General features: G+C 37.7%; 8 protein-coding genes and 2 long non-coding RNA genes across 15 annotated transcripts; 2 read left to right on the top strand and 8 right to left on the bottom strand.

Moving 5' to 3' along the window:
* Positions 1-4,052: 4,052 nt before the first annotated feature.
* LOC127954548 (ral guanine nucleotide dissociation stimulator-like 1) lies at positions 4,053-15,159 on the bottom strand. The gene is made up of 17 exons (XM_052553391.1): positions 14,861-15,159; positions 12,162-12,436; positions 11,413-11,457; positions 11,075-11,244; positions 10,456-10,598; positions 10,160-10,366; positions 9,972-10,075; positions 9,792-9,876; positions 9,015-9,086; positions 8,833-8,919; positions 8,001-8,033; positions 7,521-7,642; positions 7,310-7,402; positions 7,079-7,202; positions 5,800-6,072; positions 5,054-5,168; positions 4,053-4,896 (listed from the first exon to the last, which is right to left on the bottom strand). Exons 1-17 carry the CDS (start codon positions 14,882-14,884, stop codon positions 4,751-4,753), a joined length of 2,118 nt encoding a protein of 705 aa, XP_052409351.1. The 5' UTR covers positions 14,885-15,159; the 3' UTR covers positions 4,053-4,750.
* A 2,803-nt stretch (positions 15,160-17,962) lies between these two features.
* LOC127954512 (choline transporter-like protein 2) lies at positions 17,963-45,405 on the bottom strand. 3 transcript variants are annotated; one of them, XM_052553390.1, is made up of 22 exons: positions 45,062-45,405; positions 29,094-29,142; positions 28,700-28,773; positions 27,303-27,381; positions 26,358-26,442; positions 25,668-25,778; positions 25,502-25,562; positions 25,285-25,405; positions 25,073-25,156; positions 24,186-24,298; positions 23,970-24,101; positions 23,533-23,632; positions 23,287-23,379; positions 22,994-23,078; positions 22,640-22,902; positions 22,460-22,554; positions 21,959-22,062; positions 21,201-21,274; positions 20,951-21,021; positions 20,734-20,822; positions 20,436-20,520; positions 17,963-18,630 (listed from the first exon to the last, which is right to left on the bottom strand). In XM_052553390.1, the coding sequence occupies exons 1-22, from the start codon at positions 45,099-45,101 to the stop codon at positions 18,533-18,535; spliced, it is 2,106 nt and encodes a 701-aa protein (XP_052409350.1). In that variant the 5' UTR covers positions 45,102-45,405; the 3' UTR covers positions 17,963-18,532. The 3 variants fall into 3 exon arrangements, with proteins under 3 accessions (XP_052409350.1, XP_052409347.1, XP_052409348.1); XM_052553387.1 differs by having other exon boundaries at positions 17,963-19,881; positions 45,062-45,397; XM_052553388.1 differs by lacking the exon at positions 45,062-45,405 and adding an exon at positions 31,088-31,201 and having other exon boundaries at positions 17,963-19,881.
* Positions 45,406-51,323: 5,918 nt separating this feature from the next.
* On the top strand, positions 51,324-56,942 carry LOC127954496 (probable serine/threonine-protein kinase ireA). Its single transcript, XM_052553386.1, has 10 exons — positions 51,324-51,447; positions 51,952-51,991; positions 52,172-52,423; positions 52,512-53,054; positions 53,408-53,568; positions 53,799-54,019; positions 54,255-54,428; positions 54,937-55,048; positions 55,224-55,312; positions 56,550-56,942. Exons 2-10 carry the CDS (start codon positions 51,979-51,981, stop codon positions 56,650-56,652), a joined length of 1,668 nt encoding a protein of 555 aa, XP_052409346.1. The 5' UTR covers positions 51,324-51,447; positions 51,952-51,978; the 3' UTR covers positions 56,653-56,942.
* Positions 56,943-58,528: 1,586 nt separating this feature from the next.
* gcdhb (glutaryl-CoA dehydrogenase b) lies at positions 58,529-64,847 on the top strand. 2 transcript variants are annotated; one of them, XM_052553383.1, is made up of 12 exons: positions 58,529-58,866; positions 59,332-59,444; positions 59,967-60,005; positions 61,271-61,411; positions 61,513-61,575; positions 61,942-62,112; positions 62,255-62,384; positions 63,072-63,288; positions 63,638-63,741; positions 63,950-64,075; positions 64,163-64,323; positions 64,411-64,847. In XM_052553383.1, exons 2-12 carry the CDS (start codon positions 59,345-59,347, stop codon positions 64,482-64,484), a joined length of 1,326 nt encoding a protein of 441 aa, XP_052409343.1. In that variant the 5' UTR covers positions 58,529-58,866; positions 59,332-59,344; the 3' UTR covers positions 64,485-64,847. The 2 variants fall into 2 exon arrangements, with proteins under 2 accessions (XP_052409343.1, XP_052409344.1); XM_052553384.1 differs by having other exon boundaries at positions 58,530-58,866; positions 59,973-60,005.
* Positions 64,848-65,001: 154 nt separating this feature from the next.
* LOC127954480 (synaptonemal complex central element protein 2-like) lies at positions 65,002-69,054 on the bottom strand. Its single transcript, XM_052553385.1, has 5 exons — positions 68,986-69,054; positions 67,023-67,105; positions 66,869-66,945; positions 66,571-66,778; positions 65,002-65,585 (listed from the first exon to the last, which is right to left on the bottom strand). Exons 1-5 carry the CDS (start codon positions 69,002-69,004, stop codon positions 65,391-65,393), a joined length of 582 nt encoding a protein of 193 aa, XP_052409345.1. The 5' UTR covers positions 69,005-69,054; the 3' UTR covers positions 65,002-65,390.
* Positions 69,055-82,351: 13,297 nt separating this feature from the next.
* LOC127954443 (uncharacterized) lies at positions 82,352-85,512 on the bottom strand. Its single transcript, XR_008153401.1, has 2 exons — positions 85,298-85,512; positions 82,352-82,794 (listed from the first exon to the last, which is right to left on the bottom strand). It is a non-coding gene; the product is annotated as an uncharacterized LOC127954443 (long non-coding RNA).
* Positions 85,513-85,889: 377 nt separating this feature from the next.
* farsa (phenylalanyl-tRNA synthetase subunit alpha) lies at positions 85,890-92,656 on the bottom strand. The gene is made up of 13 exons (XM_052553381.1): positions 92,466-92,656; positions 91,584-91,721; positions 91,272-91,370; positions 91,069-91,187; positions 90,765-90,857; positions 90,499-90,627; positions 88,988-89,103; positions 88,824-88,908; positions 88,128-88,227; positions 87,819-87,987; positions 87,556-87,633; positions 86,528-86,642; positions 85,890-86,440 (listed from the first exon to the last, which is right to left on the bottom strand). The coding sequence occupies exons 1-13, from the start codon at positions 92,610-92,612 to the stop codon at positions 86,335-86,337; spliced, it is 1,494 nt and encodes a 497-aa protein (XP_052409341.1). The 5' UTR covers positions 92,613-92,656; the 3' UTR covers positions 85,890-86,334.
* Positions 92,657-93,915: 1,259 nt separating this feature from the next.
* On the bottom strand, positions 93,916-99,633 carry LOC127954396 (uncharacterized). 2 transcript variants are annotated; one of them, XR_008153400.1, is made up of 3 exons: positions 99,312-99,633; positions 99,012-99,161; positions 93,916-98,961 (listed from the first exon to the last, which is right to left on the bottom strand). It is a non-coding gene; the product is annotated as an uncharacterized LOC127954396 (long non-coding RNA). The 2 variants fall into 2 exon arrangements; XR_008153399.1 differs by having other exon boundaries at positions 93,916-98,911.
* A 6,857-nt stretch (positions 99,634-106,490) lies between these two features.
* ilf3b (interleukin enhancer binding factor 3b) lies at positions 106,491-124,359 on the bottom strand. 2 transcript variants are annotated; one of them, XM_052553379.1, is made up of 19 exons: positions 124,223-124,359; positions 122,053-122,128; positions 119,885-120,114; positions 119,604-119,784; positions 119,384-119,531; positions 116,613-116,704; positions 115,065-115,160; positions 113,756-113,867; positions 113,436-113,533; positions 113,249-113,360; positions 113,022-113,135; positions 112,729-112,934; positions 112,498-112,650; positions 111,698-111,835; positions 111,461-111,604; positions 111,248-111,374; positions 110,580-110,624; positions 108,230-108,598; positions 106,491-107,197 (listed from the first exon to the last, which is right to left on the bottom strand). In XM_052553379.1, exons 2-19 carry the CDS (start codon positions 122,053-122,055, stop codon positions 107,064-107,066), a joined length of 2,502 nt encoding a protein of 833 aa, XP_052409339.1. In that variant the 5' UTR covers positions 122,056-122,128; positions 124,223-124,359; the 3' UTR covers positions 106,491-107,063. The 2 variants fall into 2 exon arrangements, with proteins under 2 accessions (XP_052409339.1, XP_052409340.1); XM_052553380.1 differs by lacking the exons at positions 106,491-107,197; positions 108,230-108,598 and adding an exon at positions 109,604-110,066.
* A 1,036-nt stretch (positions 124,360-125,395) lies between these two features.
* On the bottom strand, positions 125,396-128,916 carry ptger1b (prostaglandin E receptor 1b (subtype EP1)). Its single transcript, XM_052553378.1, has 3 exons — positions 128,605-128,916; positions 126,975-127,861; positions 125,396-126,602 (listed from the first exon to the last, which is right to left on the bottom strand). The coding sequence occupies exons 2-3, from the start codon at positions 127,857-127,859 to the stop codon at positions 126,333-126,335; spliced, it is 1,155 nt and encodes a 384-aa protein (XP_052409338.1). The 5' UTR covers positions 127,860-127,861; positions 128,605-128,916; the 3' UTR covers positions 125,396-126,332.
* Positions 128,917-144,179: the final 15,263 nt, after the last annotated feature.

Here is a 144,179-nt window from a genome sequence, read left to right as displayed (position 1 = left end):
AATGTTTTGGTGTTTTATATGGCTGTTTTCTTAAGACTCTTTCCGGCCAGTTCCAGTAAAGAGCCAATTAAATGAAATATGGATTACAATAAAGTGAAATGCTGAATGCAAGCAAATGATAAACATGGAAAAATAAGAAATAAATATCAGGTAAAAGTGATTTTGAATGGTCACAAATACCATAGACATTTACAGTAGAAGCAGATGTCTACTTAATATTCAGATCAGAGATCAACCAGTGTTGGGTTTTGGTTCTTGGTTTGTGAACTACCTTTACCTTTACCTTTAAAAGTCTGGGGTACTAATATTTAATTTTAAAGAAATAAAACTTCCATTTAACAAGGGGTGCATTAAATTGCTGAAAAGTGACAGAAAAGACATTAATAAAATGTAAAAAATTCAAGAAATACAAAAGAAATGCACTTTCTGTTCAAAGAATCATGAAAAACAATGGGAAACTAATTTAGCTTTACCATCACAGAAAAAACTCACATCTTAAAATATATTCAAATAGAAACCACTCTTTCAAATTGTAATAATATTTAACAGTTATTTCCATTATTACAATGTTGTTTGATCAAATAAATGCAGCCTTGGTGAGCAGAAAAGACTTCTTTCAGAAATACTGAATTGCAAACTTTTAAACGGTATTGTTTTCGGTTATATTCTTGGATTATTTACATGTTTTGTCAAACCTAAAGTTTAGCTCAGATTATATTTCCATAATAACAGTCAACTTCCCATCTATAATAGTACAATAAACCCAGAACATGGTAATCAAAGAAACACTAAAGCTTGATTTCATCATTCCAGTTTTTTCACATCATTCCTTCGGTGTATACACAGTAAAAGTGTCAGAGAGCACTGGGTCTGATTAATCGTGGGGTGCTCCATATCCCCGTCCGCCCCCAGTCAGGGCCCGTCTGGACCGGGCACGCTGCACTGACTCAGGACCTGCTCTTGTCTCGTCTGGCACAGGGCCTGGACTGAAAACCCCACAGATCTGCCAGAGAGTGAGTCAGTCTTTTCCACCCAGACACCCTGAACATGCTGGAATGCAGCGCTATTCTCTCTCAGTTTTCTGTTTGACATTCTTTCTTTGTTTCTTTATTCTGCTTGAAAACATTCACATCACCTCTGTCATTAAGTTAAGCTTCACTGACATGCACCAACGGTATTGAGGATAAGACATTATCTTAGCACAAAGTGAGAAGCAAATATCCACATTCCAACACAAAAATTAATAAAATAATAAAAAAAAGACGATACGAGGAAACCCAGATTACAAAATAGAATTTCACTCAATTGGGCAACTATATATTGTACATGTTCCCCAAAGGCTTTGTTTTCTGCCATCTAGTGGCCAAAAAAAGTCACTTAATTTATGTTTCATGCAGCATGCACTGATTAAAATGTTCCACACTCCTACAGAGTGCACATCTTCTTTGTTTCTCTTTTAAATGCGTTTAATCTGTCGTCTTATATCACTGTATAACACCTGCACTCATACAACACAACCTTAAATGAACATTTTTAGGGTTTTTATGTCGGCTAATAAAATTCCATGACTTTTCTAGTCGTTTCAATACTATAGGTTACATAAACACATTGATACATAGGTGAGATCGAAGTGACCTTTATTACAGATACTTACATCTGTAGCCTTCATGCTGTCTCAAAGACAGTCACTTGACGCCACCAACCGGCGTAATGACGTAACTGCAGAAAGAGTCACTGCAAATATGCAAATGGTATTTCTATTCAAAACAGCTACTTAAGTATAGAATTGAGAGTACAGAAATGTTTACTCACAATTCCTTGAGATTTTTAATCTTTTCATAAGTGTGCGACTCCTGCAGATGATTCAATTTACAGTGGACCATTTAACTGTTTTATTTTCTTATTTTATTACTACTAAAAATAATAATACATTTTGGTCAAATTTAGTGGTCGAGATATGAAATTTGGGAACAACTAAAAATGTGAAGTCGAAGCTGTGAGGACACCATTAGATGCAGAGCTGGACGACGCTGAAAGCATCGAACACGTGCGTGCATCTCCCTCAGCTCTGCCACCGTCAGACTGCCTTGTTTTCATCCTCCTCCATTGCTTTTACTTGACAACTTAAACCATATGTCTAAATCTAATTTAACAGTTCCCTAAAAACTAAACAAATTTGTAACCAATCGCAATTTGTTTTTTTGTTTTTTTACTAGACTACTTACATGAATCTTTGACTCTTTAACCATATCTGCCCAAGCTGTGTCCTGTCCAGCACTTTTTAGCCACAACTGGCTAAAAGGCTATTATTAATGGCTAAAGTTCACAGTCACGATGTGCTTGAGGTGATTTTGACACGCTTTCAGTAAACGACGTTTATTACTGTAGTGTTGTATGGGTCTCTTTTCTGAGTTGGTTCAGAAAACCGCCTCGAAACACGTTCAAACCAGATCAGTGACGATCACTAAAGATCACGTGGTGATCAATTATGTCATCAAGAGCATAATCAACGATTTCCCGCCACTGCGTCTTTTTTTTCTTTCTTTTTTTCCTTAATTCACATTTCGTATTTCTTTACTTATTATCTGATAATTCTAATTTATATAAGTTATAATTTAGACTTTTTGTTTAAATTCTCTCTGTCTCTTTTTTATTATTATTTAGTAAATTTGGATTTACCAATGCATTTTTTTTCTTAGGTGGTGGAAACTGGCTTCCATATTTAAGCCCTCTAGACTAGAGGAACAATTTTTAATTGTAAAAGTGTTATATTATTCTGCACTTTATAACAAAAAGTTTACAAAAAGTCAATTTCATCTATTTTAATATTATGAAATAGGCCATATGAAAAAATAAAGTGTGCCTGAGGAAGACTTGTTGTTCTATCAGTGTGTGGACATTACATTTGCTTTTTGCTTCAGTTTCTCATTTTTCCCGCATCTGAGCCCCGTTTGTGTTTGTGGGAAGTGTGCACCTTTTTGTATTTTTGACTTTGCAATATATGTGTGGCCATCAATATACAAAGATTCCTTTTGGATCTAGATCTACAGTAGTAGGGGCTAACTGACAGAAACTCCACCCCTTCATTTGGGATGTGAATTATGGATAAAGGTTAGTCTAGGAATGAGAAACCAAAAGTTGTTTTTAAAACAAGGTTATCTGGCAGTTATTCCCATTTTAAATCCACGGGAAGAGTACAGCAGTGTCTAGAAACCCAGACACACAAAGACTGTGCTTTTGGCTCAGTATTGTACATTACTTAATCTTAGTTACCTCTTAGGCCAAAGCTTGTGCAGATTCTTCAGAATCAGAATCAAAAGCCTTTTCGTGAATCTTTTAGTTGAGGTTTTCTAAACCGATTTCTCCACATGCAATCTGCGGAGTTAACTGATATCTCCATGCAATTCTAAACACATTACGGTTTACAGTAATGAAATACAAATCTGGATACAAGACTGTACAGATCCTTCAAAATTTGTTAATCATGGTTCAGTTGAAGGCAGTTTAGGGGTCTTTCACATGGGGCAGGTGGATGCATTCTGCTACTGGTAGAGATTATTAGCATAACCAGACATGGAATGAATTTTCTAGCTCAGTTCTGTTCAGAGATTTCATATGTTTACTTCACATTCAATTAGTTTTTTACTTTGAGAGATGCAGAATATCAAAAGAAACTAATGGAAGTTTTTTTTTCAGACCCAAATGCACAAATCTATCAGTTAAATATTTCAGGGTTCAGAATACACTCACATAAAACAAAATGGACCATGCAACTTATTAAACAAATACCATCTTATATTGTACACTGCATTATATCTGAAATTTACAGAAAACTAATATATTGTATTACTACATATCTATATTAAAATGCATTTGAGTGCTAATATAATTTATCTTCTTTTTTAACTATGCAAGAGCTCGTAAAAGCTCATAAAATCAAACTGATTGTGGAGTCAAGTTACTTGAATTTAATCCTCTTAAAGGAGAATATACAGTAAAACATGGTATAAAAATATCCATTGAATGTTCAGTAATGCTGCCACACTACATCATGCAATAAATCAGAAATGATTTATTGATCAGAATACAGCTGGATTCGTCAGATGACGTGTAAATGCAGTCCCACATGACAGTGGATGTGACGGTGTGTCTCTGGAATGCCATTGCACCGGTTGAAGCGGCTCGTCTTCTCACACACCGTCATCATGCTGTAATCAGGAACACAGTGAACTCATCGTGTGATATCCACAGGCAGTCTCTACAAACACTGACCTTTAAAAAAAGTCTCATCCCAAGCCTCTAGGAGTATGACTGTGTTTCTATTCAAATTTCATGCATTTTCGCACAGTGTATCTGGTTAGACTGTCACATTATTGCAGTCAAAGAATGAGAGCTGAAGGTCACTGAGAAACTTTGCTTCATTCCATTATCACTGCACTGAATGTGAGGAATTCAAGAAGATGAAGTCTGTTATCAGTCTCGTCACTGAAAACAATTTAAAGCACCTGGGTTATGAATTCATGAAACTGAACTCATGATATTTGAGCTCTACAGTTAACATCAGTGAAGCTATTTACACGTTTTATCATGCATGATTCATTAGTGCATGTTACTGGAGTAAAACAGCTTGGAAATGCCATCTCATAAAGTCTTCGGCAACTCCCTAGGTGAAATGTGGGCTAGAAGAAGACGAATCGTTTTCAGCAACTGTGCAGAAAAAAGTTTTCCATAATCAGAGCTGAATCTGCTTTTATTTTGTGGCTCGTCCTGAAAACAGTGAAATAGAGCGAATGAGTTGTTTCCGTTGGCCCTTTGGGCATCGACGTAGAACGAAGTCGTAGTTGGCTGATGTAGACATGGCATAATATACGTTGGCCTTTTCTGGAATATGCAGCTCTACAACAAAAATATACATAAGAATTATAAACACTGCATTAAAAACATTGAGATTAACCTTACATTTATTGTTTTAATCTAAATGTGTATAGAGGGTTTCAGAACTTTTTGATTTCACCAATCTCACATTTTATTTATTGAAATCAGTTTTCAGTACCTCTGCCTTGGGCCAGAACTTGTACGAGGCTGAAGTCCTGCTCACTAACATCCTCCAGGTTGTGTTTTTGCAGAGCTCTCTGGATCACCCGGGCAGTCTTATCCTGACTGGTCAACTGAGCAAGAAATCAGAAAAAAAATAAAATAATGAAATTAGTATAAGCCAGCTGAGAAAGATTTATTATATATATATATATATATATATATATATATATATATATATATATATATATATATATATATATATATATATATATATATATATATACAAAAATGCATGCATGTATATATTTAAGAAAAATGTTATATGAATACATAAATGTAATTATTTTCAAAATATTCACTGTTTTTATATAAATCTAATACATATACACAGTAAACATTTACATGCAGTATAATGTAAACAAACTTATTTTTGATGCGATTAATCGTTTGACAGCACTAATATTTATAATTAATTATATATCAAACTAGTTAGGGTTTAAGGTTTCCAATTATTTTTTTTATCTTTTTTTAACTACAATATTATTAATAAATTTTGTTTTATTAATTAATTGTGTTTTTACAGACGTACGTACATTGTAAACAAAAATTATGCAAGAGATGCAAATGTAAAAAAAAATATTATTATTATTATTAAATTAATTAATAATTTAAGTAATAGTTTACACATAAAATTGATCTTTTCAATATTTAATAGATGCTGTACAATATCTATAGCTACCGCTTTCTCTATCCCACACTTACCAGTAAGCTCTTGTACATGTTTCCATTGGTGCAGAACTCCACGCTGACCCTGATGATGCAGGAGTCGTCCACCTGCCTGTTGTAGAAGGGCAGGGAGGTCATGGAGACCGAGCGCCTGTGTGAGGAGACGAGACGAGGGTGTGCTGATGCTGATGAAGACTGATTCAGGTGGAGGTCCTGCTGAGAGCTGGAGGACGAACTAGACACGGTGGAGGAATCAGGAGAGGAAGACGAGGGAAAGGCCTCCGTGCTCTGACTGCAGCTGGAAAGAGCCTTTGAGATGAGAGGAGACATTTCAGAGCCACTTTTATCATTAGACACCATCACAATCATTATCAACTGTGAAGCAACAGTTCAGCACTGGCACAGATCTGGATGATTAGATATAGACAAAAAATACCAGGTGACTTAACTTTGTACGGGGTAATATAGAGTTGAATGATCATTAGAATGACTGAATGATAATATTACATCAGTTTTGTTGATTTGAGCTTAAATTGTTCTATGGGAGGCACGAAGAATAACTACACAGAAAATAGAGGAAGCTGCTGGATACACCAAGGTTTGGGTTCAATTCCTGGTCAAATGTAGCCTGGATGCATACAGCATGAAAGTAATAGTTGTAAAGGAGCATATATGAACTGAACAGCAACTTTAAATGATGGAAGCGATTAAGACAAAAATTTTCAAGAATTTGAAGCATTTGAGTGCTGTCATCTGTCTGTCCCTGAATACAGTACAGAGGACACGGCTGCTGACACAAAGGACACTTTTTTACACTGTGCTTGAGTCATGACAGGAATGTAAAACGCATGAGACATTAAAACCAAGGACAGAAACTTTAGCTGTCGGTAGGAAATGATGTCAATGACCTTAGAAGTGAACATCCTGATGACCTTAAAAAAGACATACATGGCTGCAACTGCTTGATCAAAAATACATTAAAACTCTAATATTGTGAAATATTCTTATAATTAAAAATAGCTGTGCTCTTGTCAAATATTTAGATGCAATTTATTTCTGTGATGCAAAGCTGAATTTTCTTGTCTTCAGTGTCGCACGATCCTTCAGAAATCATTCTGATATGCTGCTTTGATGCTTCAACATTATTAATGTAGACTATAGACATATCTAAATATGACAAGAGGTGTATTAAAATAATTGTAATGATAGCTAATTTTTATTAGGATTAAGAACTGAAAGTCCCTTCTGACCAATGCACTAAGTGAAAGAGCCTAAATGAATAAATGTACATTTGTATGTGTGTGCACAAAAGTACCGGTGTTATAAAAGACGGTGATTGAGCAGCAGATATTTCCTCAGTTTCAGAGCCGCTGGATCCTGACGAGGACACACTGATCTGGTCAGAGTTCTTTTTGGACCCCTCAGTCCCTGACAAGAGCCTGAAAACACAGAGGTTTGCTATGTTATGCCAATGAAAGCTTGCAGATAGCAGGACAGTTGCTGGAGACTTAAATTAAAATGATGCTCAAGCTAGACTTGTACGCACAATGAGAGCTTTTTGGTGAGAGTTCGGGGACTCCAGCCACTGTTGGATGGAGAAGTGTCATGAGGAGTCTCCAACTGTCTGGAAAATTCATAGCTGAGGACAGTGACACATGAGCAGGACTCAAATGAAATTTCATTGATATTAATTGTATAACCTCAAAAATGTATTGCATACATTTACCCACCACTTTCATAAATCGATCATGACTCACCTCTCCTGATCCGACAGCAGTTTCTGACTCTGTAGCCATGCAGCGATCCAAGGATGATGGGGTAAATCATACTGGGAACACGAGGCCTGCAGCTGACGGATCTGCCTTAAAATCTCATATTCCTGCAAAACAGTGGGGGTAATTCCCATGAAACGAAGAGGCAAAGCAACAATACACAGAGCAAGAGATTAAAGAGGAATACAAGGAACAAAGCCATGACTGTTACGTAACACACCATGCACAAATAATTCGTCATGAGATTAACATCAGTCCTCCTTCAGGAGAAGAGCTCTGTAAACAGAAGTCTCTCTCTACGGCTCGCACGTCAAGCCGACGCGTTAAAGAGGACTTCATGATTGTTCAGAACGGGCTCTTTAAGATCAAACCAAATCTATATCAACATCAACATCTGGACGAAGACGGCTAGCCTTAGCAACAATTATTACACAGCTAAGAAGATAAACCAAGAGAAGGACTCACCCGTCTCCTCTTTTCAAAATTAATGAGGCCACCCTGTTGATAGCATGTACAGAAACCAATCAAAATAATACATTAATGACAATTCTCCATGTGCAACCAAATGAAATGTTTATATAAAAACAACTAACATATTCAAAAGAAAATGTGAGTGATACAAAAATGAAGACGTCTCTGTGCCTGCTAAGGTGTTGTGCATACTGTAATGCAGCTATACTATTCCTGATGGATCAGATTGGTTTTAGCACCTTTTCGGTTGCACTTTATTTTACAGTATGTGTACTAACATGTACTTATAGTGAACTTACAGTGTATTTATCTAAGAAAGTTCTGGTAACACAAGGTAACTACATGGGGTAGGGTTAGGTTTAGGGGTAGGTTCAGGGTTAGTACCTAGTTATTACATAGTTCTTGTAATTACTATAATAAGTACATAGTATGTACATGAGGAACAGGACTGTAAAATAAAGTGCTACCACATTTTCTAACTAGTCTGAGTGTTGCTAGGGTCAGCAGAGGATGCTTTTAAAGGAGGGTTTTGTTCATGATATTTAAGCGCATTGTGATGCAACTACTAAGATGTTTGGGGTATTTTATGGCACATTCTCTGCTAGAGTAATCTGCGTTTTGCTAGGAAATTGATATACTGCTGCTAGGGTGTATCTGAATGGCCTTGCTGTGCTGTTCTATTGATTTTAGCACCCAATTGTGCAGCTGGTTGGGTGTCTGGGGTGTTTTCAAGGTGTTTGATAAGTGATGGAAATGTAATAGTAAAGGCATCACTAATAAAGGCAAGCAGTCCGTCATTTCTAAACAAGCTTGACTCCATCCTCACCTCCACAGTGTGTGGTAGGGCAGTGTCCAGCATGTTCAGCACTGAAAGGTACGTCCCCAGGTACGGAACGGTCCCTCCAGTCGAGCTCTGCAAGAAATCACTCCACTATTAATCACCTGAGCAGCATCACCGTAAAACACTGATTACTGACTATAAAAAGTGTCAAGTGTCATCATCTCCACCATCTGTTTTGTTAAAGAGCATCTCTTGGATGTTTTTGTGGTAGTGTCATCCATGTCATCTTGACTCCCATCCTAAAATATGTGAGAAACAGCATGAAGTCAAGATAAGATGTGACACTCTAATAATTACAAAAACACACCGCACAAACAAATACTGGGTAAAATACTCGGTTAAATCATTAAAAATGAAGCTCTTTGTTTTTCGCTCATCTGTAATAAGAATAGTGCTTTCCCATGAACTCTGAGATCAGGTAATTGCTCTAATAATCCCAGCACACTCTGGTCGAACAAAGTGTCTCAGACCAATAATATCATAAGTGGATTAAGAAAACAACTCCAAATTATTGATCAAATATGTTCCACTTCAAATTGCAAAAGAATGCTCAATTAAATTCACATGTTGCTTGATCTGATTTCAAAAACCTAACAATCCAAAAAACCAAAAAATGCTAACAATCTTTTCACAGGTAGCACAATGTTCCAGAGTTGTTATTGTTAAAAGGAACACTGGATGCCATTTTTCATAAGTTAGTTTGTTTCTTCAGGGTCTTCATGAATGTCTAGAGCATACTGTGGTTAAAGTTCCTCATTGCTCATGTAAAACAACACTTTTACCCGATCAAAAACAGCTCTGTTCACAGCAAACTGTTTCGGTGCATGTAAAGAATAATGAGCTACTGCCCAAGTCCTTAAAATAAAAAGGATTTATTAAAATATTAAAGCTATATACTATAACGGTTTATAAATACTACTAAAATAACACTGATGTCAGCTTACATCCACAAAGATTTCTCGGCTGGTCAGAACACAGTTCTCATCTGGGAATGTTTTACACAGGTTCTCAAAGACAGACATGGCCTCTCTGGAGATACAGAATCAGATTCACAACAAAATGAATTAAGAGAACAAAACCACCTATTTGTGACTATACTGGCTTAACATTTGTGCAGTCTGTACCTGCTGAGAGCAGCCCATGTTTTCTTGAGTGTGTAGATGGGACCGGAGAGAAGGGCAGATAAAATGGCTTTAAGAGAAGAGAAGTTCTTCAGCTCTCTGCACCCCTGCGTGAAATAAATACAGCATGAGAGTGACTTTGAAACACTGAAGATCATTTAAACCTCCAATCATCTCTAAAAAGAGCAAACCTGTGCAATCCGAACCCATTTTTCAATGACTCTGGCTCTTTGTGTGGCAGAAGATGAGGATCGAAGCAGAGAAGTTATGACCCAGCTGGTGACTGCATTAAATTGGGTGACGGTGGCCGAAACAGTGGGTGAGAGGTTCTCTTTCTTGTCCCGTTGAGACCACACACAGCCCAGACACTGGAAAGGGACCACCTCCATGAACAGGTCCTACAACATTCAACAAGATCACAAACATTACAAGTCAATATAACCATAAGGAGTCAAGCAGAAGCAGGCGATGAAATACTGGCACTCACAGCATCCAATCGTGTGAGATGTTCGGCTACGTCCATAACGGAGAAACCTAAGAAATCCATCAGGTTATCTGACTCGAAGTCTCTCTCCTCCTTATTCAAAGCAGATTCTTCTAGACGATCAACTGGACCACCTGACACAACATCTGCATGTGCACAAGACAGACTAATTCAAGAGGCTAAATGTGATCTATACACCGTTTTCAGTCTATAACAAATAAAAATTTGATGTGCACAAAAAAAAAAAAATTCTATGCATTTCAACATGTAATCCACACAAAATTGTGTAAGCCCACCGATAAATCAAATAAAAATGAATAAAACACATTTAAACCTCCATTTGTTAAAACTTTAAGACTTAAAAAAATATGGGATTAAATCTGGGATATATAAAAGCTGAATAAATAATCTGAATTTTCTGCATCATTACTGCAGTCTTCAGTTTCACATGTCCTTCAGAAATGATTTGGATAATCAGTTCTGATTTGATTTTCAAGAATCATTTCTTATGATTATCAATGTTGAAAACGGTTATGCATTTTTTTCAGGATTCTTTAATGAATAGAAGAAACGAAAGAACATGATAAAAGTGATCATTCACGATACATTATTCAACAATGACCTTCAGCCTGCAATTTCTCAAGGAGCGTTTCACAGCGTTTGGCCAGCGGGAGGAGAACAGGGTGTCCTCTCAACTGCAAGCACATGAGACGCAGGGACGAGTGCATGGGAGCGTCCCTCAAATCATCACTGTACTCCTCTAACCACATCTGAAGCACAGTCCACAAGGAGCTATGAGGGAAATAGAAATACACACACACACACACACACACACACAGAAGCTGGATTTTTTAAGTTGTATTACAGCAACTGTATACATGTAGAGCCAGTGTTTATATGCACACATGCACAGACAATTTAACCAAGGTCTACTGTACATAAAGGTTTATATAGTTTTACCTGCTGGAGTAATTGGTGCTGTCAAGCGCAGAGACAAGGTTGCCCCTATTAGGGGAAAAAAAATAGTGTTTATATGTAAACATTACTAGTGCTGTGTGGTGCTTATTTTACACTTATTGTCGTAAAGCCTTGTTTACAAAACAGAATAAGAGACAGTAGCTATAAATCAAACTATATTATCAAACTAAGATACCAAGACCACCTTTACATTTTACATGTTCAAGTACAACTGAAAGACTGACGCAAAACTGCTTAAAACCTTTATTATAATTAGAATCTATTTTTTTCTAGAAAAAAAAAAAAATATCTAAAACATGAATTTGATAAAAACAAATCTAATAAATAAAAAGTGCAAAAAAGTTAAAAAGTGCGAACCACCAATCGATGTATGGTAATCAGGTTTATATGGACACTGAATTCATCTGATATCTTTCAGACTTTAAAAGTGATGCTTTTAATTTGCAACACCCAGACTTTCTTGTAATTGTTTAAAGAATATACAAAACTGGCTTTCACAACCCAAGTGTTAAATTAAAAGGGTGAAATTTCTCATTAAAAATGCTTAATTGAAACCTCAAATAAGGTTGATGAGTATATTATAAACCCATGAACCTTCAGAGATGACCAGTAAAAAGTGAGAACAGGGAAGTGATCAGTGATGACATCTGAACTCAACACACCACAAAATACAGCTGGCCATCACAAACTCACATTTGCATAACAGTGTGCACACATCTAAACACACACACCTCTGGAAGAGCATCTGGATGAGTTTGTTGGAGCTGGTGAAGGTGCGATACGTGGACAGGAGTATCCTGCCGTAGTCTTGCTCCTGACAGCAGGGGTCCAGAAGGTGAGAGACCAGCTTCTCCAGCGTGGCCGCTTTTAACCTGCGGACTTTACATGTCCGGTACTGAACGAACGCCTCTGTGGGATCGGCTGACTGCTGGACCGGCTCTCTGCGCAGGGCTATCCCAAACACCGCCCCATTCTCGTGCTCCTCACCCCACTCTTGAACAGGCTCCTTTGACCCAAAAAAAATTAAAAAAAAAAATGTACATACTGTATTTATATATACTGTAGTTCACTGAAAACATTTCTGATTTTCTAAAGGCTATTTACTTATACACAATGTTCCACATGTGTACTTGTTTGCTTTTGTTTCTTCAAAAGGAGAACTTTTTTTTTGTATAATTGTACTAGGATAGAATTTTCGTCAGATGCAATTTATTCCTATGATGCATTGTGTGTAAAACAACACTGGTGACCGGCCTGTCAGCTAAAAGCAGCATGGATTTGCAAACCACAGACTGCTTCATCTGAGGGGACTATAACAGCAGGGCAAGTCCACACGAGCACACCTGAGCCGTTCTGAGTGTGGATCACTCCTCCTGTCCTGTGGAGTATGGGTTGTGTGCTTACACTTAACTACTATTATGAGCTGCTGTGACACTCCAGACTATCAATTACAGTCCATTACTGACGAGCCAAAATGATAAACAAGAGGAGATATGAAAACAAGCAAGCAAAACAAGAGACTACTGTTCAATTCCAAGCTTCAAGAGAATGAAACTGTGCTTGAAAAGAAAGGGATTGCTAGTATGTCACCAGGGTGTATCCAAAAGTTAACCAGCATGACGCTGTGTGTTGTGGATTGGAAAGGCATAGCTATGCAATCGCTATGGTCTTCAGCAGTGTAATTGCTAGGATGTCAGCAGGGTGTTCTGGGTAGTTTCTAAATGAAAAGTGTATTCAAAGTTTACCAGCATGATGCTTTGGTGTTGTAGGAGTTATGTAGTTGATATGGTGTTATAAGGGGTTGCTAGGGTGTTCTGGATAGTTTCTAGGTAAGGACTATATCCCAAGTTCACCACCAAGACACCAGTTCCTAAGTGGCTGCTAGGATGTCACGAGAGTTTTCTGGGTGCCTGGCAAAGTTTAAAACTCTTGTTTTATTGCAATGGCTATTTGAAAAAGCACGTCTCCCTCAGAAATTGCTAATAATCACAGCTATTATATCTCAATCTGAATATTACATGAGTCCTTCCTGATGAAAAACAGTGCCTTTATATTCCAGTGAACTAACACTACAGCTAACGAGAAGCTGTCCACAGCTCAAGAGCTACAGCACTTCAGTTCAAAGGACATGCACCTGGGACACATAACATATCATTATACAAAACAGTTCATTAAAGCTGCATAATAATGACACACACAATGATTCTCACTCAAGGGTAATTTTTAAACCTTTTTAACATCCGTCCCGTTTCAAAAACACTCACATTCTCAGTGCTCTTTCAGCTCCATATCTCCTCCAAACAGCACATTATTGTTTCACATTTTGCATTCGATCAAGCAAGTTCATGGGTAGTTGTCATCAGATAGCAGGACACAAGAGAAAATGGCTATTAATCAAGGACTAGGAAAAGAATAACATCTACTTTGACACCCGACAAACAATCCAGGCCATGTCTGTTGTCAGCCCAGCACAGAACATGATTTTCCCCTATTAAACAAAAGCTGAACTGGAACTGCTGTTGCTGGTCATTTACTTTGGCTTAATGTCTGTTGCCAACATTCACCATGCCAAATCTCACAGCAGACTGAACAGAGGCACATGACACACAATGCTGGATGCAAACTGGTGGCTGGTGTTGATTAGTTAGCACAATGAGAAAAATGTGAAAACAAAACTGATTTCATGTCCAAAAATAAAGATCTAACCATAATATGTCTTAAACAATATTATACTCTAGTCTAGATGTTGGAAACAAAATAATTTTAAGGGACCTGAAGGATTTTTCTGAAGAACAGCAGGCAGTTTATCTGTTCAGGACAAACAAGGGACTCATGAACAACGATCACAAAAAAAAAAAAAAATTATAATAATAATAATAATAATAATAATAATAATAATAATTATATATATATATATATATATATATATATATATATATATATATATATATATATATATATATATATATATGGAACAATTGGGAAAATAGTGGACAAAAGTTAATGTGGTTTCACAGTATGACAATATACGATTAACTTTTGCACTAGATATTTACTTGATATTAGATATTTTGCACAAACCCACTATAAAGAAAAAAAGCACATACTGATCTATAGCTTTTGTGACAACTTGCCCCTACAAGCTATGATTTATGAGACTGTAGCTGAACACAGTGAGGTCAAGCCCTCTCTGACCCACACTGGACTGCCTCGTCTGTCAACACTGATGTATATCTGTATGTAATCGGACAGCACTTTTTCTCAACACGATCTCTAACTCTTAAGAGCAGTCAGACCACAGCAATACACTGCATTCAACACATACAACTCGATTCAAAGACACACTTATGTTTTGCACAGCTATAAAGTAAGCTAACCTAATTATCATAGTCATTCAGAAATAATTATAAGAAATAATCCATCGTCTTACCATTGTCAACTCCCTTTTTCCCATTTCTACGAGGATGTTTTTATCGTATAATCCATCCCATCTTCATAAATAACCAGAAAAACGTAAATGTTTTTTAGAGAACAAAAGCATTTCGCATGTATCTTGATGTATTGCAAAGCCTATAACATTTAAGTTCTCACGCCATTTATAACATCTTACAGTTATATATAAAACAGCCTTTTTGAATAAACTATAATTATAGTTTCTATCTTGCCAGTTTTACCGAACTTGTAAACACGCATCGTGGAGGAGTAGCTTTGCTTTGAGACGATCGCACTAGTGTCGCTTCACCTGCTCTCTGATTATCATCACACAGTGGGAGGTGTTCAAGTTCACATCTACACTGTTAGCGACACCACAGCAGCTAAACCTTCACATTCAACACTGAAAGTTATATAAGAATTATTTAAGGACTTTAAACGAAGTCTCTGACTGAAAGCTGTTGAGCGTCGCCGTCAGCTGAGCCTATCTTACCATCTTCAATTTAATTTAAAGAAAACACGAAGGTTGTGTTTGTACATCTAGAAATGTAGAATTAAGTTACAAATAACCTTACTTTTATAGAGTTTGTCGAGGTGCCGTCTGGTACTGGTCTAAAGGGGCTCTATCAGATATATCAATAATTTCGTTTTTTTTTTAAATAATTATTATAAATGTGAGGGGTTTTTCTTAGAGTAATTTTTTACCTGAATGAAACGTGCATTCATGAAAAGGTTACTTTTTAAAAATAAAAAGTAATGAATGAAAATATTGTACCACTACATGTGCCATATTTTTTAAATATTGTAAGCCTTTTAATTAGACTTAACGTGAACATTTAATATTGCCTATATGTAGGGCACTTGCGTATCTAAATATGTATATATAAAATAATGTTTCAGTGAAAAATATTGAATATTATAGGCCTATACACACACACCTACATACAATTGTTTTAGATATTGAACTAATATTCTATACACACACACACACACATATACATACACATATATATATATATATATATATACACACACATACATACATATACATATATACACACATATACATACACATATATATACATATACACATATACATACACATATATACATACACATTTATAATACACTTTGATTTGTACTCTGGCTGTCAGAGCCTTGGTAATATTGAACAATCTTATATTTAAAATATCACTTCTATATCCTCATAAACTACAGGGCTGGAGATGAAGTGCCTGAGGGAAGGGTTTTTCTGCTTGGTGCACAACAGAGGCCAAGAGCTCAGTGTGTGTCTCGTGGGACTGCTGTGACGGGGTTACTGTCGTCACTGCCGATCATATGATCCAGCCGCTATCCTGCCAAATAATATTTTACACACGTACAGTCACGTGTGCTTCATTACCATGAGGGCTGGTGGAATTTTCTGATCTCAAATCAGGTTTCATCTCAGAAGCAAAATGAAGTGAGATGAAACAAACCGTAATTAGGACACGGCTGGTGTGTGAAAACAACAGGACAACCTTAGGCCACAAAACCCATCCTATGATGAGCACACAATAACACCTACATTCTGTGTTAATAAACAATAGCTCAAAATCTGAGCTCTGGACTGAACTCCCAAAGTGCATATGAGCTTTATAAAACTGGGTTTGTCTGCCCCTGGAGACGTGGGTCTCATGGAGGGAGCTGTGCTTCTGTGTTGAGGGAGAGTTCAGGCACTTTGAACACAGTGTTACTCAAGACCATGTGTCTGAACACCATGGTTATTTGGGAATGGGATATTTGTATTTTAGTACTTCCCTAATATTCTAGAATATCAGAAAATGTATTTCCTGGTTAGAAAAAAGACAAATCTTAAACACCGGATAAGAGTTCAAGCATATTTCAACATTTAAAATATGGAAAACAAACAAAAAAAAATTCCTGTTGGACCGATTTTGTATTTTAGTACTCAAAGAATATTCTACCATTGTTACTATGGGAGAATAGTAGAGAATATTTTCATTTTCAGGGTAGACGAGCTATAACAATTCCACAAGAGATCTTACAAAACTTTAAAACATAAGTAAATTTAGCTCAGTTCACCCTATTTTGAAACTTCTCCATAAAGAGATTCATACGTCAACAACAATAATAACTCTGACAAAGTAAACGATTAGAAGATTCTTGTGTCATGCTGTTTGAACAAGCATGTGAAGCAAGTTTTACCCACAAAAATTGAGAAAAAGTGAAAAGTTGAAACAATACTGCTAGAGATGTAGTTTAACTTGTGTGCTAAACTTTAGGGAATAGTACACCCAAATGTGAAAACGTGCTGGAAATGTACTCACCCTCAGGCCATCTTAGATGTAGGAGTTGGTCTCTTCATCAAAACAGATTTGGAGAAATTTAGCATTAAACCACTTGCTCACTCACTGGATCACACACACACACACACACACACACACACACACACACACACAACAGTGAATGGGTGCCGTCAGAATGACTGTCCAAACAACTGATAAAAACACTGGGTGAATTATTCTTATAAAGACTGTGCTTTTGAATGATAGGGTCTACACTACTGTGTTTAAAAAAAAAAAAAAAAATTAATCAGTAGGCCTACTTGTTTTACATTTTCAAGACCTTTTGCCTTTAAAATTGACAAGACCTACAGACAAGTATTCGATGTCATTAACGTTTTTTTTTAAATATAAGTGCACGAAAAGTTTTAAAATAAAATATTTCTCCATACTAGTACATAGAGAAAACTCCTTACACATACCTTCTTAAAAGCCAGTAATCTGCTCAAGATCAGAGCCCCTACCAAAAAAAAAAAGTGCTTCTGTATAATTGGTCAACAGCGCCACCTGGTGGAAGACTCAAGATTAGCCGCTCGATAACTACTAGAAGTGAAGTAAACCGTAAAACTATTTGCGCATCAAGCGTGTTTATGAATGATTATTAACTAAAATGATACGAAATATCAGTTTGCAATATCAAGAAAAATAACATGCAGTTCTAAAATAACTAAACACCGGAAACTACTTCGTGTCTCACAAGAAAAAAGAAAACACACCCACTACACCATTTTAAAGAAACCGATTCTACCAGAGTATTGTAGAAAATTCTTTATTTGCCATTAATTGAGTCGTAACAACGTGTAACAAAACACTTAAAACACTGAATAAAGTCAAGAACACGATTATAATAAAGAAGCCTGAACCCAATTTTAAGCACTTCTCGTAACATACACAGTCCATGAACCGGAAATGAACGCGTGATTAGAAGGAAAACATAGTTTTTACAGTAACTATCCCTTCTGCAAACATTCTATAATCGTGTCCAACAGCAAAACGAACACTGCTGGATTGGGTTTTATATTAAAAAAAAACAAATATAAAGGCTATGAAAAATACAAATCAAACTGTCTAGGCCGAGACATAGTTATTGTTATTGCAAAACTTTTTAGACATTTAAAATATACATTTAAAACCTCTTGGGAGAAAGCAGATGTGTAATTTGCTCTCATTCTAAAGTAAAACTTTCCACATATGGCTGAGATCAAACACTTTGATGCGTTTCATAATTAACATGTTCGTCTGGATCTCCAAGGCACGATAAATACAGCAATGAAAACGATTTCTGAGGCGAGGCACATATGTATAACCCTGACCATCAGTGAGGACTAGTTGGCCTGGTTCTTCTTCTTCAAAACATTGAGCAGTTTCTCAGACATCAGATAGGGTCGTGCTGGGCTGCCATCGTTCCTCTCCAGGTCCTCCACTGTGATAAATCAATGTGAGAGACAGATGTTGAAGAAGAAACGAGCCAGGTTTACCTTTAGCTAGCACACTGGAGGAAAGGAAAGTGACATGCATGCCTTCCAACACCTCACACACAATATAGACAGACTTAAATAACAAACGCACCTTCTTGCATAATATTTATTAAAGATTAAATAAAAAAGCCTGACATGTTAAGCAGCCAAGCGCCCAAAAGACAAAGTTTAAGGCTCCTGGAGAAGGCAACAAGGTGCTTTTCCAAAGTAGGTTGCAAATTGCTACCAAAAACAATAGAGAATCTTCAAGTGCATTAAAAGTTTATGGCTTTACAATCTGAAAGAAATGCATCAAAATCATCAGCTGTACGACACTTAAACAATTAAGAGTAGCATTAGATGTTCTTCCATGATGGAATAAAAGGGGAAGAAAAAAAAAACCTTCATTTAAAACAGCCAAGTGATGTATAAAAAGTAGTCTTAAACTGTGCTGCGGAGCAGAAGAAGAGACAAAGTAGAAGATGCTTTCTTAATAATGAACATGAAATCAACACGAACCTTATCTGCTTTCTTAACATTCATATAGTGCATAACTGCAATGGTCAAAGACACTTTTCAACATCAGCGTTATATTACCGTTTTAATAGTAACACTTTACAATAACGGTTTAAAAAAAAAAAGAAAGCTAACAGACACATTTAAGATTTATTGACCTTTGTTGTAGTTAAAAAGACTGTTCATTGTTCTGATTTTAATTTTAATGATTTTAATAATCAGTATTACTGTTGAAACTAAAATTATCAAGATTAAGAAATGCTTTAGAAGCATTTTTCATTGTTGCTTGATGTCATCCAAGTAGTTGAGTAAGTCAACAAACAGAACCTTATCATAAAGTGTTACCATTTTTGTGATTTAATATCACATTCCACTTCGAGAAACTTGACATTATTGAAGAAAAATGGCTTGTTCCCCTAACATACAATAACTGAACGGCTGACAGCTGAATGATTTAGTAACTGCAGGTATGACTGAAGCTATTGACCATTCGCTCTCTAAATGACGTTACATTAACAATTAATCACACATTCTAGGTCACTTTCATCAGTTTTCCATGGTTGTGTCGAGAGCGTCAGCTGCATCTCCACGTCACGTGAGGGTCTGAGCCGCATCCGTGTCCTTCATCAGGATGTCACGCAGCTCTGTGGTCATGTAATACGGTCGTGATGCGGTGCCATCATTACGCTCAAGGTCTTCACCTTCGTGTGGCGTTAGTGGGTTTAGAGATGTGGGGATGTCAGAGGGAACCAGCAGAGGATTGTGTAGGTATGATACGTGAAATGAGGTTTGTGATGAACAGATGTTGAATAGGAAATAGGAAAGGTAAGGGGGAGGGGGGCAGCCATAAAAGAAGAAAGAGAAAAAAAGAAAGAATCGGGTTATTGTGAGATGAAAGACAGAAAAGCACATCAGTCCCATTGAAATGACACACCTTAGTTATTCAGGTACCACAGACGGATTAGAAACACCTCATACCAGAATATTTAACTGAAACAGTAGTGCCACCGGAGGTTTAAACCCATCTACATGCACTGCCACGCACAATGAAGAGTCGCTCAGTGACAATGATTCATCCAAACTGATTAAATACTTCCCTAAATGCAGTAGTATACTATTTTTTTAAGGGATCAAAAATTACAATTTGATTTTCTACCTTCCAGAGTGGAGCTTAATGTTTATACTCGTACTATATACACTTGTACTATACACACACACACACACACACACACACACACTAATGCCAAGTACTCACAGAAGCAGAGGAAGAGTGTGTCCACACACATGGCGTAAACGCTGAAAAACCCATGTGCAATGAGGTAGGAGCCCACCAAAACAGTCTGGAGAGAAAAATTCAATAAAAGGTGTTCAAAGGTGTGGGTTTTTATTTTAAAAAGGTGACCGAGTTATTCAACAAAGATGTATTGATAAAAATCAGTGAAGAAATATTTTGTAAAATTTCTATTTCAAATGCATGTTTTTCAAGCTTTGTTCAATAACGAATTCTGAACGGCAAATCAGCATATTAAAATGATTCCTATTCGGTCACTCACCAGAATAGGAACCCAGTAGTAATGGAGACTGGGTCTGGCGCCCTTGAACGCATCCGTATGTCCTGAGAAGAAGAAGAAAGCGAAGATCCCTGGGGAAAAGAGGGAGGGAGAAAAGCTACTTTATGCATTTCAAAATATTAATGTTAAAAATATTAACTTTGTCAGTAGTAATTAAAATCTAAAGCAGAAAAAAAAAAGTCTGAAGTAGAATACTTACCCACAAGCCCCACAATAAGGAGCTTTCCAAGGAATAAGATGAAATCTGTGACCTTATCCAAGACTACCACCCTGTGATGAGTGAAAACACCTGTGAAACACGCTTCAGATTCAGCCAGACAACATCAGCTTACAGCCTAGAGCGCGCTTCACTTACTGCACCTTGCCTTCTGAACTTTGTGCAAATGCATGCAGTTTCAGCATCACAATTCATTGTTAGTGTTTCATAACATCAGTTTTATGACACCCACCTAATTACATTTCTCATGAGGAGGAAGAAGGCATCACACGCCGATCGGCAGAAGTTTTTACCATATATGGCCACCTGTGGCAGAAAAGACAGGCAAGAGTGCATATAGAGATGCTATTAAGATTATACATATACACACACACACACACACACACACACACACGTGTAGACATCAGTTAAAAGTGAAGATTGCCTCCTTTCTGACACTTTAGTGAATGGGTGCCGTCAGAATGAGAGTCCAAACAGCTGATAAAAACACAATTCACAAGTAATCTACACCCCTCCAATCAATTAATGTCTTGAAGCTAAACCTTGCATATTTGTAATAAACAAATCCATCAAGTAAAATCTGCAGATCAAGCTTAACTCAAGTCCAAAACAATTCCAAACAAACATAGTGGATTTTAAATGGGAGACTTTTTCCTCCCACTGAAAAAAAAAGCTTTATTATGGATTACAAGATAATTTTGGTTAAACATTTTGATGGATTGTGTGTTAACACCACACAGATTTTCACCTCATGACATGTGAACTGATAGACTAGAGTGGATTATTGTGAGGTTTTTATCAGCTGTTTGGACTCTCATTCTGACAGCACCCATTCACTGCAGAGGATCCATTGATGAACAAGTGACATAATGCTACATTTCTCCAAATCTGCTCTGATGAAGAAACAAACTAATCTCCATCTTTGATGGCCGGAAGGGGAGTACATTTTTAGCAAACCATTCCTTTAAGTTGTAGTGAAAGAAGACGCACCATAATGTAGGCGTTCCTGTTCATGAACTTGATGAACTTCTCCAGGCACCAGAAGCAGCATTTCAGACAGCACATCAAGAACTTGGCAAATTTATTCTCTGCTCCTGTGGGATCAAAAGGCGGCAAAAAGTTCACAAACAGATTATTCTGAACAGTGTGGGATATGGCAGTGGATAACATTCGGCATCATCTCAAAACTGCAGGGTCTAATCGCCCTAAATATAATAAAGACCTGCTGAAATGTTTATTAACCTGCTTATTACATGACTACTTAATAAATAAAAAGGACATTATTGATCCGAGTTAACATTACTTTATTATGTGAGATCTAGGCTGCAGAGTAATCTGAGAGACAAGAAACTAGCACAATTGTGTAGGAAAAAAGTCAAATATGCTTTAACGGTCATTGTATATGCACATCTTTCATAATATAATGCAATGATTACCCAATTAGATCGTTTTTCCAGTGGGTCGAATAATAACTAAGAGTGAATGTTTTACCCTTGAGTTTGTGGTCAATATACTCCAGCAGAACCCTGATAATCTGGACTATGGCAAGGATGAGAGAACCAAACGCCAGAGAGCCCGTGTGATATCTGTGTACACAAAATGCTTTAAAATCTCAACTTAATCGTCCTTAGGACACATGCATAGCACATTCATCTTTTTCTGAAGTCAAACCTGAGGGATCTGCCCAGAGACGCAAACAGCGGGAAAGCAGGCATGTCATTGGGTTTATTAGGAGCCCAGTAGTAAGATGCAAACGCTCCTGCCAGAGTCATCTGCCCCAGAGCAGTGACAAAGTTTGCACACCAGAAGAACAGGAAGACGTTGTAGAACTGAAGGAAGATCAGGTATTTGTGATATGGCGTCTCCCCACCATAGAAAGCAAACAGGCACTCAGAACGAGGACAGTCTTTCTTCATATCAGAAAGACTGAAGTTCTGGAGGAGTCAAAGAAAGGAGAAACAGGGATCATTTACTTTGAGACTGTACTACATACAAAAAATTTACACCATGATTAAGCATGAATACCTCAGGGATGCAGGTTTCCCTCGAATGTTCACAAACGGTTTCATTGAAAACCTTATAAACCGGTTCACTGGATGTAGAGAGGAAACTGATCAGAGCGATTAAGGACTAGTACTCATAACATATATTGGACCTACACTGGTTTGTTTTAGTGAGTGACTCAGGAGGTGACCTTTTGCCCTTTGACCTTCCATTAGAGTGATTCTAAATTCAGATTAGGGATTGTAAGATGTAGTTCCTGTATAAAAATGCAAACACTGATTAATGTTTCCGCTTCAGTCTTGAGTCAAGGATACACGGCAGTGACGGCCCAGTACGTGATGACTATGGTCAGGAGGAGGAAGGTAAAAATAGGGTAGAACAGCGATGACATCACAAAACCCACGGCCCTGAAATCAGAAAAACAGCACCGAGTGTAAACAAGACTTGTAGGTAAAACAGGTAAAATACCTTTTAACTTTAATAGTAGGCAGAATGCGCATAACGAGATGTTATTGTGGAACGTCTTCACTAATGTTTCACATGGATTCTCAAACACAAACCTGCTGGCCTCCTTCATGAGCTCAACAGCGATCCGAATTCGGTTCCTGAGGAAGATGAGGAGAATGATGATGATGAACTCCAAAATAGCCAAGATGATAACTGCAGAGAGGAACAGGAGTTACTTTTAAAACCCACAGCAAAACCACTTACATTTCTTAGAGGAGTTGTGGGAGAAAGAGAGACTAGCCACAGCAAAATAGTAATAAACTGACAATTTAATGGGTCTACAGAGGTTTGCCCATGCAGCCATCATGCTAAGGGTATTGTAGACTGCTTTTAATGTGAAGCTGTGCATTTGCTAGAGTCTTCTTAGCCCTAGTTAAAAGACAATATTAAGATAATGGCTCGGGTTCCTAGTTTTGAGTAACAGGCTTTAATTCAATATTTAAGGTCTTTTTGTCAATTGATAATCCCAAACATGAGCAGTAGTACTCACTGAAGGCCAGCCAGGTCTGTCTGATGTGCAGGTACACAGAGAAATCAGGCTGGAAGCCCAGCTGCTGTAGAGTGATATTAGCACCAGGTGTGTCCTTCAGACTGACATACTTTACACTGCAGTGGCCAATACCTGTGTAAGGAACAGACACATGATTGAGTTTAACAGATATACTGGACTAGCTGAATGTGCTGAAGAATATAATCCAGGCCATACCATAGGCCACGACAGCGATGACCATGATGATCATGACCCAGACCATGATTCCAGCCAGATAACGCAGAAGAACGATGAAGATCAGACTCAGCACCACAGCAATCAGCAAACAACTGCACGAAGAAACGGATAAGTGTCTGTTAGTTGATTATAAACTTGAAAGTGTGGGGATTCACATGTAAATAATAAACAAAAACAGCACAGATCATGTCGTTTCAGTTTTTTTTTTTTTTTTTTTTAAACAACATTCTAACCCAAACTGAATCATTTAAAACAATGGGTTTAAATGGGTGAATCTAACTGTCTTTTGACATACTCCAATTCTTGTTAAAACCCCACAAGACATGCCTATTCTGTGCATTTTTAGCACTTTTTGTCTGAAATTATATTCATTTTGAATGAAACCTGCTTAACACTCATGCAGAGCAGGAAAGACACATCCAAACCAGTGTTACTACGGTCAACTAAATCTATTAAAAACATTCTTTAATATAAAAATATTGAATAAAACAACTGACAAACATGATTTACATAAAATCCTGATTTATATTTTTAACTGATTTTTCATTACCAAAAAAAAAAAAAAAAACTTATATCCTACAAATAACCACTTATAGTAAACTACACTTAAATTGTAGCAAATTTATAACATTTATATCAAATTAATTAGATAATTAGAAATTTAAAGTTGAAATTCTAAAACTAAAATCCCTAAATTAAAACATTTGCCTAACAATATCATCATCAACAACGAAACTGAAATGTATAAAAAAAACTTATCAAGATTGTTAATTAAGATACTGATCCAAACATTACACAAAATATTTTTATTGGTAAATATATATAGAAATAGATATTCACTAATAAAAAATAAAAAAATCACTTACATTAAGATCCAGTACCAAGACTTGGTGTAATCCTCAAAGATCTTCATTGCAACCTGACGACCCTCCATGACTATTGTCGCGTTCCTTTAATTGTCAAAACAAATATGAATTAATAAAGAGCCCCTTCACCTGCAACTGCAGCAGTGGCATATAAATGAGGAATTTCCTTGCATGTGCATGTTTGAGTATTTGAGTAGTATAAATGTGTTTACTTCATTCCAGCCACCAGGTCTTTAGCGTCTCTTATTTTGTCTCCATCATTAAAGGTTTCTTGATCACCCACTGTGATGACTTCACCCTTTTTGCCCAGAGATGGAAAACAGCGCTGCAAAACTGAGGGAGATAGAATCGGATTAATAAACAGAATCATGAAAAAAAAAAATTCTCTCTTTCCATAGTGTAAATATTGCATTAAAAACAAAAACGTACATGGTTTGCTGGAAATCAGATATGCAGGGCACAGTTTTTCTTGCAAAATTTGTGGCACTGGCTTTAGAAGGAGACAGAATTAATCGGTCATTAGACTTTCAAAAAAAATAAATAGAACTGAATTTAACCAAAAAAAAAAAAAAAGATTAGTTAAAAACTAACTTACCTTCACCCCCGGGTCTTCTCTGCAATAGCTCTTGTAATAATTCCAGTCTTGTTTTTGTGCAAAGGCAGTTAACAGAGTCATAGTGCGATTAGGACATGCTTCTACACACACCTACACAAAGAAAGAAAACAATCTTCAAGATATAATCTGTTTGCCTCTCAAAAACACAGCAAAGTAGAAGTCTTTCATTTATAAACTTATTTTTGCATGCACTTTACTGAAACAGGAGATAAATACAAAAAGAAAGCAAGACTTCATAATTGAGTATACTGCACAGTGTCATTTATTTAAAAATAGTATACATTACATAACTCAAAGTTGCATCATTAAATTTGACAAAATGCTGTCCATTTATTACCAAAATATCTATATATATTTTTTGTAAATACTTTTAAGTTCAGTGTTGTAAAAACACCAGATTGTTGTAGCCAAGTCAGAGTGACCTCCTCTCCTAGGTTCACGAAATGGTTGTCCATAAAATGCATTGCGTTTCTGTTTTAAGTTATCTTAAAGATTCCTAGTTCTGGAAGGTCAAATAAAGTGCATTTGCTTTCACCTAGATAGAGTCGGGTTGTATACTGCACATGCAAGCACATGACAGTAGAGAAACTTATATGAACAGAACTCTGCTATATGAGTAGTGTAGTAGTATGGTATCCACAGACAGAGACCGGTGGACAGGACACAAACCTGAGGGGTGGGACACTGGAACTCTAGGAGGACCATGGGACTGGCACACTTCATCATGTTGAAGTAGAACAACAAGGGCTGCTTCCTGTTTCACACATCATACAAGCAGATTCTCAACTGATGGAGGCTTATACGGATTCATTTCAACTCATATTCACAGATCCATCAAGCATTCTAAGATGTCCTTGAAAATTGTCATTATTATTATTGGTTTCCCTTTATCTTTTTTTTTAACGGTCCATCTTCTGGTTTGCTCAACTCAAAGACATAAGGTTGTGTTATAAAAAATAAAAATAAATAAATAAAAAAAAAAGTATTTTAATTAACATCCAATATGAAAAAGCCATAAACTGCACATTTGTGGTCTGCTCTCCTGATTTAATTATACATGTCCCCTGAATAATTCACCGGAATTCACTATGAATCTCAATTTCCCCCCAAAATCCTCATGTCTCTTTCCAGGTTTGTTTTCAAATGTAATGGTCTCCCCTTTTCACTTCTATTTCCTATTAACAGTGATTACTTGAATATTTCTAATGCAGCAAATAAAATGTTATCCATCAAATTGACAGAAATTACTTTGAAATCCCTCATTGTTATAGTTAATAAGCATTTTTGATTAAGGCAAAGTGTATTACATAACAGATATATTGAACATGTCTTCTTTCGGGTCTGGGTAATATGTTAATGTTTTTACGCTTTTAAAAGTGCTTTTAAGGTTTGGATGGTTGAAGGACGATTAGATTATGTCAGCTCATTGTACCCGGTTTTGAATTCATAAAGCAAACCTTTCGTTTAGGAAAAAGATGGATACTGACATGACTTACAAATGATTCATCAATTGTTATAAAGAATCAGTTCAAAAGAATCAGTTCAGCTATATGATGTCACTAACGATGTCAGAGTATAGCAACGTGTCATAATTCTACATTTGGTGCAACTTACTGCAGTTTTCCCTGGCCACAGAACTGTCCCATGCTGTCTGTGGGATAGATCACCTTCCTCGGGTCACCGTGAGTCCAGGCTGACAGATGAAAACAGAAATAATGACTATTTGATAAACACCGACAGAGATCAGGACTTCTTGATCCGCTTCACAAACAGATTTTAAAATGTCATTTCTATGAAGCCATTACATTTCTAACACCATGTCATTAAACATGCGAATATTTGAGGTTTTACATTTTTTAGATCCGATTACTGCAATGTATTTCCTGAACTGATTCTTCAGTTAGTACATTCTAAACTCTGATTTGAAGATTCATGTGAATTCATTTCAAAAATGGTTTAGGATAAATAAATGTAGGTAAATACTGCGGTGTTCATTTAGGAGGCTTTCACACTAGCACTTCTGGTGCTCAACCGGGTTCGAATGACATCAGAGTTCAGTTTGTTTGGATAACGTGAACGCTGTTTTCTGAACTCCAGTACAGTTCGCTTTGATATAGACGCAATCATCCTAAATCAAGGTTGTGAACCGCTATTCATGGCGTATGAATTGGTCAAATGGTGTATTTCTACGTTTACTCACTCGCTTTCAAGGAAAGTGTTAATGGCGCGCTGCAACAGAGAGATTATTCATCTTTTTTTGCTCGCAGAAATAGACTACCACATTCTTTTGCAGCTTTGCATTACAGTCTTGACAATCAGATGCATCAATTATAATTTCATCTGAAGTACACAGTGTTTCCAACTTAGCAATTTTGTTGCAAGATTTAGCAACTTTTCAGACTATCCAAGCTACCTCAAATAATCACCTAGCAACAAGTTTAGCCATTTTTAAAGTGTATTTGGCAGCTTTTAGCAACTTTGACCCAAATTATAAAAGGCACGCTTTTTGTTCTAAGTTACACAAAAGAGGAAATCAATGGTGTCTAGCAGTACACATCACGTAAATTAGATCACTAGTTGCACTTGCAATTGTTCAGTAATTATTGCACCTTATTAGTTTGTACCTGCACTTGAGGTTTAAAATTTAATATTGTAAAAAAAAAATAATAATAATAACAACTCCTATCTATGCAGTCTTGCATTGGGACTGCATAATGATGCACTTGCTTAATGGCATAATCGGTCTTGCCTTTAGCAACGTCCCCTGAATTTTTTTTATTAATAATAATAAATTATAATAATATCCTTTTAAAGTCATTTCAGAGCGAATACGGATTATGAAATAGCCTACTTTGAACAAAATACTGAAATATATTTTTATATCTAGCCCAGAACTAGCAAAAACACACAGATATGCACTCTTCACTCACAGACCAATAAACACTACCACATACAAGTTTAAAGGGTCATTGTTACACAGTAGCCAATCAGTCTTCAACACACTGACTTACCCAGTATTCCCACTGCAAGGTAGCCCACTATTGCCACGATGAAGAGGATACAGCAAATGATGTCCGTGCATCCTCTGTGGAGCAGAGAGAAACCGTGTGTTGCAACATGCTTTAAAAGGGTTATGAAACAAGGTTAGTTTATAAAGTCTGCTAAGTTGTTAGCACCCAATCAGCTCTAATATTTTTGTAAAAAAAAGAAAAGAAATTCACACTATGAAAAACAGAAGTGAAAGAGGGGTTACCTCTTGCAGAAATGGAAGTAAACGCACCCACTGCTGTGACTGGCTAACTTTATTACACTATATCCACACCTTATATAGGATATATTTTGGACAGTAACTAGTAACTTTTTGCACCCAAAAAAAGAAAAATGATTTTGTGTGTATGTTCTTACCTGTTTTGGATGGGCCCTTTGAAGTCTGGGTCAAATTTTTTGGGCTCTCCTATGAGAATAAATGAAAAACTAAATTAAATACCATTGAACTAAAACATTCAATATAGGAAAACCACTCACAATCATACGGTTCAGACAGTGTTAATCCAATAAGCACAACGTATAGTTAAGTGTTTGCATAACCGCTGCTGATTTCCAGCAGGGGAGTGTCTCCAGCACATGCCTGGGAAATGACATTCCAGCACAGTGAGTGAGCAAGAGCTTCTGCAACATAGAAAACAACCACCCAAAACACCACAGCAACGTGTAGCAGCTTCTTAAAACCACTCTGAACACCCTTGTCTTTGATTGTGAGTGGTGTTGGCCTGTGCAAAAGTCATGTTGCCATTTTATCAGAAAGTGACAACTCTACTCTAGCTTTGTGCCATAAATAATAGCACCACACTCATGTTGGTTTGGAAAAAAAAAAAAATCTCCCATTTTATAGCCCCGGAATGAATCCTCCCATCACAGAATGGAATGGAAAGGGCAAGCCAAGCTAGCTAAGAGAGAGCATTTCAATGCAAAACACGCACTCTTGTGCATTTTTTGCTGCTTGTCAGTTTAGCATCTAGTGCCAGGGGGTTGCTTCTAAAATAAGTCTGTCATATGTATAAAATGCTGTGCTAAAGAGCAAGTGGCCAAAATATCGCAGTCAACTTTGCTCAAATTACTCAGCTGGAAGAATTTGGATCCTTATGCCATGCTTAAAATGTCTGAATGCCACTGGCTGCATTAGAAAATAAATATAAATCCAAAATGGCATGAATGAAAAGACGACTGCTCAAGCTCATTTTATTAAATTTAAACCAAGAGATATGCAGATCAAAACAAAGACAATGTATTTGGGCCCAACCAATTTTTTTTTCCAAAACCAATTGCAGTTCATTTAGCGCATAAACAACATTAAACGATTTATACATAGAGATTTATAAATAAGGAACAACACAAACAAATGTTATAATTTGCCAACACCATATGAGAAAAAAAAAGTAGTTTACATCCATGTTAAAACTAATTTTAGTTATTCAAATTGCTTCGAATGAGTATACATTTATTCATTAACCTGGTGAAACGAAATATGGCTAGTTTTATACGCACTCATATACATTCATCTAAATATACAATTGCACATTTAAAATGCATCCAGTTTATTTGCACCACTGTTCAAATTTGTTGAGTTTTATGCATGACTGAAGCATAAACTGCATTAAAACTGTTTAATCCTAATGGATGGAATTTTTATGCATTTCAAATACATAATTGAATGGCAATATCAAGTTTAGTATAAAATAGATCAGTAGAGCAAGGGTGAGATGCTTTTTTTAATAATAGTAAATGTTGGTTTATGGTTGTAAGGGTTAGGGTTGTGGATTAGTTAAAACCTTAACTAAAAAAAAAAAAAAAAGACACTAAGTTGTTGCTATTCAGCTTTATAAGTTAGTTTGGCCTCCTAATTACAATGATTTCGTCGAACTGAATATGACGCAGTGGATTGCTAAGATGTAGGGAAACCCCAGGGAAGATACATGAGAATTCCTAAAGTTGCGTGTGACTAAACCTCCACACCCTCCGAGCAGAGACAGACATTCAATGACCGAGTTTGAGTTCCCAGGCAGACCAGGGTATTGAGAAGAGACTCTAATGCAGTGTTAACACTATGGAACGAATGCAAATGGAATAAAAGCTTGAAGTAGTGCCATTATAGCAGCTTTAGGAGACTTGAAAAAAAAAATTCTGCTAAATATCTGGACACAAATGTCTGGACACGAAACTAGGCTGACTGCACAGAAATACTCCCAATTATTTCATTAATCATAAAAGAGAACATAACAGCACAATTTTACTGGTGGTAAGCTGTTCAATGTGAGCTTCAAATGGCTTTTCCAGAAACCAAACCCATGAAAACACATGCATACTTGTATACAAGACGAGATGCCCTCAGGTGACTTTACCGTTCTTTTTGTAAGCTCCTTCCTCCACAGGCATCTTTCCGTTCAGTGGCTTTATCTGATTATCTGATACTCCTTCCTCACGGCTAGGCTGGAAAATGGTCTTTCTGCCCACAATCTGATTTTACTTCCTGAATTCAAGCAGGAAAACAACCTGCCACGATTAAAAACTTGTTCAACCAGTCTAGAACAGGTTCAAGCTGAACTAAAACGCCCCTTTTCAAGCAAGTAAATATTGGATTTCCCTCATTTGATCTCTTTAAACTTGGCTGGGTATCCAGTTTTTCCTCATCCTTTGTCTCTGCAGGAGTAAATGGAGCAGTTGTGTCTCTAGAGATCTGAGCGGGTGTGAGGACAATGGCACTCGTTCAACTCCATTTGTTACTATTTTGTGAAGTAGGTTTCTCTTAAACCTTCCTAAACTGCATTAGCAGCACGACTGAAACAATTTGAACAGATACAAGATCTTCTCTTGCAGCTCACACACACAGCCTGATGTGCAGTTTATCAGTGTGTAATCAAAGTATAAGAACTTTGTTATTTTTCACATTATCTAGAGAGACCAGTTTATATGTTATGGCACTTTTTATATGGATTTATATGACTAGAAAAAGTCTGGAACAAAGCATTTACACTTTCATAAATGTACAGTTGAGGTCAAAAGTTTACATGCACCTTAAAGAATCTGCAAAATGTTAGCTAATAATAATAATAATAATAATAATAAGGGATCATACAAAATGCAAGTTTTTATTTAGTACTGACCTGAATATTTCAGATGTTTACATTTAGTCCACAAAAAAACTCCTTAATTGGTTTTATTCCTAAGTAATTGCTAGAAAAGAAAACCTACACCAGCACAGAGACTAATATCAAAGCATATGCATGCGTTAAATAAATTTATCTTGTATTTGCCTTTATTACTACACTTAAAATGAGTCCACTAAACATTAATCATTGCAATTAAGCAATATAAAAAGATTCCAGTGAAGAATACTGCACTTCAATGCAATTGCAGTCAAACTCTGGTACTCAAATGGCAGAAACAGCACATTAATACAGCTAAGAAAAAAGGCCATGCTATCAAGATTTTCCTTTTAAAAAGCATTCACATACTCGTCCTTTTTATAAGCCAGTTTCTGAAGCCTTCTCGCTTCACAACAATTAGGGATGTATGGACAAAAACAAACCTATCCCGATTTTGACCAATTTTCCAATTTAGATTTTAATCATGATTTTGACTCACAGACATGCTTTAAGGTCATTAATGCATTCAGTATGTGTATGCGGTGTAGAACCACGTGCAGGGTGAACATTCTGATCCGTTAAAGAGCCACACAGATGGGAAATCAAAAATTACCTGTATTACAGTGTATGATGTAGCTGTCCATCAGTGTAAACAATGTGCAAAGTAATTAAACCAAAAAGTACACGATTTATAAAGTTATTGGCTTCTAAAGTAAGGAGTCGACTCTGAATCGCTGAAACGAGTCGTTATAGATTTCAAATCTTTTGCCCATCTCTATGTACGTCACTAGGAACACTTTGCATAATAATCTCCGCCTACCTTCTTGGGAGAAACGAAGCTCTGACCTGCCCCACCCCCCACACAGACGCTCTGTTTGGTGTGAGAGCATCATGTCGAGGAGACCGTTTGTTTTATTTTCACTCCCAAAGAATGAAGATCAGAAGAACCAATGGCTAAAATTCATTTTCACCACAATACCAGAGCAGTACAACAAATCCCTTTCACTGATGACTGCTTTTCTAATCTCGGTGAGTACAAGGCGGGATTTTCAAAGCATTTGGCCATAAAAGAGGGTTCATTACCAATTTTATTTAGACCAACGAGCATCTCCGAATCACAACGCGAAGTATGATTATGAAGTTATGTGTTTGTTTTCTCCCGAGCGTCTTATCAGTATGTGTGCGGTCTGCAGCCTTTGTCTTTTACAAACAAGTCATTAAAATGAACTGTAACTCGGTGAATACTCAACGAAAAGACATGAGAGAGATATCTATAGAAAGCTTGATAGGTCTACTTTAAAACTAAACAAGTGCTGCCAAAAACCGATATTCTGTGATAAAGTAATCCATATGAAAACAACGCGATGTCTGTTTCATGTCGCCCTTCGTTGAACGCGCTATTCAGATTCAGACTGAAGCGCGCGGCTTGAATACACCCACACAGAAGAAAAAGCAGCAAGACTGTTCAAGTTTTTTATTTTACTGTTTGCTTCGCGATGAGAGGAAGACATAATTCACCCCAAACAGATGCTAACGCATAGTTTACCGTGAAGTTGTGTGCGGAACAACCAATCAAACCTGACTATGTTAGTTGACCAATCAGAACACAGTATTCTACCGAAAGGTGGGGTTTAAGGAAACTGAATCTTTTGAACAGCTTCGTGCGAACCGTTTGGGGATCTCTGAGAATTGGGGTAATTTTAAAATGATATTTTGACAAAATGACAATGTTTTTTAACCTTGGATGGATTTAAACCTAATGTACAGGACTTATAAACAGTGATAGGAAGCTTAGAATTTTCATCTTACTGGCTCTTTAACAAGTGCTGCATTTAACGCCATCTGCTGTCAGAGAGTGAATGTGCTTTCATTCAGCGCGTCTCTCATGTGTTCCTCCATGTGCTTCTCATGCGCGCTTGTTTACATCAGAGCGCATGCGCTCTTTCAAGCAGCATACAGCGATGTTGTGCATTTTAAGCAGCAGATGGGAATACTATTCTTAAAATGCATTCCAAATTCTGAATAATTGTAATAACAGAATATTGTATGCTGCCTGCTCAGCTCATTCTCTGAAAATGGTACTAAGGAGTGCAAGAGATGCAGAGAGCAGGCCTGGGGTGTAACAAAATACATTTAACATCATTAAGCATTTAAAATAAAAACATACAAGTAACTGTATTTTGTTACAATTACATTTTAAGTGAGGGGTAACCAGATTTTAGATTACCAAAGTGATTACAATTAAGAGTAATGTAATTTCTTAATTTAATACTTAAGTAAACAGTCTGGGGATTTTAACCAACACTGTAAAACCGAACAGAGAAAATTACAAATAAATTAGTTAATTTCACTCAAATAATAAAGTTCATTGTAAACTCAAAATACTGTTGTAAGGTGAACTTAAAATTATTGTGGTTTCTAGTTCCCAGCATGGTAAAATGATGGTAAATGGACTGCATTTATATAGCGCTTTCAACAGACCAAATGGCCATCCAAAGCGCTTTACAATTTGCCTCACATTCACCCATTCACACACACATTCACACACCGACGGCGGTGTCTGCCATACAAGGCGCCATCCAGCTCGTCGGGAGCAGCTGGGGTTAGGTGTCTTGCTCAAGGACACCTCGACACTTGGTCAGGTGGAGCCGGGGATTGAACCACCAACCTTCCGGTTTGTAGACAACCTACATGAACCACTGAGCCACTGCCGCCCCCTGTATTACAGTGTATGATGCATGCTTTGCATTAGCCAACAAGGAAATTAATTTCTACACTTAATTATTTTTTGTGTGTTTTTACCAAGCGTCAAACTCCCGCTCTCTTTCGTGAGGCCAATAAGAAACTGACGTAAACTGCAATTCATCGACTGGCTGCAAATGGGAGTCAGTCCCATAGACTCCCCATGTTAAAATGCTCAACTTCACAGCAGAAAACGTTTACAGCCTGGTGCAAAAAATTATTTTGGTCTAAATGGCAAATTTTGCCCTTCATGACAACTGTGGGGGGGGGGGGGGGGGGTTGAATGTTTTTTTTTTATAATTAATCCGTTTAAATTATATTAAGACTTAAAGGCGCAATATGTAATTTTTCTGCTTTAAAAATAGCAGAAATCACTTTATCTATGTTATATATATTTTTTAGTTGTGTACTTACATCATCCTGACAGTTTCCACGAACTTTCAAATCCGGAGAAAATTATAGTTTAATTAGAAGACACGGCACGTTTCTTTATTTCCGTTTTGTTGCCCGTCTATGGCGTCATATAAACTTTGACCCCTCTAGTTTATCTAACTTCCCGCGGAACCGCCAAATACAAAAGGTGAACAGAAACAAAGACGAGACGAAGAAGAAAAAGTAGTAGCCTTGATCGAGACTATTATATTTTATATTTATATTGTTTATTTTCGTATTTATACCTCAATCAATAACTTAGTTATGGAACATGATTATGCTCTGCCTGCACGTTCTGTGAAGCGCAAACGCATTGGTGAAATAAATGACCCGAGATGGTTTTGGGACAAGAGAAGCAACAAGACACGGGTAAATATTGGAGTTGCATTTCCAAGATAGAGAGAGCTTCGTGACAAGCTGAAACTACAGAGAGATGCAGAACTCGCTTGCATTCTGATAAACAGGTACGCATCCATTCAGCTAACTGTACCTATCCGTATATTTGTGTATACGATGATGTCTTGTGTAAACGCAGACAGACTAGCTCTCATGTAAATCTACATTTGTTCTATATCTAGCTGAATAAAATAACATTAGCTTCAAATGCAGTTCTCTAACTTGTTCAATATCATAGTATAAACGTAATTATAATTATTAACGAAAGGCGACCGTGTTTTTTTTTTTTATATTACTACTAGATAGATGGAATATTGATTTGATAGGAGTCTTATAATTCATATAGACGGTTTCATCTGGCGCACGCGCCTGGAACTAAGTTAACCTCCGGTCTGTGTCGTGTATATCGGTCTGGCTGCAGTGCCTTCTACAAATGCAGTTAAAGTTAAGGTGATGAGTAGACTGAAGTTATCAAAAAATATCTACTCTAGAGGGACTTGGCTGTTGTTATTGATTCTATTTGGAAGTCTACCGGAAGTTAAGTTAGGTCCACAAAAGCGCTCATGCGCAGTAACGTTTGTTTATGTTGTTGCCGTTGAAACAGTCTCTCCGTTCGAAAAGACGTGATTGTCAAAAAACTAAAGTCAGAATGAGTGAGGAATGATATGGAGCGACAGAGCGCGTGTTCCAATGAACTACAACTCCCATGAGCCTATCGCTCTTTCCCGACGTCATCAAAGTACGTCTTATGTTTTTATTTTGATTGAGTGACCCCTGGTGGCCAAAAATTCCATATTGTACGTTTAAATTTCTGCATAATAAGGCCATGGCCACTGGAGTGACCGGTAGATTGATGCTGCTAACACTGCCGTCGCACTAGGTGGGCGTGGCTTCAGCAAGTAGCTCCTGCCTTTTTGCTCATTTTCGATTGTCAGGGTGAGTCGCACGGTGATGCACTGCCAAGATGGCGACAGCCCGCTCCGCACACTTTAGGCTTCAAAAACACACTTCAGGAGTCTACGGGTGACGTCACGGACATTACGTCCATACAGCCTATGGTTTTTACACAAGATTTACAGAGAGAGAGAGACATACGTTAGTACTTAATGATGTTACAGTTATGTTGGTTTTGTAATGTTACCGTTGTGGTGAAGAGTAGAGCCTGTGATTAGATTGAGGATGGAAAGTAGTGGTGGAAATTATGATTCTTTCTAGAGATTCGTTCGTTTTCAGTTCATTCACCAAAATGATTCGTTCAGAATCGTTCACTGATTCGTTCAGTGACCATTTCTTCGTATTACACAAAATAAGCCAGCAGGTGGCAAAAAAGAGTGTATTATGTGTTATGTCTCAAGTCAATGAACGTATTTACTTGTTACAAAAACTGATCTGGCTTTATTAAAATGCGTGTATAATCGCATTCAATATATAAAGTCTAATTAAGTTGTTTAGATGAACAAAGCACAAATAAAACACATAAATCGGGGATTAAACGTGGAGTTGCTAAATATCAAAACAAGCGCATGTGCACTGCTTTGCATTTTGCGAGACTGACATGCTAAATGGCAGACTAACCCGGTTTACTCTCATTCATTTAGTACACGAACGAGATAAAATATGTACCAGTTCATTTCATCCACGAACAACATGTTGATCAGTTCAGTCATTTCATTCACGAACAAGATGTATCAGCTCATTCAACTCATTCGCGAACGACATGGGCCAGTTCAGTCATTTCGTTCACGAACGATCTTTAGATCTAGTTCAGACTCATATGAAACTCATTCATTGAAGGGCGTATTCGTTACTACATTCAACAAATCACATACTCTGTCACATCTCATACTCGAAGGCTATTGGCTCGATGTTGAGTAATTCTTTGACAGGATGAAATGGTTCAGGTACCCGGTTCACCGAGCTGCGCATGCGCTACTAATAGCGCCGCGCTGCTGTGGAGGGAGGAACTTCACTGAACGAGAAATATGAGTCAGTGGATTACGTGAACGAGAACGATTCGTTCTAGGGCTGCACGTTTTCAAGTTTTTCATTAACCGTTAACCGAGGCCCTTAGCGGTTAATAATCGGTTAACCATAGTGTGCGCCAGGGTTTCCGTTGTCCGGTAATTTCCAGACATTGGCCAAAAAAAAAAAAAAAAAGAAATGTCCGACAAAATTTAATCTCTCCGGTCAAATTGTCCTATTAAAACTACCTAATAATCCCGTCCACTATCACAATCTGTATTTGAGAATAAGCCTAAAATGTATAAAGCAAATATACACCGACCTTTGGCTATGTTATAAAGGAACAGGCTCTAGTAATGGTTATGTAACTTTCCGTGTTTAGGCGAAGGTAACAAGCAGGCTCCGCGGCCGCCTCGCTAAGGCTATGACTATGATATGTTTGACAGGTACAATATTTGAAAATCAATGATTATTTTTTTAAATTACATTTATATCTGAATTTATGTCAACCTATAGACTTTCAAATATCAAAATGTCATGAATTAATATGTATTTGTGTACAAAATGACATATAAACATATTTTCCTATTATATTTTGCCTGGAAACGCTTCCAACAAGGCGTCGGTTCTATTTCTAGCATGCACGCGTCGAGCCGCGCCTGAGCCGCGCGTCTCACACAGGCAGTCGGCAAGCTCTAACCTCTTAACATGGGAGCCGAATTAAAAACTATGGCGTGCATTTTGTGACACATCTAAGGCCTTAGCAGGAGAAGGAGAAGGAGCAGTCGACCCTTCCGTCGCCGTCAGTCCGTGTTCATTTTTGAATGGGATTGAATGGGAGCGCAGACGACAGACCCGCGGCGACGTCGCGGCGACGTCACTGTTGGAACCAATCATAGGCGGCGACGTGACGACGGCGTACGTAAGAAATTTAACAAAAATAGTACGTGTTCTCAGTACGTCTGAACCTAGCTACGTTGCCTTAGATGACGCCTGATATATACGCCGTCTCAATATACGCCGCCTCACAAGACGCCTGATATATACGCCGTCTCAATATACGCCGCCTCACAAGACGCCTGATATATACGCCATCTCAATATACGCCGCCTCACAAGACGCCTGATATATACATCGTCTCAGTATACTTCGCTTTACACGAAATGTAAGGTTTGCATTACAGTAGATGCATTTGTAACAGGTTGTTTTTAAGATATTTCCCAAAACGTGGTAACAGTGCATAATAATAACTGCATAAAGTCTATTTTATGTTTGATTAATTATGTTTATCTGTTAAGTTGGTGTTGAAGTGAAGTACAAGCACATTAATGTTCAGTTTGCTTGGATGCTAACAAACAGTAGGGAAAAACTGAGAGGAAATGCATGATTTCTGCTTGAATTACAGTTCTTTCTTGTTTCCTTGTGATCTTGACATAGAAGAGTGTAATTTTAACAGAAATAAAGTTGTATTTATAATAGATATTCATTAGACATTCGATCTTTAACATTAAATGGCATCGAGAACAAAGTCGTTCTAAGCAAACATGCTTAATTTTATTAATTTATCATATTTGGGACGCTAAGGCAGTGATATTAATGTTGTCCACTAGATGACGCCATGGGATTGATTTTAACCCAAATATAAGAAGTTTTTATTCTTATGAATTGAAAAAAAAACGCGAATGATTTACTTAATTTGGATAACTATGGTAAACTGACAGTATAGTTTATAATTACAGTACATAGAATGCTTTGAAATTTATATTTATCATTATTATTTTTAACTTTTATAGACCTCAAGACATAAAACATCTCGATAGGATTAAATAGAAACCCATATTTAATATTTATTTGATTGACAAAACTGCAAACAAAATTTTCAATGTTTTCACTGACTAAATAAACAGTAATCTGTAAATATAAGATAAATGGGACAGAAACACGTTTCACACTGTGTCACGTCAACTTTCCTTTTAATTTCAGTGTTCAATTGTTTGTAAATCGAGGATAATAATTGTTTCTTCTTCAGCTGCTCATCAGTCTGTGGTCATCATTGCCTGAATGTCCTTTTCATGATCGGTCACACATGTTCAATATTCAGACAGATCTGGACTGAACATTCACTCTGTCTACCGTGCTTCTGTAGCACATGCAGAATGAGAGCTGGAATTGTCTTGGTCTAATAACCATGGACTTCTCATGAAAGATGTAATCTTGATGGCAGTATGCATCTCTGTACAATGCCAATATAAAGCCTCCATGTCTGTGTACCCTCACACATTCCAGTTACCCATACCTGATAAACCCCCATCCAATGAGAAATGTTAGCTTTTTGCATATATATATACACTTGTTCTTTTTTTTTTTTCTGTTGAATTCGAAATGTTTGACGTTGTCTTTTAAGTCTTCAAATTAAATGTTTGATACCAATCAAAATGTACTCTGAATTTTATTCACATTTTTAGATTAGTATTGTAATAACCCAAAACTTCAAATGCGTTTGTCATTAATGAATTTAAGACACAGAAAACTTCTCACAACATACAATAACACAGCAATGCTGATTTATCATTACTAATTGTACTTTTATTTCTGAAAATGAGTAAGCAGTACAAACAGTGGCTTGAAATAATGTCAATTGCAAAAAGACGGAAAAAAAATGTAACTGGAAAAGGGATGCCATAAAACTGAAAAATTAGTTGTATATTAAATGTTAAATTTTAGTGAAATCATTGTTTATCCTACAGGCCAAAAGTTACATATTTAAGGGACATGCTAAATATTTGCGTCTCCATATATTATTCTAAAAAAAAGTTTGATCAACATGAAGATCCCCATTCCTTTAAGACTTTGAGACTTTAGATTTTTAATTTTAAAAATCCTTTAAGATTTTTTTTTTATCCTCCAATGTGTGGATATTTCTTGTCGAAGTGAATTTCTCGCTATATCAGCATAGTTTGTGGCTAAACATTTTGTAAAGCCTGCATTTTTCTGAATTGTACCAATATGTTTCCAATAATATTCATTGTTTCACTGTTATGTGGAACACATCTCTTGCAGCTCAGTCAACAAACTCATCTGCAAAGTTCATCTGTTGACTTAAAATGTTGAAAACATTCATATATATGAGATAGATATATATATATATATAAAAAACACCAACACAAGATTACATCAATATAGATCTAAATATGCAAACTTGCTCAATCACTTTGGCTGCTGGCGCCCTCTATAGGCATTTACATTACATATTGTACATACGTTTATTGTTTAGATGAACATTCCTTTATGTATTTTAACAGTGTTCAGTGAAACCATATGATTACTCGCTTTTAATGTTTTATTTAAACCAATTATTGCCTCATCGTTACAGATATTTTAAGTCTACTTTTAAAGATTTACAGTTTAAGCAAATATTTCAAGTCTTTTCTGTATTACAAAAAAAAAAAAAAAATCATCAGTAGATTGCTCATTTAACAAAATAATCGTTAGTGACAGCCCAATTTAAAGTGTTTCAAAATGCACCTGAATTTTTAATACACTTCTTTAACAATTTTATTAAAATACCTTTTCATTACCTTCTATTGACCAAAATTATTTAGCTCAATGGTTGATATGCACATTTTATGGTCGACATGACTCTGAAAACAGGACAAACTGAGAACCGTAACAGAGTGTTAAGTAAAATTATTAACATAACCAATATATCAAAAGTAAAACCTCAGAATGGCACAAATCAGAATAATGTTTAATAATTAATGTGTGTGAATTTATGTTGATGTTATTGTGAAAATACAACTAATTTTCAGCTCTGTTGATGGTGTATAATTTGTAGTAAAATAATGTAAAACCAAAAAATTATTTAATTTAACTCTATTTGAGGTATTTTGTGTCACAGTCAGTTGAGGCAAATACCTTGGAGTATGGATGGATCAAAGATTGACTTTTGCTACTCATGCTAAAAAGTTAATAGAGAAGTGTAAAATAGGAGTTAATATACTACGATGTTTATCAGGGGTTGAATGGGGAGCTTGCAGAATATCGCTGAAAAGAATATACTGTACATTAATCAGGTCAAGCCTGGATTATGGAAGTATTATCTATGGATTTGCATCTGAAACCTTACTTAAAAAGATTGAAACTATACAAAGTCAAGCTCTAAGAATTTGTTGTGGTGCCTTCAAAACATCTCCCATTGCAGCCTTGCAGGTAGAACTTGGAGAAGCTCCTCTTTACCTGCGTAGGTATAAGCTTAGAATGAATTACTGGGTTAATATAAAAGGGCATAAGGAAAGTCATTCAGTAAAAGGAGTTATGAAAGAATGCTGGGAACATGGGAATAAGACTATTAAAAGCTTTGGATGGACTGCTAACAGGGAAGCATTAGAAGCTGGTATTGATGGATTAGAAGTTAGCCCAATAGAGTCTGTATCTAATATTCCACCATGGATATTCCCAAAGCCATTAGTTGATTTTCAAATTCAAACGCAAATTAACAATGACAAGGATATCCCCAAGAACATTATTGCACAGCAATATATAGATCAAAGCTATACATCGTGGTTGCACATATACACAGATGGTTCTAAAGATCCTGCCTCTGGAAGAACTGCTTCTGCAGTGCATATCCCTAAATTTCAATGTGATATCAGCAAAAGATTAACTGATAATGTATCGGTGTATACAGCAGAACTTATTGCCATTCTGGTAGCACTTCATTGGGTGGAGGATGTAAAACCTAGGTTAGCAGTCATCTGTTCTGATTCTTATGCAGCACTTTCAAGCCTTGCAAGTGGACTAAAATCAACTAGGCAAGATATTATTTTTGATATTCTAGCAAGTTTATTGAGAAATAGTAATACTAGTCTTATTATGTTTCTGTGGGTCCCTGCTCATGTGGGAGTAGAGGCTAATGAAGTGGCTGACAAACTAGCTAAGCAAGCTTTAAATCATGCAGATGTTGACATACAAGTGGCTCTTAGTAAAAAAGAGGTTCAGGCTAAAGTGAAAGAAGTCACTCATAGTAAATGGCAAGAAGCATGGGATGTTGATAGCAAGGGCAGACATCTTAATAGCATCCAACAACTTGTAGGAAATGGAAGAAGTGTATATAAGAACAGGAAGGAAGATATTATCATTTCACGTCTTAGAATTGGACATTCTGGACTAAATCATTCCCTTTTTAAAATAGGAAAGCATGCAACAGGTAAATGTAGAAATTGTGACGAATCAGAGACAATAGAGCATATTTTATTTTCATGTCAACAGTACGAAAATGAAAGAATATTGCTTATTCAAGAAATGGAAAAATTGGACATTAACACTTACAATATACAAAGCTTTTTGGAATGTAATTTTGAGCAATGGAAGAAGTATAGAGCCATTATTAAATTTATTAAAGACATAGGGTTATACGGGATAATTTAGTTTTTATTTTTTTTTTATTATTATTATTATTTTATTTTTATTTTTTTCATTTCCTTGCTTGTCTGAGCTCCACCCTCCAGTTTGGTAGGTGGCGGTAATGCACCATAAGCTGGTTTGCCAACCGCCATAAAAATTCAGAAGAAGAAGTCAGTTGAGGCGGTTTACTTATCACGCGTCTGTTGAGGTGACGTCAGTTGAGGCGGCGTACTGATCACGCGTCTGTTGAGGCGGCGTACTGATCACGCGTCTGTTGAGGCGGCGTACTTGTCACGCGTCTGTTGAGGCGACGTACTCTTATGACACGCAAAAGTACACGACTGTCGACTTCGGCAGGTAATCCTGTCACATTCCACCCGCCATAAAAAACAGACACGCCACGCAGCTGAGATGCTTTCGCTCATCGCCACGCATTCAGTGAGTCCTGACCGGCCTAATGATGCCCGGGTGTTGGCTGTTGAGATTACAACAACGAGGTTGTACTTGAAGTATATCTAAGCACTGTATTGCAATACTTGCATTTTGCCCCGTCACTCTCAATTTTAAAGTGCTCCAACGCTGTACTTTTTTTTTTGCCCGCTTCATATTAGAAAAATGACTTCTTCTTGTGGAAATTACAAATGTCTGGGAGCACTCTGGCGGTCTCTGGTGGTGCAAAAATGTATTACAACTAAATTCAATGCACGCCATTGACGTCACTTAACCGAGCAAAATGTTTCACTCGGTTACGCAATTTTTAACCGTTAATCGGTTAACCGGTTAACCATGGACACCCCTAATTCGTTCACCTAAAAGATTCGTTCAAAAAGAACGATTCGTTCACGAAAGACACATCACTAATGGAAAGCAAAACTTAAGGGTTATATATACTGCATGATGTTTGAATATTTATAAGCAAGTATTGTCTATGAGTCTTTTGGATAAGTAAGTTAGTGCATAGTACCAATGATACCATTGTGCTGTTGCTAACTGGCACTAATCTCGAAAAACTGGATGAGTCTTAACTTCTATAAAGAATATCTCTTTGGAGACTTTAGTCTTCGCAACTTCTTCAATCTTTATGCACCAAGAGCTTGTAACACTCGAAAGAGAAAGGAAAAATTGAATCATATGACCCCTTTAAGCATTTCAAAGTATACTGAACTTTAGATTAAGTTACTACACCAGAATAATCTAACAAAAAATACATTACTCATTACTTTTTAAAGCTTGTATCTTGCAATCTGTAGTTAAATAAATTGTAAAAGTAAACTTCCCAGCCCCTGGCAGACAGAAACACAGACAAATTGTTGAATAAAGTTGTTATTTGTTTTCTTCATGCACAAAAAGTCTTCGTGGCTTCATAACGTTAGTTGAACCACTGATGGCAGATGGACTCTTCTGATGACGTCTTTCATACTTATCTGGACACGGACAGTGTTATTTACTTGGCAGCCTATGGGACAGTCACAACCCACCCAGTTTTCATCCAAAATATCTTAAATTGTGTTCCAAAGATGAACAAAGCTTCTATGGGTTTGGAACGACATGAGCGTAAGGGGATTAATGACAAAAATTCTCATTTTGGAATGGAGTAACCCTTTAATTCTTGAAATCACAAAAGCACAAATATATACTCGCTCTCACAAACTCGGCCTTCGTTCATTTGTATGTCCATCTACAGTATAAGTGTTTGGACTGTTTAATATTAGGATTTGGTCTAAAAATCCCCCACAACCCCCAGATAACCTGTGTCCCCATGACTGTTCATACACAAAACATCTGTGTGGTTTAATATATCCTGAGGCACAGCTTTGCTCGATTCTTTTGACGATTTTGCAGCTACACAATGAATCTGTAAACAAACCAGCACACTATTACTATAAAATTAACATTAATATTTCATCCATATGAAAGCCACATGCCCAGTATTAATTTTCCAACCACGAAATTTACATTAACTAGAAACAAGTTAACTACTTTATGGTCAAAACCCGCAATAATTGCCAGTGTTCAGCCTTTTGTGTTTGTTTCGGAGTAAGAAAGTCACAAGACACGAGGTTCCTCCTAAAGAAAATCCACTGACAAAGCAAATAACGGTAATGTAACGCGTTGCCTTACTAACAAAACACTTTAAACACCACAGGATTTCACTTTAGAGCCCAAAACATCTTTCTTATCTGATCTGGGTTATGTTGTTAGCGGCAGTGACGTTCAAATCAAATTTCAAGTTTATGTTTGGAAGCGTTAACTTTAACAACAAACACTAGCAAATGTTAACCAGGAAAAACTTACCGTATTTGGGCTTCTCATCCATATCCATATCCATATCCATCTCGGATGAGCGTGTATTTACTAAAACTGTGGAGAACTGGGGCCCGTTGTTTGTGCGTCACTTATTATAGTTAAATCTGAAATAAAATGTCATATCATCTCGCTATACCGGATCTGGTTACTGCGGTTCTTCGAAAGCACCAGCTGTTGATGATTGGTTTGGCTGCATTGAGTAATCTAAGATAATTGCGCGTTCATGAACCGGTTTAAAAGGGGTTTATATCGATCGAGAGGGGGTTCAGCGAAAAACCGGCAGCTTTCAACAGGGAGTGGCTGTCACTGGCAGCAGGAAGTGGCTGCCACTAAACCGGATGGCAGCTGTCTTTTTTTTATTTTTTATTTTTTATTGAAGATATAAAGATTTACAAACAAACATGGCTGCATAAAGTCAGTTTCTTCATAATAGGATACAGAAAATATATAGCCTGAGGGAGCAGCTCTTAATACAAACAGGAAAATATATAGTCTTAGTAACAAAAATAAAAAGATTTATAAAAAAAAAATAAATAAATAAATAAGAAAATAAAAGAAGATTACAATACATACATGACATAAGGGGAGAATTCAGTCAGTACTCATCTATCAACCTCAGTTGGGAAGTGTTTTAGGGTATCAAATATTTTTTGTGCTTTAGGACCTTTCAAGATTTTTAAATATTTCACATATAGTTTAAATTCATTTAAAAAAACAACAAATTTGGGAGATGATTTCACAATTCTACATTTGTGAATGAAGAATTTAGCTAGACATACGATTGTATTAATACAGAGCTCATCATTCTTGTTTTTCAAAATCAATCCAAACGTTATGTCATCACTAGAGAAAGAGGTTGGGAATTGCAAAATGTCTGAATCACATTACATGAGAAAATGTCTGAATCACATTACATGAGAAAAACACATGGTCCGTAGTTTCAACATCATTTTCACAGAATGTACATGTATTATCCTCTATACCAAAGCGAATATTCAGTAAATCTTTAGAGGGGTAAATATTATTCATTACTTTAAAGTGTGTTTCTTTCACTTTGGGAGGTATAGGAAGAGTTAAATACATTGTTCTTAGTTTAATGATTGAATCTTTATCAAATTTTTGTAGGATGTTATTTTTATTTTGGCTTTCAGAGATAATCAATAAAACATTTTCTAACAAAGTGGTTAGTGCATTTTTTATCCAGAATATAGATCCCTTGAATTGATAGTGGGGCCAATTGTGGTTGTATCGTATAATATGTCAAAATGCTTCTTGTTAGAAGGACAAAAGCTTGGGGTAGTGCTTTATTTAATGTAAAAAAATCAGATTTTGAAGGTTTGAAATTATGTTTGATGCAAAATTGTTCATAATTAAAAAATTGTCCGTTGGTATCCATTAAGTCGGCCATGGACCATATATTTCTCCCATATGGGACACAATATGACCTTTGAAATTATTTAGGACGATGGCGACACCTGCTGACCTTGAAGTGCCATGGCTAAAGTAAGCTTCATCACCCCATTGTTTAGACCAAAATATAACATCAACCTTAGAATGTGTTTCCTGCAAAAAAAATTTATTTGATTTCTTCCCTTTACAAAATAAAAAAATACTTTTTCTTTTTGTCATGTCTCTTAAGCCCCTTGCATTAACAGAAATTAGAGAAATGTTCGGATGGCAGCTGTCGCTAATACCCGGAAATTGGAGGAGGCTGCCGGCGGCAACAAGACAAATAAATAATTATATACACTTATGATTATGTTTAATACTTTAAGTATAAAGGTCAGTATTGTAGATTATTTGATTTAAAATATTGATCAAATATAAACAAAGAAATAAGATCATTTTGCTAAACGTTAATTTCCAGCTGAATGTTTATGCATGCATGTATCATTGTTTGTGTGAAATAAAACAATTTATATTTATATATGAGAGTGGCACTTACTGGGTGTATGTTGTATATTTATTATAGGCTATATACACAAATGACTGAAAAGAGAGAAGTCTCAGAGACCTTTATTTAAAATCATAATTTGCGGTTATATTTGTAGTATTTCAAGAAACAACTATATATATATATATATATATCTATCGATCTTATAAAGTAGCTGTTAAATTTGTAACTGGGTTAGTAAGTAGTCAAAGTCAGTGCTTTACAATGTAAACCGTATAAAATATATCCAGTAAGCAAGCAGACTAAAATATCAATCAGAATCACTAACAACAATCCGGAGGTATTTTCAAGACTCTTAGATCAGAACTGATGAGGTATACAGAGTTACTTCTCCAGCATCTTGCAACAATCACTGTAAAACCCAGGGTGGATGTGCATCTCTCCTCATTTTCCTCTTGCAACATGGTCAAGTCAAGCATCGTTTATTTATATAGTGCTTTTAATAATACAGATCAAAGCAAAGCAACTTTACAATATTAAATAGGAAAATAGTGTGTCAGTCAATAATGCAGAAGGACATTAGTAAACTCAGTTTGTAGTCGGTTTAAAAGGCAGTTTATCATTCAGTTCAGTGATGTCATCCTTCAGCTCGGTTCAGTTTAAATAGTATCTGTGGAGTCATTTGCAATAATGTCAATGATATCACTGTAAATGAAGTGACCACAACGAAGCAAGCCAGAGGCGACAAGGAACCAAAACTCCACCGGTGACAAAATGGAGAAAAAAAAACAAGGTCTTTACAGGGCATCAGTAATGTTTTTTTTTTTCCTCTAAATGCATGTTTACAAAAGCTACTTCAATGTTCTAAATTTAACTACAGCCTAATCCTGGCTTAATCCAAGCCCTGTCTGTGAAACTAGACCTAAAAGTTATAAGGAATTATGAACCGGTCCATTATATTTTGTATAGATAATTAAAAAAAAAGAAAAGAAAAAAAATTGTTTTGCATTCACATGCTTACAACTTCAACTGGTACACAGAACAGTTATGCACATGCATAGTATTAGAGAAAACACACCTCAATAGTGCAAAAAAAAAAAAAAAAGAACTCTTAAGTTAATGTATATCACACAATCTCCTGAAAGACTTAACATGCAAAAATATATGGTTAGTGTTGCAAATTTATCTTCTATCATTCCAGTCAAACAACATTCTTTTATATTATTCAATAGACTGTTAACACGCTAACAAACGTTAATATTTAATGGTACGTCAAACGTAATTTGAAGTTAATGGTAGGCCCCTAACAAGGTACACAAACAACGTTGCTACCACTAATTAGATTTCATTGAACAATTAAACCAAAATAGGCACCAAGTCTACCAAGTCGTTCACCAAGATAACAATTAAAATCAAACTTACAACGCAAAAAAACATTAATTACTCCGATGACCAATTTCCGAACTTACCGTTTGATCAATCGCAACCATTACTGAAGCGTTTGGGTGCAGTTATATCTGATTGTTTGCGCCCACGTTGGTCGATACTGATTGGCTCCCACCGAATGGCAGGTCCCGCCTACCATCCGGCTGCCAATTACTGCCTTCCGGCTGTCAATGGCAGCCACTTCCTGCTGCTAGCTGCCGATTTTTTATCTGAACCCCTGCTGTATCGATCCCATAGACAGTAAAAGAAATGGACACAGCGACCCCATTGGAACTCAATTGAGACAAATGAAGCCCAGTTTTAGCGTTTTTTAGCACTTCCGTTTCTGACGCGCAGACTCAAACGGAGATTGACGACGTCAGCAACCTGTCTGCCAGATGTAAATCTTCTAGTAGCTGTGTGTGCAAACTGCCATCGTTAATCTTGCAGAGACGGCGAGCTTGAGCGGGGAGTTCTTTGTCGTGAGTGAGCAGGAGTAAGTATTCTGATTAATTATTTTGTATAGTATTTTAAAATGTAACGCCAGTACGCCATATTAAGTTAATTGCCTGCGAGCTTCTCCTCCTGTCTGTACGGTAATGCGACAGAGAGCCCAGTGGTTATGACGCAATCGTTAGCCTATTTTTTACAAAAACTGTTTATACGGGGCCATAATGTAACATAGAAGGTAATGGAGCCCTTTATACATTGTCGTGTATCTTTAGAAATAAATAATGGACAAACAGAGTCTTTAAACGCCTCAGATGTAAAGTTATTCGCTGTCAAAGTGACGCCAAAATGAATGGGAGTCAATGGGAATGCTAACGCAAGTGAAGTTCTGCTAAAAGATGGCAGCCCCCACCCGACTTCAACTTCCGGTCGAGTTCCTTGCCCCTTGATCGATCCTCGAAACCACGAAGAGCAGCGCAGTGATTGGCTGGTGACAAGACAGCAACGTAATGACATCATAGAATTAAAAAAGACACCTGTCGAAAAACTTGACAAATTTCGAGACTTTTATAAGGAAACAGCCAAGCGAACAAAACTACGTAGATGTTATAATAGATAAATGAAATGTGCACTGTTTTTGTTTTATTTACATTTTTTACATGATTCCCAATTATTTATATTCACGATTTCTAATATTTGTACAGGCTTTACATTTTTATTTAATTACCAATTCATTTAATCGGATATCTGAACATTTTTGTTACGTGACAGCATTAATTAAAGTTTCTTAAGGTTCAAAATCATGTTATCTGATCTCCTGGTTTAGGTTTAGGGACCATAAAATATAATCCAAGAACATACCAAATCTTCAGCAATCAAATCCAGCTAGGAACGAACTACAGACTGAGCACTGAATCCATAGGCATGAATGTAAAATCTTCCCTTTTTATAAAAGGATAAATATTTTTCTAAAGATCTTATACTTACTGAGAAAAGTTCAAGGAAACCTAAATGTATGTCCAGTTGCTTAAAATGTCTTTACACACACTAACGGTGTAAATAGTGTCTGTTTGCTCAATGACATAAACTATCCTGGTGTTGGTAAATTCCCCTTTTGTTAAAATATTATTGTTCCCCCTCATTTTAGCCCACCCCTGTATACATTAAAAGTTTATGCATGTGCAAAAACAACAAGGTGAAAAAAAAACGTATAGGCTACTTAATGATTTAGGCTAAAAGTATGTACAAGCTATCCAACAGAGCAGCTGTTAAGAGAGACTGACAAAAAAAGAAGGGATATATAGATATTTTAGACTTGCTTGCATGTTTATTTTCATTGAATCAGTGCTGTAATGCTAAATTAATGTTATTTGTATAATGTGAAATATAGGGATGAGGTAAGTAATTTGATCAAGTGGTGCCGAAAAAATAATTTGTCCCTGAATGTGGGGAAAACTAAGGAGATCATCATAGATTTTAGAAGAAATAAACCCACACATACACCTGTCTACATCAATAACTCTGCAGTTGAAATTGTTAATACTTTTAAGTTTTTAGGCATTCATATTTCAGACTCCCTTTCATGGTCTTTCCACATCACCTGTGCCATTAAGAAGGCACACCAGAGACTTTACTTCTTGAGGTGTCTTAAGAAATATGGTATGTCTCAAAATATTTTAAAGAAATTTTACCGTTGTACAATTGAGAGTATACTGACAGGTAATATTACAGTGTGGTTTGGAAGGGCTACTTCAAGTGAATTGAATCTTCTGACGAAGGTGGTTAAAACCGCATCAAAAATTATTGGGGTTCCACTGGAATCACTACAGGATATTTATTGGAAACGCAGCACTGGGAAGGCACTGAGAATTATACAGGATCTTAGTCATCCGGCACATAGCCTCTTCTCCCAACTCCCATCAGGGAGACGTTGGCAAAGCATCCCAACACGTATGTCACGTTTTAGGGACAGTTTTTATCCACAGGCCGTAAGGCTACTGAACGATAGTGTAAGAGGAAGGAGGGCTGAGGTTTGAGAGTATGTTTTTTTATTTTATTTTTATTTTATTTTATTCTATTCTATCTTATTATTGACTGGTGCTGAGAGAGTGCTGAGGCACATTGTATTTCATTGCTGTGGTACTCTGTACGAATATGCATATGACAATAAAACTGAACTGAACTGAACTGAACTGGAAATGGTTTGTAAATCAGTCAAAGAATGTGTCTTATGAAGATCACAGATACAGTGATAAAGGCATAGTTTAACAAAAAATGGCAATTCTGTAATCACTTAATCATTGTTAAAAAAATTCCATATATAATATGTTAATATTTCAAATTTTTCATTAAACAAACATACCTCAAAATACCGATTTGTGAATACAGAATATACTTAGTTACGTCTTTGACGTGTATTAACGACAGTTTTGTATTAAAATGAGTTTGTTGAACTGTAGGGGGTGTGGATGTCTTTGGATGTCACAGATCTCGTGTTATTGTACTCTATCGATGATTGGCTGCATGGGTTTCCTCTTCCGCATTCATCGCTTTAACCTAAAGTCTTCAAATCTGCACGAATAAATCCGTGATTAATAAACTACAGGTATGTGAAACGCACATCTTTACACATGACAGCAAATATTAGTGTTTATAAGCTTCTAGATGATCAGAATCAGAATGAGCTTTATTGCCAGGTATGTTGTTTTCGTGACAGAAGCTCCGCAGTGCAACATAATGACAGCGACAAAACAAACAACACAATTAGGAATAAAAAATACAAATACAAATTATTATAGTATGCTTGACTGACTGCGCTCTTGGTCAGTTTTTTCAAACTAATTTCCTTTCGATTTCTATTAAAGTCGACGTGTTCCTATAGTATAGCATAGTATGTATAGTATAGTACAGATAGTATATGTGAAAGAACTTACATAAATACAACAAGTGACAACTTGCCCCAATATTATACTATAAAATGTGCCCTTATTATCGTAGATCAGCAGTTACAGTGTACTTTGACTATGACTTTACTTCCTCTAAATGATTAAGAATGCAATAATTTTTATAAAAGCAGTATGTTAATGTGGTTTTGCTTTTTTTTTTTTAGCAACTTTACAGGAACTGAAGAAAAACAATGGAACATCAGCGTAAGTTTTGCGTTCACTCCAACTTAAATGCACAACATTTAAAATAATATTGACTCAGATTAAATTTGCTTTATCTAATGTGGCTTACTGGTTGATTTGATGTTTGGTTACCAAGTACTGAAGGTGAGAAAAGGTGGAAATCTGTCTTTGCTAGCTGGGTGATATTTCATATTTCCGCAGATGCTGAGTTCGTGGACACACACTATGAAACTCTCCTTCAGATAGTTACATCTGTGATGCCCATCGCCGATAAGCTGTATGAAAGCAAAAAGCTTACCTGGCAAGCTTATTCGAAGATCACAAAGGCCACATCTAAAAAAAACCAAATGAGAGAGCTCCTAAACACTGTGAAATCTGGAGGACCTGCCGTAAAATCTGCTTTTTACAAAGTACTGCAAGAAATCAAGCCTGATGTCATTCAAGAACTTGAAGGTAAAGCAAGATTGGGAGGAAAAAATGAACAAAGCAAAGTACTTAATCCTTATGTATTTTCAGCTTTTATCTTAAATTGATTTTGCAGGGCCATCATCACCGACAGATCATGAAAAACAGGTCACTGAGAACACTATCATCAGGTGGAACCTATCCTCAATAAAGTACAAGAGTCAAATAAAGGAGCTCTTGATTGATTCCTCCAGGAAAAAAGTCGGGAACCTTTATTTTTCTAGAAACAATAAATACATTATTGGCTCTGGAGGAAGTGGGACAGTGTATCTCGGCATGAAGGAAGATGGCACTGAGGTAGCCATTAAACGAATAACCAAGGACCAACAGAAAAGCAAATGCTTTGAAAATGAACTAAAGCATCTACGAGATTTGAATCTTGAGAGCAAGAACATTGTCAGGTACGTGGACTTAGCTGAGGATGAAGACTTTTATTATCTTGCACTACAGCTTTGTGAATATGATATGGAGGATTACATGGAAAATCTTCGTCAGCAAGAACAAAAAGACAAAGACGCCACTTTGAGAAAAATAGTGAAGGAGATTCTTCTAGGCCTTCAAGTGCTTCACCGTGCTGATGTGATACATCGCGATATAAAGCCTGGAAATGTTTTGATAGGTATTAAAAATAAGTTTAATTTCTGCTTTTGTAGCTTCACAGGTTACGGAGCCTCACACATGACATGCAAGAAAAAATAAATAAATCGTGTGCATGATTTACTTATTCGTTCCCTCAATTTACAAAAAAACGTGCACACGATTACTATTTAATTCCCTCGATTTGCTAAATCGTGCGCTCAATTAACTAATTCGTTCTCTCGTTTTATAAATCAAGCATCATGCACACGATTTAGCCGGCTATTTTTTTTTTCCTGCATGCCATGTGCGGAGCTCCGTAACAAGGGATTCATCAAAGTAATGTTACACTTTGTATTTAAGGAGACTTAAAACTCTGTAACATACTCTCACCAGATTCAGGAAAAAATGCGAGGCTGGCCGACTTTGGCTTAAGTCGCAAACTGGAGGAGGGCAGAAGCACAGTGCATACTGCTAGAGCTGGCACACAAGGATGGGAAGCTACCGAGATCCTGAACCAAAAAGATGCAGTTTACAAGAAGAGCTCAGACATCCAGGTTTTTGTGAAATGTCATGAATCAGCTAAAGAGATCTTCTAGCTGTAGGATATATGAGTCTTTCAAACTCTTGAAAATGCCATTTCTTTATTAAACATTACTAATAAAATGCCACGTGAGACTGGTTCCAGAGTTCAACCTTCTTTATCAGCTCTTTGTATTGTCTCTCTCTCTCTCTCTCTCTGTCCTGCGGCCAGCATGTGTTTGACGGGCTGCTCTGTTTATTACAGGTTGCTGGGATGTTAGTGTACTACATCCTCTCTGACGGGAAACATCCTTTCGGGGACGTAAAGGATCGTGAGGAGAACATCAAGAAAGGGCAATACTCTCTTGAAGATTTACAAGATATAGTAGCAAAGGATCTCATAGAATGGATGATCAACATTGAGCCAGCAGAGAGACTGACCATTGATGAGGTCCTACGACACCCTTATTTCTGGGATAATGACAGGTGAGTAGTAAATGCAGGTGTCTTTCATAGTTTTTATCACTGTGAAGGTTTGTTAATCTAGTGTTGCATCTTTCTGAAGGAATATTTCACAGTCGTGGCTATATTTATGTTTTTTTCCCATGCATATCGTGTGTGTTGTCTTTAAAGTGCACTTTCTGAATGTACTCCCTTGTTCTGTTGTTGAACTGACCTGCTGAGTGCTTGCACTTTTTTTTTTTTTTTTTCTTTCCTTCAGCAAAGACACAGTCCTTAGGAAGCTGGGTGATAGGCCTGAAATCCAGAACTACGAGACTTTAGCAAAACTTCGCAAACTCTACATAGAAAAAGGACTCACAGAGGAAACAGAGGCGACAGCAGCGCTGACCATTGTTGAGGCCTTCAGTGAACTGAAAATAGAGAATGAAAAGAAGTACGTTTTAAGTCTCTTCTGTTCACCAAGGCTGCATTTATTTGGTCAGAAATACAGTAAAAGCAGTAATATTATGAAATATTACAATTTAAAATAAATGTTTACTATTTGAATATATTGTAAAATGTAGTTTATTCCTGAATTTTCAGCATCATTACTCCAGTCTTCAGTGTCACATGATCCTTCAGAAATCATCATAAATAATATTAATATCAATGATAAAAACAGTTGTGCTGCTTTTATTTGAATGGAAACCATAATAAACTACCATTCAAAAGTTTAGGAAATCAAAACAGTTATTTAAAAACAATATTCCACACAATTAAAGTTTTTATTGTATTTTTGATCAAATAAATGCATCCCTTTTAAGCATAAGAGACTTCTTTCAAAAAACAGTTTTGAAAATCTTAATTATTCCAAACCTTTGACCAGTAGTGCACGTATTATTAAATTAATTTTATTTTACATAACAGTTCTCATGAAATGTGGATCATTTTTCATCCTTTAGGCAAAATGACATTGTTACAATAGTGGGTGAGGATTTAAAAAACCTTTGGAAGCTCTTCAACGCTGCAGAGAAGGTCACAGAGGGAAAATGCTTTTCTAATTGGCAATCAGAGGTGAGTAAAACAGTAAAACAGCCAGACTCACCTCAACACATCACGGGAGCCTTCCTCTCCTTGCTTTGTACATTATCTTGGTTTATTCAGCAGTGTTGGGACTGCTAACAGTGTTACACACTAGACAATCTGTGCTAGCCAAATGCCATAAACATTGTATTTTTTTTATGTGCAGCTTTCAGAAATATGGAAAGACATTAACAAAAAGCTTCCAGAGGACATTCTTGGCCTGCTGCGTGTTTTGCGCAACAAATTGGTGCATGCGTGAGTGATAAAAAATGTTCATCCAGATCTCAGTTAGATCTCTGTTTCTGTCATTTGACCCTTTTACTTGTTTCAGTTCGCATTCATTAAAGGGGGGGTGAAATGCTATTTCATGCATACTGAGTTTTTTACACTGTTAAAGAGTTGGATTCCCATGCTAAACATGGACAAAGTTTCAAAAATTAAGTTGTACGTTTGAAGGAGTATTTTTGTTCCAAAAATACTCCTTCCGGTTTGTCACAAGTTTCGGAAAGTTTTTTTCGAGTATGGCTCTGTGTGACGTTAGATGGAGCAGATTTTCCTTATATGGGTCCTGAGGCACTTCTGCCGGAAGAGCGCGCGCTCCCGTATAGCAAGGCTGAGCACAGACATTTCACTGATCAGAGCGAGAGCGTCGCGAAATGTCACAAAAGAAGTGTGTTTTTGGTTGCCAGGGCAAGACAACCCTGCACAGATTACCAAAAAAAAAAAAAAAGCATTAAGGGACCAGTGGATGGAGTTTATTTTTACAGAGCATCAACGGAGTTGTGCAAGTGTTTGTGTTTGTTCCCTGCATTTCGAAGATGCTTGTTTTACAAACAAGGCCCAGTTTGACGCCGGATTTGCACATCGTTTATTTCTGAAGGATAATGCAGTCCCAACGAAAAAGGGTCATGATCATCTGTTGGAACCGCATGCGGTGAGTAAAACTGCTTAAAATATCTCTGCCTCCTTGTTAGTGCGTCCCCTCCCATGCCGGAGACCCGGGTTCGAGCCCCGCTCGGAGCGAGTCGTTGCTGCTGCTGCTCTCTTTCAGTTTCAGCCTCGGGATCTGATTCTGGATCATAAATAAACGGCTGAATCTGACTGTTAGCCATGGTTTGTTTTGGATGATGTTGTTTCCCTCACGGTCACAGCTTCCAAACGCTCTCAACGCAAAAGCCTACTGGCGCTCTTGATTCTTTAGCTCCGCCCACACGTCACGCCTCCAGTCGGTCGTGTTTTTCTGGGAAAAATCGGTACAGACTATCTTTCTCTTATGAATATAATAAAACTAAAGACTTTTTGGAGTTATGAAGGATGCAGTACTACTCTATAGGTACTCAAGATTAACAGGATATTGAGTGAAAACGAGCATTTCATCCCCCCTTTAATATGGGAATGTAGGTAGTCAAGTGTTGATGCATTTATTTTTGTGACTGTAATGCTTCTGTTCTGACTTGCAATTAATTCATTCTGTCTCTTTTGTTTCTAACAGAAATGTTGGAAATGAGTTTGAAAAGAAGAAGATTTTTGACCTCTTCCCGGACTTTTTCATCAGTTTACACAGAGTGGCTAAAATCTTGAGCTGGAAATACTGAAGATGCTGAGAGAACATCACAACACGGCATGACTACAGTTTTCACCGTCGACATAAAACTTCTCGCTATTTTAGATGGAGCAGTTATTATTGTCAACCATTTTAAGCACTGTTCTCAGAACTCACTTAACTTCACTCCTACATGAATCACAGATTAAATCTACTTTTTTAATTATTATTTTAATTTCTTTTTTTTTTTTTTCTTGGAGCTCACACCTCCCTAAAACAAGTCTCAGACACCAGTGTCTTTTCTATTTTGTAATGTAAATAATAAATATATTTACATAAACAGCATGTATTCCGAGAGTTTCATTTCTAATCTTCAGTTTTATTGTGTTGAGTTATTCTCTTTTACAGTTTTGCATGCAATTATATAGCATAGTTTGTATCACTTAGTTCTTCCGTTAGTATATCAGGTCTATTAGGATATTAGGTAGAATCAATAAATTATTATTTACTGCCGTTTTGTGAAAAATAGGCTATGTAATATCATCAGTTAAGTCAGTTACCACCCACCGTGACACACACAAATACACACACCCCTCACAGAAAACTGCATTTTTACATTTTATATATATATATATATATATTAGTATTCATGCAGAGTCCCTACCTGGATAGAAAAACACGACTGTGTGTGTGTGTGCTGGTATATTTGGTTTATGAGGACACAAATGTGACCCTCTCTCTCTGTCTCTGTGTGTCTGTGAAATGCAGTCTAAAGTCTTAAATTTGCATTGATTTTTTATGATATAAAAAAATTGCCAGTGGTTTTCTGTAAGGAGGAGGTTTAGGGCAAAAGAAAATAGTTTGTACAGTATAATGTGGCGATTTATCGTCGTATACATAGAAACTTTGCCAACAATAGTAAACAGTAAAATAGTCATTCGACTCAATGCCGGTAAAATGCCGGTTTCATTAATTTTCTTTCTTCCCTGTTTCATTTAAAGCTGCAGTAGGTAACTTTTATAAAAATGTATTTTTTTTTTTTACATATTTTTAAAACCTGTCATTATGTCCTATCTGTGAAAAAAAATCAAGCTCCTCTGGCTCCTCCCAGTCGTCCTATTGCCATTTGCAGAAAGTCATCCGCTCCCCGTAAGAAACAACCAATCAGAGCTGCGGTCCGTAACTTTGTTTGTGTTCAAAATGTAGAAAAATGTATATAATAAGCGAGTACACCATGAATCCATTTTCCAAACCGTGTTTTTAGCCTGTCCTGAATCACTAGGGTACACCTATAATAAGTGTTTATATTCAGACTATTTTAGATAAAAGGAAATATTGATGTCAAAATTAAATGATCAAAATCAGAGGGGAAGAGTTTAGTGTGGAAAAAGATAATGGAAAAATGGCAGCAACAGTGGGATAATGAAATCAAAGGGAGACATCTGTACATGATACAAAATAGGATAGGTATGGAAAGTAAGAAAGGGGGGAATAGGACGGAACAAGTCATAATGAACAGACTGAGGATTGGACATTGCAAGTTAAACAAAACTCTTCATATTATAGGAAAACACCCAACAGGATTATGTGATGAATGTCAGGAGGAGGAAACAATTAATCACATCTTTATATCATGCAAGAAATATATTAGAAAGGCAAGAGTTTAAGAATCAGCTACGGAAAATAGGTATTAGAATATAATGTAAATAATACAGTAACATATGGAAATAATGACCAAGGCCGGAGATATTTGTTTAATTTTCTAAGGAGAACTGGACTGAAAAGACGAGTAAATAATAAATAAATATATAAATAAAAGTGAGGAAGCTAGCGTGAGACAACAGATGGCAGTAATGCAACACTTTGGATGCCAACTGCCATAAAAATCCAGTGAAGAAGAAGAAGACTATTTTAGATTGCTTCGGGGGTACCCTGGCGGAGTAACCCAGTATCTTTGTGATTCTTCATAGACATAAACAGAGAGAAGTATCTCCGGCTACAAAGTTCTTCCGCAGGATGCAAGCAGTTCTGTTTATTGAACGCTAGAGCATCAAAAGTTACCGACTGCAGCTTTAAATGCTTTTGTGAGGCTGCAGGTGCCACATTAAAAATGGCGCCCTGGACTCTCCATCTCTCACGCGTTCATCATGTTCCTCTTCCGGCCTCCATGAGCTGCCAATCTATAGAGATCCCACCTGTCTAATGTCCTTAGCGCTGTACGAAGAAAGTGTATTATTACTGTGTTCACAGTTCGTCTTGATTACAGGTACGTGAAGTTCTTATCTGATTACATGACAGTTAAACGGAGTATATTATCAGCTGCTGGATTGTACCTGTGCTCCTGGGTCAGCTGCTATTTGTGTGCATGACCTATGGCCAAGAACTGTGACGCTTTAATGTGTATGCAGATTGATTAGCTACATGAGGATTTGTTTACAGTGACTGACACTCTCCCACCTGAAAGGAGCATTAACAAATCTGTCATTTAAAACACCGCTGATATCTTTAATCTTAACTAGTGTTTTACAAAATATTTAGCTGATAATTAGTATTTTGTTGATAATGTATTCCGTCATTCTGGACAGTTGTCTTTTATCTTATCTGAAAGGACCAACCTGGTAAAATAAAGATTTAATAGTAACGATGCACAAAAATGTTTTAGGGCATTGTCCTCTGTTTTGATGCATGCTTTGTAATGTAGGATTACTCCCTGTCATGCATTATTTTCCAGAGGCTCACTCATCATGGCATTAAGGAGTGTGAGTCGCCTGCTTGTGAACAGCCAGAGATGTGTCCTCTTTACAGCTTCCAGATCACAGAAAACTTCTGCAGCTTCTCCATGGGGTCAGAACTGCAGTTTGTTGGATATATGTCTACATATATATAATGATAAAATTATGCTACTTTGTGTTATTCTGGACCTGTGTTTTGTTATTTATTTATTTTTTTATTGGAACATGACCATGCCTGTCTAGCTGGAAAAAAAAACATAACATAACTGTAATCCATGTAGTTTTTTGCTATTATTTTCCAAGCCTTCTGAAGTCATTTATTGGATACATGTGAAGAACCAAGTCTTTATTGAAATCATGTATTGTATGCAAATCATTATGTAGCATGAAGATTCTGTAAATAAAAATAACAACATACAGGTTTGGAACACCATTAGAATGAATAATTAGAACAGCATTAGAATGATTTTTGTATGAGCTATCCATTTCAATGTGAGTTTTATGTAATCTTTATCAATGCATTTCAAAGCTCAAGTATAGAATTCATTTTTTTAAATAATTAATATTTCATGCATTTATATTTTCACATGCATTAACATTGTAAAGATGCACGTGTATAATTCTATTCTATCAAATGCAGAGAAGTCTGGCGAAAAGAAGCAAGTGAAAACAGGTATGTTTACTTGTTGTGCAATATTTACCGCTCTAATTGTGCAATATTTACTGTGGCGTTCCGCAAGGCTCCGTTTTGGGCCCCAAGTTATTTTTGTTATATATATAAATGATATTTGTAAAGTATCGGATATTTTTAATTTTATTCTCTTCGCGGATGATACAACAATTTATTGTTCTGGCCCAAATCTTATAGAGCTTGTGTTGGTGGTAGAGAAAGAATTATATAAATTAAAGAATTGGTTTGATTTGAACAAATGATCACTAAATTTAGATAAAATGAAATTTATGGTATTTAGTAATAAAGAGATAAATAATCAGATTAGGATCACTATTAATGAAAATGAATTAGAAAGAGTAAATCATATAAAATTTCTTGGAGTAATTATTGATTGTGAAATGACATGGAAACTGCATATTTTAAACGTTCAAAAGAAAGTATCAAAAACGATTGCAATTTTGTATAAGTTGCGATGTATTTTGAACAAAAATGCACTACATTTACTTTATAGTTCACTTGTCACACCATACCTAACGTATGGTATTGAAATATGGGGAAATACATATAAAACTAGAACCAATTTAATTTTCCTATTACAAAAGAAGGTTATCAGATTAATTAATTATGCACCTTACAATTCACCAAGTAATTCACTGTTTCTTCAATCAAAAATTTTGAAGTTTTATGACTTAGTTGATTTGTACACGGCAAAGTTTATTTACCAAGTTAAACATAATAAAATTCCTAAATGTTTCCAAATATTATTTACCCAGCGAGAAAGTAATTATAATCTCAGAGGACTATGTATATTTAATCAACCACAAGTACATTCTACATTAAGAGAACACTGTTTATCAAACAAAGGAGTTAAATTATGGAATAGTTGCTGTAATGAGTTAAAACAAGCCACGTCTATTTTTCAGTTTAAAAATATTTACAAGAGAATAACAATGGAAAAATATTCAACAGAATGAAAATTAATTAAAGCAGCTTGCTTTTGGTGTGGTGGACACTGGTCCACTAATGTGTTAATGTTAATGTTATGAACAGATGTTGTCATTAATGTGTTGCATTTATGATTTTAAAGTTAAGGGCAGGCACAATAAGCTTTAGCTTCTGCCTGCACCAGGTCATTGTGTTTATGTTTTGAATGATTGGATTGAATGATCTGTAAATGACCAAACCGAAATAAAATAAAAAAATGTGTGAAGATGAGGTGAGCACTAACCTGCATGTATGTTTATAACCTGTGATATAAACCTTAGCTAAAGCACAGTTTAACTGGCGGGATGCTTTGGACCTGGAAGGTCTCCTGACGGAGGAGGAGGTCATGATTCGTGACTCCTTTCGCACCTACTGCCAGGAGAAACTCATGCCGCGCATCCTGATGGCCAACAGAAATGAAGGTGTGTATGTTCATATTACATAGACAGCTTATAGTTTACAATAGGACTTCTAAAATAGACTTCTAGTAATAGTAAACTAACTGCCCTTTGTTCTTCACTAGTTTTCCATCGTGAGATTGTGTCTGAGATGGGGGAACTTGGTGTTTTGGGGCCCACCATTAAAGGTATGCACAATATATCATTCCCATATCAGTTAGCATTCAATATTAGAGTAGAGCTGCATGGTTCTCTGACATGAAATCGAAATCTAGAGTTTAACCTACTCGGTTCGCAGTAAATGCTGATTCACACAAACTCTTCTCTGCTTCTGCTCTGAGCTTGGGTCACTTGTAATGCATCATGATCACTTTGTTTTGTTTTTTTAATCCAGAAAAATGCAAATAGGTCTTTTTCCCCAAATAATGGAGCTCTATATCAAGAGATTTGTTCACATATATCCTTTCCCAATCAGGAAATACAGAGCTGATTGTTTGTTCAAAGTGTAACCCTCTATATGTTTCTGTACCTCACTCATGCACTTCTCTATCAAGGTTACGGTTGTGCTGGCACAAGTTACGTGGCGTACGGTCTCATCGCGCGTGAGGTGGAGCGAGTGGACAGCGGCTATCGCTCGGTCATGAGTGTGCAGTCCTCGCTGGTCATGCACCCCATCAATGCTTACGGCACAGAGGAACAGAAGGAGAAATACCTGCCCAGGCTGGGTACGAGCGCAAAAATCAGTAGCCAAACATTCAGAAAACGTGTTTGCAAAAAATCCCAATGGATCATAATCTTTATCTTTAGATTAGATGAGCTGAAGTATTACTTGTAAGAGTCACCCACTGTTGTCTCTGTGTAATGCAGCTCGAGGAGAGATTCTAGGTTGTTTTGGATTGACAGAACCAAACCACGGCAGTGACCCGGGCAGCATGGAGACCAGGGCCAAATACAACCCGTCCAGTCGTACCTTCACCCTCACCGGCTCCAAGACATGGTGGGTTCAGCGCCGCTCTTATATAACACACAAGAATTAGGACCGCAGTAAAGACAAGCAAGGTTTACAAATGCATAGAACTGCATGGATGAACTCAAATCACAATCCATTTGAACAAAATAAGGTTAAGTAACATTCACTGCATTTACAAACTGTGTCCACATGGTGGTGTCAGGCGTCTTATTTAAAGACTGCATTCACTTGGTGGACAGTTGAGTGATGACCTATTTTTGTAAGCCAACCCTAAAGTTTGCATCCCCGTTTTACTTGACAAAAAGCCAATAGGATTTTCCCTTGGCTTGTGGATTATTCATTTTGATAATATTCAAAAATTATTTTTGAAGCCTGTAATTGTCAAAGAAAAAAAAAAGACTACAAATAGACTACAGATGCATCTTTCCCTGAAAGGTTTAGCTAGAATGGAGTTATAAACACAGCAATGCTGCAGACTAGTAAAAGCTTTGGGGGGGGGGGGGGGGGGGTGCTACTGATAAATTTCACATTGTGGAGTAAAATGTGAAAATATCGTGAGCTTGTGTCAACCAGGTAAAATTTAAGTTGTTTTCTGAGTTTTAGGACTCCGCTTCCTGAGGCGCTCTACACATGTTGTGAAATGATTTCTATTGTGGACAGCAGAACTGGCAGAGTCTGTTCTATCATCTTACACTCGCCCCATCTCTTGCACAGGATTACCAACTCACCAGTGGCTGACATCTGTGTGGTTTGGGCCAAATGCGAGGATGGGAAGGTACGTGGCTTCATCTTGGAGCGTGGCATGAAGGGTCTGTCCACCCCTAAGATCGAAGGCAAGTTCTCCCTGCGGGCTTCAGCCACGGGCATGATCATCATGGACGAGGTGGAAGTGCCAGAGGAAAACCTGCTGCCCAAAGTTTCAGGACTGGCAGTGAGTGAGAAAGACATTTATTGGATTTACATTATTACTAGCAGGCGAAGATCTGAAATCAATACTATAATGTCTTTCACAATAATGGTGACACTGGCTTGAAGACGCCAGAAGTATAGTCATTTAGGAATTAGAAATTTTAACTATTCTGTTTTAATTTCTGATTGCCAAAAAAAAAACAAGACCATATTGAATGAATATACATTTTTCCAGTTTTCTTACCCCTTGGGTGAGATTGCAATCGTAGTATTTTCTCAGACTTAAATTTTTTTTTTTTTATATTATATCCAAATTGTGCCATTCTTATTGACTTTAATTACATGCTAATATTTTCTTCCTCGTTCACCAGGGTCCATTCGGGTGTCTGAATAATGCTCGTTATGGTATTGCTTGGGGGGCTCTGGGAGCCGCAGAGTTTTGTTTCCACGCCGCACGACAGTACACACTGGACAGGTCAGAGCACATCTCTTATTTAATGACCATCTGTACTCATGAATGAGTCACTGGATAATGTGTGGAAGAATTGTTAATGTCAGTAAATTTGCTTGCCTCCAGTTGATTGCTTGCTTGCTAAGATTGGCTGTCCTTGTGGTTAAATTCTTCATGGTTCTTGCAGATGTTGTTTTTCAGCATGTAACATAATCTGTAATGTTCCCATCAGAATCCAGTTCGGAGTTCCTCTAGCCAGAAACCAGCTGATCCAGAAGAAGATGGCAGACATGTTAACAGAGATCGCCATCGGCCTACAGTCGTGTCTTCAACTGGGCCGACTGATAGATGAGAAGAAGTGAGGTTCATCTTAATTCTGCTGCAGTTTTAACTGGTTTTATAGGAGCATTTTCAAGCTGTTGATCGTTTTCTCTCTAAACTACAGAGCGGCACCAGAGATGATATCTATGCTGAAGAGGAACTCCTGCGGTAAAGCCCTGGATATCGCTAGACAAGCCCGAGATATGCTGGGAGGAAACGGCATCGCAGACGAGTATCACATCATTCGTCACGTCATGAACCTGGAAGCCGTCAACACTTATGAAGGTCAGAGAGAGTGAAGGACATGTGAACAAAGTGATCAGATCAGGCGTTACAGAGAAACTGAACATGGATTAATGTCTTCTTTTGTAGGTACCCATGATATCCATGCCCTGATCCTGGGCAGAGCCATCACTGGACTGCAGTCTTTCACGGTGGACAAATGAGCTGCTGTCATGTCCACTGTCATAGCCCATATAGTCCCTGAATGCTTTTAAACTTTGCATCATTTACCATTTTACTAATGACTTGAAATTTGCCAGTACAATATTCTGTGAATCTGGTGTTTAAAGGTGAAAAACAAATGGTAGCAGTATTTTAATTAATGTATGTAGTCTTTGTCAGAGATCTATTTTTCTATGTTCTCACTAGATCACAACATTTTGAATGAAGGTTTGACTGCAAGTAGATTTGTAAAGAAATGCACCAAGGATAACCGAGATAAAACGTGCATGTTATTGTTTGTACATTGATGTATGTATAAAGTGTTACACAGAATTTACTGCAGTTGAATAAAAGCTGAAATATTATAGTCTTTCCACATTGGTCTTCATTGCACAGATTGTACTGAGGGGCTCTAAGGTCTGTTATCAAATCCTCATTTTATAATGTTGGTGTATCTTGCTATCTGTATCTATTTACAGCAGCTCGTTTGTACTAAGAAAGCCATAAAGAGAATTGACATCAGATTAAATGAGTTTTAATAACGAATGCTGTGGGAAAAAGCCTAAATCCTACAAAGCTCAAACCTTAGTTATTGAAACACAAATAATCCGGTTACCCATACCACATTTGCAGGAGAAATGATAGTAAGAGACCTTTAGGCAAACCATGTAATCCATCAAAAATACATTTTAAAGAAACAGACATTTCTTTCAAGACACGCAAATACATATTAAATTAGCATATTAATGTGCATTCGAACTTTCTTTAACGTACTGTGGTATTAAAACAAAAATGTAAAACATTTTGAAATGTTTGAACGGTTCCTTAAAGTTAAATTACTCTAAAGTAACATACAAAGTGTCCTCTTCCTCATGTTAAGTCAGAGTGTGATTAGTATGGTTGTGTATCTATTGCTCTGTGCTGTGCTGCAGGCCTTTATTGATGGCAGCCAGGGTTTGACTGGCTCCCTGTAGCTCCATACTGAGCTGACTGCTTCTCTCCAGCACCTCCGACAGCTCAGTGATGCTAGCCTCCATGCCCTGACTGTGCTGCTCATAATACTCAAACATCTGCTCCTTCACCTGCTGACACATCTCCCTCACCTGCACAGATTCAAACAACAATAGATCACCCAAGACTCCACCTCAGGCCATTCAAGGTGTAGAATATGTTTCTTTATTGGACATGCTATTCACAAGACATTAACTGATGGACTGGAGTGGTGTGGATTATTGAAATGGTATTATCAGCTGTTTGGACTCTCATTCTGAATGCACCCATTCACTGCAGAGGATTCATTATTGAGCGATGTAATGCTACATTTCTCCAAATCTGTTCTGATGAATAAAGAAACCCATCTACATCTTGGATGGCCTGAGGGAAAGTCAATTTTCAGCAAATGTTCAATTTAGGTGAACTATTCCTTTAAATGTCTAAATGTGCAGTGTTTGTATTCAAATATAAAGGAAGGTTTTATATATGTTAGGCCAGTTGTTGCTGAACCATGCTACATAACTACTTTTTATGCACATATGCAATCCAAACAAAGCAAATGCTCGTAGCTCCTGTGGAAACCATTTGGAATCAAAGTTTCCTCCAAAAAAAAAAAAAAAAAAAAAAAGTTAACCCCAAGACCACAATTCACAGGTTTGAGGCCTTCGAAGTGTGTACAGCTTGTTCAAAAACTATTCATCAACATAATGAATATTCAGGCATACATCAGATCGCAAAAACAAAACAAAAAAATAGAAAAACATAATAATTTGAGAATAATAATATAATAATAAATATAAATATTTTTATTCTCTTTGACACCAAAAAAATTATAATACAACAGTGAAAACAGTAGTAATATTGGCTGATATTTTGAGAAATTGCACATGTTCCTGCTTGTCTTAAGTAAATGCCAAATCCTGTTTCATTTTTAAGCATACTGTATGTTTTATGATATTCTGATACGTCTAAAATATTCAGATATTATGCTTGTATTATTATTGTGTTAACTACATTAACTACTTAAACAATACAAATTAGTCAGGCACTAATGTTTCTTCTGTCTTTATCTATTTCTTTTTACATTTTTAGTACCTTTTTAATGAGCTTTTCCTCAAAGCTGTTCATCACATGTTGGTCCATGGCCCGTCTCTCATTGATTCTCTCAATAAGGTCCTGTGCTTTCTTTCCAATCTCATCTATTTGTGAATTTGGGGGAGATAATACTGCTGCATCTTCCATAGTACTGTTGCCCGGCGAACTTCTAGTCGAGGTTTTTGAAACACTGATACCCGAGTCCTCACTGTTATAGGTTGAGAAATCGGCAAAATGTCTAAAAAAAATTCAAGCAACAGTTATAAAAGCAAGAATAAGTTTCCTGTTACTGGCTCACCTTTGCTGCTCATTGCTGTCATTCAGGGTAACAAATGACAGAGTTTCACCCGTCGAGTTAAAACCATCATCTGACATCTGCATTGAAAAGAAATTCACTTTAGCAGCAATACTATTATCAGACATTTGACCACAGAGTATAAAAACACATGTACCTTTGAAGAATGGTGATGGCCAGATTTGGGTGTTGACTGCAATGTCATAGAGCCTGAATTTCCAAAGAAGTGCTGAGCCATGGCTTTAAAACATAATATATGACACATATGTACACAGGGCTTAAAACTAACATTTTGCCACACCTGCCAATGGCAATGATACATTTTACCGTCCATGAAACTCTTTTTTTGCAAAAACAGGCAGCTATTACTACTACAATGATTAAACATATTTACAATGTTTCTAATTTGTCCAAACTGGTGCATTTTTCCTCAATTTTCCCTATTAAAAATAGCCATTCAGCATTGGAGTATAATTGAAATCCATTATTTTCAAAATTTAATCGGCTCTGAAATATATAAAAATTTAAGTGATTTTAAAACAATCTTCACATAAACAATATTATATATGCATAAACTATACAGATTGGTCTTTATTCAAGCTATTAAAGTTTATCAGAACATTACAAGGATTTCTCTTTTTCTTTTGTTCTTTGATTTACATCAAAGACAGACTACAGCAGGTTTCACTTTAAAATCTGCGCTGTCTCTTTAAAACCTGATGCACATGACACGGACACATAACTCTTGACGGTCATTTAAGACTATATAATTATTAAGAACACGTTTACAAGGTAACTCGCCAAAACTGCGTATTTAGACACAATTGTGGATGTATATAATTCCGTTATAATTCGTAGAAGTTGTACCCGCTAACTGGAGACTGACACTTACATATAACGTTACGTTACTCGCCAACAATGACTCGCATTTGGCACTTGGCGAGTGTTAATTTTAGGCCCTGTATGTACAGATTAACATGACAGATGCACTGTATAGTAACTTACATATAGTACATACACACATTAACACGGGAATTAACTTGCGTCATTGTACAAAAAACCTAGTGATTTCACGATATTTAACACCGAAGTACGTCAAAGGATACTATGATACTTTTATCGTACATACTCATACGGTAACGTTACGTAATAACGTACAATTTCACATTAGATCAAGTCAAATTTACGTTACAGGTTTAAGCTTCGCGTTTAAGTTAGCATGTTAAATTATCATATTGTTAGTTAACTAGCTCGTTGCTTTGCAAATCTAAATGACTTAAACTTACTCTTTTCAAATGTTTCACCGTCGAATAATGTGTCTGTGTGGTTTTTCTAAACCGTAATAGTAACAAAGTAACAAATGGGTGGTAATTATGCTAGTTTTTTTTTTTTTTTTAGCGGAGTTGTTTACAATTTACGAAAATCCGAAGCGCGCAATGATGCACGTGACGTGCACGCGCCGTGTGATATTATTTACATATCGAGATTAAATTTTTTATGGGCCATTTTCAATGTAACTTATTTCTAAATAAATAAGTATTAATAAGTGATTAATAAAAAAAAATATATAAAATGTAATAAATATAGGATATGTCCAGTAACCCATGGTATTTTTCTAAATGCTGTGTTAAGACCACACAGTCTATGGTTAAGACCAACGGAGTCTCTCTCTCTCTCTCTCTCTCAAATCTTCCTTCAATTTACAATCCAACAACAGTGAGTTTTATAGGGAGACCTAACTTCATAATTTGCACTACCGTCTCAGGTCAGCATCTCAGGAGCAACCATTAATCCGTAAATGGAAATACATTCGGGCCAGGCCTGACTGGCTCAGAACATAATGGACTGTAATAATGAGATGAATGAGTGTCAGAGGACACAGATAATCCCTGCTGTTGCTGAGCCAGCTGGGACAACCAGGAGAAAAGTACAAACATTTGCACAATGTTCAACTTGTAAATAATATAACTTATTGATTAGTTAACACGAACAATATTGTTTACAGTATGTATTTTATTATCTTTGTTAAAGGAATAGTTCGACCAAAAATAAAACATTTTCCACCGTCAGGCCATCCAAGATGTAGCTTGGCTTGTTTCTTCATCGGAACAGATATTTACCATTATATAACTTGTTCATCAATGGATCCTCTGCAGTGAATGGGTGCCGTCAGAATGAGAGTCCAAACAACTAATTAAAATGTCACAATAAGCCAAAAGTAATTCACACCTCTCAAGTCCATCGACTGACGTCTACTGAAGTGAAAAGCTGTGATTTTGTAAGAAACAAATCCATCAAGTAATTTTTTAAGAGTCATGTTAGAGTCATAAGAGTATTGATTCCTTCTGTGAAAAAGCTGTGTTGTCTGAAACAGAGGACAAATATGCACAGATCATGTTTTTGTTTACAGTCGAAAAAATGCAAAACAGATCTAAACAAATATGTTGGTGCACCATGGACTTTGATGTAAGAGGACAATATTATTATAAGAGGAAGAGTTATTATGGATTGATTGATGCACTGGAGTAAATTACTTGTGTATCATGATATTTCTATCAGCTGTTTGAACTTTTATTCAAAAATATTCTGCAATTTTAAATTTTTAGATGAACTATTGCTTAAATGTTACAATTTACAATTTACAATACAAATGATCATACATGTCAGTTCGAATGCACAATGAAAGGAGACCTTGTTTCAACGTTTTACCGTAAAATCTATGCATGGCACTATTGAACCATTTCTGAAGGCTCTAATTAAAGGCTAAAAGGTTTTCTTGTTTATATACACTGCTAAATATGCCACATTCTTACTCAAAAGTAAGAAACTAGTTGAAAAAACTAAAAAAATAAAAATAAAAAAAAAGGTGCAAAGTCACATAATTCAGAATATTTCCCGAACACTAACTTCTAGCAGGGACACAAAAAATAGGTGGACAAATGTTCAAAGTCAAACCAGGTGCCAGATTTCATTTAAAAGCTCGTCCTAAAATAGAAAACAGCGAGGGACACAGAGAAGAGAACAGGATGTTGTGAAGGCATGATGTCAATCTACTGATGTTTAGAGAGACAGTATCTGATATTAACCCATGTGCTGACACATTAATCACAGAAAGATCATATTCATCAGTGTCTTGCACTATATGTCATGACTGCTCAACTTTTGTTCACCTCAAACCAGGCACAATTCCCAAGAAGGAGAGTCTTGGGCTAGTTGAACAGCCAAAATTTTAAGATAATGTGTGTGCAAAGAACAAACAAACCCAATTAAGTGAAATGCGTGACTACTTGCCCCTGTGCCGATAACCACCTCCCACATAGTCTCGTAAAACATGTCAACAGTTGCAGCAATGGCCCTGAGATTTCTCTTAAGAATTTCCATTTGCTCATATACAGTATTGTTCAAAATAATAGCAGTACAATGTGACTAACCAGAATAATCAAGGTTTTTAGTATATTTTTTATTGCTACGTGGCAAACAAGTTACCAGTAGGTTCAGTAGATTGTCAGAAAACAAACAAGACCCAGCATTCATGATATGCACGCTCTTAAGGCTGTGCAATTGGGCAATTAGTTGAAAGGGGTGTGTTCAAAAAAATAGCAGTGTCTACCTTTGACTGTACAAACTCAAAACTATTTTGTACAAACATTTTTTTTTTCTGGGATTTAGCAATCCTGTGAATCACTAAACTAATATTTAGTTGTATGACCACAGTTTTTTAAAACTGCTTGACATCTGTGTGGCATGGAGTCAACCAACTTGTGGCACCTCTCAGCTGTTATTCCACTCCATGATTCTTTAACAACATTCCACAATTCATTCACATTTCTTGGTTTTGCTTCAGAAACAGCATTTTTGATATCACCCCACAAGTTCTCAATTGGATTAAGGTCTGGAGATTGGGCTGGCCACTCCATAACATTAATTTTGTTGGTTTGGAACCAAGACTTTGCCCGTTTACTAGTGTGTTTTGGGTCATTGTCTTGTTGAAACAACCATTTCAAGGGCATGTCCTCTTCAAGTATTTCAACATATGCAAACTGATCCATGATCCCTGGTATGCGATAAATAGGCCCAACACCATAGTAGGAGAAACATGCCCATATCATGATGCTTGCACCTCCATGCTTCACTGTCTTCACTGTGTACTGTGGCTTGAATTCAGAGTTTGGGGGTCGTCTCACAAACTGCCTGTGGCCCTTGGACCCAAAAAGAACAATTTTACTCTCATCAGTCCACAAAATGTTCCTCCATTTCTCTTTAGGCCAGTTGATGTGTTCTTTGGCAAATTGTAACCTCTTCTGCACATGCCTTTTTTTTAACAGAGGGACTTTGCGGGGGATTCTTGAAAATAGATTAGCTTCACACAGACGTCTTCTAACTGTCACAGTACTTACAGGTAACTCCAGACTGTCTTTGATCATCTTGGAGGTGATCATTGGCTGAGCCTTTGCCATTCTGGTTATTCTTCTATCCATTTTGATGGTTGTCTTCCGTTTTCTTCCACGTCTCTCTGGTTTTGCTCTCCATTTTAAGGCATTGGAGATCATTTTAGCTGAACAGCCTATCATTTTTTGCACCTCTTTATAGGTTTTCCCCTCTCTAATCAACTTTTTAATCAAAGTACGCTGTTCTTCTGAACAATGTCTTGAACGACCCATTTTCCTCAGCTTTCAAATGCATGTTCAACAAGTGTTGGCTTCATCCTTAAATAGGGGCCACCTGATTCACACCTGTTTCTTCACAAAATTGATGACCTCAGTGATTGAATGCCACACTGCTATTTTTTTGAACACACCCCTTTCAACTAATTCAACTAATTGCCCAATTGCACAGCCTTAAGAGCGTGCATATCATGAATGCTGGGTCTCATTTGTTTTCTGAGAATCTACTGAACCTACTGGTAACTTGTTTGCCACGTAGCAATAAAAAAATATACGAAAAACCTTGATTATTCTGGTTAGTCACATTGTACTGCTATTATTTTGAACAATACTGTAAATACCAGCTACTGCACTAAACTGCATATTTTCCCTCAGTTTGGGCCTCTGAATAAAACTGTGGGGGTTTCTCCCTCAAGTATGAGCTCATACGAGCCATTAAAACATTATGTATAAAAAATGATACCCCAAAAAAAAAAATCTTTGTTCATCTCCCGTAAGCACTCTTGTGCATTTATTCTTATGATTCTTATTGCAGGGGTCAAGCTGGAGAGCTGGAAATCCATCAGGAAATACACAGGAGATAAAAAGCCTTTCATGTAGTCCAACAAAATAACTAACACGGGCTCATGGTCTTCTGTCAAGCTATGCTGATTTTGAAGAGGGCCATTATGAAATCAACAAATCCTGACCTGCACAAGCTCAAATGGTTATGTAAGAGGAAAACTGCTTAGCTGTAGCTTAAAATTAATTTGACAATATCCTGACAGAACTTTCATATTTAAAAAAAAAATGCCCCCTGATCCTGAATTTAGTCTGAAAAGTGTTTTTTTTTTTCGAGTGTATCAGTGAGCCCCCTTTACTTTCATGTTACTCTGTGGCAATGTGGTTTGAAAATGGTCAACATAAAACTACTGCTTTAAAAGCTCTAAATTAAGTGTGACATAAACAAAAAGGAAAGTCTATAATCTTCATTGTCATAGTCCAGACTATTTACATACATCAAGTCTAATATGTCATGATCCTGCCCTCATGTCCTTGATTTTTCCTAGTCTTGAGGCAGGATCATGACAGACCCTTGTTTTGTGTACAAGCGCATGGCCTTGTCTTTGGGCCATGTGCTTGTGTTGTCTCGTTCCCTTGCCCCGCCCCCCTTGTTAACCTAGTCGTGTCTTGATTGTCCTATCTGTAACACCTGTCGTGTCTTGATTAGTACCCCTATTTAGATCTCCTAGTGTGCTCTGTCTTGCGTCGGTTCATTGTCATTGTGATTGTACCTCAACTGTGTCCTACAATTGTGATTTGTGTTTCACATATGTATTCCTACTGGTCAGTCTTGTGAGAAGTTTACCCTTGTAACCCCCTTGAGAAGTCTTTGTATTAACGTGAGTGTTTGTTTGTAGTTAGTGTTTAAGAGTTTGTTTTTTCATGTCAATCCTGTCCTGTTAAGTTGTTTTGTTTCTGACATAGCCGTTGTTTTCCCCCTCGTGGGTTTTTGTTTTTCCCCTTTTTGTCAAATAAATCCTGTGTGTACCCGATTCCTGTCTGCACCTGAGTTCCTCCCTTACCAAAACCCTGACAGAATGAACCGACCAGAATGGAACTCAGTGGACAGGAGGCAATGCTGGATGCCCGTGCCAGCAGCGTCGAGAGCTGGCGTGCCCGTGCCAGCAGCGTCGAGAGCTGGCGTGCCCGTGCCAGCAGCGTCGAGAGCTGGCGTGCCCGTGCCAGCAGCGTCGAGAGCTGGCGTGCCCGTGCCAGCAGCGTCGAGAGCTGGCGTGCCCGAGCCAGCAGCGTCGAGAGCTGGCGTGCCCGAGCCAGCAGCGTCGAGAGCTGGCGTGCCCGAGCCAGCAGCGTCGAGAGCTGGCGTGCCCGAGCCAGCAGCGTCGAGAGCTGGCGTGCCCGAGCCAGCAGCGTCGAGAGCTGGCGTGCCCGAGCCAGCAGCGTCGAGAGCTGGCGTGCCCGAGCCAGCAGCGTCGAGAGCTGGCGTGCCCGAGCCAGCAGCGTCGAGAGCTGGCGTGCCCGAGCCAGCAGCGTCGAGAGCTGGCGTGCCCGAGCCAGCAGCGTTGAGAGCTGGCGTGCCCGAGCCAGCAGCGTTGAGAGCTGGCGTGCCCGAGCCAGCAGCGGTGGGCGTGCCCGAGCCAGCAGCGGTGAGCGTGCCCGAGCCAGCAGCGAGGAGCGCTGGCGTGCCCGAGCCGGCAAAGAAGAGAGCCGTATTCAAGTCTGCAGTCGTGAGAGCGGAGGAGAGAGCCGCGGCCGACTCTGCAGCAAAGACTTTAGTACAGTCTGTCTCATCTCATAAGGAGATGCCAATTGTCCTAGCTGCTAAAGCCTTTTCTGATTATTTGTCTAGTCTTGTCCGGATTCTAGAAGTCCCCGTCAGTCCTGTCTTGTCCCCAGACCCTGTCACCAGAAATCCCAAGTGTCCTGCCGTTGTCTCCCCGTGTCCCGTAGATGTCGTCTCCCCGTGTCCCGTGAGTGTTGCCCCGTGTCCTGCTGATGTAGTCATGTGTCCTGTTGATGTGGCCCCGTGTCCCGTTAATGTTGCCCCGTGTCCCGTAGGTGTCCCGTGTCCTGTTGTCCCCCCGTGTCCAGTAGATGTTGCCCCGTGTCCAGTAGATGTTGTCCCCCCGTGTCCAGCTGTCGTCTCCCCGCGTCCCGTAAGTCTTGCCCCGCGTCCCGTAAGTGTTGCCCCGCATCCCTTGTCTGCTCCTGTCATGTCCCCTGTCAGTTGTCCCGAGACCCCTCCCCGCCCCTCACCACCCAGACCTGCCCGTACCCCCCGTCGTCAGCCTTCGTCCTGTCCTCCTAAGATTCCTGCACCACCCACCCACCCTGGTCTGTCCCCCATGAACTTTGTGGTCCCGCCTCCTCCCCTTCCCTGTTTGTTTTTTTTGATTTGTCACCCTAACCCTGCCGTCGTGTATTCATGTCTGCCTTTGTTATTATTAGTCAAGTCTTGTTGGTTTGTGTCTGTGTCCCAGTCTGTCATGTCAGTCATGTCCCGTGTTTGATGTTCCCTTGAGGAGCGCCTGGAAGCCGCTCCTTAAGGGAGGGGTTCTGTCATGATCCTGCCCTCGTGTCCTTGATTTTTCCTAGTCTTGAGGCAGGATCATGACAGACCCTTGTTTTGTGTACAAGCGCATGGCCTTGTCTTTGGGCCATGTGCTTGTGTTGTCTCGTTCCCTTGCCCCGCCCCCCTTGTTAACCTAGTCGTGTCTTGATTGTCCTATCTGTAACACCTGTCGTGTCTTGATTAGTACCCCTATTTAGATCTCCTAGTGTGCTCTGTCTTGCGTCGGTTCATTGTCATTGTGATTGTACCTCAACTGTGTCCTACAATTGTGATTTGTGTTTCACATATGTATTCCTACTGGTCAGTCTTGTGAGAAGTTTACCCTTGTAACCCCCTTGAGAAGTCTTTGTATTAACGTGAGTGTTTGTTTGTAGTTAGTGTTTAAGAGTTTGTTTTTTCATGTCAATCCTGTCCTGTTAAGTTGTTTTGTTTCTGACATAGCCGTTGTTTTCCCCCTCGTGGGTTTTTGTTTTTCCCCTTTTTGTCAAATAAATCCTGTGTGTACCCGATTCCTGTCTGCACCTGAGTTCCTCCCTTACCAAAACCCTGACATAATAAGCATCCCAAAAAAGGTCCAATTTAGTTTACTCCAAATATTTTTTGTCAACATTCATGACAAATTTTTAGCTTAAGCAATTTATTATGCTAATAATTTATTTATTGTGTATTATGCAAGTGACTATCATCCTGTAAATCTGTAGTAGAAGAATAGCACCACTAATGTCTTAACATTACAAATTTTGCTCTGTCAATATGAAATGCTACTTAGTCTTCAGTATGAAAGTGGTGCCAATAAAAAAATAAATAAAAATAAAACCCAAAGGTTTGGTGTGTCTTACCTACTCTACTTGATCTTAACAAACAGTAAAGTTGGAAATTTTCTCCAAAATAGAACCGTTTAAGAGACAACTAGTATTTTTATTTGCTAAAATATTCGTTAAACAACTCTTTAACACTTTTATAGATTATCATGAACTATATAGCAGATACTTTATTTAAAAAAATATATTTAAATATTTTCACGTCGCCAAAATTTTGGTTCACGTGAGAATTTTAGCGTTTTTTTTTTCTTTGTGAAAAGCGCCATTTAAATCATCTGAAACTGAATTATCAATGGCACGCTGGCTGTGACGTGTCGGACTGGGCTGCTGTCACGCACAGTGATTTATTTTCGCACAAAACAAAGCCAAGATTAGTCTGATAACCTGGAATTAACAAGTGTCAATGAAAAAACAGGTCTTTTTGGAGGGATCGCCCTGTTCGCGGAATTCCCGACATAATTAAGCGAATTAAAGGACTTGGGACGGGGCCTTCTTCTTCTTCTTCTTCTTTTCATTTTTTGGCAGATTGCAACCATGACTTTTAAAGGTGCATACCGCCACCTACTGTATCAGAGTATGTAACATGAGCTATATCCATTGGTACTACTTTATATCAAAAAAAAAAAAAAAAAAAAAAAAAAAAAAAAAAAAAAAAACACTAAATAAAAATTCTATATCCTATTGTATATCCCTATATTTTTTAGATATTGTATAACTGCTTTCTGTGTATCCTTTACCCCATCTCCTGTTGTGCCTAATAAACCTTCAAGGTTCCACTTCCTTCCTGTCTGACTGATCTTTTGTTTTAGCCTCATCCTCTCATCTCTATATTTATTACAATATAGCAATACATGTTCTACATCTTCCTTGGACCTACATTCCAAACATTCATCTGATGGACTTTTGCCCATTAAAAACAGTGTTTTATTTAACCCTGTGTGATCAAACCTTAGCCTGGTTAAAACACTCTCCTCTCTTCTGTTACTTCTATTCACACCCTGAGCATTAATAGATTTTTGCAAGCTGTAATATTTCCTTCCACTTTTATCCACATCCCACCTATCCTGCCATTTCTTTAACATTTCTTTTTTAATTATCGCCTTAGCTTCTCCTTTTCCAAGAGGTATATTTATGACATTATTCATCTTAGTTGATTTTTTTGCTATATTGTCTGCTCCCTCATTCCCTTGTACACCTGTGTGGGCAGGTACCCAGCAGAATCTCACATCTATCCGTAGTCTCTGTAATCTAAATAAACTTTGTTGAATTTCTAGCATTAGATCTTCTCTATTAGATTTCATATTTTGAATACTATAAAGAGCTGCTACAGAGTCAACACAACACACCACTCTGTCTGGTTTTACTTCCTCAACCCACTGCAGTCCTACAATAATCGCCATCATCTCTGCCGTGTACACTGATGCCTGATCGGGTAATCTTTTCCCAATGCTTATATTCATTGTTGGTATATATATTCCTATTCCTACCTTGTCCTCTTCATCTTTAGATCCGTCTGTATACATATCTAAATAACTGTAATATTTGTTCCTTATGTACTGACTTGCCATATGTCCTTTCCTACTCTCTTCCCATTCATTTTTTAATTCCAATATATTTAAGTCTATCTCAGTTCTTGGAAATAACCAAATAGGTATATTACTGATAGGTGTAGGGGAGTTAAACCATATATTATTTACTCTATATTCCTCTGACTTAGTCTTTATTACCCATCCAAAACCATTACCTTTAAAAGAACTATACTCCCAACATTCCTGAATAATGCTCTTAGCATGGTTCTCAAACCCACATCCACTTAAGCGACTCCAGTATGTAAGCATGATTTTATCTCTTCTCAGGTCTGAGGGCACTTCTCCTAACTCAACCTGTATTGCTTTAATTGGTGTTGATCTCATTACACCTGCACAGATCCTCAATGCTTTATTACTAACTCTATCTAACTTCAATAAATGGGTTTTAGCTGTTGCTCCATAAACATAACATCCATAATCAATTGTTGCCCTCATTAGAGCCCTATAAATATACATTAATGATTGTTTATTTGCTCCCCAATCTTTCCCCACTACCGCTCTCATTAAATTTATGACTTTCTTGCATTTTGATTCCACCTTTTCAATGTGTGTTTTCCATGTTCCCTTTTGATCTAACCAAATACCAAGATATTTAAAATGATCTACTGTTTCCATATTGTGGCCATATAACTGTAGCTTCTGTTTATCTATCCCTTTCTTCCTGGTAAATATCATATGACAAGACTTACTTGTAGAAAGCTTAAATCCCCAATTATACGACCATTGTTCTACCTCTCCTATTGCTTCCTTGATTTTACTTCTCACCCTTATGGCATCTCGTCCTCTTACCCATATGGCCCCATCATCTGCATACAGAGCTGACCCAATCCTTCTATCTAGATTCATAAAAATATCATTGATCATAACATTAAATAAAACTGGACTAATAACACTGCCTTGTGGAATTCCATTAACAATTTCAAATTCCTCAGATACGTCTGCTCCCACTTTGACTCTAAATCTTCTTTCTGACAGAAATTCTAATACCCAGTTATATAACTTACCTCTAATTCCCATTTTATTCATTTTAATTAGTAACCCCTCCCTCCACATGGAATCATAAGCTTTTTCAATATCAAAGAATACAATACTCATTATTTCTTTCATTTTAAATGTTTTCTCTATCTCGTTGCTTACTTTCACAACCGCATCCATTGTGGAACGCCCTTTTCTGAACCCACTTTGATATGGTGCAAATAATCCTCTGTGTTCAAGGGTGTAGTTAAGTCTTCTAACTAGTATCTTCTCCATCCACTTGCATAGATGTGATGTTAGGGCGATAGGTCTATAGTTACCAGCATTATTAGAATTTTTCCCAGGTTTATTAAATGGCAATATTAACGCACTCTTCCAGCTTTTGGGTATTTTACCTTCTTCCCATATCTTGTTAAATAATTGTAATATTATCTGTAATACTTTTTCAGGTAGTTTCTGGAACATAACATAACTCAGTTGATCTTCTCCTGTAGCAGTATTCCTAATACCATTTAATACTATCACTAGTTCATTCATATTCATTTCTGCATCCATAGTACTTTCCTCATTATCTTTTTTAATATACACATCCCTATTTTCCTTAAGAACCTTCTCTTTATGTAGTCTATGGATATCATCTAAATGGTCACCACTATGCACACTGGCAAACTTCTTTCCCAACATAGTTGCCTTTTCTTTATCTGTTATTGCCAGTATTCCATCATCCTCTAATACTGGTATTTTAGCATACACTTTTTTCCCACTCATTTTCTTTAGCATTGACCACACCTCTCCTATTTTTACTTCACTCCCTATAGTAGAACAATAGCTCCTCCATGCATTTTGTTTACTCTTCTTAATTATTCTTCTTGCCTGAGCCTTTTTCTTCTGATAATTAATTAAATTATCTTGATTCAGGTTATTCCTTAACATTCTCATTGCCCTATTTCGTTCTTTAATAGCTTTTGTACATGTATCATTCCACCATGGGACCATTTTTCTTTTCCCCCCAACTACCTTATATGGTATGCTTTTTAATGCTGCATTCAATATTAAATGTGTAACTTCAGATTCACATTCCTCTATATCACCCTGCATTGAAATTGTCTCTGCTGAAGTACAACAAATTTCTTTAAATTTTACCCAATCAGCTTTAGCAAAGTCCCACTTCTTATGATTAGGCCTTTCTTGGAGATCTATTTCAATATTTATAGAGCAAAGAATTGGAAAATGATCACTTCCAATACTTGTACTTTCCTTTACCTTCCATTCACAAGAGTTTGCCATATTATTAGAAACAAGCGTGAGGTCAATACATGACATTGTGTTAGTACGTATGTCAATTCTTGTGCCATTTCCATTATTTAAACATACTAATTGCCTAACATCCATCAGTTCTTCCACTGCTTCTCCATTTCTATCAGTATGCTTACTTCCCCAAAGACTATTATGTGCATTGAAGTCTCCACACCATATTTCTTTCCCATTTCCTTGTCTCATTATTTCTTCTAAGGTTTCTTGGCTTAGTGATTTACAAGGGTTATATAAGTTGATTACTACTAAGTGTCCATCTGTTTTATAAATTTCAATAATTACACATTCTATTTCTGTTGTAGTTTCTATTCTTCTAAATGGTATCCCATCCCTTACAAATGTTGCACATCCTCCACCCTGATTTCCATCTCTATCAAACCTAACAGACTCATAACCAGGTAAAATAAAATCAAGGTGAGGTCGTAGCCAAGTTTCTTGAATACAAACAATATCAAATTTGACTTCAGACTCTACTACAAATTTTTTAAATTCTTGTCCGTTTGCAATCAGACTCCTAGCATTCCATTGCAAAAGGTGGAATACCATTATAAACTTATATAATACTCTGAGACCCTCCATCATTATTAGTACTTAGCATGCCATGTATTTCTTCAGCTTTTAAATCTTTAATACCTAAAAACTCCTCTGCAGCTTCTACCACTGTCTTGATCCTGTCACTTTTCCTTTCTTGTCGTGTTGCAACATTCACCACTTTACATATAAAAGCTATAAAGCTCTTTTTTTCCACCATCAATGTGTTCTCCTCCACTATACACTTATGCTTACATGGTTGCTGTGTGGTTGCTGGTATAGTGTCTACTGGTCCTGGCTGAAATCTCCTTTTGCCTAACCTCTGGGGTAGGCCTGCTCCATGCATTGCACTTTCATTCAGATTTTCATGACATTTTGTTGGTTTATTTTCCTTGGTTTCATATTTGCCCATATTTTTAATAGCCTCTGCATATGACACCTTATTCACAACCTTGTACCTCTGTACTTCTTTAGCTTGTTTCTGGACCACACATCCAGCATATGCAGCACTATGCTCACCTCCACAGTTGCAACATTGTAGCTTGGTATCCTTATTACATTTACCATATTCATGTTCTCCTCCACACTTCGCACATCTTTGTCTCCATTTACATTGTTGTACTGTATGTCCCATTCTCTGGCACTTAAAGCACCTTAACGGTTGGGGAATATACTCCCTAACTTTGTAATTGATCCACCCTATTTGAACTTCACAAGGCAAAGATTTTTCAAAAATAATCATTACAGATAGACTATCTGATTTAACACCATTTTTATTATTTTGAAGTCTTTTCACCTCTAGTACATTCCCATTTTTTATCTCACTCTTCACATCCTCCACGGACATTTCCAAAGGAACATTTGTAATCACTCCTCTTATCTTTGCTGTCGTTCCGGGTACATGCACTTTAATATTTCCACCACCAAGGTTGCTCATTTTCAAAATCATTTCCTGCTGCTTCTTATTTACTGCTGAAATTAGAATTCTTCTGTTATTCAGTAGTTTAGCATATTTAATTTTCCCCATATCCTTCTCAATTGCTTTAGTCACATGAACTGGGTGAAAGTGACCTTTATCATTACTAAGCGTAATAATAACTTTCCACTCTTCCTGCTTGTCATCATCAGGCCTACTACTTCCCTTAGGTTTGGCTTTAATCTTTTTGTTAACTTGTCTTGGAGTATTCTCTCCTCCACTACTCGCTTCAGACCAAGATTTTTTCCTTGCCTTTTTTGTTTGGCTAACCTCCATATCTGAAGGAAATCCATCATCGCTACCATCTGAACTATATCCCATTGCTACACTCACGATACAGTTCGATTGCAATCTGCCTTTGCTCCGTCCAAACAATCCACCGTCGCCTGAATGTGACGTCTCCGCGTTGTCGACGCTCCAACCTGACAAATGGTCCGTCTCCGATTCGTTCTTCCACGGTTCTTCCTGGGACGGGGCCTGCGGCGGCATTATCTTCTTCTTTTGGGCAGCAGGGTGAAAGTAAATCATCTACCTCTATCCAGTGACGGAAAGTGGGCGGTCTTGGAAATGTACTCCTGGCTGATTGGTATTACTGGAGTCAACCGAGAGTCTCTCGGGCAGTGAGAGGCTTTAGCACCACGGACAGCGCACGGACGCGCACGCGCAGCACGCGCCTGTGAACCTTGGGCTTGTGTGAAGCTCTGTACACTCACAGAAGCGAGAATCTGCAGGCACTGAAGAATACATAACTTCAACAATGAAGATGAGGACACAAGTTGCAATATGAATGATCCTGGATCTTAACTGCTCGAATTATCTCACTTTTCCAGATTATTATAAAGCGAATAGTTTTTAATCAGAAAATCAACAATCAAAGTTTTTGGGCGGATTGTTTGGCGAAAAAAAAAGGGCTGGTAATGAATTCTCTCAATGTAACAAGTTTGAACTTTACGGATAAGACTGGCCATGCTTTCCAATACTCTTTTCCAAACGAGGACCCGATGTTCAAAGACTACAAGCCAGTGACCCGCGACCTCATCCCCTTACCAAAGGGGGTTTTGTACCTGTTAATGGCCGCGCTGGTGATTGTTGCAGTCGCCTATGCCATAGTGGGACATCTGATCAAAGACCTCGCTAATGATGTAGTAGGTAAGATGTGAGCTCAGAAACTAATCCTTGTGAATAGCATGTTAGCTGTTCAAAACCTTTTCCAGTTTATTCTGTAGAATGGGAAAGCTTTGGCATAATGAGAAATTGCCATGGTATCTTTTACAGTGTCATGGTATTGCACTCCAGTATCATCCTTTTACCATGGTATTGCCTTTATATGTTTTTTAGGGGATCTATACAATGTTTTTGTTGCAGGGTATTGTCTTCAGCATAAAGATTAATAAGATTCAGCATAGATCCTCCAAACCAGGACATATAGAAACATGGGAATCAATAAGTTACTTATTGTAGTGCAATTTGTGTAACATTAGTAAGAAGCTCTTTAATCCACTTCCCCGTCTCTATTTTAGTCTCTAAAGCAAAGAGGAAAAAGTTTTGACTCAACATTTTTGCATTTTAATACAGTAAAATTATAGTATATCCATATTTCGATTCAAGTAGAATTTTTAGTATTTTTACACTCCTGTTAAAAGCTTTCTACCTTAAAATATATGTTCTCATCACTGTCTTTTCCTTGCATCGCCTGGTAGACTGTGTGCTTGGCCCTAATGAAGACGATGCAGAAAAAGACGACATATCGAGCATCAGACCGACCCGTCTGCCCACGGCTCTGACTCTGTCCCATTCTAATGCCTTCCACGTGTGGGACCAGGATGATGTAGTGATCCCCTTACCATCGGACGACAGTCCCCAGATGAGCCCTCTGCTGCTGGCCGCCATCCCCTACTTCCCCTCCTTTTTCCCCACATCCAGCTCCAACAACAGCCCCTCAGTGTCCAACAGTACCGGGCCAACATCCCCTATCCCACGCGACGTCTGAGAAAGAACGGAAGGTAATAAGGTGGAGCTTGGCCACTTCATACGAGTCTAGGATGGGTCAAGTCCACAGAAAACAAGAACATGACTCTCCTGTGCTGACTCATATTATGAATCTGCTAATATTTACATTCATGCATTTCATTCAAAACAACTTCCAGTGCATTGATACATTTTACCATTCACACTCCCTGGGAATCAAACCTGTAACTATGGCGTCTTTGGAGAACTTGATTGGAAGCCTCTTTGGTTTTTGGACTCTGAAAAGGTCACTTTGGAAATACATAGGATGGACCGCACTAGTCATATTACTTTTTCATGTTGTGTAAGACGATTTACGGAAGCTCTGTTATGAGCAGTCTTGAACATCATTATAACTCATCCCCGAAAGGAGGATTAATTTTAAAGAACTTGAGCTGAGAATGACTCTGCATTATATATTCAGTTGGTATTAATGACGTAACAACTCAAGTCTAGACTTTTCATGCCAACGCAAATAATCCCAAATGGTCTCAAAGGAGCATCTCTTTACGGGAGCCTGTCTCTTGGAAACATGAGATGAGCGGGACGAAGGATAAAAATGGAATGATATTTGGACGGAGGCCCAAAGCAACATAAACTCACCAAATGCCCTTGAAAGGGTTGAGAAGCTTGTTGGATGTTTGAAATTTTTCTTATTTGTCTGAATATGTTGGATCTTGACTTAGATATGCTTTCCTGTTCCACTACCACAGGGGTAATTCGCCACTGGCAAGATGGAGTTAAAAAAAAAAGTACACCCATAATGCACTGGGTTGAATCAAACTTTCCATGAGTGGGATATAAAATGCAATTTGTAGTTTGCACAAAAGCCCCAGGGCTGTCAAATGCATTTTACGTCATTTGGTAGCCTTTTGCTGAGTCTAAAAAGCTTGATTAGCTTGTTCTGGTGTGTTTAATTACACCCCTGCTTTAAATGTATGCATCTGGCAGACACCTTTATCCAAAGTGACTTACATTGCTGTAAAGGTATACGCTTTTATTAGTTCTTGCATTCCCTGGGACGCGAACCTGTGACCTTGCTGTTGCTAGCCAGCTACTCAACAATTTAGGCTTTGTTTTAGAAACCATGCACTATGGTATATTTATTTTTGTCACATTATGAATATACCTGTAATACTCCGACTAGATTTCTTTTTGTAACCCAAGAACGTGTGCTGTGTGAACATCCTCATATACTTATAATGCAATGTTTTTTTTGCAAACCTTTTACAGTCCATACTGGTGACATGCATTAACTAATGCTGTTACAAATGATTACAAATACTGTGAATAAAGACCTGTTCTAACCCTTAAGTTGTTACATTCAGTAACCATTTTTAAAACAAATGTATTGTGTCTACAGGAATAAGAGTGAAGACACAAGTACTGCAAAAATATAAAAAATAGTACCATCTTACATAAAAAAGTGAATTTCTGATGATATCCATAGAGATATCTATACAGGTAGTGAGTCAAGCATTGGCTAAAATAGGGCTGTTCTCAGACAGGTTATTTCTAAACGATAGGGGATTACTTTTGACCCAGCCACTTAAGAAGTTACAACATTTACCCAAGTAAACAAGACGTAATCCTTCACTGTCACAGAGGATTCCCTCGACCTCTCCTCCCCCAAAGAGCGAACAGCGGGGCCTGCAGATTTACCATGCGCTGCTGACGGCCCTCTCAAATCAGGATTGTCTTCAAATCATCCAAATTGTTTTTCGGTGGGAAATGTGTCCTGTCTAAACTTCATCGACATGTTTCTGTCCCAGTTTCAGAGCCTGACAATCCAATCTTATCATCTAACTCTCATCCTCTCTACATGTGCTTTATGTAATCTTATGTACTCTTATGCGTGCCAACTACACAAGATGCAGAGAAATCAAGAGATTACGAAGCCTGCAAGCAAATCCTAATGTCCAATTCATTAAAAAAAACCACTACTGTTCAGAAGTTTGGGATCTGTATTTGTTTTAAATTACTACTTTTAATAAGCAAGACATCTGTTTTCAACACTGAAGATAATAAGAAATGTTACCAATTTCCAAAGCAGCTTTAACTAATTTCCAACCGTGAGTTTTGCTGAAAGGAATGGAATTAGTGCCACTAATCTCATTTAGTTTGTTCATGGAACTTGACATCCACGTACAAGTGTCTCAAGGGATACAAACACACTGCTTAACATTTACGTCAGTTTCAGCGGAAACCGAATCAATGCGGCCAGGAAATAATATTACTAAGAAAAGACAGAGAACATCTAAAGGCAGTCGATTGATGGAAGAAACATCAGTCCAATTTGACTCGAGGGGCTTCGGCGAACTTTATATTATTTAAATTATATTAATTAATATATTTAAATAATATTTTAAAAACAATCAATTTGATTTTAAATTCAAACATATTAAATTTAGATGTAAATGAAATAATTTTTGGTTCAATTACTTTTCCATTAAAAAAATATTGTTTTTACTAAAGAACTTACCATTCGCGATAGTTCTAGAATCACAAAGTGAATTCAGCTGCGGTTCATTTAATATATCACCACCGCTAATAAAAATGAAAACAAAGAAAAAGTTGTAAAAACTAGCTTTTTTTGGGAGAAATATCTTTGAATATTGGGACAATAGTGGGCCTTTGATTCAGAAAGTTTGAGAACCACATGTTGTGTTGCGTAGCCCCGCCCACAGGACACCGTGAAACCCCATTGGTCCCTGCTCCCCATAGCTACACATTAAACATCTCATGCATTTTTGCTTCAGCATGGACTGAAAAATGCACAGTAAAAAAAAGTCCTGGTTAATTCAATATATTGCACTCTGTTACCAAACACAGAAACAATAAGATCAAACTTAATAAATGTTCCACATTTAATTCAATGTGCTACTTGTCATTTCTAGGCAAATATTTGTGAAATCTGGCAAATTGAAAAATTTAAATAGTTTTAAAGTAAATCTAACACCAAATGATTTTAACTGTGCTTGAATATGATAATGCAGCCATGAAAAAATGCTCAGCCAAAAAGGACCCTGGTTTAATCACATAAATTTAACAGACAACCATTAAGTAAGTCCAACTGGTGATTTGAAACATTTTTAATTGTACTTTTCTACAGTATGAGGAATTCAATAGTTTCCATTTCATTCTGGGTTGTGAGAACAAACTGGGTGGCTGTTTTTTTTATACAGAGCTGTCATGAAAAAGGGCAATGGAAAATGACAATAAATCAATTCAAATCATGTTTTTATATATATATATAATATTATGTTAAACAGATGTGGTGCCAGCAGAGATTTCGATATCAGGCTGTGATGTAATATAAGGTCAATTTACCGCTCCTCATGCAAAGACGTGACTCTTTTCCTCTGCTTTGACGTCAGTATGTTCAACACGGCTCTCATAACTAATGCCGTGCAGCAAAGTGTAGTTCAGGATGTGTGTTATGGTTTAAATAGACAATAAAAATGCAGATGAATAATGATAGCACAAATGAATCCGTATGCTGAGCCTTCTGCTGGTCATTTAAGAGTCCAGTCGACATATTGGGCTGTCGTACACCATCTGGAGGTTCACTTTGTGGCCCACAAGCTCTCGGATGTTGTTGATTCCGTACTTGATCATGGTGGGTCTGAACATGGGTCAAAAGAAAACAGGAACAATCAAGAAACTCTGAGATTTAAAATGCAACTTATTTCATATGTGCGTGTCGACGTACCTTTCCAAAGAGAGACCCCATGCGATGACTGACACCCCCTCAGGCAAACCCATGGGCAGCAGCATTTCAGGCCTGAAGACCCCGGAGTTACCCACCTCCACCCACTTCTTCAGACCTGAGAGAGATACAGCCAGATGGAAGGATTGTGATGCTGAACTGGCTCAGAAGCACATTATTTATTCATCAGATTCTAGAAGTTTAGGTTCAACATCTTGCTGAATTATTAGTAGAAAAAAGTCAATTGCATCTAGCTCAGGTTAAATGAAATTGAACACACCGGAGGACACAAACACCATATTCTTACTATTAATGTTTTCCAATAGGGATGTTTTAAAAGGTCTTCATTGAAGAGTTAGAAAGCAAGAAACAAACAAAATGGGAATTAAAAAAAGACAACTTTGATTTAAATCTGTGTATTTAATGTTGACACAGCAAGGCTAAGAAGAATTTTTTTGCTGACTGTGATAAAGTTTTATATCAATTCTTATTATCTCCGCTGTGAGTAACAAACTATCAGAGCAAAAGATTATAGAAAACAAATCTGATAAAAATTCCATGATCTTCAAATTTTTCATCCAGTTCTTTAGTCACCATGAAATCCAAATTGACAAATCTTCTGTTTTATGGAATATTGTATTGTTTATGATTAACGATTTATCCATCTGTGCACATGACAAATTCTGTGCATCTATGTGTAAAATACAAAATCAGGTCCCATCTTACATGTTTTCTCACTCAAGAAGCTGTTTCTCTCGGATATATACCACAATGGGAAAGAAAATACTTTTTTTGCAATTGCCATTTTCTTTTCATGTTGACTTCAATTCCATTTCACTATTTAAACATTTTTCTTTTAAAATTTTAATTCTGAGTAATCGAATCACCACCTCTTTTTTAATAATTTGACTATTATTAGTTATTCTATACTCACAAAACAGTATAGGCTATAAAAGACTTCTTGTTTTTAGCTTTAGCAATATAAACGTTGCACATTACACACAGGTGTTACTTCATAAGGAGAGTTTTACCTTCATGATAGCTGAAGACCTCCATACTTGGCTCGGTGTAGGGGTTGTACGCAGGCTTGAAGCGCAATTTTGTGATTCCTGAAAAAACAATCAAAGTCATGATCAAAGCAGTTAGGGATGTTTACAAGTCCAACACGGAGTAATTTACCATGTTTACTAAAAACTTAACGAGCATTCAGGATTCCTCCTTCACTGTAAATCGATAATACTGATTTAAAAAAGGAGAATCTTGTTCCTAAAAAGCAAGGTGTGTGGGACAGTACCTAGTTTGGTAAAGAACTGGTGCAGGATGCCCATGAGGTTTCCCAGCGTGAGGCCGTAGTCGGCCACCACTCCCTCGATCTGGTGAAACTCTGCCAAGTGTGTAGCGTCCAGAGTTTCATTACGGAAAACTCTATCGATGGAAAAGTACTTCACCGGTGTGAACTTCTCCTGAAACATACAACAGAGACGAGTGAGATCTGGACTAAACAGAAGTGATGCTGTGTGTGTGTGTGTGAGTGAGTGAGTGAGTGAGTGAGTGAGTGAGTGAATGTGTGTGTGTGTGTGTGTGTGTGTGTGTGTGTGTTCACCTGCTGTGCGAGTTTATACAGCATGCGAGCGCTGACCGCCGTGGTGTGCGTTCGCAGGAGGTTTTTCTGAGCTTCTTCAATCTTCCAGTCATATTTGTACCTTAAAATGGATTTAAAATAAATATAAACTGTTTAAAAATTTGGGATTGATAAGATTATTATGTAAGATCATGTATTTGATCAAAAATACAGTACAAACAGTAATAATATGAAATATTATTACAGTTTAAAGTAACTGTTTCTATTGATATATATTTTAACAAATTAAATGTAATTTATTCCTATGATCAAAGCTGATTTTTCAGCATCATTCCTCCAGTCTTCAGAGTCACATGATCCTTCAGAAATCAGTCTAATATGCTGATTTGCTGCTCAAGAAACATTTATTATTATTATTATCAATGGTGAAAATACAGTTATGCTGCTTAAAAATGTTGTAAAAAACCTATGCATTGAGGTTTTTTCAGGATTGTTTGATGAATTTAAAGTTCAAAAAGAACAGCATTTGTTTGAAATAGAAACAGAAATAATAAATAACATTGTAAATGTCTTTACTGTCACTTTAGATCATTTTAATGCAACTTTAATGAATAAAAGTATTATTTTTTTACTGTCACTTTAGATCATTTTAATGTAACTTTAATGAATAAAAGTATTATTTAAAAAATTGATTATAAATATAATGTCTGGTCTTACCCCTGTGACCCGTAACCTCCTTCAGAATGAACCTTCTTCACTCTCTCCAAATAGTCCTGAGGAAACTGCTGAGCAAGGGCTGGGTCTGTGAAATACACAAAATATTATGTGAAAAACGGTCTCTAACAGGAAGCGGCGCACACTCCTGCAGAAACAGTCCTCACCCGAGATGAAGAAGGTGTCGTGCTGGTCTCTGGCTGGGTGCTGCTGCGGCTGGAACAGAGAATCGAAATTCCAGAAGGAGCTCTCGATGAAGTTATTGGTGGGCATCTCTGTGAATCTGTGGATGAGACACTTCATACTTAGGAACATGCTTGGAATCTAATGTTCTCAGATTAAAACACTGTTATGGAGTAGAACGTATGGAGGCATCACTGATTTAACTATTAGCTTCAGTCTAACAGTAATACTATTGTGTCTTCTGCTGATATATGTAGTGATATTCATCTACAAATTGTGATGTTGTCCCACTGCAAATGTTGTATTGATTTTATCAAATAGTTCACGAAATTATAACATTAATACCAACATTCTAAGTTATATTTTAGACACAATATTATATTTCGGTTTTATTTTGTCAAAATAAAATTTCCATGTGAAACCACAGCAGAAGTGCCTCAAAGCAACAAAATCGAGCGTTGCTTCATAACTGAGTGAATCTGCTTTTTGAACGAATCAATTTAATGAATGAATCAAGGGTGGAATGAATCAGCCATTTGAATGAATCAATCAATGATGACTCACTTACTCATTAAGACAGTGACTTGCTGCATAGTTTCACATTTAATTATACATTTAGATTTTTTTAAACAACATTACTAAATATAATAAATACCTATCGATTTAAACGATATTTATATATTTCACGAGTTCACCCTTACATCTAATCTGAAGGCAAATAGTAGGCATATTTTGGCGTGCTGTCCTGGGGGAGGGGTCCGGGCCCGGAGCATAGCCCGAACCCAAATAACTCCCCCTATCCCTAATTTGGGATAAATAGATTAGAAGTGAGGAGTTGGGGTGGAGGAGGGTTGCCAAAAAACTGTCGTGGGACAGGAGGTAGGAAGACTGGATATATATATATATGCTTGCGTGCTATTTAAGATGATTAGCTAAACGAGATGCACCTGTGCTAAATTGGATGATTATCTGATCGTGCTTCTCCCGAACTTTGTTAATAAAACCACATATAAAAAAAAAAAAAAACTCACAGCATTTGTAAATTGCATTCGAGCCACCTATGAGCTGCATTTAGGAGTCTGTAAATGCATCTAAAAGCCACTTCTGCAGTACAAAGATGGATTTTGTTGATACTGATTTCATTTGATTGGTCATTCATTTGATCATTCGGACTGAATTTACTGATTGAATGACAGAATTTGACACAAAAGAGGATGCCTACATCTAATAAGGTTAAAAAAAGTCACCACACAGGTAAGAATCTGTGGGAAATCAGTTTTAAGAGGCAAACACTGCCACATAGTGGAAGTTCATTTCTATCAGTGAACACAGAACATGAACACGAAAATCCATCCATGCCAAGCTTAAAACAGATGAAAGAGGAATGTTTAGGTTAAAGGCATGCTATATTCTTTTTCTGAAATATCATGTAATGTGATAACCGTTGGTTTATCAGCTGAGGCAGAGGAGTGTTCAGCACAGATAAAGGACTGACCCCATCTCCAGGAAGATCTGCCTGAACTGTGTCCGGACCTTCATGAGCGGGTGCAGGTGACCGCAGTCTGGAGCGACACCCATCGCCTCAAAATTATACGGCTTGAACTTCTTCTCCTTCCAGCTGCCACTGAGAGAGAAAAAAACAGACTCATGAAGCGTTTCGTGAGACTCCCCTCAAACTGAATTGCATCACTGCTACATGAACTTGTGTAATACGTGAAAGTCCTCTTTTGTTGTTATCTTTGTGAAACTGATTGTTCTCACCTGGCGATCATCTCTGGAGTGAGTTCGGTCTCTTGTTTGGTGATGGTGGTACTGAAGCTGCTGCCTTTAGTGATCCAGTATGACTTAACCGTCCTGAAACCAATCAATCATCCATATATATTTAAAAATAAAATATACAAATAAGGAATACATTATATAGTTTTCCAACTGGCATGAGATTGTAATTGAGCTGTTTTGCCTCCTATATTAGCCTGAATAACACCAAAATATCATTTTCAGACTAAACAAACACACTTGATTAAATTAATCAAAACGAAGATGATAACACTGCACTGTCTCTTACACTTCAGATAGCAGTTTACGTTTCTTGAGTTCATTCTTTTCTTTGTCTTCCAGTTTCGCCGACTGTCCCTTCTGCACCAGCTGTAGTTTGTCCCTTACTGCATCCTCGATAGTTTCCACCTGACCCACGCAAACACACTACATTAATAACACATTCATTGGGAGATAGCGCTTCATTCATTATCTGTGCAGCATGTCACTGACGGTTTTGAAGACTCTCGGTCCTCCCTCGTGAGCTTTATCCAGTCGGATCCATTTGTTGGACATGGCTTTGCTGAAACCAACTTTCCCGCTCGGCATTTTCTAAAAGAATCAAAAGGTACATGAGATATCAGATGCAAACCAATGTATGTGCATCTGTCTACAATTCATAGGATTAACAGGTGAGCCTCGCCATTTTAGAAATATTATAGATTATATTTTACATATAGAAAATAAGAACCTGGGGTTTGTTGTTTCATTTTATATAAAGAATGTTCTTCAGTTATGTAATTAAATGTCTCTCTGGTCTCTCACCATGAGTTGATTCTGCGGCAGTCCCTCGTCCGGGATGGCGTTGAACACTCGGGCTTCGTGACTGCCCTGCTCCGCGATCTCACGGCCCTCTCCGGTCAGCTCCCAGTGTTTGGAGGACTTCTGCTCTGCCGAGATCACCTGAGGACAGGAGTCAGGCCGGGGAGACAGAGAAACAATACCATGTTAACATTAAAACAGTATATATACTGATACTCATCAGAGAAACTAACGGTGGCCAAGAAAAACAGGAATGTTCTTCAATCTACAATAATATTCTACAAAACACAGGCCGTTTAAAAGAGGTGCAGCTTGCTTAGGGTTGATTAAAAGACAGACAGACAGACAGACACAGACAGATAGATAGATAATATGTGTGTGTGTGTGTGACCCTACGGTCCACGACAGTGATCCTTAGTATGTTTGATCCACAGTTAAAGACTGCGGTATCAAATGTTCACACATTATAATTTGTTAGTTTAATATTCTAAGATGTTATAATATCCAGTTCCATTACTGTGATGTTCATTTAATTATTTTTTAAAAATCTATACATGTACACTAAGCTTTGTCAATATTGTATCATTTACATTCATGCCAATAAACCAATATTGAATTGAACTGAATTGAATAGATAGATATATAGATAGATAGACAGACAGACAGACAGACAGACAGACAGACAGACAGACAGACAGACAGACAGACAGACAGACAGATAGATTTTCTTATGTTAGTCTGTATAATGTCTCATTGTAATGTGCCCTCCGCTTGATTCGAGTACTGTACACACTGATGATTCGGATTGAACGTCTGTGGTTTGCGCCGGTGTTGCATCAGTCAGAGCCGCAGACAGAGACAGTCAGAGCGGCGGGATCTGCTCACCTCTCCCAGCGCCTGCAGGCTCTTCACCGCGCCGACGATCACCTGATGATCCACCCCGAGATCCGCGGCCACATCCTGGCTGTCAGTGCCGCCGTCCACCTTCTCCAACAACCGTAAGAGTGATTCCAAAAGCCCGGTGTCAGCCATGCTGGAGTCGCCTTGCACTCGGATGGGGAAACGGACGTGACGTCACACCAACCGTAAACTCAGTGACAAGAACGCACGACATTACTTTACCGTAAAACACGGAGAGCGGCCATAGACATATAAATACCTAGACGCTATTCAGTTACACTATGGGGTAAGGTCCAAAAGTTTATTAGGGAGAATATTCAGTGTTTAAAACATTTTTCACTCTTATGGGAAAATATACTTTTTGGTTTAACTGACTATCCTGATGAAAAAGAACAGTGCTTTTATTTAATTAATTTACTTATTCTGTACCATATTTCACATTCATAAATGTAAATTTAGCAATAAAAAACCCAATTTTATGGTTTTGTTAGCTGAAATATGTATTTATATTAACAGTATCAGAGACTCTGTGAACAAAAAAACTGTAAGAACAATTTGTTTATTTGATGTTACATATGCATGTATAATACTTTCCTCCCCCTGGCTATTGTTTTGTTTGTTGTAATTTGTATTTCCATCTTTTTCTGTTTCTTTTTTTTTACTTTTTTGTTTCTTGATAACATATTGTATGTTATATTTTTCCAAAAAAAAAAAAAAAAAAAAAAAAAAAATACCTAGACGCCTCATTGGCATAGACAGTAAAAGAAATGGACACAGCGACCCCATTGGAACTCAATTGAGACAAATGAAGCCCAGTTTTAGCGTTTTTTAGCACTTCCGTTTCTGACGCGCAGACTCAAACGAAGCTTGACGACGTCAGCAACCTTTCTGACAGATGTAAATCTTCTAGTAGCTGTGCGTGCAAACTGCCATCGTTAATCTTGCAGAGACGGCGAGCTTGAGCGGGGAGTTCTTTGTCGTGAGTGAGCAGGAGTAAGTATTTTGATTAATTATTTTGTATAGTATTTTAAAATGTAACGCCAGTTCGCCATATTAAGTTAATTGCCTGCGAGCTTCTCCTCCTGTCTGTACGGTAATGCGACAGAGAGTCGAGTGGTTATGGCGCAATCGTTAGCCTATTTTTACAAAAACTGTTTCTACGGGGCCATAATGTAACATAGAAGGTAATGGAGCCCTTTATACATTGTCGTGTATCTTTAGAAATAAATAATGGACAAACAGAGTCTTTAAACGCCTCAGATGTAAAGTTATTCGCTGTCAAAGTGACGCCAAAATGAATGGGAGTCAATGGGAATGCTAACGCAAGTGAAGTTCTGCTAAAAGATGGCAACCCCCACCCGACTTCAACTTCCGGTCAAGTTCCTTGCCCCTTGCTCATTGGCCGCTTTGAGCCGTTGACGTATTGCGTCCGCCATGCATAAAAACAAATGAAAGGAAATGGAGGAGCTGCGGTTTTTAAAAACACGATAACGTTCACATTTATCAACCGATTTCAGAGGTTTGTGATTTACGTGCAGTTAAAAAAAACTTTGCCTCCAATTATTTAGTTAGGTTTGGAAAATTAAAGCTCACATTTGTCTCACTTGTTGATTTCGTTGATTTTTTCGGTTCACAAATCTGTTAATTTAGTATAACTGTAACATATTCATGTAATTTAATTTGAATCATTTGATCGGGGCTTCGGAGTTCGCAAAACATTTGATTCAGATCGGGACTCCCAAGCACGTTTCACGAATCATTTGATCTGGGCTTCGGAGCAAGTTCGCAAAACATTTGATTCAGATCGGGACTCCAAATCGCGTTTCACGAATCATTTGATCGGGGCTTCGGAGTTCGCAAAACATTTGATTCAGATAGGGACTCCGAAGCACGTTTCACAAATCCTTTGATCTGGGCTTCGGAGCAAGTTCGCAAAACATTTGATTCAGATCAGGACTCCGAATCGCGTTTCACGAATCATTTGATCGGCGCTTCGGAGTTCGCAAATCATTTGATTCAGATCGGGACTCCGAATCGCGTTTCACGAATCATTTGATCTGGGATTCGGAGTTCGCAAAACATTTGATTCAGATCAGGACTCCGAAATCGCATTTCGCGAATCATTTCATCTGGGCTTCGGAGTTCGGAAAACATTTGATTCAGATCGGGACTCCGAATTTAGTACTGGAAAATAAAAATAAAAATAGGATGAGTTTCAATTTTTATTTTATTTTTGTAGTAATAGTCATCTTAACCTCTGTGCAGTGTTCAGGGTATTTCAGGACCCCAAGTTAAATTCTAATTTTAATACTGCATCATACAAGAGTTGAATATTTCGATATTCATGTAAGGAAACAAAGCCATAATTTCATAAGTTTACATTTACATTTATTCATTCAGCAGACGCTTTTATCCAAAGCGACTTACAAATGAGGATAAAAAACAACACAACAAAAACAACAAAAAGAGCAACAAAAAGTTTATAAGCGAGAATAAACAAGATGCATGCAAAATGAAGGCAGATTGTCTGATATGTTAAGAAATAATATAAAATAAAAATGCTAAAAAAATGTTCCAAAATATTTGACTCAAAAAGTCCAGATGATTCAAGCTGTTCATGACTGTGAGTGTAACAGCAGCAGCTGAGATTATTAACCGTAAATGAAAACATTTAAAACTTTGATTCCTCGATTTAAAAAATACAATAAAAATGTAGCAAAACATTACATTCAGATGATATGTAGAACTCTCTGTGATTGTCAGTGTCAGACTGTGTGTGTTGTTTTGTCCGGGGCTCGTGGGACAGGCGTACTACTCTGGCTGTGACATCATCATCCTGGGGAGGGACTTTGAGAGGATTCAGATCATCCCAGGAGCCAAACACGGGAACATCCAGGTGGACACACACACACACACACACACACACACGGTTCTGGCGTCCAAACAACATCAAGGTCTTTATAAACTGTCACAGCACTTACTCAGAGTGACACATAGCATAGCTTTTAGCCTCATGGTTGAAGTTTGAGGTTTAGGAATTCGTTTTATTATTATTTTTTTGGCCTTTATGTTTTAGTCAGTTTTAATAATTTTAGCATTTCAACTTTTTTGTAAAAAGTTACTACTTTAATTTTAGTACTGTTTTCATTTAATTTATAGTGCTTTTTACTTTACAAATCACTGCAAAGCAAATTTACAGAAAATTAAGTTTCTACAATATTTAGTAGTAGCTTACAAGATTTATCTATATCATTTTAATTTAGCTTTATTTCAATTAAAGAAAACTGTTTTTAATGTGGTTTTATTAACAAAGTTCGGGAGAAGCACGATCAGATAATCATCCAATTTGGCACAGGTTCATCTCGTTTAGCTAATAATCTTAAATAGCACGCAAGCGTATATATATCCAGTCTTCCTACCTCCTGTCCCACGACAGTTTTTCGGCAGGACAGTTTTTCGGCATAGACCGTTTGTCAGCATTCGGTTCGCTCAAGGGGCAAGGAACTCGACCGGAAGTTGAAGTCGGGTGGGGGCTGCCATCTTTTAGCAGAACTTCACTTGCGTTAGCATTCCCATTGACTCCCATTCATTTTGGCGTCACTTTGACAGCGAATAACTTTACATCTGAGGCGTTTAAAGACTCTGTTTGTCCATTATTTATTTCTAAAGATACACGACAATGTATAAAGGGCTCCATTACCTTCTATGTTACATTATGGCCCCGTATAAACAGTTTTTGTAAAAAATAGGCTAACGATTGCGTCATAACCACTCGGCTCTCTGTCGCATTACCGTACAGACAGGAGGAGAAGCTCGCAGGCAATTAACTTAATATGGCGTACTGGCGTTACATTTTAAAATACTATACAAAATAATGAATCAGAATACTTACTCCTGCTCACTCACAACAAAGAACTCCCTGCTCAAGCTCGCCGTCTCTGCAAGATTAACGATGGCAGTTTGCACGCACAGCTACTAGAAGATTTACATCTGGCAGACAGGTTGCTGACGTCGTCAAGCTTCGTTTGAGTCTGCGCGTCAGAAACGGAAGTGCTAAAAAACGCTAAAACCGGGCTTCATTTGTCTCAATTGAGTTCCAATGGGGTCGCTGTGTCCATTTCTTTTACTGTCTATGGGTTCGCTCTGTCCGTCATCTTATCACAGGCCCAATCTTCCTTCCGACGAAGATATCTATCCGCCGAACACCAACAAGCGTCATCGCGTCAGCTGCTCTTCTCGCCAAGCCACACGTTGTGGCCAAAAGCTCGTGCAAATCCTTGAGCTCGCCTCACTCGACAACACGATTTTCTCACCAGGACCGGGCTCTCTTATAATGCTGGATCGCAGCCGTGCTCCAGTTCTCAGCGCAGTAAACCTCTCTCGCTTTTTCAGCCGTGGCGCAGTTCGATGCTGCCTCCACTAGCGGCGAAGACCGTGCGTTGTTGTAGTGGCATGTCGTTCGTGAAAGAATCGTTTTTTTGAATGAATCTTCTAGGCGAACGAATCGTTCTCAGTTTACACTCATTCATGAAGAATTTTTCAGAGTTGTCATCCACAATGAGTGAGTTTCATATGAGTCTCAGAGATCGAGAGCTCTCATTCGTGAACGAAAGGACTAAACCGGTATACATGTCGAGTTGATTAAACGGATACATGTCGTTCGTAAACGCAATGAACTGGTACATATCTTATCTTAACAAAATTGATGAGAGTAAACCGGGTCAGTTAGCCATTTAGCATGTCAATCTTGCAAAATGTAAAGCGCAGTTATAGGTACTGTGCACATATTGTTTACATATTTAGCATACAAAAGATAAATTCCACGTTTAATCCCCGATTTATGAACGTGAATATATAGATCAATATATGAACCGTCTGACCAAACAATTAAAATGCTAATCATGCAAGAAAACCTCGTGATTTGCTCATCTGAACAATTTAAATAGATGTTATATATAGAATGCGCTTATGAAGACGCCAAAATTTGTTAAACGGCGTTATGACTTAACTCTGTCCGATGACGATGCCACTTTTTAACCACGAAGCAAAGGCTTTTTGCAGAGTTGTCATCCACACCGAAATGTCTAAAGACATTACATTTGCTTTACTGTGCATGTTTAAACCTCACTGAGATGATACAGACATAAGTTTCATGCAATTATTCCGGCAGGATCAATTATTTAGGGACATATTTCACCATTTACTGGCATGATTATTCAGAATTTTTCACGCTACTGCCTCGTGTTTGGCTGCAGAACAACAAGTGTGAGTAAATTTTCTATCGTCTTTTTAGGACTGTTATATGAAAAGCATGCAAAGTAAATGTCTTTAGAAACGGCTTGAATTTGAATTACTGCAATTAACGTTACTGCTATAGACATGTCTATTGGTACAATGGTTTATAAAACTAAACATGCTACATTGTTTCAAAGCCTCTATTTTCACAGTCCAAACTACAACAGGAAAACAGCATCCCAAATTTATCTGCTCCGGAGGCTGTTTAAAAGGGCCCGAAGGCCAAAACAAGAGGAAAAGATGCTTTTCCAACAGGACTGTATTAATTCAGACAAGGTTTGAGCAATTGTCAAATCAGCCAACAACTACAGCAGCCAAAGCAAGCATGAAGCTACTTTTACTTGCAACACGGGCCTGCACATCTCAGTATTTCCATCCTGTTACTTCTGCTAGCAGTGCAGGCTACACAGGTTCTTCAAGACATCACACACCCCAGCCCCTTCCCACGACCCACAGCTACAGCAGCTGAAGCAAACGTGAGGCCGCCTCCATTCGTAAACGCGCCCTCAACTCTTCCGCTCCCTCATGCTACTAACCATTTTTCTGTTCAGTGGCCTCCAGCTCCAGATTTGCCAGAAGGCAGAGGGTACCAAGACCTATTATTGGTCAGGCCAATTATTTTATTTATTTATATATCTATCTCGAACCCTCTTCAGCCAACCCCTCTAACGCCAGCTCATCCCCTTTCACTAAAACTCCTAATCTACCATAGCTAACTCTCCTAACATGCCCTATCTATCTGTAATGGTCAATCCTCACTTCAGCCATCCTTCCGCAGGAGCTTTCTCTGTATCTCCCCACCGCCGCAGCATTGTCCACTCCCGCAGGAGCCTTCTCTATATCTCCCCACCGCCGCAGTATTGTCCACTCCTGCAGGAGCCTTTTCTGTTTTTTCCTCACTGCCGCAGCAGTCTCCGCTTCCGCAGGAGCCTCTACCTATATTTCACCACTGCCGCAGCAGTGTCTGCTCCCGCAGGAGCCTCTACCTATATTTCACCACTGCCGCAGCAGTGTCTGCTCCCGCAGGAGCCTCTACCTATATTTCACCACTGCCGCAGCAGTGTCTGCTCCCGCAGGAGCCTCTACCTATATTTCACCACTGCCGCAGCAGTGTCTGCTCCCGCAGGAGCCTCTACCTATATTTCACCACTGCCGCAGCAGTGTCTTCTCCCGCAGGAGCCTCTACCTACATTTCACCACTGCCGCAGCAGTGTCTGCTCCCGCGGGAGCCTCTACCTATATTTCACCACTGCCGCAGCAGTGTCTGCTCCCGCAGGAGCCTCTACCTATATTTCACCACTGCCGCAGCAGTGTCTGCTCCCGCAGGAGCCTCTACCTATATTTCACCACTGCCGCAGCAGTGTCTTCTCCCGCAGGAGCCTCTACCTACATTTCACCACTGCCGCAGCAGTGTCTGCTCCCGCGGGAGCCTCTACCTATATTTCACCACTGCCGCAGCAGTGTCTTCTCCCGCAGGAGCCTCTACCTACATTTCACCACTGCCGCAGCAGTGTCTGCTCCCGCGGGAGCCTCTACCTATATTTCACCACTGCCGCAGCAGTGTCTGCTCCCGCAGGAGCCTCTACCTATATTTCACCACTGCCATAGCAGTGTCTGCTCCCGCAGGAGCCCTTTCCATCCTTCCCTACTGCCGCAATTCTCGCTGCCGCAAGAGCCTCAAAAATAAATAAATAAATAAACAAATAAATAAATAAATAAATAAATAAAAATATATATTTTATGTCCATTCTCCAATTCAACCTCATCAGGCTCGCTTTTGTCTAACTCCGGAACGCCCAATCTAAATTCACGATGGACCCTCCTTTCATCAACGACTCTGGTTTAAAAATATTAGTAATCAAGTATTCTTAAAAAAAAAAAAAAAAAATCCATCGATTAATCGAGTAATAAAATAAAATGTGTTTTTGCTTAATTATACTGATGTGCGCATGCACAGTAAATCTGATGGGTAGGATAAAATGTCAGGACCCCGGACTTTTATTTAGTCGGGTTGACGTACCTTTTCAGTTCTGTGTATGTGATGTGATGCTAGTTTTACTTAAATCAAATGGTCAAATGCTCATGAACTGACTGTCAGAGCAGTTCTGGAGATGTTGTTCAAGTCCTTATTTAGTGAGACCGCAGACGCAGAAATTACCGTGAGCGTAACGCGCGCTTCAGTGTGTGTGTGATAAAGGAAGTCGCGCTCCTGCTCCATTCATTAACAGAGACACACAGAACATGCAGGATTTACATTTAAATACTGTTCCGGCTTAATATTTAGAGATATTAATTCGTGAATTGGATGTAAGTGCAATTACCTATTTTGATTCATTCATTCAAAAAAAAAAAAAAAAAAAAAAAAATTAATAATAAAATAAATAATAATAATAATAATAATTGGCAAGTTCTTTGCCATTCCGCGTTCAACTGTAAATTCCGTTTTTGTGACTGGATTCCGCGATCCCCTCCACGTTTTCTGCATCGCGGAAATTGTAGGGCCCTAGTTGTGGTATGCTAGCTCTATCTTGCAATGGACACATGCCACAACGTTCTATTTACGTCCTCAAATCAAAACACTGCTGACTCCTTGCAGTATGTGATTTTCGGACGCAGCGCTTGTCTCCTTCCGCCAACAAAAAAAAAAAAAAAAAAAAAAACCGTTGTCACATTTTAAAAAAATACAATAAATCATTGCGAAAGAACCTGACGTGAGATTTAGAATAAATTAAAAGAGGCTTCGAAGCAGAGGAATTTGCCTACATCATTTTTTGTAATCGCGTTACTCGAGGAATCGTTTCAGCCCTAAACTTAAGCAGCTCAAAAGGGGCCTCTCACATAATCCGATAGATGCCCTCGGTTGTTGCTCATCAGACATTTAAAAAAAAAAAAAAAAAAAAAAATATTCCTCCTTAAATCATGTTGTGTACTTGAATAATAGAAGCCTCTCAGTTATCGTTTCTTCGGCCAAAGTAAGGGCCCTCCAGCCATCGTTACAATCTCCTTGCCTATTTCAGCATCGGACAGGGCTCTCCCTTCCGGTGCAGCTGGGCAGTGGCTCCCTTCGGTCGCAGTGTGAGCCTTTCATCTGTCATTGAGTTGCGCTGCGCGCTCAGCGGCAGACGGGGTTATCCCTCCCGGTGCAGCAGAGCCACAGGCCCCCTTCGGTCGTTGTGACAGCCCTCCATCCGATGCATCAAATTAAGCCTCGTATACAGTCGCAAGGGGGACTCTCCCTTCCGGTGCAGCAGAGCCGCAGCTCCCTTCGGACGCAGCGAGAGTCCCTCCATCAGTCGCGTTTTCTTGCCTACTTTGTATCGGACGGGGCTCCCCTACCGGTGCAGCAGACCCACGGCTCCCTTCGGTCGCAGGGTGAACCCCCCCGTCTGAGTTATGTTGCATGCTCAATGGCGGACCGGGATCTCCCTCCCGGGGGAACACAGCCGCTGGCTCCCTTCGGTCGCAGCGGGAGCCCTCCATCCGATGCATCAAACCGTGCCTCGAATCTTCTTGCCTATTCTGCATCTGATGGGGCTCTCCCTTCCGGTGCAGCAGACCCACGGCTCCCTTCGGTCGCAGGTTGAACCCCCCATCTGAGTTATGTTGCATGCTCAAGGGCGGACAGCGTTCTCCCTCCCGGGGGAAAAGAGCTGCTGGCTCCCTTCGGTCGCAGTGAGAGCCCTCCATCAGACGCATCAAGCCATGCCTCGCATCGCAAGGGGGACTCGCCTTTCCGGTGCAGCAGAGCAGCAGCTCCCTTCGGACGCAGCAAAAGTCCCTCCAACAGTCGTATTCCAGTTAGCGTCAATCAGGGCTCTCCCCTCCGGGGCAGCACTCCTGCTGCAGAGTTGCGAACCCCCTACGGAGGCTGGGAGAACCCTCAGAGGCAAAAAAAAACGTGCCTCCATAAACCCGCAATGGGGGACTCCCCCTTCCGGTGCAGCAGAGCCGCAGCTCCCTTCGGATGCAGCGGGAGTCCCTCCAACAGTCGCGTCTCTTTGCCTTCTCAGCATCGGACTAGGGCTCCTCTTCCGGTGCAGCAGACCCACAGCTCCCTTCGGTCGCAGTGTGAACCCCCCATCTGAGTTATGTTGCATGCTCAACGATGGCTAGGGATCTCCCTCCCGATGGGGTACAGCCGCTGGCTCCCTTCGGTTGCATTAGGAGCCCTTCATCCGACGCGCCAAACCGCGGCTCGAATCTCATTGCCTATTCAGCATCTGACGGGGCTCTCCCTTCTGGTGCAGCAGACCCACGGCTCCCTTCGGTCGCAGTGTGAACCCCCCGTCCGAGTTATGTTGCATACTCTATGGCGGCCAGGGATCTCCCTCCCGATGGGACACAGTCGCTGGCTCCCTTCAGTCGCAGTGAGAGCCCTCCATCAGATGCAACAAACTGCGCCTCGTACTCAGCCGCAAGAGGGACTCTCCCTTCCGGTGCAGCAGAGCCGCAGCTCCCTTCGGAGGCAGCAAGAGTCCCTCATTTCTTGATATCAGGCATCGTGCTCCTCCCATAAGCGGCACGGAGGGCTCGCTGGTAAGACGTTGCGAGCTGCAGCTCTCGTCGAACACTGCACGGGCTCTCCCGGTCGCTCTGCATTTTCTTCCCAACACGCATATTTTGGGGGGCGACTAAATTTTAGCTCTCTGGCTGCTGTCCTATGTCTTTAAGCTTCTTTTGGGGAGTTATTTGGGTTCGGGCTATGCTCCGGGCCCGGACCCCTCCCCCAGGACAGCACGCCAAAATATGCCTACTATTTGCCTTCAGATTAGATGTAAGGGTGAACTCATGAAATGTGGTTTTATTAACAAAGTTCGGGAGAAGCACGATCAGATAATCATCCAATTTGGCACAGGTTCATCTCGTTTAGCCAATAATCTTAAATAGCACGCAAGCGTATATATATCCAGTCTTCCTACCTCCTGTCCCACGACAGTTTTTCGGCAACCCTCCTCCACCCCAACTCCTCACTTCTAATCTATTTATCCCAAATTAGGGATAGGGGGAGTTATTTGGGTTCGGGCTATGCTCCGGGCCCGGACCCCTCCCCCAGGACAGCACGCCAAAATATGCCTACTATTTGCCTTCAGATTAGATGTAAGGGTGAACTCGTGAATTAGTTTCAGTATTAGTTAACAACAATTAATTACTAGTTAGGAATAAAAGTTTAACTGTGTGTGCTTATTTTACATATTTTTTTAAATAAAATGTAAAAATTATATATTTTTTGTACGAGTTTCTGTCTTCTGCTGAATGCTAAAAAGATGATGCTTTAAAGACCAAATGGTTGATGGTACCCATTCACTTCCATAGTATTTCTTCCTCTATTATAGAAGTCAATGGGTGCCGTCAACTGTTCGCACTCAAAAAAAAAACATCTTCTTTAGTGTTCAGCAGAAAAAAAAACACTTGTTCAGGCTGAGGAAGAGTAAACGATCGCAGGATTTGATTCCTCTCACACAGACAATACAGTTATATGAGTGTTAATCTAAACTGTGTTTGAATATGAAGCAGTTTGTGTGTGAAGACATTTGTGAATCAACCAATCAGCTGTTACAGCTACTTTTATTTTCAGTATAAATATGGAGTTGAACACTTGATGAAATAATACTGTGATAAAGATAAAGCATATTTATAATCATCGAGGCTCTTGCAGACATATGTTTTAGGAAGATTGTCCAGGGTTTATTTTTTACTCTTTTCTTTTACCCGCCACCGTTCGACTCGGACACAAACGCGAGATTTTAATTCGATGAAGGTCATGGTGTTCTTCTTCACCGCAGAGAATGGTGCTCTTCCTCTTGTTTTCCAGCTCAAATATCTGAACATCCTTAAATCGAGAAGCATTTACTGAAATATAAATGAGTTAATGTTTAAAACAAGAACAAATATCTGTCAGCGGCTAAGAAAAACAATAGTTTTCACCTTTGGCAGAATTTTTTTCCCCCGTTTTAAGAATTAACCAATAAAAATCTAAAAATGAATATATTGAGTAGATAATAAAAATTTATATATGAGGATGCATATCCTGCAAATGTCTTGGTTTCATGATGTTCATATATTAGCACTGGAATACAGAGTGTAATAATTTTTTCTTCCCCAGATTATTGCTGATGTGAGGAAGAAATGAGGAATCCGCTGTATAGTGATCATGCTCTCTGCCCTTTAACCTCTCAAATGTGAATATATACACCAATGAATCTAATTTTATATAGAGTATAAAGAGATCTGTAATATACTTAACTGTATGTAATGAGAAAATAAATTACTTAATGCAACATCCATTATTTCTTTGCTGGGTTTAAGTTTTTTTTTATGAATGATTATGTCATCTTTTATCATAAACATAAGTGCAGTATGAGTGCAGTATTAGCATTTGTATCAACATTATTAGAAATGTCTGAATGAATCGGAATCAAACGATTAAGTGATTAATGCAGACATTTTCTTCCTTAGTATTTCTGTCTTGTTTTCTGGTATAAATTAATGCTTTCAAACGATTAATCGCTTTAGAATATGAGCTGCGTCATTCTGTCGATTCATTCAGGGCTGCTCTGGGTTTAGTACAAACACAACATTAGTCTAGGGAGGTAACGTTATAGTCTTGTCTCTTGGAAATGCAGAGAACAGCTTTCCTCAGCTTTCCTTAAGGCTGTCCTTGTCCTGTTTGCAAATGGCTAAAAGGGAAGAAAAAAGAATACATAGAATAAGTTCACAGTTTGTTCATTGTTTGTTCATGTTCGTTAATGAATTACCTAACATTAACTAAAGGACTAGTATTCTAAAGTGTTACCACTTCATCTTTGTAAATAAGTAATGGTAGTGAAATTAAAGGGAGAAGCTTTAGTTCCATCATTAATCTAGACAGTTAAAGTGCTCACTCTGTATATTGTGCTCATAACATCATTTAGTTTATTATATAAATGGCAATATACGTTAAAACGTAATAAGAATTCATTTAAACTTTGAATTATTACAAAGTCTCAGCTTTCACTGCTAATTACGTTAGCGATATCGCTATTTATTAAAAGTCTGACACTGGTGGTTAATTAGGCTGTCAACATAATGTTAAAAATGACCAAAAAACATCGAGAAAGAACAGCTGAGTCTTACCTGTGAAAGATACCACCCCGAGATCTGTTTTTATTATCGTGTGACGGTTTGTAGTAGGGGTGCTCCGATCAGATCACGATCGGCCGATCATTAATGCGCATCTCATCATTAAAGCCGGTTCTCTAATCAGCGGTTAATTCCATCAGGTGCGTGATTTCACATAGAGCAGCTGTTACTACACAGAGCCGTTGTTAACTGAGAAGATGGGCCAATAAACGCTGAAAATTAACGTGATTTGCGCATCTTCTCTATTAACAACGGCTCTGTGTAGTAACAGCTGCTCTATGTGAAATCACGCACCTGATGGAATTAACCGCTGATTAGAAAACCGGCTTTACTGACGAGATACGCATAACGATCGGCCGATCGTGATCGGAGCACCTCTAGTTTGTAGGTGTCCAATCTGTTGATGAGTCAGGTGCGTTTTCTTCTGTCCTGATGTGAGAGTTGCCCGCTCCAATATGGCGGCGACGTTGACGTGCGGTCGAGTGGCCAATGAGTTGGGGGTAACATTTACAAGAAAATATCAGTTACCTTTTCAAAGAAGTAACGCCAGTTACGTTGTTTTCCAATTTATTGACTGACAAGTGTCCTGTGCCCATATTGGGAGAAATCGGAAAGAAAAAAGATTTAGTATTAAAATAGTGATACGCAAACTAAGAATAAGTAAAATAAAAAAAATGTATCTAATCCCTATTTTATTAACTAACAGCTTTGCTGCTGACCTTGGATTATCCAGTTCAACCCCACTAAGCAAAAATGACTTCAGATAAACTAACAATTGTTTTTTTATTGAAGAATGTTTTGCTGTACAGAGTAGACGCAAATTTATTTTTCCCTTCAGTCTATTCATAACACTTTTTTGGTGTGAAAGAGCTTTTACATTTGCCATATAGAACTTCTTAATTAAGCCCTGCTCATATTTATCACATCACATAGCATGTGCATCACATAACGTGAAAAGTAACGCAAAAGTAGCATAAACGCATTACTTAAAAAAAAGTAACGTGATTAGTTACTTTTTTTAGGGAGTAACGCAATACTGTAATGCATTACCTTTGAAAGTAACTTTCCCCAACACTGATTATTCCACTTCAAAGCATAACATTTTTTTATATTGTTGTTATTGTTATCATGGGGTCTATATAAGAAAAAAAGTCTTATATTTACATTTTGTGGTTTTCATCATTACCTGCGTTTTTCAATTATGCTGCCAACACACCTTTATTTATTAAAAATGTTCTGTATATTTAGAGCGACTATCCATTATATTTTATACAAATAATTATTGAGGTTTTAAATCTTTTTTTTTTTTAGCAATTTTTAATGTTCTGTATATTTAGATGTCTTTATTACTACATGTAATTTTTTCTTTCATCAAAATATTTCTCTTTACACTATTCTTCTCTGCGTCTTCAATCGTTGCTTTCACATTTAGTAAAAAACACATTTTAGATCCTGAAACACAAGTTATATTTTCCAGGTGTAAAATGCTTGGTTACATTTTAAATGCCAAATTTGAATGTTACTTTTGGACCAAAGCGACAAGTAGAACCAAAACACCCTGAGAAGAGCATTCAAAAATACAGCAGAAATCAGATATCCTCCAAAATAAAATCCTTTATTACAAACACCACACATCCTTTAAACGTTGCTCGGAAAAATAAAGGTCCCCCACCCAAAACAGTCAATTATACAACAACCTGACACATCACAACTTTCACAATCACGTAACCATTTAAAACAACTTCACATGTGCATTCATAATTTAAAAGAAAATGTTGCATGTTGCTGGTCAAACAGAAGAAAATAAAAATAAAAATCATAAAACTAAAGATTTACAGCTTGAGATGGATGCAGCCTATATTTGTACATGTCTGAATGATTAAAATCACTCGAGGACTGAGCGTCCCGTCATATTAACAAAAGATCAGGTCCTCACAATGCGTCGCTTTGGGTTTATTTCACTTCTCCCTCGTGAGGGCAGTAGTTTGTGGGGAGTTCACAGATTTGAACCTCAAAAGAAACATGAAAATGCACTAGTTTGCACAAAGTTTAGAGACTGCTATTTTTTTTAGCTCAGGTGTTCAATAAAAATAATTACAATAACAACAATCAAAACGAATGATGCTCCTTGTTTGGAAATGATGCAGGACTGCACACAGCAAGGCGGGTTTATCGATACTGGTAGTTCATACTGGGATCGCCCCGGCCGTACCCTGCTGGTCCACTGTTATAGGAGGTGGAGCTACCACCGAAATTCTGGTTGGCTCCGCCCTGTGAACCGTAGTTTGACTGATTGCTGTAACCTGTGAGAGACCAATCAGAAATAGTAAAAAAAACAAAAAAACAAAAACAAATCTACATTGAGCAGTTGAGGATGACGGCTATAATGAAAAAAAAATTGATAGTCATACTAAGACCACAGCTATAACAATACTGACAATATTTTTCTTTCTGATTTAGTAAAAAAAAAAAAATATTGACAGCCAATAAGATTAAAGATCTTCAGCATTTAAAGCAATAGACGGTGTAACTTATAATAAACACAATGTTGGAGTTATTGTTAATGTACTTGTTCTTATAGTTTTTAGTGTGAATGGGTCTTAAAGGAACATTAAATTAACTTAAAATTAGCTGAAATTGAAATAGAAATGTATCATTTCATTTATTGCTCACCAATGGTTCCTCTGCAGCGAATGGGTGCCATCAAAAAATAAAATAAAAAAAATAATCCACACCACTCCTGTCCATCATTGGCTTGTGTCCATCAAGTAAAAAGCTGTGTTTTTGTAAATAAATTCATCATTAGGGTGTTTTATCCTCAAACGTTGAGCCCAAAAGTCTTCATAATCCATAATGCATCCACCAGTGAAAAAGTTCATCCCCTATTGTTCGCTCACTTCAAAATCAACCCACATAGCTGTTCATAACTGTTTTGGACTGCTTTAGCTTGATCTGTGAATAATTGTTTCCCCTGATCATTTTTTTTTTTTTTACTGGAGAAAACAATATTATGGATAGAGCATATTTTAGCTAGAAGCGAAAGTTTAAAGTTAAAATGTCTTAATGCATTTATTTGTTTGTTTGTTTTTTAAACAAAGCTTTTTGCTCACACACATTCATTGATGGATAGAGTGGTGTGGATTTCTGTGATGTTTTTATCAGCTGTTTGGACTCTCATTCTGACGGCACCCATTCACTGCAGAGTATCCATTGGTGAGCAAGTGATGTGACGATACATCTAAATCTACATCTTGGATGGCCTGAGGGTGAGTGCATTTCCAGCAAGCCTCAATTTTTGGGTGAACTATTCTTGTAACCCAGAGTGTTTGCGTCACCTTCATAGCTGTATTCCTGTCCTCCGGTCACCTGTGAGGGATAAGCAGTGCTGTAGTTGAAGTTTCCACCTCCACCACCTTGAGCCGGACCGAAGTTCTTTTTCTGTCCGAAGCCCTGGCCGTACTGACCAAAGGAACCCCCTTGGCCAACTCCAGGCCCTTGAGGCTTGGTGTTTGGATGCATGGGTGGCTTCTTGGCAGCCGGTTTGGGGGTTCCAGTAGGGGACGAGTAGCCACCGTCACTCTGATAATATGAGCCGAAACCAGTCGCCCCTGCTGCTCCCCCAGAGGACAGGTTTGCACCTGGACCTGATGATCCAGGACCCGAGGCCACCGGTCCACCATTAGACCCTCCATTATTAAAGAAATCTGAAGAGGAATGATGCAGTAAATGTTAACAGACGGACAATTAATTCTAACTGAATTCACGTTATAAATCTGAATCAACATAATACTGGCTCTTATGTAGTGAACAGAGCAAAAGTTTTCTGTACACACTTAATACAAAATATAGAACCACTGACTTAACCACATTTTTTTCTCGCTCTGAAATAGTAAATGTCTCACACTACACTTTTCATTCCATTTACTTCCACTTAAACTCATGCAAATGCAAGCTCTTGTTAAGATGTTTCACATTTCGCTGCTCTACAAAGTTCAAGTTTGGACCACATCAAGACGTGAGCAATAGAAGACCAATATGTCCTAGCAGATTTAGAAGAACTCAAAATTTGCAACATTGCAGGAAAGTGGGGTATATTGTAGATTTTTACATTTTGGATTTGTTATATATTGAAGAGGAAAAAAAAGGGTGCTGCAGAGACTGACGTCATATCATGACCATTGCACTGTCCAAAACAATTTAGCATGCTCAAAATCAGCTAAATACTCATTTAGTTTTGTAAATCAAGCTATCTTTGCTATTGGTCTTTGAAAATTTGTAAATAAAGACTTTTCTTCAAAGACTGAATATAAGAGGCCAAAAGCTCTTAGCAAATGAACAGAAAAGTGAAAATGGTTTTTATCGTAATGCCAAAATATTTAATAAAAACATACATTTACACACACAAAAAATAAAAAATTAATAAAAAATAAAAAAAACACACTTCACAAAACCTGACCAAATAGTTAAATTTTCAACAGATTAAAAAAAAATGTATATAGATATAGGTTTGTAAATTAACTCCGATGTACTGCAAAATAAGACGTTATCAAAAAAAAAAAAAAAAAAAAAAGCAAATAAACCCCATTTTTTTTCAATTGATAAAATTCTGATATTTAAAATCTGTGCCTACTCTTCAAAAAACCCAATTTCTCACAACCAATAGCATTCACCACTATTAAAAAAATAAAAAATAAATCAACTTTAAAACATTAAAGACATGGCAATTTATTGAAGGGACAATTAAAAATCCATCAGGAACATTATTCCAGGAAAAACAACTAAACTGTTGGCAAAATGGCTTCTACAGTGACTTGAGAGCTACAGTGAAGATAGTCATTATGAAATGTCAGTCCGCTACTTTGTGACCGTCCACCAGCCAATCACATTGCTCGACTGCACTGATCACGAAACAAATAATACGTCAAAGTGTCTTGCTTTTCTTGATTTCCGTAGGCAGAATCTCCCGTTCACATCCACAGTGTTAGTTTATCGTTGGTGCAGGTGTTTTGAGGTGAAATTGTAGATGATACATCACAAGGAAACGAGTTCATAGTGTGGGTAACCAGTGTTTTTTCCCCCCTCTGTCTCTATTTTTCATGTGTGCTTATTGAAAACATTGGGCGGTTTATGTCGCAAACTCGTGGTAGCCATAGGAGTCTGAGACAAAGTCACCTAAAGGGTGAAACAGAGCAGAGAAGCACAGAATTAGACGTCTTCTGTGTTTGCATGCCATGACAAACGTCACCAGGCATGAGTCAAGGACGTCAATCAGTTATCATCAAGGTCAAAGATCATTGTTTTTTAGATTTCTCTGCTCCGGTCACCCTCAAGAAGGTCTTTCCTCAGAAAGTGGCGTTGGCATGTTGGAAACATTTCTCGTTTTTCGCCGAGGAAAGTTTGCGTCCCATGGCACAACAAAGCAGAGAAATGTAAAATCAGAAGGAAAATACAATAGTGGACACTCGCATTATAGAGATCATTAACATGTCCTCAAAACTACCAGAGCAGAATCTAAATAGATCCAGAGTACAGACTATTGAACTCGAGATGAAGTCAAAAATGGCAAGAACTTATGCCATAAGAGTCTTGTGGTTAAAAAAAACTAATCAACAAGAATAAAAATGCTAAAAAAGGTATATAAAAAAAGAAAAGAGTAGAATCAGTGAGAAATAAGAAAATACTCACTGTAGCCAGAGTTATTGCCGCCATATCCATACGTCCCATATCCACCTAAGGGGAGATGAGAATATAGAGAAGAATGTGTTTGTTCAAATGCAAGTCAACAGAAGTTTTGTTTAATTAGACACAATGTGAGGTATAATGCATAGCAAAAGGAAGCCATTAGTTTAAAAACTATATTCTTTAGGCAAAATTTGGGGCTGCAAAAATTCACTTTTTGATAAACAGAGACTTTAAAAATTCATAATTCAGCACACAATGTGTTTGAATTGTAACAGTACTACGATATATATTGTTAGATCGATGAGAAAACGGCACTGAAAAACAGCAGGAAAAGAGAAAAGTGCTACCATTCGGTAACGGTAGACTTGACTTAGAGAAAATAACTGAAAAAAGCTCGACCCTAATACTCAGTTGTCATTTATTTAATGCCTAGAAAAACTGTCTTTTTTTTTTTTTTAACCTCAAATGTCAGGTTCATTTCACTGTTTTTTTTTTCACCAAGACTGATGTCAGAAACTTCAGGTGTCAGCTGACGTTACGTGTAATTTTTACCCATATTCATTGAAAGTAAGGTATTAAAATGTTTCATTCAAACACTGCTGGGTCTCTGAGTGTTGAGGTTTGTAATGCATTTGTGCATGTGATGCTTTCAGACAGCAACAGAACTGTACCTTGATTGAATCCTCCACCATTGTTAAATCCGCGCCCTCGGCCCCTGCCACGTCCTCTTCCTCTGCCCCTGGGATTGATTCCCATGTCTGCAGGCGGCCCACTCATCATCCCAAATCCAGCAGGGTGCTAAAATTAGCAAATCGGACAATTATACATGGAATATATAAGTGGAGATAATAATAGAGACTGAAAACAGAAAGAAACAGGCATACCATTGGAGGCATTTTCTTCTTCTTGTTTGCCTCGGAGTTGGAGCCTTCTGGGAAGAGCTTCTCTAGGGCCGCAAGTGCTGCGTAGGCCTTTGCCACCTTTTTATTGGATCCGGTACCTTGAAACTTTTGTCCGTCGATCTCCACCTGAAGTCAGGAAGGAAAAAAAGAGAGAAAAGCTTTTATTACTCTATCTACAATGTGTAGAACTAGAATGTGTGTCAGAGTTGATATCCTCACCTCCATGACGAAGCGCTTGTCGTGGCTCCCGCCGGTCTCAGAGATGAGCTCGTACTTCAGTCCCCTGCGCTTCTCGTTCAGCTCCATGACGGGGTTTTTTCCGTGTTTGGTTAGGATGGGCCCCTGCTGTCGAGCACTCTGAGAAAGCGAAAGAGGAGGAACAAGCTTTTAGAAGACTGAATACCACACATCATTAGAGGTTTGCTGCAACTAATCAGTCAAAATTATACCATAATGAATTTAATTTACATTACAGTTAAAGTTAGTTATTCAGTGATGCTGTACAATACTGTTTAGAATTTGGGGGTCCATAAGAGGTTTATGCTAAAAATATATTATACTCAACAAGGCTGCATTTATTTGCCTAAAAACATTTATATTGTTAAAAATTATTACTATTTAAAAACAGTCGTTTTCTATTGTTATATGTCTTAAAATTATTATTTATTTTTTTAATGGCAAAGCTGAATTTTCAGCATAATTTCTCCAGTCTTCAGTGTCACATGATCTTTCAGAAATCAGTCTAATTTGCTGCTCAAGAAACATTTCTAACTATTATCAATGTTGAAAACGGTTGTGCTGCTTATTTGTTTGGAAACCTATTTCCCTCCTCAGAATTCTTTGATGAGTAGTAAATACATCATTTAATTAAAATAGAAATGTTTTGTAACATTATACAAGTCTTTACCATCACTTTCGATCAGTTCAACAGAATACGTGCACTCATTTTTATTTTGCATCATAAAACGGCCCACAAGATGCTCTTTAATGATACATGTTGTAAAATATATCCTCTGTACCTCGTCAGTGGGGCTGTCTGCAGTTGGTGCTGGTTCTGGCTCCATCTGGGTCACAGCGGGCAAAGTCTCCTGTGTGATCACCGGCTCCTCCTGTTTCACCACTTCAGCTGCCTTTTGCTCCAATCCTGTTGGCAGACCCATGTCTTGCAACACCTAAAAAAGGAGTTAAAAAACTTAGTTTCTAGTTTCAGACTGATTCAGTCAGCCTTCTTCTGCATCACTGTCTCTTACTTTGACAGCTACGTGTAGTTTCGCAGTGCGTTTGGAGGGACCAGAAGCTTCAAAGTTCTTCCCGTCCACCTCTACAGCCATGGTAAACACCGGCACATGGACGGGCCCAGTCTGAGAGATGAGTTTGTACTGTAGACCCGGCTTCAGCTGGTTCAGACGCATCAGGGCGTTCATGGCCTGTGGCGGCTCTGCCTTCTCCTCTGGAGCTGAAGCCCAGAAGACAAGTTATATTTGTGTGCTATGGTGTGCATAACTCCACTATAAGAGGATGTGAACATGTGAACAGAATTTACATTTCTTTTGCAATTTCTTCTTCTTCTTGTTAGGATTCTTCTCATCAGTAGCCTCCTCCTCCTCGATGGGGCGTTTCATTGGTGGGACGTAGGTTGTGCTGGGCGGGATTTGAACTATGGAGATGAAAGACGACAAAAGTCAAGTTTCTCCTTCAAAATAGATGGATCTGTTGCACAACAAAGCATACATCAAGTAAAGAAAAATGTCCACTCCCACTCAATTTTACCTGTGTAGTCAATAGGGGTCTCACTCCGTGGTTTTCTGGGCATTTTTGAAGGAAGTGGGTCCATACCAAGCACTTTGTGCAGCTGTCCAAAAGCTGAAAGCCTTAAGGCATGCTGTTAATCAAAAAATTTGACGTCACTCATAATGCAAGCAATCGAATGCAAAACTTTGCAAAATTGTGGACAAACCTGAGCACTTTGGGTGATGTCCTCCCGCTGCTGGCGATCCATGTGACCAATGGCATCTGTTGGCTCCTTTTCGCAAGGGTCACAAATGCCTGAACCATCTAAAGCAAAGAGATGCACATTCAAATCTATACATCTCAGTCAAACATAATACTGATTGGTCAATACAACACTACTTATATTTTTTTAAAGAGCGCTTTATTGCAAGGGTGCTGTAGTGTGAACACAGAGCACTCAAAATGGTCCCTCACACTGTATACTGATATACTGACAGACAGTCATTTTGCAATCTATTTTAGATATGAAATGCAGAGCTGACGTACCAGCCATGAGGATTCCAGATGCGAGACACTCAAGAACTCTTCGGAGAGCTTCTCCTGCTCCCATTGGCCGAATCCCAGTGCCGATCGCCTTCTCGCACAGCAGCTCTAAGGGCTTCAAGAAACAAGAGCTACATCACATGGATGCCAACATATAAACGTTTCCTAATACTATTTATATCCAAAATATTATTAACAGAAAAAAAAAAAAAATTAAATTATAATAATAATTATTATATCACATCAATTCTCAAATCGTCATGAGGAATCAACATTTTATAATGAAAAAAAATATTTGAAAACTACTTAAAACAGCTTACTTTTTCCATGAATGTACACATAAATTGTAATAAAATAAATTAATCAAAATTAAAATCAGCATTTTTTTGAAGACTATATAAAGTGCATGATGTGTTGATCAATCAATCGCACATCAGCTTTAGTGTGGCTCTTCTAGGAACTATTTTCTTTGGAAAAGTTGAACAAAAACAAGACACAATATTAACCTTTTTAATAGGGATGCACGATAATATCGGCACAATATCGGTATCGGCCGATAAAAGCTTAAAATGACCATTATCGGTATCGGCCGATATGAATATTTCTGCCGATGAGCCAAACCGATATTCTCCAAGTGAAATAATTGACCTGTTTTTCAGATGTGAATGTCTGTCTACATTTGTAAAATAATAAATTTATGGTAGAATCAGTACAGAAGAGATACATGGATTTCTCTTCAGTAAAATTAAAGTTTAAATATATCAGTATATATTTGTATATATATCGATATCGGTATCGGCATCGGCCAAAATTATTTTGAAAATATCGGCATATCGAATATCGGCCAAAATCCAATATCGTGCATCCCTACTTTTTAATAAACTTGTATAAAATCTTTATTACATTTAAAATCATGCAGATATTGAAGATAATGTGTGGGTGTGTTAAATAAGTTCATTTTAATGTGTTATTATCATACCAAATTAATGCATTAAATCGACAAAAATGGGGAAATGGGCAATTTAATGCAATTCACTTATCAAGTCTGCATTTCAATGCAAAAATAAGTAAGAAATGTTCAAACAAAAAGATAAATTAGAAGACATGCTACAACGGCATGTTATATCCCATTTCCCATTTACACATATACATATATTTAAGGCTAGTGAACCAGTTCATTTTCTGTGATTAGAACGCAAGGCCATTCTATTTTAATGCACCACAATATAAATGATACGTAATTTTACACCAGCTTTTGTTGCAATTTTTTTAATCTGCCACCCCTATAATCTCGGGTTGTTTGTGTACTTACCCATCCTCGCAGAGGGGCCCAGGTAGGAACACGAGCACAGAGGTCCCTCAGGATACGGATGACAATCACACAGGAGCGTAGTCCATTAGCCCTGGCCTAGAGACAAAAGCAGGAGGGACACAAACCACCAGTTTATCTCATGCACTCATAATGTGGCACAACACCAAAGCAATCAACAAACAAAGAAAAGGGGTGAGATTTGCAGATACTGAATAATGTGTGTCGATAAGCATTAGCAATGTAGAGAGGGCGGCAAATGGTTTAGAGTTATAAAATAACAAATTGAAAAAAGCATATTACTCAGTTGAGAAACTACATATATGACAGAGATTAATAGAGTAGATTAAAAACATCAAGCTGAAGAGATGAGGAACACAACAGGGCTTGTGTTTGCGCTTGGTCTTCCGATTAAACATTAAATAACAGAACTCAGTTGATACAAGCGAGAATGTGCTAGAAGATATAGATATGGATTTAATCTCGGAAATGCAGCTGCATCTTTAAAGCACTACAGGGCATCATTGAAACCATAAATACACTTATATGGCAGAAAGGTGCAATATTCCTTTTTGGCATGAATAAATGCTGACAAAGATTTTCTACAGGTACTTGAATTAAACATTTATAATAATGTTCTGTGTTCAACAAGTTTTAGGTAACATATATGCCTTTTTTTGCAGTAAAAAGATTAAATTATTGTGAAATTATTACAATTTAAGATTATATATTTAACTTATAATATGCATGTTTATGTTATATATCTAAAATAACTATATTATTTCTGCAATCAATTATTACCTACGTTAAAAACTTTTTTGCATATTTTTTTGGAAAATTATACTTTTTTTCAGGATTCTAAAAAAGTTTTTAATTGATATAGGAATCTTATATACTTTCTTTACAGTCTCTTCTAATCACTTTATACCCTTAATGAATAAGCTATCCATTTATAATTTTTCTATTGCTATTCTCATCCGCATTCCATTAGAACACTATATTTTGAACAAAGTCAAAATGAATTGCGCAAATCAATATTATGTCAAAAAAAGTATTGTAGTTAAATTGCACTGAACCCAGAACATTTCCAAAAGGTCAAATCGGATGATATTAAAATATTCTCCATTGAAGTGCGCCAAATGGTACGGCTGGATGCAGAAATATTGCACCTGCCATTTGTGTTGATGCATTAAAATTTAAAATCAAGGCGTTCAAAAACATCCATTATTAAAATGGTCTGTAAAAGCGGCAATGACGTCTCAAGAAGGTAATAAACAGCTATTGATGCGAAAATACACTTAATTAAATTAGCCAGGCAGAGGTCAGACAGCACTGACAAAGATGTCCTTCGCAACGCAATTCAAAACCATCCAGCAGGAATTTGACATTCTACCGGAGGCAAATACACTCCCACAAATAAATCTGACACAGAAAAACATCCACACAAACAACTGAAAAAAAAAAAAAGATACAGCTGGAAACAAGATTTACACAGAAACTAAATAAAAACAAACTCAACTACTAGAAGACAAATAAAGACAAGATGCAAACCTGGAACCACTTGGCGTGGCGGAGGGACGCCAAGGCAGTCAGGCATTTCTGCCTGTCCAGTACATCCGGGGGATCGTTGACTGATAGCGTTTCTATTGGCAGGTGGAATAAGAAGACAAGGTACAGTTTGACCAAGGGGTTTTTCTGTCTCACGGCCGGGGGGGGAGGAGGCAGATAACCCCTACCAACGGCAGTGGAGGGGAGAGGAGGGGGAACCCCCCTAAACAAGAGCAAACCTTCCTGTGCTAGAACACAACAGCAGGACAGAAATCTACATCCGGCTCTGTTCCAAACCCAAGTGAGGCTACACTCGACAATAAAAACCATAAACCGAGTCGTTTCCTACTTCCTACTTTCAACACAGATATATTGAACTTGATTTTTTTAATGAGCCTTTTTCAAAAAGAATAATTGAAATTGCTTTCACACATTATTAGAAAAATGTATTGGTATGCTAGAGGTTATTTAAATTATCCATTTAAATTTAAACTAAAAAGCAAACACAAATATAGAAACGTTCATGGTTCATTAGAACATGTGCAACTAATAAAATATATAGTTAACAAAAATACTGGATAAAAGACTATTTTTTAAATAGACAATCATTTATAAAGCTACTTTTGAATTAACTGAAAAATATTTACGTAAAATACCACTTTACACGAAAGTAAACCTTTTTAGATTAAATTTCTCCAAAAAAACAATCATAACGCTTTGGTTAGTTTTTTTTTTTTATGCCATGCCAAATTCCTTGGCTATTATCATGGCAAGTCACAATATTGAAATATTATAAAAGAGTATTTTAAAAGTCTATACATAATTTGCATTGCATAAAAAAATAAAAAATAAAAAAACCTCCAAAATGGATTAAGGGTTAACTGATAAAACTTTGTGTGAAAGTGTTGTCATAACACACTTGAAAAATGCATCTGCCAAAATGCACAAATGTAAATTTATGTCCAATGCATTACGGACTAACTATATGCGATGACGTCTTAGATTTTACCAATAATTTTCTGCTACTGTCTTCACCTATGATGCCTCAAGATGGCGTCTAGGCAGGCAGCTCACTATGATTTGGAACAGAGCCCTTGTGGCTGTATTTTGTGGCATGAAGGTGTGCGGTGAGTGATTGTTAAAGGGAGGTCCTTCTATGACAAAAAATGTGTGCATCAGTCAGATCTGAGTGCATTTGTGCTTTTCGAGTGACATGGGGGAACCCCTCCCCCTCGCCCCCTTGTTTTTTTTTTTCTGGGTGCACTGCCTTGCCCCTTCCGAGACAGAGAGCGTCCAGTTGGTCAAAGGTCCAGCGTCCCTAAAATTGACAAACTAGAAGGCTTGACAGAGAGAATCAGATTTTGAACCACAGGCAGCAGTAGTCAGATACACAAGAGGTATGATCAAAACGAGTCCACACTGCAGCAAAACTGATGGCTTGTGATGGTCTAAGGCAGGCGTCACTAACCGAGGGGTCACAGATAGGGCTAGGCTCTGAGATCGGCCTCAAGTTTGCTCTCGATTGACCCTTCGCTAAGCCCCGCCACATTTGGTTCCTGTTGCATCACTTGGTGCAAGTTCTGCTGGCACCAACCACAGGCGTGTTTTTTTTTTTTTTTAATTTGCACAAAGAGTGGTAAAACTTGATTGCATTATATACATATGTTTTTTTTTATTGAATTAAGATGGGACAATGCAAAATTATCATAATCTGCCCCTTTTTTTTTTCTTTTTTTTTAAGAGTACAAGTTTACAGTAAGATGAATAAAATTTGCAAAGGGAGAAGCTTTAAAAACAACTAAGATGGGCAAAAATGTGTTTCTCCATAATCAATATATAAATAACATGTCACACAATTAACATTTATGTAGGAACAAATGTTATCGTTACTGACCTTTTAGGTTTTCAATTGGGGGAAAAGGCAAGGTCACTGCAATCTTTACAACGTTAAAGATTTAGTAGCAACATTTTGCCATATTCCTGGTTAAAAACTACTGAAATGATGCAAACAAACAGAACTTCCACTGACAAAAAAAAAAAAAAGATAAACTAATAAATTGGAGAATGGCAAAAGCTGCCAAGATTGTAAAAATTGGTTTAGCCAAAGGTCAATTGTTTTATCTCACCCAAACAAGTTTTTATTTCACTGTTTCCCATTTCCAACATTCTAGCCCTAAAAAACTCTTTATTAAACTACAGATCCATTGAGTTACTGTGACCATATATTACCAGGATGGGTCTAATCTATTCTTTACACTGTGTCCTAATGTCTAGCATTATCTATAACCCTCCTGCCCTCCGTCCAGCCTCTTTGAGAAAGGCTTTGTCAACAAGTCCTGGCGAACAAAACCAGAGCTCGACAATACATCTGCTTCTCATTTTTGCTGCAATGCAAACCGTTCCACTTCTTCTCCATTATACGAACACATGCAAACAACAAGGTTTGTGATTTTGTTTCTTAATTCTCAGTAAGCCTTCATTAAACTCTCCTTTTAAATACTTCAAAGGGAACTGGGTCTTATTTAAAGCTTTCCCCATCACTTATGTTACTGTATATTGGGCCATCAACACTAACATCACACTGCATGGAACTGTGAGACTTCAGGTGACAGTAAACATCATAATCTGTGTTACATGACTAGTCTGAATACAATATCCCCAAGCTCCATTGAAGGCCCAATAAACAATATCCCTGCCTGATTTCATCCCATCTTGCTGTCTCTGGGGTTGTGGGGTGGTTAGAGGAACCATAAGGCACGTGATTTCAAACCTACCTCCAGCAGCCTGCTTCTCAGCCTCCTCCCGCACGAGAGGTGAAGTCATATGAATGGTGAGGGTCAGCGGTGGCTCCTTGGAGTTCTTGATGACAATGGTGGCATCGCGGATGCATGGTTTAACATCATATTTTTCTTCTGTGACGACCTGTAGGAGGTCCATGCATGATTTTAATCCTGCTTTCGTAGATAATGTTTAAAATAGGAGATGCAGACATACCTTTAGCTGCACAGCAAGGTTCTCAGACACTTTCTTCAGAAGGGTGATGGTGGGTTTGTCTTTGCACAACAGCACAAGCTCTAGGTCAAGATCTCCCTTCAGCAGGAGACCTTTAGCTACCAGCCCCACACGCATGACTCCACGCAGGGAACGTGTGAGGTGCTCCACTGACTTTACTTCACTGGAGGGGAAAATATGATGGGCAGTTACATGAGAGATACTAACACACACCATAGTCAAATTACATAGTGAACAGAAAAGGCACAATTAAATATTCTCACATCTCTTTCTCGCCATCTCCATCGGACTCCAAAGCATTCACTTTGACATTTCCTTTCTCCTGCTCATCCAGCCAATCAGAGACGGCCTTGAGGGCACGTTCGGTGTGGGACACCATGTTCTGCACCCCCTCCAGCTCCTCCTGGGTGGGATAGATGGAGGAGTGTTTGGCCATCACATGGCGGTCGTCGTTCACAAAGATACGCATGGAGCGATGACGAATGGGAGGCGGCTTCACGGAAACAAAGAGAAAAAAACATTCATTTACATGAGAAGTTAAACCAAAAGCCTGGGTGTCATTAAAATTTTTATTTTAAGAAAAGAAAACTTCTGTTTAATAAGGATGCATTAAGTTGATCAAACGTGACTGTAAACTCATTTATAGTGTTTCAAAATATTTATATTCCAAATAAATGTTCTTTTGAACTTTCTATTCATTAAAGAATTCTGAAAAAATTAAAAGCATAATATAAATTACAATTGTACTGAACAACACTCAAAATATATATAGCGTAATATGCCTATATATAATATGAACATAACTTAAGGGGGGGGGGGGGGGGGGGTACAATGGTGTTTCGTGTATTAAGAGTTGTTCACAGTGTTAAAGAGATGGATTCTCATGCTGAACATGGCCAAAGTTGTAAAAAATAATTTAAAAGAATGACTGAGAATTTCTGTGCCAAAATCTTACTTCCGGGTTGGTACAAGTTTCGGCTGTTTTTTTTTCAAACTTGGATCTAATGACATAGACAAGAGCGGAACTCCTTATATGAGCATTTCTCCCGGAAAAGCGCACCCGCACACACGTTGGCCAGAGGAGAGCGAGACCGCACACATCAACGCGCTTCAAAGTTGTCGGCAGCACTGCGTAAGAATTGTTCAAGAATGCCTCCAAATGAGTGCTTTTTTGGATGTGAGGGAAAGTTTACCATGTTCAGCTTCCCCAAAAACCCAGCGTTACATGAACAGTGGATGCAGTTTGTTTTTCCGGGCAGCAAAGGAGTGCATCGAGTGCGTTTGTGTGTTCTGGTCATTTGAGTGACGAATGTTTTATAAACAAGGCCCAAGTCGATGCTGGATTTGCACATCATTTGCTATTAAAACACGGAGCGGTCCCTGAGATAAAAGACCCCATGCATGTAAGTACAATTGGATCAGATTTCTGTCTTTTGTTGGAAATCAGCACATAAGTGAATATATGTTAATGTAAACAACACGAAACATCAGTATTATAGCTCCGACTACGGCACGTCTCCACCGAGCAGCATAGAGAACCCTCCCGCGGCTGGAGACGGTAATGTTTTCTCTTGGTTCATGCATTAACTTTGATAAATAAGTCGCACCTGACTGTAAGTCGCAGGACCAGCCAAACTATGAAAAAAAGTGCGACTTATAGCCCGGAAAATATGGTAAATCAATTACATTTTAATATTTGACCAAAGGCAATTTTATTTTGAAATTGTGATGTACAATAGTTGGCATGTTTAGACATAGGTTGATGTATTATCCTGTGCCGGCAAAGGTTTGTAATGATTTACGTTACAAATCTAGTGAGGTGCACTGTTTTCCCAGAGGAAGGTTTTTTGAACACAATTCAAATTGACTGCATATGCAGAGGAAGAGTTTAGCCCCTTTCACACATACAGTCTTCACTGGTAAATTACCGGCAAGTTATTATTAATAGATCATGAGTGAACAGGATCTCAAAATTTCAAGATTTCAAAAATCCCGGTAAATATGATTTGGCTCCGCTGATTAATAATTGGCTTTTATATGTAAATATATGAAAGATGGATATCTTTAACCATTGTGCCTCGCAGCTTTTTGTCGCGCTCCTCCATTCACCAGGGCTGCGACTATTATTATCTATTATTATGCTTGTCTTGTGTTTATAAGAGCAAAATATTCTGATAGGCTAGTAATGTTAGTTTAGTTAGAGAGTGAAAGCTGCTATCATACCATTGGTAGAGGAACTCATGGACTCAAAAGTGATAATCAAAAAGTGTTGTTGTTTTTTTTTTATGTAGCATTATTTTATTTTCTTTTTTTCGCAGCCAAACACTGCATGCCGGAGATCCCACACAATGCAGGAAAACTTTAATCCCTGTAATTAGTACTATCCGGAAGAAATCAGACTACAAGAAGCATTGATATATGTATACTTTACCATAATGGCTACAAAGTGGTTCTTCAGTTTGGCAGTGTTGGCCTATATGTGGCAGAGGAATGCTGCTCCAGTTGGTCTGTAATGAAAAACAACCAGTTTTATGTATAATAATCAGTCAAAACCTATAATGCAACAAACACTGCTGTTTAAAGACGAAGTCAACCAAAATACAGTACAAGTGATGGCTATATTTATTAATTCAGCAGGCACAAATGGAAGTTGATACAAAAAAGCATTGTCATGGGGTTTAACATTGAGGCTAAAAAAAGGATTTGAAGTAAAAACCCAGGTAAAGCAATTCTGATTGAGCTCCAGACTGCACACGAATCAAGGCCCAATACATTTAATCCTTCTACATGTCATGCACCAAGGGAAATGTTCACGGATCACAGGAACATCACATATTCGGATCTCCATGGAAACAGTGACTCAATACATACCATAATATCATTCAGAGATGCAGAACAAGCAGTTCAGAAAACACGAAACCTCCTTTACGCTAACCCATTTAGATTGGAAACCCATTTTATTTCCCAAACTGCAATCTTAAATAGATATGAATTTAAAACACATGACTGGCACGGTTTTTGAATTTCCTGAACCCTCAAACTCATTTCCTGCAATTGTTTCTATGCTTGCCACATAAGTGCGAAATCAGATGTTCACCAATGCTCTTCTCACCTTTAAGTCTATGCAGAACGTGTTTTTCATTCACCGCATATCTCCTAGAATTGGCAGGAAATGTGAACAGTCTGCTCTACAGCTGTGAGGCACGTTTTTCTAACACTGCTACTGCTATAAAAAGCTACAAACATCACAACTGTACTAACCTCATGCAAGAACAATAAAATGAGAAAAAAACAACTAAACTGGAATAAAATAAGTGGCAGGACAGACAGGATGCGTTGTATTATATCAGGGTCTTATCAACCTTTTAGATGCCACAAACGCTTAGTTTTAAAATCAAGCAACATAATTTCATGCATTAAAGGCCCAATTTATATTATTAAAAAGTAATGTGTAAAATATTACTTGGAAATTATTTAGTTGTTATACTATATAATATGCCTATTCACTGTAGCACACTACACAGTTTGCACATGTTTTCATAATTTTATTATTTATGTTAATCAATTAAAAAAAATACTTATTTTAATATTAAGCATGCCCTGGGTGTCCCAAAACTGCATTATGAAAATATCTGCATTATATTTTAGAAATCAAACAAATACATAATGCATATATATATATATATATATATATATATATATATATAGGGCTCTAGTGGGAGAGTTCTCCTCAAATATTACCATGTGGCATAGGTACTTCAGCATTGACGGAAATACATTTTGTGCTGTTGTGCAAAGAGAAAAACTATTAAGCTTCATTATAATTCATTATAATAATATTTTTTCGCTGTGCAACTTTATATCGTGTTGTACAATTTGTGCCCATTAAACAAGCAGGACGAAACCGCCCCTGTAACTCAAAAATCTCAGTAAAACATAAAACATAACAATACATCTCTTTCATAATCAACAAACGAGCAGGTTAGCGGATGTTGTGACTAAAGCAACACAATGTTGGAGGTAAACAAGAGAGACGCAGTCTACATCACAGCTGCGCGGCCATCTTACTGCAGACAAACAATGAGAACAGCTCATCTAGCTTCATTTCATAATACATTGGCTTCTTAAGATGTTCAAATAATGTTTGTATACGTAAACATGCCTAATAATACCCCAAAATGCTTTCTAACCTAGATTAGATATGCATTTGGTTTTAAGACACGGCCAGAGATAATGTTACTGAATGAGATAAAATGGTCGCGACCCTCCCTCAAAACAACTAACAACAGTGTCAGAATGTTTATTTAACTAGAACGAGACAGAATAAAATATTATTTAATTCTTTTAGGCATAAAAGTAAGATAAAATCAAGTCAAACAATGCTCAATTCTCGCCGTTTTTGTGAAATACATAAGGAGCTAGCTGCTAATCGCTAGCCATTTGGCCGTTGGCTACATAAATATTTAATTTCTACTGCAATTAAGTGTTTAAATTACACATTTTGGTTTAGATAAAAAAAGTACTCAATCGACCCATCTGCAGCTTAAAACACGTAAACCACTCAATATTTAAGGATGTGTGTGTTTTAATCATGTACTCACCAGCGTAGCGACAGGGATGCGCCGATCTACCGCTCAGCGTGCGCGAGCGAAGCTGGAACAGTGACACGTGATATCCGTTGACCAATAGGATCATTGGTACGCCAGAGGCAGATGTGAGTGAATGAGGAGGGCGTGGCTTTGTCATTCAGACTGGCGACTGCAAGATCAAACACGTCTTTTTCTTTCTTTCTTTCTTTCTTTCTTTCCTTCTTTCTTTAGCTTGGCAATTAATTCGTCAGCTGAGAAAATAATGTAAAGGGCTATGCAAATGAAAACAAATAATTTATTTATATTTAAATCAAACAAATAAATGACTATTTCTTGTGTTTTTATTATTAATTTTTGAGTCATAGACAGCGGTAGGAGACGGGCGCAGACGTTTGGGGGCGATGCAACACAAAGAAAAAGGCGACAAACGGACAAATTACACCAATAAATAAGTAAATAAAAAAACCAAGGATAACTGTTTTGATTCTTACTTGTATTATTTAACATAGTTTGACTAAAAAGGTAAAACAATGCTAAACGTGAGAAAGATGGATCAGTTCCTAACGTAGTTTGAGAAGTGCTTGATTTACTCACCTTACTGCTTTTCACTATCAGAAAAATGTGTAAAATTCTAATAGAGGCAATATCTTTTAAAATGTAACAATATGGCCACCTTAGCTAACCTCCTAATATTTACACGTGATTTTGCCAAGTACGACATGTTCCTGGATCAACATCTTTTGTTGATCCTGGATCATCGTTATTATTAAAAATATAGATTTAATCCAATCCTTACCACTAAACCTAACCCTACCCATAATTTATTCCTAAAATAAGTGGGAAATGATAGCTGATTAACAGGGGTGTTGAAGTACCTAACCGATTTTAAGCCCAAAACAGATATTTCCTGAAAAGTTATATCTGAATTCTGATTGGATGTTGATCCAGGAACATGTTGTACTTGGTGAAATCACACTCACCAATATCTAGCCTATGTACATATGAGTTATTAATGGACGATTTAGGGGTAGATATGGTACAAACACGTACCTTGTACCTTAGGGTACAGTGACAGTTTGTATACTTTTTTTTTTTTTTTTTCTCAGAATGCCCATTTTGAAAAAAAAAAAGATTGGCCTAAATAGTAGGAAATGCAACATCCTGACATAGAGACAAAAACAGAGATTCTTCCAGAAGTGAACCTTTTATTGGTCAAAATAACATTCCTTTAGCTTTTCAAGATCACAAATAACAGGGCGAGACACAAATATACAGATACAAGCACACTGAAACTCTCATGCACATGTAAAAGTTATGCCTTTAGCTTGAGGTGATATATTTACACTATTCCTTCATTTAACTTCTGTACTGTATGCAATACTGGATATGGATTATATAGAATCCTGTGCAATAGCTCAGAAGCCAAACAAAGCTTCATGTCAATGATAAATTCACTATAAGCATCATTTTACAATGAATCACCATAAGAGAACTAGCTTATTAAATCCCAGACCCAAACAACATTTATTTTCTTTGCTCCAGTGACTCATCTTGTCCTTTCTGTATTTCCTTTTCTTTATAGTTTACATGGGAACTAAGTTTTTTATAATTTTTATATATAATAATAGTAATTGAGGTGACACGCAGAGGGCATGTTTGCAGTCCATTTCACATTGTCATTTATCAGACTCATTCTACAGCGTGCAAACTTTTTCAGCAGCCTTGGTTCCAGAACTATCTTCCCATTCATTTAGGCATTCTAGAAAACCCTTCAATAGAGTTTTAAAATTTCAATCAACAATACAAACTGAGGCAGAACAGTATTTTAAATTATGAAAGGTATAAAACTGTGTACTTCAATTATTTTCAGTCAGTTTCTTGATGGAGAAAATTAATGGGATTGTAACTTCCAGAACCCCACTGTGCTCAGTTATAATGCTTATTGAAGTCACTGCAATTCAAGAGCATCACTTTACAACTTCCAGTATGATGCTGCTTCATCCACCATTCAATTATTAGGAACTTACATCTGCTTTCAGCAATGCTGCCAAATAGGATGATTAATAACATCCCATTTATTTTCTCTTCCTCATGGTAGAACTCATATTCTGGAATCCCTCCATTAGTTCCGATTAATTACACTCTTCATGGAGTTCTGGAAGGAGCTGATCTCCCACCGCCGGAATGTGCTCCTGTTAAGGTCACTGCGGCCGGTGGTTATGCGGTAAATCTTTTTGAGGACGGCCCGGCGTAGAAGGATATAGACCCAGGGGTCCAGAATCTGGTTCCAGGAAGCCAGACGAACTCCCATGACCATTAAAGTCCTGTAGGATTCCAAATCATCCCCCATAGAGCCACTGTATGAGCGGATGACTGACATCAGACCGAAGATCTGTCAGAAACACAGAGAAAGTTAGTTGTAGTCAGTGGATGAAGCATTATAAAGTCATGGGATAACAGCACAAGAATAGTAAGGATTAGTCAGAACCCAGATCAAACAGACTAGACGAATATATATATCTAGACTATATATCTAATATAAACGGTATTTTAAATTTTTTTTTATTTGCATACTCATTTTATATTCTTTTATTACAATTATGTGCTTGGATCCTTCAATCTTATGATTATTATTTGTTTGCATGTGAAATACCTCAATCTTATTGTAATGCTTTTTTTAAATGTGCGGTTTAATAGACAGACAGACACATACAGTCATGGTCAATGGCATTATAACAGTCAGTTATGTAATGGTCATACTCACCAGCAGAGGGCTCCAGCAGATGCAGGAAGTGATCATAATGCCCACCAACTGTGCCACCATCTCTATGTCATGTGATTTAGCTGATCTCCGAGGGCACTTCTTCTTGCGCAAACGGGCGATTACCAGCGTCACCCCGCTGATGGTGTTGCAGACCAATGCCACGGCCAGTGCGGCTAGTCCCAGTCCAGAAAACAGCAGCACATATATCACGTCTGTGAGGCTGGTGTCGTCCAACACATTGATGAAGCACCAGGTCCCTGGGAACTGGTAGGTGTATGTGCCCAGGTTAAAGAAGGGCAGCAGTGCTACAAATAAAGCCAACAGCCATATCATCATCAGCACTAACTTGGTGTGGACAGTGCAAACCATACGGGCGTGCAGGAGGGGCCGTGTCACACCCATGCACCGCTCTGCCGCCATGATGCATCCGAGAAACAGCGGGCACAGGCCGAAGAACACCATGCTGCCGCCCAGGAAATGGCAGGTGGCATCAGATTGGTTACAAAGTCCTCCATCGGTGCCAGAAATGTAGAGCCGCAGAACCAGAGCACCGGCGATACCATGACCGGCAAGGTCCGTAGCCACCAGAGAACTGGCGAACAGCAGGAACGTGGCTTTCGAGCGCTTACGCAGATTTGCATAGGCTTTAGCCAGAATGATCAGAGCTATGATGTTGAAAATGATCCCCAGGGTCATGGACAGGCCCGCTACTGTGGGGTTGGTTGTGGTGTTCATGTTTTCCCTACAGTGCACTGTTACCACTCCAGGTGCCTGCTGGGTCTGATTGCTGAACCTTTCATCCACATCCGGGGCTGAACTGTTCAACTGTTGGCTGTCTAACATCTCCAGGTTATGGGACGAGCACCATTGAGCTTTGATACACATATCTATAGAGAAAAGAGCATTAAGAAAACAGGACATTTAAAGTTGAGATTAAGAATCTTTAATTAGCAAACAACCTGCAATCAAATATGTAAAAATAGGAATGTACCGCTTATTTTGGCCACAAAATTCATCCATTTGGGACAATTTAATAATTTAACAAGCAAGTGATTACAATCATTCCTGTGTTTTTTCCTTGTTTACGCAAAAGGGACCTTATGTCCACAGGCCTGAAATTGATACACTGACACACCTTTCAGAAAACTTTAGTGAATAGGAGCATTGTTTTTGCACAATTTCCTCTACATGAAAAAGCAAAAAAAGTGTGGTACCGATTTCGTCACTTCTGACCATTCACCGCTGTATTAAGAAGAACTAAACAACTGTTTGGAGATACAGAAAGAAAAAGAAAAGAAAAAAAAGGTACAAGTAATCTTTAATAAATTTCAATCGCTTTGCCACCAAACTTAACAATGTCTAAATATCTAGATGTATAATCGCATTGGCATTGCATTGCAGATGAAAACGTTTCAGACTTAAAATCGCAGCAATTTGAATAACTACATTTAATTTTTTTTTTTAATTTTTCTGCTACTTTAATTAATATTTTATTTGTTCTGTCACCTGTCAAAAATAGAAACATGACAAATCTAGGCTATATCTATTTCAATGCAAAATGAGAAAGAAAACAGAGAAATATTTATCATTTGTAACGCGTTCTGGATTATCCAAGACTGGATCAACTCACCTGGAAATCTTCATCTTATATCTTAAAAATAAAAAATAAATAAAAAAAAACCTCCTTGACACAGTCCTTGAGAATCGAAAGGCGATATCAGACTCCCATCATCCGTTTAGTCCTAAGAGTCTTGTTGCTTTTTCCTGAGAAGAAAAGCGTATTCCAGCACTAATAAAAGTGTCTTTGTAGTCTCAATATTAGGGTTCAGTGGTATTAATGGTATGGTAGTCTTCGTTGTCTGAAAAACATCACGTAAATGTGTATAAAACAGATCAAACACGTAGCGCGCGCGGCGGACTGTGGAGTGAGCGCGCGCTGCTGTATTTATAGTCGCCGCGTCTGCACTGTGAATAATGACGCGTCACAGCAAGTGAGCGCATCTGCCTACCAGTGCTGCAGTCCTTAAGGAAAAAAAAGTGGTGAAATTACTATGACCCAGTCGCCTGTAGTGCATGGGGCATCACGGACACGTCATGAGCGAATGCAGCAGCCTATGCTAACGCAAAGACGATTCCAAGACATGATTTTCAGGTAGGCACTAGGCAGCAGACTACTTTTGATCATCATAAGCGCGCTGTAGCAGTTGGGAACGTCATGGATTTCAGCCATGGTATTCAATCTACACACACATAAGATGCCCGGAAATTATGCTATCTGGGGAGGCAACACACTAGGTTTTGAGCCACATTAAGCTTGGCAAGTGAATGGACAGGGCGTCGTGAAACTGTCAGCTGAAAATATAGTGTCAAATGTGAAATAAATAGCTAATAGCATTTCAATGACTAATTATTTACAACTCAGTCCTTCAGTTTCACTTCATAGGATTTCTGGCTTCTTTCAAGGTGAAGTCAAATAGGCAAAGCAGATTTTAACAGCATTTTCAAAATTTTTTTCATGATATGCATCAAGGCTTTAACTATATAAGCAGATAAAGTACAATATTGCCAAATGGATGAGAGTTTCTCAATGCATTTTTTTGGGAGTCCAGGATTGGACTGGTCTAGGACATGGGACTGGACATGGGACCATTACAACACTTTCTTTAGAACTTCTTTTTAACCAATAATTTCCGATTTTCTTACTTCAGAATAAGGTAAAAAAAAAAAAAAAAAAAAAAAAAAAAAAAAAAATATATATATATATATATATATATATATATATATATATATATATATATATATATATATATATATATATAAAATCATAAAATTTCTACTTACATTTTTTTTCTATCCCACGATTGTTCTTAAGACAAAACTTTAGCATTCAAATCCTTGAAAAGAATATTCTTAAATATCATTGTAAATAAATTCTTAAAGTTAAACTCAGAAATTCTCTCAGAAATTGCAAGTAATTTATCATTTAATTATTTAATAATTGGCAAGTAACATTGAATTAAACTTGTAATGAAAATTAAATATTATTATAAATATAAATATTAATATAAATATTAATAAAAATTAATTAATTTTATAAAAAATATATATATATATAGAGAGAGAGAGAGAGAGAGAGAGAGAGAGAGAGGGAGAGCGAGAGCGAGTGAAGGACAGCTTCCAACTTCTCTTCAAACTGTAAAGGTAAAACATTAAACAGATTTATTGGGTTGTTTCAAATGAACCACCATACAAACACTGAGGCAGCATGTTCTTCAGAAAATATAAGAGAGCTTCCAAAGAACTGCACTTAGAACTTTCTTAAAAATGTCATGGAATTTATCTTTTGACATTTCTTAACTTCTGTGACTGTCTTAAGAAGCTTTTTGAGAATCCGACAGCACCAGCTCCAAGGACATGGAAGGGAGAGGAAGAGAGATTTTGTCAGAGCTAGACCCCACTCTTTAAACATTTCTTCCATGACCATAAAAGAACAATTCCCTACAGATTTAAAAAGTCTCTAATTACTGAAGAGTGCAGCAGCTGGCCATAACTGGATGAGAGCAATCAAGTTAATCTGACTAAAGACTTTTTGACGTAACGCTTCCTGTTTCTGACATTTTTTTCCAACCAACCTAATTTGGCACTAAACGGAAAGACGCAACAAATACCATCCCATCACGACTGAAACGGTTGGTCGATCTTGCGTCCTCCCCTTTAAACACTCTACATATAAATATATACATAAAAATAAATCGCCACAATGTGAAACATCTTACTTCATACTAAGATCTTCAGGGTAGAGCGTCGGACTGGCAATCGAAAGGTTGTGAGTTCGAGTCCCGGGCCGGCAGGAATTGTAGGTGGGGGGGAGTGCATGTACAGTTCTCTCTCCACCTTAAATATCATGACTGAGGTGCCCTTGAGCAAGGCATTGAACCCCCAACTGCTCCCTGGGTGCCACAGCATAAATGGCTGCCTACTGCTCCAGGTGTATGTTCACAGTGTGTGTGTTCACTGTGTGTGTGTGTTCACTGCTCTGTGTGTGTGTGCACTTTGGATGGGTTAAATGCAGAGCACAAATTCTGAGTCACCATACTTGGCTGAATGTCACATCACTTTTTTTTTTTTTCAGATCATTCTTCATAGCTTGGTCATTCCTTCACAGTGTTGCTTCCACGAGACTTGTGTTTGCAGGACAGAAACTACAGTTTATGAAGAACGTATCCCTGAGAGGCAGTTTCAAAGTTTCAAATGCGAAAAGATGTTCACCTGGTCATATTTTTTTACTGTCAGCTCAACACTTATCTTTTCAAGACGACTTCTAAGTCATCTAGAGCACATCAGGCAATCTTGCGTTTTTCACCATAGGCATTATTGTGGTCTCATGAAAGGACTGCTAATATTTGTAATGCATTAAAAGTAGACTAACTTACCCCAACGCTGTATTATATACAAAAAAATGAAGTGCAAAATTTAAAACACCTGTAATCATTACAGAAAATTCCTTCAAATTAAAACAGTACACTCTGTGCTATTTTCGGCACATTACTACAGTATGTTCTACTGGTTGAGCTAGAGGAAGATGAATAAATAAATCTCTCAGAACTGAAATTCCTGGGAACCTGATCAAATGTCTTCAATGCAGTGTAAGCTGCTTTGGATAGAAGAATCTGACTAATGCATAAAGGAAAATTTATATTAATTGGAAGCCAATAGGAATTTTGGCCACATCTCCTGCTTCTAATGTTTTTTTTTCTTGAGAAAATATATCTTCCTCAGTGTCCAAAGAGATCTCACATTATAGCAATATCAGCAAATGACTTTTTATTTCCTAATGGAATTTCGGGAGAAAAATCAGATACAAAGTTGATATTGAATATAGACAACATAACTGAGAACTTGAAAGAACATTTCTAAACATCGTCCTACAGTTTGCTGACATCATGCATTTACTGAGGATTTGATTGTGCTGAAAGATTGCATCACATCTTCATACAGTACCACAAAATTGCAGGACGTCACCCAAGCACTTTCCTCGGGTCATTAAGTATGTGAAATCTTTCTGAGAGTCGACTTTATCCAAAGTGGATCTGCAGAGGAAATGGATGAGCAGGATGAATGTGCTGGAATTAAATGCTTTGGAACCTAAAGCACAGTCAGTTTTAGTATAAGTTTCACACATAAGGTTATTCAGCCTGCACTTTGGTCCAAAACAAGTGTCGCAGCATTTATTTTAGAAGGGAATCCCACTGGAGCAACATGAAATGAGGTGTTTTTCACAATGGTGACAAGTGACGGCTTATTCCCTTAGGAGATCGAACTGTTATTCTTCTGACTTCCAGCCCTGGGTTTTAACCAATATACCACATCTTCAGGTTTTTTTATTTTTTGCTAATAGCTTTAAATGGACTAAGTACTGCAGTGACTAATGACTTTATTGGTCTCTAGTGAGGAGAGTAAGATAAACGATCAACTATCACGATGTCATCTGCTTTTAGGCCCACAAAATACACCACGGGTGAAATTTCACTCATCCATTTCTCTTATGAGAAGAAGTAAATGTTAAATCAGATATTAAAGGGATGCAAACACGCATGCGCATGCACACACTCACACACACGTTTGTTTTTGTGAAAAGTGGGGACATCCCATAGGTGTAATGATTTTTATACTGTACAAACTGTATGGCCCTTCACCAACCCTACCCCTAACCCTAACCCTCACAGGAAACTTTGTGCATTTTCACTTTCTCAAAAAAACTCATTCTGTATGGTTTATAAGAGTTTTGAAAAATGGGGACATGGGGTTATGTCCTCATAAGTAGATAAATTAAATATTTTTTTTTTACACTGCACTGTAAAAAGCCATGTAACAGGTTGGATAAATTTCCTGATAAGCAATCAGTAAACTGAAATGGAAATCTGATTTGATACTGAACTGATATAAAAGCCATTTTCTCCAAAGAAATTTTTCGGAAATAACTTAAAGAGACCTTTTGATTTCCGAAATTTAGATGGAAACCTGGCCTAGAGCAATCTTCTTAGAGAATAAAAAGAGATTGAAGCTTGAACATATGATGTGCTGCTTCTGGGCGATCCATATTTTCTCCATGTTCGGCTGTAAATGTAACCTTTGCAGGACAACGATGGGTGGCAAGTAAATACAAATGGATAATGATATTGAATACAAATGTTATCCCTTTAAAACTGATGCATGATTAGATATTCACACACAAAAATAACTACAACAAGTGAGCAGGAAATGGCAAATGTCATTACAAATGCAGAAAATGATCTAACCCCGTCACAGAACATTAAACACGCTGGTATTTCACAAGGGAAAGTCTTTGCTTTGTGGAACAGAGGTAAACATTTGAGAATTGGGACTGTTTAGTGTCAAACAATGGTTTTATGTGCAGTAACTCTGGTCGGACCTGTCCAGGAAATAAACAACAACTGACTGCAATAAATAAAAAATAAAAAATAAAAATAATACATTTTTCATGCATGCAGGCTAGTTCATGTCTCTTTAGCGCTGCTCTAGTCATAGTTGGACTGCATAGTCATACTATGCCACTGTACGGCTTAGTTTGGGCAGGCGATTTTCATGATAAATGAAATATTTACACTAATGTTGTTGGACAGGGGAAGCAATTTAGCTTTCTAAGCCTGTCTGGCAGTGGTATGGGTGCAATAGGGCCACGATTATGTGTCATTTCCTTATTATGAACTACATTTTGTTGTGCGCAATCAATAGACTGAAACGGAAATTGCATGTTTGGCACTAAAAACTGAATAAAGCAGCAGTCATGAAAAAAAAAAGTAATGAAAAAAACAGTGACGTAAAAAGGAATAAATTATAGTGTTGAGTGGTAAGCATACCAAGTGCTCTATGTGATGTACACTCTCAAAAATGACCTAAAGTTGGGTTAAAACAACACACCATATTTAGATTTTATATAAATACAAAGTATTTAGAGGGGGGGTGAAATGCTCGTTTTCACTCAATATCCTGTTAATCTTGAGTACCTATAGAGTAGTACTGCATCCTTCATAACTCCAAAAAGTCTTTAGTTTTATTATATTCATAAGAGAAAGTCTGTACCGATTTTTCCCGGAAAAACACGACCGGTTGGAGGCGTGACGTGTGGGCGGAGCTAAAGAATCACGAGCGCCAGTAGGCTTTTGCGTTGAGAGCTGGAAGCTGTGACATTACCGTGAGGAAAAAACATCATCCAAAACAAACAATGGCTAACAGTCAGATTCAGCCGTTTATTTATGATCCAGAATCAGATCCAAAGGCTGAAATTTAACAAGAGCAGCAGCAGCAACAACTACAGCAGGACGTCTCTATGTGGTATGTACTGAAACTGTATATATTTGCTTAGCGGTTTTGGAAAATGACTAAGTTCCAGTTTGTAGTCTTTTTTTTTTTTTTAAGCTGTACATGTGGAAAGTGCAGTTTGATGACAACATCGCATGTTGTTTACTTGATGTGCTTTCGCGCCGATAGCTAAGTTAACAACACAGAGATATTTGAAGCAGTTTTACTCACCGCATGCGGTTCCAACACACGATCGTGACCCTTTTTCGTCGGGACTGCATTATCCTTAAGAAATAAACGATGTGCAAATCCGGAGTCAAACTGGGCCTTGTTTGTAAAACAAACATTTTCGAAATGCAGGGAACAAACAAAAACACTTGCACAACTCCGTTGATGCTCTGTAAAAATAAACTCCATCCACTGGTCCCTTAATGCAGTTTTTTCTTTGGTAATCTGTGCAGGGTTGTCTTGCCCTGGCAACCAAAAACACACTTCTGTTGTGACATTTCGCGACGCTCTCGCTCTGATCAGTGAATCGCTCTGATCAGTGAATGTCTGTGCTCTCAGTGCTCTGCTATACAGGAGCGTGCGCTCTTCCGGCAGAAGTGCCTTAGGACCCATATAAGGAAATTCCGCTCCATCTAACGTCACACAGAGCCATACTCGAAAAAAACTTTCCGAAACTTGTGACAAACCGGAAGGAGTATTTTTGGAACAGAAATACTCCTTCAAGCGTACAACTTAATTTTTGAAACTTTGTCCATGTTTAGCATGGGAATCCAACTCTTTAACAGTGTAAAAAACTCAGTATGCATGAAATAGCATTTCACCCCCCCTTTAATAAATAAATAGGCAAGCACTGTCAATCACAGAAAACTATATATATATATATATATATATATATATATATATATATATACACACACACACACAAACAGAGGTGTGAAAAATAGTTTAACCCCCTCCTGATTTCTAAGTGACGTGACATAGATCCAAGCATGGTGACCCATATGCAGAATTCATGCTCATCCAAAGTGCGCACACAAACAAACACACACTGTGAACACACACCCAGAGCAATGAGCAGCCATTTCTGCTGCGGCGCCCGGGGAGCAGTTGGGGGTTTAGTTCTTTGCTCAAGGGCACCTCAGTCGTGGTATTGCCGGCCCTAACGGCCCTCTCTAACCGCTAGACCACGACTTCCCCACATTTGTCACTTTAATGTTTCAGATCATCAAACAAGTTTAAATGAAGGTTTTTGGACCTTAAATCCTTTAATGAAGGTTTTTGAACCTTAAATTACATTTGTGTTTTAAAAGGAAAACAAAATCCAAAACTACATGGCCCTGTGTAAAAAAGTGTTTGGCGCCTAAACCTAATAACTGGTTGGACCACTCTTAGCAGCAACAACTGAAACAAGTAAGGCCTGCAGTTCTTTTGGATCTGGTTGTGGGGTCTTTTGTGACCTCTTGGAGGCGTCGCTGTGCTCTTGGGGTAATTTTGGTCAGCCGGTCACTCCTGGGAAGGTTCTCCACTGTTCCATGTTTTTGCCATTTGTGAAAAATGGCTCTCACTGTGAGAGTCCCAAAGCTTTAGAAATGTTTTTATAACCTTTCCCAGACTGATGCATCTCAATTACTTTCTTTCCCATTTGTTTCTGAATTTCTTTGGATCACAGCATGCTGTCTAGTTTTTGAGGATCTTTTGGTCTACTTCACTTTGTCAGGCAAGTCCTATTTAAGAGATTTCTTGATCGTGAACAGGTGTGGCAGTAATCAGGCCTGTGTGTGGTTAAAGAAACTGAACTCAGGTGTGATAAACCACAGTTTTAACAGGGGGGCAAACACTTCTTCACACATGGCCATGTAGTTTTGGATTTAGTTTTCCCTTATATAATAATACAAATCTTCATTTAAAAACTGCATGTTGTGTTCACTTTTGTGTTATCTTGACTAATATTTAAATCAGTTTAATGATCTGAAACACAAAAGTGTGACAAAAAAATTAAGAAATCAGGAAGGGGACCAACACTTTTTCACACCACTGTATTATAAACATGGGATATATAATATTAAAAATAAATGTGACTTGCTTAATTTATAAAATGTACACTGACATCAAGAAGTTGTCTATGCTGTTTGCTATTTGTTTTTTAGATGACTGTATGCTACGTACAATAAAGATACTTTCTTTAAGATCTAAACACAGTTTATTTAACTGTCCTCTATCAGTTAAATGCACATATGCTTGATCAAATTGTGAAACATGAACTAAAGGAAGTATACTGTACTTGTGACACAAACCACTTTGTTTGGTTTGTGGAAATGTAGAAATTATTTACCCAGAGGCACTGCAAGCTCATCTGTCAACCCATCTATAAACCCTTTCAGTTTGTAATGTGTGACTAGCATGCATTATGTTCTAGACATCCTTGTGTATCAGCAAAAAATGATCACAAACTGAGACAGAAGCCCTTAATGCATCAATATCTGTAAACACACATCTCACAAATCCCCTTTAGCACCCTGAATAATAAACTCCTTCAGCTGGGCAGGTAAATCAGCTGTGCTACACTGTGAGCTCCAGATAAACAGCACATCCTCAAAATAAAGTCATGCCACTGCCAGCTCCAAGCGCCTCTGCTGACAGCTACCAGAAATAACCATAGATTTATGACTATGAGTTTAATAAAGCGATATCTGAGAGGAGAGACAGCTTAAAGCAAGGGCCTCTGGTTTAGTCTCTATAACTCTTGCTGTAATGTCCTGTTAAATGTTTCCGGCTGATTTGTTAATGCAGGGATTGGCATGTGCTATTGTGCTATCCTAATGTTTATAAGCAGCAGAAGGTTTTTTTTTGTCAAAGCATTTATAGATGTGAGTTATTTGAGTGTTTAAGTCTAAATCATTCTTTTAGCAGTGGAACAACTGTTTTGACAACAATTTTGTGGCTTTGTTTTCCTTTACAGTAAGTAAATATAGAAATATTTTCTCCATAATCTTTTTTTTTCCGTATCCCTCATAATAAATAAAATGCACGGAAAGAGTATTTGTCTAAAGACAAAATACATGTAAAAATACAATAAAATATTGAAAAACTACAAAATGTAAAATGCTGCCTTCGCAGCTATAGTAAATGGGAAAAAAATAGAGTTTTTAGTTGAAGTATTAAAATTACTAAAACTAAAAATTAAGAAGGAAAGGAAGAATGACAACATTACTACAACTTAAATTAAAAAGAATATATAAAAATAAGGGCTAATTCAAAATATGAATAAATACTATAATAGTATATAAACACTACTAAAATAACATTTTTGTTCTATCATTAATAAAAAAAAATATTTTGTAATCAACTGCATGCCAACTTGCACTGAACTTGAACAAGGGTTTTTATTAGACATAATGGCGAGGGCAAATATTTGGAATTAATAGAAATCCCACAAGCCCTGCCATATAAAACATCTCTAAATATGCAATTAAATGCCCATTTCCCTGTTTCCAAAATCCACAGTCCAGGATCAGATGGAAAAACATCAGTGGTCCATTTTGTTTGAGATCACCCTCCCAGAAAGGCATTCAGACCCTTAAGCCTTATTGAAAAATTTCAGTGTTTAATGTATTAAAGTGTGAAGAACTAAATTAATTGTTTATAGTTTCCCTCACACACACACACACACACACACACAGACCGGCTCTTATACTCCTTGTGTTCATTAACTAATCCCAGAGACCTCATCTGCAGTTTCAATGGATTCCCTTATCCTTTGCAATCAAAGCACAAAAAATGATATTCCCCCCAAAATAACCTCCCACTTTGAGACTAACACAATCATTGACTCGTTCTAACTTTATTTCTGGCACAGTGCACTCTTCCTTGATCTCTGATATGAACATAAACCTTCTCAAATGATGAACTACATCAAAGGCAAAATACTGGTACTTATCTCACTAATTACACTGAAGATTCGGCATCACCGTGACATGCTGATATATATAATTGCTAAACAAACCTTTCACTCAAGTGAAAAAAAAAAAATAAATAACTCTGGCAAATTTCCATTGAAAAGTACTGGCAGCTGCTTTCCGTTCTCGATGACTCAAATCCGTCTGCCCCAAAACCCTTCTGGGACATTAAAAATTGAGTAACAGTTGAAGGAAGAGATCAATACAACAGAATTATAGATAAAAATGGAAATGCAATGAAACCCCTCAGTCTATATTGTATTTCTATTTACTGTACTGTACATTATCAATTTCTTTTATACATTAATCAAGATCTTCTGAGTTTCAATGGACATAAACAGTAAGATAATCTTTTTTTTTTTTTTTTTTTTTTACATTTTGTTTATTTTTAATGCATTTGTTTTAGTATTTTAGAAGAGAGTCCACATTCAGTTTAGAGTATACTTTGGTAGCCTATATTTATGACAGGAATGAAAATGAGGCTGTGTTGAAATGTAAGTTTTTTTAAGGCCCACGACCGATCTATTGTTAGCCATTCTCAATGAGAAAGTGCTCAAGTAACATTGCTCAAAAAAAGTTGCCCTGTGTATCATCTGCATAACATGACTAGGACTATTAGTTTGTCCACAAGGTGGCAAAAATGAACTGGGCTGTTGTTTCAAGAAAAGGAGGAGACAAGAAAACAAAATACAGGTGCATCTCAATAAATTAGAATGTTGTGGAAAAGTTCATTTATTCAGTAATTCAACTCAAATTGTCAAAATTCAATGCACACAGACGGAAGTAGTTTAAGTGATGATTTTGGCTCAAATTTAACAAAAACCCGCCAATTCACTATCTCAACAAATTAGAATATGGTGACATGCCAATCAACTAATCAACTCAAAACACCTTCAAAGGTTTCCTGAGCTTTCAAAATAGTCTCTCAGTTTGGTTCACTAGGCTACACAATCATGGGGAAGACTGCTGATCTGACAGTTGTCCAGAAGACAATCATTGACACCCTCCATAAGGAGGGTAAGCCACAAACCTTCATTGCCAAAGAAGCTGGCTGTTCACAGAGTGCTGTATCCAAGCATGTTAACAGAAAGTTGAGTAGAAGGAAAAGATGCACAACCAACCGAGAGAACCGCAGTGTTATGAGGATTGTCAAGTAAAATCGATTCAAGAATTTGAGTGAACTTCACAAGGAATGGACTGAGGCTGGGGTCAAAGCATCAAGAGCCACCACAAACAAACATGTCAAGGAATTTGGATACAGTTGTGATATTTCTCTTGTTAAGCCACTCCTGGACCACAGACAATGTCAGAGGCGTCTTACCTGGGCTAAGGAGAAGAAGAACTGGACTGTTGCCCAGTGGACCAAAGTCCTCTTTTCAGATGAGAGCAAGTTTCGTATTTCATTTAGAAACCAAGGCCCTAGAGACTGCAGAAAGGCTGGAGAAGCTCATAGCCCAAGTGGCTTGAAGTCCAGTGTTAAGTTTCCACAGTCTGTGATGATTTGGGCTGCAATGTCATCAGCTGGTGTTGGTCCACTGTGTTTTTTGAAAACCAAAGTCACTGCACCCGTTTACCAAGAAATCTTGAAACACTTTATAATTCCTTCTGAAGACCAGCTTTTTGAAGATACTGATTTCATTTTCCAGCAGGATTTGGCACATGCCCACACAGCCGAAAGCACCTAAAGTTGGTTAAATGACCATGGTGTTGGTGTGTTTGACTGGGCAGAAAACTCACCAGACCTGAACCACAGAGAGAATCTATGAGCTATTGTCAAGAGGAAAATGAGAAACAAGAGACCAAACAAACAGAAGAGCTGAAGGCCACTTTCAAAGAAACCTGGGCCTCCAGACCACCTCAGAAGTGCCACAAACTGATCACCTCCATGCCACGCTGAACTGAGGCAGTAATTAAGTAAAAGAAGCTCCTACCAAGTATTGAGTACATGCACAGTAAATAAACATACTTTCCCGAATACCAACAATTCACTAAAAATAAATGGTTTTTTTTTTCATTTTTAATGAAGTATTCTAATTTGTTGAGATTGGTGGGTTTTTGTTAAATGTGAGCCAAAATCATCACAATTAAAAGAACCAAAGACTTAAACTATTTCAGTCTGTGTGCATTGAATTTATTTGATACAGAAGTTCACAATTTTAGTTGAATCACTGAAATAAATGAACTTTTCCATGACATTCTAATTCATTGAGATGCACCTGTAGTGGTAAAGTCATCGCATCAATGCATCAGCCTTTAGTTTAAAAGCGAAGGTTGCTATAGAAACATATGGGATAGAAATAATCAGAGTTCTGAGACATGCGTTTAGTACTGCGCATTGACTGGACCTGAAAAATTAGCATTATTAACACTATTTGAGCAAAAGAAACAACATTTCAGAGACATCTGTTCTCATCAATTTCATTGGTGATTTAAAATATGAAATTTTATCATAAGCTTAGTGAACAAGTTTGGAGAATTTGATTATTCCCCAATTCAAAGAGACAGAAGCTGTTTCAAAGATGGCTGCCGAATGAAATGCCTATAGGGGTGTCAAACTCAATTCCTGAAGGGCTGAAGCCCTGCAGAGATTTATTCCAATCTACATACCATACCAATCACACTGCAAATATACATCTGTGTTAGACACCACTGTGCCCAAATTACAAACACTTAGGCTTTTCACTAGCTTTTCATTTTTATTTGCAACTCACTTTAAATTAACGCAAAAATGGTAAAATGACTTTTATAATATTAACCTTCTCAAATGTCAGTTGTTCAGAATGACCCTAAATGGCTCCCAATCCTGTATGCATTTATGAAAAAAAGCTTCCATTCAGTCAATTTGCTTTCATTCAAAATAAGATCAATCTTGTTCAAAGCTCTTTAGTCCACTGAAGGCTATGCAGATCATGATCAGCTGTTATGTAAGAGGGCAGCTCCACTAACCCACCAGAGACTGAGGTGGCGACAGATGCTGCTGACTGCTAACATGTGTGTCTTGGGTCACATCCAACATATACAGTATCGCTTCCCTGATAACACACACACACACACACACACACACACACACATTCTCATGGACAAACACACACACACACATCTTATCAGGGTTGAAGAGAAAGAGCAAGACAGCAGAGTTTAAGGACAGGCTACTGATTAATACTGTTTCCCAGTGAGCATTTGAACATGGGAACACTTCAGCGAGAGAAGTGTAAATGTTTAGCAGATTTTAGTTACTAATACATTTAAAGGGGCATATGATGCTGCTAAAAAGAACATTATTTTATGTATTTGGTGTAATGCAATGTGTTTATGTGGTTTAAGGTAAAAAAAAAAAAAAAAACATTATTTTCCAACTGTTCTGAAACTGTGTTGTAAATAATACAATATAACCACTGATTTCTAGTTGTGTCCTCTTCTGGAAGGCCAAAAAAAGTAATATCCCTTTCACAATGAAACAGCTACTCCATGACATGGTGCCAGAGGCAACATCGATTACACCTTCTTTCTTTGTGTGAACCTTTGGGTGGTGTTATGCAAATCTTCCCACATCGTGACGTAGACGTGTGGGGGCGTGTTAGAATGAGCCATTTTAGTTTGGGGTGGACAAGTCTCAACTATTATAAAGAATATCTCTATTGGTTTGAGACTTTTGTCTATGAACCCTTTAAGGTACCAATGGGGTAAATAAGATACAAAGATGTACCTTTTAGCTTTTTGTACCTTACACCAGTGACAGCTTTGTACATCCAAACATCATTTAAAGGTGAAAAATCTAAAGATATGGTATTTTTCATATATATATATATATATATATATATATATATATATATATATATATATATATATATATACATATATATATATATATATTATATGGGATGTTTAGAGGTGTAAATAGTGCTAGATACTGTGGGAGATGAGATTACACTAGATAAGTGTAATAGCAACACTAGCATCGTATGTAAAACAAGTACAAATAGTAATAGATGATTTTCACACACAGTGTAAATAATTGATATGCTATTTATACACAAATGATAAATTAGAGCAATGATAGCTAAAGTTACTGAAAAACACCTTTGGCTTTTTATTCCCTGATTTCATAGGCAAACATTAAAGGCACAGTTCATGCAAAAATACACATTTTCATAATTTACTCACCCACAAGTAGAGGAAACAAACAGCTGCTGGTAGCCATTGACTTCCATAGTATGGAGAAAAAGTTGCTATAAAAGTCAATGGCTTCTGGAAATTAATTACCAACATTCTTCAAAATATCTTCTTTTGTGTTAAACAGAAGAAAGAAAGTCATACATGTTTGGAACAAAAGGAACAAATGATGACTGAATTTGAGGGTGAACTTTCCCTTTAACCATTTTTCTTGTTCATCATAATTACATTGTTTCGATGGACTTTCTGGAGCACATTATGCTTCTAAAATTCTCATTTTGCATGGCATTTGGTACGTAGATGGAGATATTTGTTTTATGTTTACTATACTGGAATATTTATACCTTTTTAAATCTTTTCAAGCTTTCCTCGTATGCTGGTGTGGCACTAGGGTGTCAAAATCCTTAGCAATATACTGCGACAGTTGAGCTTTTAAATTATTTATCTTTTGCTAACAACGACCGGGGAATGTTTGCTGGGACATCTGTTCTTGACACCTGTCTGCTGTAGGAAAATATTGAAATTATTTCTAAATTCCAGGCTGTGCTGTAGAAACAAAATGGATCTCCACAACTGCACCTGAAATGCATGGCAATGATATACTCCACAGATCTCCAGACCAGCCCTTTTCTAGCAACACAGGCCTTCTGTGTGATGCAAACATGGAAAATGCAACAACAAATTCCAAAAAGCCTGGTTCTATGTACTTTAATCACAGAATTCCGTAGAATGCCATACTTAGTGTTAACAGTTCAAAGGAAAAACAGGACAAGTTATGTTTTTAAGGAGAAACAGATTAGAAGGAACATAATTGGAATAAAAAGAAAAAAGCATAGACTGATCTCCAAATTGTTTTGTCTTGATTGTAGGCCTCCTGTTTTGGTTATTTTTATATATTTCCATAACCTGTTCAGCAGAAAACAGTTTTTAGAATGTATGCAGCGTTTCAGGATATCAGATTGTATCTTCAGTAAAACCGTGGTAGGTCTTCGAAAGGAAATAAATAAACAAAAAAAGGCAATAATGTCAAAGACAAATCAAATAAAGACAAAAAAAAAAAGATAATTTGCTTAAACTCTTAAAAACTTACATTGTTACTTTTCCTTATACACAGATTAAGAGTTTTTGCATCTTCAGGATTCTCATAAAAATGTTTCTTTTTCTATTTATTTTCCTTTATAACACATTGGTTTATGCATCATCATCATCATCATCATGATCTTACATGATAACCTAGCACAGAAAATCTGGAACTAGGTTAGAGCCATCCTTGTTTTCTTGCCAAGATAATGTAGGGATTCCTGGACGTCCTAATTTATCATGAGGGTATCAAGGGATGGTTCCCAATGAGATGTTTATCCTAATCTAATGCTTTGTGATAACAAAAATGGAAAGACAAGTAACTAAAACAAACATATGATCAGAGAGCTAAAGAAACACACAAAAAAAATTTCTCTGAATCTATTTCAAGACTTAGAAAACCATTGTGATAAAGACTTGATAAGCAGTAATTGTTAAATATGAAGTGCTTTGTTACATGAAGCAACACTGACTGTGTTCTTGTGAGAGTTCTGACTGTTTAGCAGAGGAAACAAGATATGCATTCACTTGCTTACACTGTGCACTGTCAAAACTACGTGGTTGCTAGAAGTTTAAAAAATGTGCTGGCAATGGATTCAATTCCCAAAAAAAACAAAAAACACTTATAAAATACCTTGAATGAACGAACTAACGAAAAACGAAC

Source organism: Carassius gibelio, chromosome A3 (assembly GCF_023724105.1).
Source record: "Carassius gibelio isolate Cgi1373 ecotype wild population from Czech Republic chromosome A3, carGib1.2-hapl.c, whole genome shotgun sequence".
Lineage (NCBI taxonomy): Eukaryota > Metazoa > Chordata > Actinopteri > Cypriniformes > Cyprinidae > Carassius > Carassius gibelio.
This window is presented reverse-complemented; position numbering and strand designations above follow the sequence as displayed.

Excerpts from the sequence above, each read along its gene's own strand:
- LOC127954548 (XM_052553391.1), bottom strand. The coding sequence starts at position 14,884 with ATGGGAAAAAGGGAGTTGACAATG. Across the intron at positions 10,599-11,074 it reads TGAGAAATTGCAGGCTGAAG|ATGTTGTGTCAGGTGGTCCA; the intron begins GTCATTGTTGAA and ends GTGCACATGCAG. Across the intron at positions 7,403-7,520 it reads CTGCTGTCGGATCAGGAGAG|CTATGAATTTTCCAGACAGT; the intron begins GTGAGTCATGAT and ends CACTGTCCTCAG.
- LOC127954512 (XM_052553387.1), bottom strand. The coding sequence starts at position 45,101 with ATGGATATGGATATGGATATGGATGAGAAGCCCAAATACG. Across the intron at positions 23,380-23,532 it reads CTCATGAAGGAGGCCAGCAG|GGCCGTGGGTTTTGTGATGT; the intron begins GTTTGTGTTTGA and ends TTCTGATTTCAG. Across the intron at positions 21,275-21,958 it reads ACAGGAACGCCTACATTATG|GTGGCCATATATGGTAAAAA; the intron begins GTGCGTCTTCTT and ends TTTCTGCCACAG.
- LOC127954496 (XM_052553386.1), top strand. Across the intron at positions 53,055-53,407 it reads GCCTGGAAATGTTTTGATAG|ATTCAGGAAAAAATGCGAGG; the intron begins GTATTAAAAATA and ends TACTCTCACCAG. Across the intron at positions 53,569-53,798 it reads AGAAGAGCTCAGACATCCAG|GTTGCTGGGATGTTAGTGTA; the intron begins GTTTTTGTGAAA and ends TGTTTATTACAG.
- gcdhb (XM_052553383.1), top strand. The coding sequence starts at position 59,345 with ATGGCATTAAGGAGTGTGAGTCGCCTGCTTGTGAACAGCCAGAGATGT. Across the intron at positions 60,006-61,270 it reads AAAGAAGCAAGTGAAAACAG|CTAAAGCACAGTTTAACTGG; the intron begins GTATGTTTACTT and ends TATAAACCTTAG. Across the intron at positions 64,076-64,162 it reads CGACTGATAGATGAGAAGAA|AGCGGCACCAGAGATGATAT; the intron begins GTGAGGTTCATC and ends TCTAAACTACAG.
- LOC127954480 (XM_052553385.1), bottom strand. Across the intron at positions 66,946-67,022 it reads GCCATCACCATTCTTCAAAG|ATGTCAGATGATGGTTTTAA; the intron begins GTACATGTGTTT and ends TTTTCAATGCAG. Across the intron at positions 66,779-66,868 it reads GACAGCAATGAGCAGCAAAG|TGAGGACTCGGGTATCAGTG; the intron begins GTGAGCCAGTAA and ends AACCTATAACAG.
- farsa (XM_052553381.1), bottom strand. The coding sequence starts at position 92,612 with ATGGCTGACACCGGGCTTTTGGAATCACTCTTACGGTTGTTGGAGAAG. Across the intron at positions 89,104-90,498 it reads CAGATCTTCCTGGAGATGGG|ATTCACAGAGATGCCCACCA; the intron begins GTCAGTCCTTTA and ends TCTCATCCACAG. Across the intron at positions 86,643-87,555 it reads GGTCTTCAGCTATCATGAAG|GTCTGAAGAAGTGGGTGGAG; the intron begins GTAAAACTCTCC and ends TATCTCTCTCAG.
- ilf3b (XM_052553379.1), bottom strand. Across the intron at positions 110,625-111,247 it reads TGGTGGAGGATTCAATCAAG|GTGGATATGGGACGTATGGA; the intron begins GTACAGTTCTGT and ends ATCTCCCCTTAG. Across the intron at positions 108,599-110,579 it reads CGGCAATAACTCTGGCTACA|ATTTCTTTAATAATGGAGGG; the intron begins GTGAGTATTTTC and ends ATTCCTCTTCAG.
- ptger1b (XM_052553378.1), bottom strand. The coding sequence starts at position 127,859 with ATGTGTATCAAAGCTCAATGGTGCTCGTCCCATAACCTGGAGATGTTA. Across the intron at positions 126,603-126,974 it reads TCTGCTGGAGCCCTCTGCTG|ATCTTCGGTCTGATGTCAGT; the intron begins GTGAGTATGACC and ends TGTTTCTGACAG.